The sequence below is a fragment of the Prionailurus bengalensis genome, chromosome D2 (assembly GCF_016509475.1).
Source record: "Prionailurus bengalensis isolate Pbe53 chromosome D2, Fcat_Pben_1.1_paternal_pri, whole genome shotgun sequence".
Classification (NCBI taxonomy): Eukaryota; Metazoa; Chordata; class Mammalia; order Carnivora; family Felidae; genus Prionailurus; species Prionailurus bengalensis.
In genome coordinates, this window is record NC_057351.1 from 55,054,760 (window position 1) to 55,177,848 (window position 123,089).

Consider the following 123,089-nt stretch of genomic DNA (forward strand, 5'->3'; position numbering starts at 1 on the left):
ACGGATCCAGTGGTGATGGGGGTAAATCTTCCTAATTCAGGGGGCTTAAGCATAACCTCATTAATTAGTGGCTGGTTATAAAATGATGCTGACTCAGAAGCAACCCGTAGGAAGTCAGGCTTAAAGATAAAAATGAGGGAGAAACAAGTTGGGCAGTAACATCAGAGGCTGCACACTGTGAAAGGATGAATTAGTCCAGCCAAGTAACTAAACAAAACTAAGCCAGGAGTGGGGAGGAGAACTACTATGCAGAGAACCTACAATATGTTACCTAAAATGTCCTATTTTCAACACAACATTATGAGACATTCAAAGAAGCAGGAAAGTGTGACACGGGCAAAAGCAGTCAATAGAAACTTCTTTGAGGGATACCAGATGTAGTGTAAGTGTTAAGCAGCAATTATAAATATGTTCAAAGACCTAAAGGAAACCAAGTTTAAAGAACTAAAAGAAATGCTGACAGTGACTCATCAAATAGAAAATGGAAATAAAAAGATAGGAAATAAAAACTCAAAGAAAATTCTGGAGTTGAAAATTCAATAGCCAAAGTGAGACTTTTCCTAGCAGGGCTCAACAGTAGATTTGAGCTGTCAGAAGAATGCACAAATCTGAAGATACATGGGGAGAGATTATGAAATCTGAAGCACAGATGGAAAAAAGAACGAAGAAAAACAGTCCTCCTCATACTACATACACAGAAGTTAACTCAAAATAGATCATAAACCAAAATGAAAGCAAAAACTAGAAAACTCATGGAAGTAAATACCGTGACCTTTGTTTAGGCAGTCTTCTTAAATATTCTTAAACGAACAAACAAAAAAGAAATCAGGAACTTTAAAATGTATAGAATTTTTATTAGAAGAGGTTATGAGCTGATCTATTTCATCTAGTTTGGCTGGTATCAATTTCAGTAATAAAAACTGTTATACATCATTCCTCCCCTCATGCTATTATTGTCACAAATTATATCTTTATAAGTTGGGTGCCCATCAATTATTGCTGTATGCATTTTACTTCTAAATTGAGAGGAAAAAAGTTAAAAAATGCATTTGCTGTCTTTTATAATTACCATGATCAGTTCTGCATGTCTTTGTATGGATTTGAATTACTATCTGGTGTCCTTTCAGCCTGAAGGACTCCCTTTGGTATTTTTGTGTAGGACACGTCTGCTAGCAATGTTTATTTGGGAATGTCTTAATTTTTTGCTTCCCTTTTGAAGGACAGTTTTGCTGACCATGGAACTGGTTTGCAGTCTTTTTCCATTCAGCACCTTGACTATGTCATTTTACTGCTTCTGGCCTCCATGGTTTCTTTAGAGAAGTCAGCTGTTAATCTTATTGAGGACCCTATATGTGATGAGTCACTTCTCTCTTGCTGCTTTCAAGATTCTCCCTTGTTTTTTTAAAGTAGTTTGATTATAATATGTCTGGGTATACATATCTTTGAGAACTTGGAGTCCCTGGAGCTTCATGGATTTGTAGATCAATATTTTTCAACAGACTTGGGGAGTTTTCTTCAAATATTCTTTTCAATGCTTTCTTTTTCTTCTCTCCTCCTGAGACTCACATTATGTATATGCATTATGCTTGTTGACTCCGTTTCTTAGGCTTTCATTTTTCTTCTTCTTTTTTTTTTTTTCTGTTCCTCAAACTGGACAGTATCAACTGATTTATCTTTAAGTTTATAGATTCTGTCTTCTGCCTGCCTAAATTTGTTGCTGAGCCCCTCAAGTGACATTTTCATTTCAGTTATTATACTTTTCAACTCTACAATGGAAAAGTTCTAGAATTAAAAGTTCGTTTCACAACTTCTGTCTATTCATATTCTCTATTTGGTTGAGACATATTTACTTTCCTTTTGTTCTTTAAACATGGTTTCATTAAAGTCTTTGCTTAGAAAATCCAATGCCTGGGCTTTCCCAGGATTTCTGTTGATTGCTTTTTCCCCTGTGTATGGGCCATATTTTTTTCTTTGCATAACCTTGTACTTTTTTTTTGAAAACAGAACACTTAAAATATTATAATGTGGCAACTCTGAAAATCAGATTGTCCATCCCCTCCTCTGTCCCAGGGTTTGTTTTTATTGCTGCTTGTTGTAGTTGTTGTTTATCTAGTAACTTTTCTGAACTAATTTTGTAAAGTCTGTATTCTTTGTCATGTGTGGCCACTGAAGTATCTGTTATGTTAGCTTAATGGTCAGCTAACCATTGGACAGAGATTTCCTTAAACACACAGAATGGAAAAGCACCCAGAGTGTTTGCCAGGGACTGTGTTTTTGTGGTGCATCTCCAACACTCAGCCAGACAGTTTTCAACTCTGCCTTAGCCTCCACTACTTTGATAGAGCCTCCAGGTTAGTCAGAGATGACAGTTTTGGGGCTTCTCAGGGCTTTGGTTAGCACACACACAGCCCTGACCATGCATGTTTGTCTTCAAGATTCCTAGGAATATGTGGTAACTTTACGGAGCCCTTAAGGACATCTCATTTCCCAGCTGTCCTCCCTAGCTTTTTTGATCAGTCTGTTGATTGCCTCAAATGTTGTCTATCACCTCAGGCAGCAGTAACCAAAACATTGGCCTGTTAATGTTTCAACTTTGCCCCTAGGTAGCGGCTTTAGCTCCAGGCAAGCTTCAAGTCAGACGGAACCAGTCTTCCAGGAAGCCACCAGACTAGCCGAAACAAATGATTACGATTCTTTGTGACTGACATCTGTTCTGTTCTGTCTATTGCCAGGAATGGGACTTGTATCTTCAAGGCCACTGCTAACGTCACATTTAAAGGTGAAAGACTGAAAACTTTCCCCTTAAGATCAGGAAGAAGAAAAGATGTGCACTCTCGCAGTTTCTATTACACATAATACTGGTTGTTCTAGTCAGGGCAATTAGGCAAATGAAAGAAAAAACATCCAGATAGGAGAGGAAGATATTAAAAATATCTGTAATTTTAAATGACACGATCTTGTATGTGAGAAATCCTAAGGAATCCACTAAAATTTTTGTAATCAATTCATGAGCTAAGCAAGGGTGCAGAATACAAGATCTATAGAAAAATCAATTCTACTTCCATATGTTAGCAATGAACAATCCTAAGGGAAATTGAGGAAAAAAGATCCCATTTATAGTGTCATCTAAAGGAATAAAAATAGATTTGGCAAAAGAAATGCAAGACTTTTACCCTGAAACTATAAGTCATTGTTGAAAGAAATTAAAGAAGACCTAAATAAATGTAGAGACATTCTATGTTCATGAGTTGGAAGATTTAATATTGTTAAGATGGGAAGATTCCCCAAATTGATCCACAGATTCAATGCAATCCCTGTCAGAATTCCAGCTGCCATTCTTTACAGAAATTGACAAACTCATTCTAAAATTCATGTGAAAATGCAGGGCATTCAGAATAACCAATAGCTAAAACAATTGTGACAAGAAGAATAAAGTTGGAAAACTTATTTTCCCATTTCAAAACTTCTACAAAACTACTGTAATCAAGACCGTTTAGTACTGACATAATAACCATACAGGTCAATGAAATAGAATTGAGAGTCCAGAAATAAACCCATATATTTATGGTCAATTGATTTTTGACAAGAAAGCCAAGGCATTTCAGTGTGGGAAGAATAGTCTTTTAACAAATGTTCCTGGGACAACTGGATATCCATGTGCAAAAGAATGCATTTGTAAACCTACCTTGTATCATACATAAACTCAAAATGGATCACTACATGTTAGAGATAAAACTATAAAAATAATTAGAAATGTAGCTGTAAATCTCTGTGACCTTAGGTTATAGTTTCTTAAATAAGACACCAGGAACACAGCAATCAAAGTAGATAAATTGGAATTCATTAAAATGAAAAAATTGGGTTTCAAAGAACTCAAGAAAGTAAAAAGAAAACTCACAGAATGGAAGAAAATATTTTCAAATCACATATCTATTATGGGAAATGTACCCAAAATATATTAAAATGGTCAAAGGATTTGAATAGATATTTCTTCAAAGAAGATACACAAATAACTAATAACCACATGAATATATGCTTAACCTTTTTAGTCATTAGGGAAATGTAAATCAACACCACAGTGAGATAGAACTTCACACTCTTTAACATGGGAATAATCAAAAAGACAACAACAAGTACTGGTGAGAATGTGGTAAAACTGAAACTCTCATACATTGTTGGTCAGAATTTAAAATGGTGCTTTGGAAAATAGTTGGGCGTTCCTGAAACTGTTAAATATCATTACCACATGACATAGCAATTCCATTTCTAGATATAAACCCAAAAGAAATGAAAACATTCACTCAAAAACTTGTACATAAGTGTTTAGAGTGGTATAATCCATAACAGCCAAAAAGTGGAAAACAGCTCAAATGTACTCAACTGATGAATGAAAAACAAAATATGGTATATCTGTATTATATATTATTTAGAGATAAAAAGAAATGGAGTACTGGTACCTACTATAGCATGGATGAACCTTGAAAACATGCTACATGAAAGAAGTCAGTCACAAAGGACACGCATATGGTATGATTCCATTCCTATGAAATGTTAAGAGTATGTAAGTTTATAGAGACAGAATAGCTTAGAAGTGAATTATGATGGGGATGGATGGAGAATGGAGAGTGTCTGCTTATGGGTATAGAGGTTTGGTTTTCTGTTTGGTTTTGTTTTGTTTTTAGAGACAGCAAGTGTGAGAGGGGCAGGGAGGGAGAGAGAGAATCCCAAGCAAGCTCTACCCTCAGCACAGAGCCTGACATGGGGTTTGATCCCAGGACCCTGTGATCATTAGCTGAGCTGAAATCCAGAGTTGGACGCCAAACCAACTGTGCCACCCAGGTGCCCCTGGAATTTCTTTTTGATGTGACAATGTTCTAAACAGATTGTGGTAATGGTTGCACAGGTCTGAATGTATAAAACCCACTGAATCATATAATTTTAAGTGGGTAAATTTTATAGTATGTGAATTATATCTCAATAATGCCATTAAAATTATCAACTAGTAAAAGTTGGTTAACCATTAGAAAGGGAAAATTGGATGCTAAGGAATATAGAAATGGCAAATGTAGAAATTACTATTATTTTTAAGAGTGAGAAAGAATAAACAAGAAAGAAACTAAGCACTTAGAATAGGACGACCCAACCCTTATTCTGAAATTCAGACCTTTTTGAAGAGGTTGTAGCTACCACCGGTACATTCAGCTGGCCAATAATAAAGATGGTGCTGGTCTTAGCTGGTCTGTAGGCAGTAGCTGTGAAACTCATTGGAGGGTGCTGGTCAGCTAGAGATCCTCTGTTGTAAACAATCTGCTGAGCATTATAGAAACTCACTGGCAGATGCTGCCAGCCTTTTACTGGTCCACAGGAAGCTGCCTCACTGAGTGGCAGAGAAACTCACTAGAGGGTGTGGTCAAGGTGGATCCTACTAGGTGGCTAAGAGAAATTTGCTAGTGAGCACTGGTGGGCTAGAGCGAGTTAGCAGAAACTGGCCTGTGGGGCAGCAGAAAAACTCAGTGGATGATATCACAAGCCAGAACTGGAACTGCTATGTGGTTGAGAAACTCACCAAACAGTGAGTGAGGCATCCCTAATCCACTGATGGGAAAAATCACAATGGAACTAGGAAGGAACCACCAGTGAACTTCTTAGGGATACTTGTTACCCTCTTACCAGTGCATTTTTCTTTCTTTCTTTCTTTCTTTCTTTCTTTCTTTCTTTCTTTCTTTCTTTCTTTCTTTCTTTCTTTCTTTTATTTATTTTTGAAGGAGAGAGAGACAGAGGGTGAGTGGAGGAGGGGCAGAGAACAAGGGAGACACAGAATCCAAAACGGGCTCCAGACTCTGAGCTGTCAGCACAGAGTCCAACTCGGGGCTCAAATTCATGAACTACAGGATCATGACCTGAGCCAGTCAGACACTTAATCAACTGAGCCACCCAGGTGCCCCTTACCAGTGCATTTCTGATGGCCTTGGTGAACACACTTGTTTCCTGGAACATAACTTTCTGGTGGGTCTTCTGCCCTTCATACATCTACTCTGGCATGCTTACTTCCCTGAGTCTTAATTTCTGTCTCCACTATCTTTCATAGCAATTCAGACATTTTAGCCTCAATCAGTAAAGGCAATCACTTTCTCTAGTCTCGCAGGAGCCACCCAGTGAATTTGCACCACCTCCTATGGGTCTTGCCAGGGTGTTAAATTCTGTATCCTAAGAAGTGCCCTTAAGTTAATAAATTATTTCTTATCTAGTCTTATATTCTGGCTCGTTTGCTCAGGAATTCTCAAAATCTAGTCCTATGGTACTCCCTCAGCTCCTGCCAGTACATGGTGCCTAATTCTTTAATCCCCTTCAGGGTTTATTCTTTTCTTCCCTCAGCAGGCCTAGCACATCCATAGCTGGTTCAGGCTGCAATATGACTTTAGTTATTGGTCTAGCAGCCAGGACAGGAGATGGAGCATATCCTAAAGGAAATTTCTGTTGTCGTACAGGGAAGAGTCCTCTGCAGTGCCTTCCTACACAGGCAGAGTCATAGTTCTTAATGAGAGGGGTACCTCTGCAAACTCTGAAGGTTTAGAGGATTCTGGAAAACCAAATAATTGTTGGCGTTCACAACCAACAACGAATTTACTACCATTCATCACCAGATATACTCACCCCATCTATCAGGGTCCCGGGTTTTTGAACTAGGACTCTGAAACTGGCATAACAGATCTGTCTTGGTTTAGAATTAAATTATCTTTGCCGCTCAGGAACTTTATTAAATCCTGAGTTTAGTCTTCAGCTTTTTGTTCTCTCTCACTGCAGGAGATTAGCAATTGGGTTGCTACTTTGTATCAGGCATAGTCCGTGCCTCAAATACCCCCCCAAAATGGGGTCCTCACTGCCAGCTGGGTGGTGAGTAATCTAGTGGTGAGTAATCTTACTGCCTACTTTCTTGGATTACTAATACTAATTCTGTCAGTTTGGTTTTCTAGGGAGAAGATGCTGAGTTTGGAGTGCAAGAGGTTTCTGAGCAGTAATGCCTGGGAAAAATTAAAGGGGAGAGAACAAGACTGAGTAAAAAAAGCCTTGAAACCATAGTACAGACACTGGTGAAAGAAAAGGGTTTGTGAGTGGAAGTAGAATTGGGTATAGAAAGCCTCAGACTGCCATGCATTGCTGATAAAGTCAGCCAACTCAATGAATGTATTAGGTCAAAGACTTTCTATTAGAGGAGTTCCATGTTGAGCAGAAATGGCAAGACTGAAGACTGTCTAGGGAGAGCATCTACTTGACTCAAAACCCAAGGCAGATTTTATTTTATTTTTTTTAATTAAATTTATTTAATTTACATCCAAGTTAGTTAACTTGTAGTGTGACAATGATTTCAGGGGTAGGTTCCTTAATGCCCCTTACCATTTAGCCCATTCCCTCTCCCACAACCCCTCCAGTAACCCTCTGTTTGTTCTCCATATTTAAGAGTCTCTTATGTTTTGTCTCCCTCCCTGGTTTTGTATTATTTTTGCTTCCTTTTCCTTATGTTCATCTGTTTTGTGTCTTAAAGTCCTCATATGAGTGAAGTAATATGATATTTGTCTTTCTCTGACTAATTTTGCTTAGCATAATACCCTCTAGTTCCATCCATCTTACAAATGGCAAGATTTCATTCCTTTTGATTGCAGTGTAATACTCCATTGTATATATATACCACTTCTTCTTTATCCATTCATCCGTCGATGGTCATTTGGGCTCTTTCCATACGTTGGCTATTGTCAGTAGTGCTGCTATAAACATTGGGGTGCATGTGTCCCTTCGAAACAGCATACCTGTATCCTTTGGATAAATACCTAGTAGTGCAGTTGCTGGGTCGTAGAGCAGTTCTATTTTTAGTTATTTGAGGAACCTCCATACTGTTTTCCAGAGTGGCTGCACCAGTTTTCATTCCCACCAGCAGTGCAAAAGAGATCCTCTTTCTCCGTACGCTCGCCATCATCTGTTGTTGACTGAGTTGTTAATGTTAGCCATTCTGACTGGTATGAGGTGGTATCTCATTGTGGTTTTGCTTTGTATTTCCCTGATGATGAGTGATGTTGAGCATTTTTTCATGTGTCGGTTGGCCATCTGGATGTCTTCTTTGGAGAAGTGTCTATTCATGTCTTTTGCCTATTTCTTCACTGGATTATTTGTTTTTTGGGTGTTGAGTTTGATAAGTTCTGTATAGATTTTGGATACTAACCCTTTATCTGATATGTCGTTTGCAAATATCTTCTCCCATTCTGTCATTGCCTTTTAGTTTTGCTGATTGTTTCCTTCGCTGTGCAGAGGCTTTTTATTTTGATGAGGTCCCAATAGTTCATTTTTGGCTTTTGTTTCCCTGACCTCCAGAGACATGTTGAGTAAGAAGTTGCTGCGGCCAAGATCAAAGAGGTTGTTGCCTGCTTTCTCCTGGAGGATTTTGATGGCTTCCTGTCTTACATTGAGGTCTTTCATCCATTTTGAGTTTATTTTTGTGTATGGTGTAAGAAAGCGGTCCAGGTTCATTTTTCTCCATGTCACTGTCCAGTTAGTTGTTCCAGCACCACTTGTTGAAGAGACTGTCTTTATTCCATTGGGTTTTCTTTCCTGCTTTGTCAAAGGTTAGTTAGCCATACGTTTGTGGGTCCATTTCTGGGTTCTCTATTCTGTTCCATTGATCTGAGTGTCTGTTTTTGTGCCAGTACCATACTGTCTTAATGATTACAGCTTTGTAACACAGCTTGAAGTCCAGGATTGTGATGCCTCCTGCTTTGGTTTTCTTTTTCAAGATTGCTTTGGCTATTCGGGGTCTTTTCTTGGTTCCATACAAATTTTAGGATTGTTTGTTCTAGCTCTGTGAAGAATGCTGGTGTTATTTTGATAGGGATTGCATTGAGGATGTAGATTGCTTTCGGTAGTATTGACATTTTAACAATATTTGTTCTTCCTATCCAGGAGCATGGAATATTTTTTTCATTTTTTTGTGTCTTCTTCTATTTCTTTCATAAGCTTTGTATAGTTTTTGGTATATAGATTTTTCACCTCTTTGGTTAGATTTATTCCTAGGTATTTTATGGTTTTGGTGCAGTTGTAAATGGGATCGATTCCTTGATTTCTCTTTCTGTTGCTTCATTGTTGGTGTATAGGAATGCAACAGATTTCTGTGCAGTGATTTTATATCCTGCAACATTGCTGAATTCATGGATCAGTTCTAGCAGTTTTTTGGTGGAATCTTTTGGGTTTTCCATATAGAGTATCATGTCACCTGCGAAGAGTGAAAGTTTGACCTCCTCCTGGATGATTTGGATGCCTTTTATTTCTTTGTGTTGTCTGATTGCAGAGGTTAAGACTTCCAATACTCTGTTGAATAACAGTGGCAAGAGTGGACATCCCCGTCTTGTTCCTGACCTGAGGGGAAAAGCTCTCAATTTTTCCCCATTGAGGATGATATTAGGGTTGGGTCTTTTATATATGCCTTTTATGATCTTGAGGTGTCATCCTTCTATCCCTACTTTCTTGAGGGTTTTTATCAAGAAAGGATGCTGTATTTTGTCAAATACTTTCTCTGCATCTATTGAGAAGATCATGTGGTTCTGTCCTTTCTTTTATTGATGTGATGAATCACATTGATTGTTTTGCAGATATTGAACCAGCCCTGCATCCCAGGTATAAATCCCACTTGGTCGTTGTGAATAATTTTTTAAGGTATTATTGGATCCGGTTGGCTAATATCTTGTTGAGGATTTTTGCAACCATGTTCATCAGGGAATTTGGTCTATAGTTCTCCTTTTTAGTGGGGTCTTTGTCTGGTTTTGGAATCAAGGTAATGCTGGCTTCATAGAAAGAGTTTGGATGTTTTTCTTCCATTTCTATGTTTTGGTACAGTTTCAAGAGAATAGGTGTTAACTCTTCTTTAAATGTTTGGTAGAATTCTCCTGGAAAGCCATCTGGCCCTGGACTCTTGTTTTTTGGGAGATTTTTGATTACTAATTTGATTTCTTTACTGGTTATGGGTCTGTTCAAATTTTCTATTTCTTCCTGTTTCAGTTTTGGTAGTTTGTATGTTTCTAGGAATTTGTCCATTTCTTCCAGATTGCACATTTTATTGGCATATAATTGCTCATAATATTATCTTATTATTGTTTTTATTTCTGCTGTGTTGGTTGTGATCTCTCCTCTTTCATTCTTGATTTTATTTATTTGGGTCCTTTCCTTTTCTTTTTGACCAGACTGGCTAGTGGTTTATCAATTTTGTTAATTCTTTCGAAGAACCAGCTTCTGGTTTCATTGATCTGTTCTACTGGTTTTGTTTTGTTTTGTTTTGTTTTTTGGTTTTGGTTTTGATGGCATTGATTTTTGCTCTAATCTTTATTATTTCCTGTCTTCTGCTGGTTTTGCGTTTTATTTGCTGTTCTTTTTCCAGCTCTTTAAGGTGTAAGGTTAGGTTGTGTATCTGAGATTTTTCTTCCTTCTTTAGGAAGGCCTGAATTGCTATATACTTCCCTCTTATGACTGCTTTTGCTATGTCCCAGAGATTTTAGGCTGTGGTGTTATCATTTTCATCGGCTTCCATGTACTTTTAAATTTCCTCTTTAACTTCTTGGTTCACCCATTCATTCTTTAGCAGGATGTTCTTTAGTCTCCAAGTATTTGTTACCTTTCCAAATTTTTTCTTGTGGCTGATTTTGAGTTTCATAGCGTTGTGGTCTGACAATATGCATGGTATGATCTCAATCTTTTTGTACTTGTTGAGGGCTGATTTGTATCCCAGTATGTGATATATTCCGGAGAACATTCCATGTACACTGGAGAAGAATGTATATTCTGCTGCTTTAGCATGAAATGTTCTGAATAGATCTTTTAAGTCCATCTGGTCCAGTGTGTCATTCAAAGCCATCGTTTCTTTGTTGATTTTGTGTTTAGGTGATTTGTCCATTGTTGTAAGTGGGGTGTTGAAGTCCCCTACTATTATGGTATTATCAATGAGTTTCTTTATGTTTGTGATGAATTGATTTATATATTTGGGTTCCTCCACATTTGGAGCATAAATGTTTACAATTTTTAGGTCTTCTTGGTGGATAGACACCTTAATTATGATATAATGCATTCTTCATCTCTTATTACAGTCTTTATTTTAAAGTCTAGATTGTCTGATATAAGTACGGCTACTCTGGCTTTCTTTTGTTGACCATTAGCATGATAGATGGTTCTCCATCCCCTTACTTCAATCTGAAGTGTCTTTAGGTCTAAAGTGGGTCCCTTGTAAATAGCATATAGATGGATCTTGTTTTCTTATCCATTCTGTTACCCTATGTCTTTTAATTGGTGCATTTAGTCCATTGACGTTTAGAGTGAGTACTGAAAGATGTGAATTTATTACCATTATGTTTCTTGTAGATTTGAAGTTTCTGGTGGTATTCTCTGGTCCTTTCTAGTCTTTGTTGCTTCTTTCTTTCTTTCTTTCTTTCTTTCTTTCTTTCTTTCTTGTCTTTTCTACCCTCAGAGAGTCCCCCTTAAAATTTATTGCAGGGCTGGTTTAGTGGTCACGAACTCCTTTAATTTTGTTTGGGAAACTTTTAATCTCTCCTTCTGTTTTGAATGACAGCCTTGCTGGATAAAGAATTCTTGGCTACATATTTTTCCAATTCAGCACATTGAATATATCCTGTCACTCCTTTCTGGCCTGCCAAGTTTCTGTGGATAGGTCTGCTGCAAACCTGATCTGTCTTCCCTTGTAGGCTAAGGACTTTTTTTCCCTTGCTGCTTTCATGATTCTTTCCTTGCCTGAGTATTTTGTGAAGTTGACGATGATATGCCTTGTTGATGGTCGGTTTTTGTTGAATCTAATGGGAGTCCTCTGTGCTTCCTGGATTTCGATGTCTGTGTCTTTCCCCAGGTTAGGAAAGTTTTCCCCTATGATTTGCTCACATAACCCTTCTACCCCTTTTCCTCTCTCTTCATCTTCTGGGACCCCTATGCTTCTGATGTTGTTCCTTTTTAATGAGTCACTGATTTCTCGAATTCTTAAATCATGCTCTTTTGCCTTAGTCTCCCTCTTATTTTCTGCTTCATTGTTCTCCAGAAGTTTGTCCTCTATATTGCTGATTCACTGCTTTGCCAAGGTAGATTTTAAAGGAACTAACAGTTGAAGGTTGTCAGCAAATTGCATTCTTCACAGCTGAAAGCCAAGTTTTTTCTTAATGGGAGAGCCAAGGAGTACACCTCCACACTGCCACCCTGGGGTAATGTCAAGTAGTGTGACATTCATGTCTCTGGAGTCCCAGAGGGGAGGAGAAGAAGAACAGGCAAAATATTTGAAGGAGTAATGATTGAATTTTTTCCTAAATTTTATGAAAACTATAAATCCCAACATCCAAGAAGCAACATGAAGCTCAAGCAGAAAAAGAACAACAACAACAACAAAAAACCATACCAAAGCACATCATCATCACATCCTCATAATCACAAGTGATAAAAAGAAAATGTGAAGAGTGGCTTGAGAAGAAAGAACATACTTTACATATTAGGAATCAAAGATAGAATTACTGCAGACTTATCATCAGAAGCTACATAAGCCAGAAGACAGTGGAATGATATATACAAGGTACTGAAAGGAAAAAGAAGTCATCCTTGAATTCTTTAGCAAAGTTATTCTTCAAAAAGATAAAACAAAGACTTCACATGAGAGAAATCTAAAATAAGTCATCACCAGAAAAATTGCACTATCTTAAATGTTACGAAAAACTCTTCAGGTGAAAAGAAAATGATGCCAGATGGATATTTATCTACACAAAGGAATTAAGAGCACTGGAAATGGTGAGTATATGAATAAATATAAAAGACTCTCCCTTCTTTGTTTAGGTTCTTTTAAGGAGAATTAAACATTTAAGGCAAAAAATAACATTGTGTTTATAGTATGTAGAACTAAAATGTGTAACAGTAGCACAAAGTCAGGGAAAGGGAAGTGGAGCTACACTATTGTACTTGAAGATAGATTGTGACAAGTAAATGATGTATATTGTAAACACTAGAACAGCGATTAAAAAGAACAAAGAAATATAGCTAATAAATCAATAGTGAAGCTAGAATAGATTTAAAAAGAAGTTCAACCCACTAGAAGGCAAGGAAAATGGGAGAGGAAAAATATGCAGGATAATTTAGAAAACAAATAGAGGTAGTAGATTTAAGCCCAATCATAATTATAATTACATTACATACAAATGATATAAACATTCCCATTAAAAGTTAGAAATTGTTAGGATAAAAATATGTAGACTTGAGAGAAAAAAATAAAACTAGGGATAAAAATATCTGTTCATTAAGAAGATGCAACAATTCTAAAATTCTATGCACATAATACAAAAGCTTCAAAATATATGGACCAAAACTGACAGAATTACAAAGAGAAATTCACAAATCCACAATTATAGTTAGATATTTCAACTCTCTCTCTCAGTAGTTGATAGAACAACTAGGCAAAAAAAAAAAAAAAATAGATTAGTAAGGACATAAAAGACTTGAGCAACAATACCAAACAACTTGAGCTAAATGACATTTATAGAACACTCCATCCTGTACCTTCTTTACAAGTATATATGGGACATCCACTAGATCATTCCAATTTTCAATAAATTTAAAAGAATTGAACTCATGCAGACTGTATTTTCTGTCTACAACAGAATTCAATTGGAAATAAATCTCAGAAAAAGATTTGGAAAGTCACCAGATATTCAGAAATTAAATAGCACTTTCCTGATCAACCAATAGTTTAAAGAAAAAAAAAATCACAATGGAAATTTCAAAATGTTTTGAAGTTAATGAAACTGAGAAAACTGTATTAAAATTTGTGGGATGTTTTAAAGCTGTGCTTGGATGGAACATTTCAGCTTTAAACAGTTATATTAGAAAATAATAAAGGTTTAAACTCAATTATGTAAGCTTCCATCCTAGAAAGCATATAAAGAAGAGCAAATTAAACCCAAAATAAGTAGAAGGAAGGAAATAATAAAGGAATCTGTGGAAGTCAATGAATAGAAAACAGACAAACAATAGAGAAAATTAATGAAAACAAAACTTGGTTCTTTGGAAAGAATATAAAAATGATAAACCTTTAGCTGGACTGAAAAAAATAAGAAGATATATATTACCAACATCAGGACTGAAAGAAGGGACATTATTACAGACCTTAGAAGGATTACATGAGAATATTAGTATCAAGTTTATGTAGATTTGGCATTCTATTTGAATTAGATAAATTCTTTTGAAGACATGAATTAACAAAATACATAGAATAAATAGAAAATCTCAATAGCCTATATCTATTCAAGAAATTGCTTTCATAATTAAAAACCTTCACACAAAGAGAACACCAGCCCAGATGCCTTCCTGGTGAATTCTATCAAACATATTAGGAAGCAATCGTATCGGTAATATACAAATTCTTTCAGAAAGTAGAAAAGAGAACATTTTTACATCATTTATGAGGTGATCATTCCCCTAATACTAAAACCTGACAAAGACATTATAAGAAAACGTCCTTTATGAATGTATATGCAAAAATACTTAACACTGTATTAGCAAATCAAATCCAGCAATATATAAAATGGACAATATATCATGATTAAGTAGGGCTTACTCCAGGGAAGCAAAATAATGTATTCACAATACATGTATTTGTCAAGGGAGTTATATCCAGAATATATAATATATTCATATAACTTAATAAAAAGAAGACAAACAACCTTTTATTTATTTATTTATTTATTTATTTATTTAACAGAGAGTGTGTGTGTGAGTAGGGGAAGGGCAGAGAAAGAGGGAGAAAGAATCTTAAGCAGGGTCTATGCTGAGCCTGATGCAGGGCTTGATCCCATGATCCTAGGAACATGACCTGAGCCGAAATCAAGGGTCAGGTGCTTAACTAACTGAGCCACCAGGCGCCCCTTTTGTTTCTTTGTTTATTTTTTTGACAACCCAATTTTTCAAAGGGGCAAAAGATTTGAACAGACCTTTAAAAAAAGGAAAATATATACACATGAAAAGATGTTCAATATCACTAGTCATCAAGAAAATTCAAATTAAAGCCATAGTGAAATACTATTATATACCTGCTAGAATGATTAAAATGAAAATACCTATAATGTTAAGTGCTGTGTAGAGTGTGGAGAAGCATAACTCTTATATATTGTTGATGTCACTGTAAAATGGTGCATCCACTTTGGAAAACACTTTGGCGGTTTCTTACAAAGTTAAACACGCACTTTCTGTGTGACTCAGGATTACTACTCTTAGGCATTTATTTACTTAAGAGGAACTAAAACATATGTTCACATAAAGTCTTCCACACAAATGTTCATAGCAACTTCAATCATTTCAAAACCAGAAACAATCAAATTCCATCAATGAATGAATAGAAAAACAAATTGATGTATATCCACATATTGGCAAACTACTTAGCCGTAGAAAGAAACAACTAGTGATACACATAATGATATGGATGAATCTCAAAAACATTGTGCCGACTTCCAAGTCCTGGAGTATCTTTTTCTGGTGTTTCCTTCCTTTCCCTTCTTGGTCCATTCATGCTAGGCTGGAACCTCAGCACTTCAAGGCCTAGGTTAGCCCAATGGCCACTCTGTCTGCCTCCAGCCTTTCAATTTTCAACTGTACCTTGTCAGAACAATCTTCATAAAACACCACTTCCTTATGTCATCATAAAAACCAAACAAAAATGTAAAACAACTAGGGTTGTGTTAACATTTAACACAGTTCTTCTAATACCCTAGCCTCCAGAATATTTTCTAAGATTTTTTACCAGACAAATAAAATAAATTTTCCTAAATTTGAGCCCATATGTGAATGTAAGTCTTCTGGTTTGTTCTGATACTCTATTCAATGAATTGCCCTTGAGACTCTTAGAACTATGTGGTCAAGAATTAACACAGGTCAGCTCTCCCTACAGACTTTTGTCTTTTGGTCAGAGGCAGTGCCAGTCTTCCAGGTATCCAGGCTTGAAACAGTAGAGTCAGTGGGGACTCATATTTCACCCTATTCCTCTATGCAGTCAGTTTACTTTCCTGTGTTAATCCTTAGACGTTTCCTTTACATCTGTTTCTTTATAGGAGTCTGGTCACTGCCAGAGTTTAGGCCTATGTTTTCTCACAATGGCTTTACTGCAATAATCTTCAAATTGTGTCTTTTGCCTTTAGACTTACAGTGGGGTATTTGAGGCTTCAGCTATGTCAATAGCATTTGTTGAGACCTAGTATGTCCTAGGTATTTGTATATATTATTCTCATAAAAAACCCTGCAAGGGAAGTAAGAAAAACAAGTTCATTGAGTACTTTGTTCAAGATTACACGGCTAGTGAAGGACAGACCAGCAAGATTAAGACATAGGCCTAAGTGGCCCATGTATAGGTAAGAAAAAGATAACAGGTAAAGTTTCATTTTTTTTTAACATTTATTCATTTTTGAGAGACAGAGCATGAGTTGGGGAGGGGCAGAGAGAGAGGGAGACACAGAATCTGAAGCAGGCTCCAGGCTCCGAGATGTCCGCCCAGAGCCCAGTGCAGGGCTCAAACTCACGGACTGTGAGATCATAACCTGAGCTGAAGTCCGCCGCTTAACCGACTGAGCAACCCAGGTGCCCCATAACAGATAAAGTTTTAAAGTTCTGCGTTTGTCTAGGGGGGAAAAGGGGGAGACAATACATTGGAGGTAACAGGCAAGTGCTTTTAAGTAGGGACTTTTATTTTACTTACATGATTTTCTCTCCAGGGTTATTCTAATTGTCTGCCATTATTTTGTAAAAGGTGAAAGATTTATTCGATCTGAAGAGAAACCAGAGTATTGTCTGCCATTATTTTAAGTGCATTTATCATCCTGGATAAAAGTTCTATTTGATATTTTTATAAAACGATGACTCCGTTTTATAACGGAGTGGCTTACTTGAGTGGCTATTTGGTTGCCTTCAAGGTCTTGAGATTATTTGTGCATTTCATATGTCTGACATGCATACTGACAGACATACAGCAGACTCAGTGAATGTTGGCTGGTTGAGTGAAAGAATAATAATGAACACTTTCAACTTTTACAACATTTAGTTCACTCATTTAACCAACTCATAAGGTAGGTTGCATTATCATCTCCATTTTACAAATGAGGACACCAAGACACGGAACTTGCCCAAGTTCACACACTCTATTATTGGTGGAGCATGGATTACAAGCAGAGATTGAGGCAACTCACTCTCAAGCCCCTGCATTAAGCCATAGTAGTATCCTGCTTCTTGGCTCATGGGAGAGTTACATCGCTCAGGTTGTTAGTAGAATAGTATATCCATCTTAATGCTTCACATTTTAAGATGTAGGGCAAGGTCCTTAGCCTTGGATCTTTGTACCCATGGTCCATTGACAGGCCCTAGGGGCCCATGGATCTCATGAAATTTGATTAAAGTTTGTGTGTCCCTGTAAATGCATATTTCCCTGGGGGCAAAGACCCATACCTCTCATCAAATTCTCGAAGAATTTTGTAATAACTACAAGATTAATCACCATGGACATAAAGAAATATTTGGGAATTTCTTGAGACAAAATTAAAATTATTAAATGCCCAAAGATACTTAATAGGTCAGTTTATTTGAAGGATTGTCTACATTTTATTTCTGCAAAGGAGACTTTGGTTAGGGGACTAGAAATTAATATTTATTAGGCACAACTAAATGCCAGGTATTAAACATATATTAGCTTATCTTAGTTCTTGTACCATTACCAAAAAGATGCTGTTTTACAATGTAGAAACTGAGGCTTAGAATGGTAAGACACATACCTGATAACATACTGGTAAGTGGTAAGACTGGGGCACCCAGAGCTAACTCTGAAGCCAATATCACCCCACTTCATGGTTAGACACAGCTGCTAAGTGCCAAGGGCATTTGGTACAACTAACCTTGCTGGGAGACAGGTTTTTAGTGATTTCCTTGCAACCCTGCCTAGAAATAGTCTATCATATGGCATCTTAAGTCCATTTTGAAGGACAGAAGTTCAGTCTGGCTTTAAGATCATGTCTCATGGGGCCTCATGTCTCATTTACATCTCTACATTCTGTTCTCTGGGATTCATTCCCGTGTAGGCAAGTTTGTCACAGCTGCAGTGGGAGCGGTTTAGCTCCCGGAGTGTGAGGTGTCTGAACCACTGACCTGGATGACTGGTTAGAGCATACTTCAGGCTCCTCATGGCCACAGGCCTATGCTTCCCATCTCTGTTGTCCATTTGAATATACAAACAGTCCTCCTCCTACTTCAGCTGCAGTGGACTTTGCAACATCCTTGAAACACAAAACAGGAACTCTAGTGGTTTGTTTCCTTGAGCTGCTATACAATGTTCTTCTCCTTGACTGGTGGCTTTTATTCCACCGCCTGGTTTGCCTGAAAATCTCCCTATGCAAAACCACTTGTTTGTCGAGCACTGCAAATCACAGATACGGCCTTTGAGATCTCTTGAAACTTTTCTAGTCTCATACAGTAGCCTATACCACCGGTGCAGGAGGGTTCTAGAGAAGTAGGTACGGCCGTCCTGCAGTGTGCTCTTGTAACAGGTGGAAGGGGGAAAGATTGCTGTCTTGGATTGAATGTTTCTCTGGCTTTGGAGAGAAGTGGATCCTCAGCAGAGACTGGCTTAGCTCCCAGAAATTCTCCCAGTCTCTGCTCCAAGAAACCTACCCTAGCAGTGCTGAGTATCAGTCGACTGGATTAGGATGATCTCATGGCTATGCTCCTTCACCTGGCTGGAATAGGCTACCTGGGGGAACAGAGTGGGGGCGGATCAGAAGAGGATGTTGTGGAGCCAGGATCATCGTGGTAGCAGAAGGAATTAGTGAACATTTACTCAAGTAGAAAAGCATTCCATATAACACTGAGGAAAACTAAAACAGAAACCTCATACTTCACACTACAAATGGATGATTTGTTTTACAAAAGATAAATCCAGTTTTCTTTAAATTGTGAATTATCTCTGCTAACATTCTAAATGATTCTATTGTTTTCCTAAAAGGAGAAAAAAAACCTTTCCAAGTAAAATTTCCAAACCCTATTTATATTTGATTTTATTGTCAAAAATGTGTATAGATTGTTTCCTAGGACTACCATAAGAAAGTACTACAAAGTGGGTGACTTAAAAGAAATAAAACAGATATTCATTGTCTCCCAGTTCTGGAGGGCTAGAAATCTGAAATCAAGGTGTCAGCTTGGCCACGTTCCGTCTGCAACCCTTGGGGGAATCTTTCCTTGCCTCTTCATATCTCCTGGGGGCTTACTGGCAATCTTCAGCACTCCTAGGCTTGTAGATGTATCACTCCAGTCCTCTGTCTTCACATGGCATTCTCCCTGGGCATCTCTTCATATAGTCTTCTCTCTGTGCATGTCTGGGTCTGTGAATTCCACCTTTGTATAAGGACAGGTGGATTGGGACCCACCCTAATAGCCTCATCTTATTTTGACTACATCTGTAAATACCTCTTTAGGTCATATTTTGAGGTACATTTAGGGATAGGATTTCAACATATTTTTGGGGGGGGCAATTCAACCCATTATGATAGCTAAAAATGCTATTATATGAAAGCATATGACGTTTAAAAAATACAGTTATCTTTACAAGTGAGTCTGTGTGTTACTCTGAAATATTGCCTTCTAACCTTTCAAAATCTTTTCAGAGGTTGCTGTCTTATTCAGTGATCAAGTGTATTCTTCACTTAATTTATTAGATTTATCTTAATTAGCTGCCTTATCATTTAAGTGCTGCCTAAAAAGTATGTAGTAGAATAAAAAGCTTTGATATGACAAAATATATTACATTTCTGGGATGATCTAAGGCCTTGGATGTGACTGTTCATAATGGTATCTATTTTATTCCTTAGTGTTCATCAATGTCTGCTTTTCTGCCCTTGTTCTGTGTGATGTTTCCCTAGGCTTTTAGTCTAGTTTTGCTCTCACCCCCCTTGGAATCTCAAATCAAGCTTAGGGGTCCATTTAATAGACATGCAGATCAAAGAGGGTATAATCAAAGAGGGTAGACCAAAGCTAACAACCTAATCAGGGACAAGAACTTCTAGAAAGTTCATATCTGTATACATCTCCCATGGTTGGGAGCACTCACAAAAAGGAATATTACATCCCCCTTAATTTGCACTTATAAATTTGTACGTTATCTATATCGTATTTTCTACACATTAAAAGTTCAACCAAGACATAATTGTCAAACATTGGCAGTAGGCATTACAGTAGTGTACCACTGACCATTGTGGTGGCCCAAATTTCCAGCAGCCCTGTTTTAATCCAAGACTATTATTTTCTTATTTTGAAAATAGAGTGTTATTTTCTTACATGACTAAAAAGACTTTACACCTGTTTCTTTTAAATAAAGACATTTATTTAGAGAATTTTAGTAGCATGATAACGCAACCTCACCAAATATTCACAGTTCATCAGGTCAGACAGTAGAACAAGTCCGCGTGAGCTTCTTAGAAAGATATGGGTGACCACCTCAATAGCTGCCTCCATCTTCTATCTTATTAGTGGATGGTTCATAATCCAAAATATGAAGTTTTGGGGCTTTTTCTCAAAAGTAGAAATAAGGAAAATGTCTGAAGCAATGATGTTGACCTTTTTCAAGAAATCTATGAAACTTTAACTGCATATTTCAATCTTGTCCAATCTTTTGTATTATTCTGATTGTCGATAAGAACCAGAGGCCTATGTTGATGATTCTTGATAATTTCAGCAACACTTCCAAAGTACTAGAGCAAGAAAACATAAATGAATTAAACATTGGAATTCACATTAACTTAGAGCTCTGCTCCTCCCATCTTCTCCCACTTTCTCAAGTTAGTCAAAGTTACTAGGTCTCAGCAGACATTCTACCCAAAAAAGTCTAATTTAACAAAGGGTGGAACACTTGAGGTGGCAGACTCTGGCCTTTCTTATATTCGGTAACACTAAAAACACTGGCAGCCTAAATTAGTGGAACCCCTTAGAGAAATTACTTCATTGAGTTATGATGCAATATTTTAATAGTTTTTTATTTGGTAACAAGTGTAAAACTGTCATACACTGAGTTTCTCTACATTTTTACAAAACATAGACTATCTGTTATGTTGCATAAATCTTAGATATAAGGACTGATGTAATAAATTAACCCTAGAATTTGGTGTCAGAAGAACTATTTTCCAGATTAATCCATGCTTGTTTTATTTTGTTTTCCTTTTTGAATAAAGAAGCTTTACAAATTCTCATATTTCCATTTCTGCTCTAGCTCCCAGAGCTAATTAATAATTAATTTAGAGGTAATTAATAATGTAATCCATGCCAAGTTCTTGCCATACATATTTATTTTCCCAAATGTTAATTCCTATTGTCTATGGATTTTAAAATATTCTTCTGGAAAATTATCAATAGTTGAAAGGAACACAAAATAAATATAACACAGAACAGGAAATGAAATGCATTGATTATAAAAAAGTGCTATGAGCTCACAATCATAAATAAATGCATTTAGAGTCGTTTTCAAAAAAGTAGTTATTGTTTTGTCACACTGCCATAAATTTAGCAATTATTACCAATTGATTTTATTGTATTTTAATTTTTCATATAAAGACAAACATCCAGAATTAAAAGTTTTTAGTTATTTGAATACCTTCTAAATATCTATATATTGAATAAAGTATTCAGAATACTGGTCAACTTTTTCAAATGAAATACCAGTTGTCTTTTAGATAATTGGCTATCTGAATTATTAGGTCAGGGAGGAGAGGTAAGAGACAGGGACCTTCAAGTATCTTCAGTTTTTGTTTCTTAGCTTTCTCTTCAATCACTCAGCTCTTTGTCAATCGCCAATGAAATCAATGATATTCATTCTGTTTGCTTGGCATAGCATGTTGTTAAATTGAATGCAGTTGGAAGTTAAATTGATGGATGAAAGAACCAGGAAATGGAATAGCACAATCTCTTTTAAGTGGATTCCAAGCAAAAGTGTTCTGAACCCAGTAAACACAGGAGAGAGTTGCTATAACTATGCAAACATCTCAGTCTGTCATTCTAGTCCCTGAATAGTTTTGAGTATTTCTTTGTTGGAGTGTTTGGGCATTTGAAATGTTTGAAATATGGAGTTGAGGTGAGTTGAAATGTGTGAAGTAGGAAGCAGAGTTGAGAGTTGAAACATATTGGATGTAGAATTGAGCATAACTTAGTTGCAATTTCCCTTCAGTGCTCTTTTTTTTTTTTCTTTTTTTTTGTCTATAGTAATTCATTGTTTTTGAGATATTCATACATGGACAGAAAAACAAACTGTTTGATAACTCAAAATCCCATGGTCCATAAAATAAAGCAAATAGATATCAAAGCTATAAAAGTACTCAATACTGTATCTATATAATGCCAAAACAACTGCATTAAGTAGTTGAACAGTTAATCAATTGGTTTCTTTTTCTACGCAAATATAGGCAAACAGACTTTTCACAATACCCACATGGTTGACATCATGTAACCAAAGTTTTAATTTTCCATTAAGATGTTCAGTATATGGGAGAAATAACCTTTTTATTGTAGATAACTTAAGAGTTTTAATGGACTCTGTCAGCACTTCCAGATACCATTATAATAATATGCTTTTTCTCCCTTTTTTTTCTTTTTTCTTTTCTTTTTTTTCTTTTTTTTTTTCTTTTTTTGGTATCTATAGGGTGGATATGTAGGGAGTGATAGTGATAAAGACTCTTTAAGCCAAAAGGAATCACTATTTACCAGAGTTTCCTTAGCAGGACAAGAGAGTCCAGAGTCCCTCTGAGAGTTCCAAATATATGAGAGAGTTTCAGGAGTTCTAAACAGGACAGCTCCCTCACCTACCCTTAACCCTCTTAAAGAAGTATTGGACCATGGCCTGGGGAGGCTTTAGAATGAAACCATCCATCCAAAGTCACTCTGCCCTACTAGGATCACCATCATCTGCTACCAATGATTACTACTGAAGAGCATCTATTTTGAAAGATTTGTCAGATAAAGGTTTCAGTGAGAATGACGTTTTTTTCTGAGTAGGAAAAAGCAGATAGTTCTGTTAAAATTTAACTGGTTTTATTAAAAAAAAAATTTTTTTTAACATTTATTTATTTTGAGACAGAGAGAGAGCATGAACAGGGGAGGGTCAAAGAAAGAAGGAGACACAGAATCTGAAACAGGCTCCAGGCTCTGAGCTGTCAGCACAGAGCCCGACGCGGGGCTTGAACCCACAGACCGTGAGATCATGACCTGAGCCGAAGTCGGACGCTTAACCGACTGAGCCACCCAGGCACCCCCCCCCTTTCTTAAAAAAAAATTTTTTTTTTAACATTTATTTATTTTTGAGACAGAGAGAGAGCATGAACAGGGGAGGATCAGAGAAAGAGGGAGAAAGATTTAACTGGTTTTAAATGATAATGCAATCTATATTTTAAAACCCAAGTTTGGTCTTGATCTATGTTTTGTGTCTTCAGTTTCAGGACTTTTTGCATTTTCTGATTATCTGAGACCTTACTAAAGGCAAAATAAAACCCCAAACTATAAAACTCCTAGAAGAAAACAGGGGAAAATTTTCATGAGATTGTATTTGGCAATGATTTCTTGAATATGGCACCAAAAAACGCAGGCAACAAAACCAAAAATAGACAAATATGACTACATTAAGTTTAAAAACTTCTGTTCATCAATGGTCACAATCAAAAGAGTGAAACGGCAGTCCATAGAATGGGGGAAAATATTTGCAAATCACCTATCTGACAATGGTTTAAAACTTAGAATATATAAAGAACTCCCACAACACAAAACCAAAAGATCAAATAACCCAATTTAAAAATGGGCAAAGGACTTGAATAGACATTTCTTTAGAGATGATATACAAATGAAAAGATGCTCAAAATCACTAATCACCAGAGAAATTCAAATCAAAACCCCAGTAAGATATCACCTCTCATCCATTAAGATAACTACTATTTAAAAATCCCAGAAAATTTCACGTGTTTGGGAGGCATGTGGAAAAGTTGGAGCCCTTGAGCACTGTTGGTAGGATTGTAAAATGAGGTAATCACTACAGAAAACAATATGGAGGCTCCTCAACAATTTTAAAATAGAACTACCATATGATCCAGCAATCCCACTTCTGGATATATACTTAGAAGAACTGAAAGCAGGGTCTCAAAGACCTTTTCATGCCCATGTTCATAGAAGGACTATTTATGAGAGCCATCAACAATAGCCAAAGGTCCATCAACAGATGAATGGATAAACACAATGTGGTATACAATATAATGGAATACTATGCAGCCTCAAAATGGAAAGAAATCTTGTCACGTACTGCACAGCATGGATAAACCTTGAGGATATAATGCTACATGGAATAAGCCAGTCACAAAAGGACAAATATTGTATGATCCTGCTTATATTAGGTATCTAAAGCAGTCAAATTCATAGAAATAGAAAGTAGAATGATAATTGCCAAGGACTGGGGGAAAGTGGAAAAGGGGAGTTGTTTTCAATGAACATAGAATTTCGAATATGCAAGATTAAAAGCTCTGGAGATCTGTTTTACAACATTGCAAATATATTTAACATTACTAAACTACACACTTAAAAATGATTGGGGCGCCTGGGTGGCTCAGTCGGTTGAGCGTCTGACTTCAGCTCAGGTCATGATCTCACGGTTGTGATTTCGAGCCCCGCGTCGGGCTCTGTGCTGACAGCTCAGAGCCTGGAGCCTGTTTCGGATTCTATGCCTCCCTCTCTCTCTCTCTCTGACCCTCCCCCGTTCATGCTCTGTCTCTCTCTGTCTCAAAAATAAATAAACGTTAAAAAAAATTAAAAAAAAATGACTAATATGGTAAATTTTAAGATATGAATTTTTTTATAATTAAAAAAAAAGCAAAATAAAGAATATATTTATTGACAGAAGACCTTATCGGTTTGTTTTACAAATGCTACTCTCCTGCCTGTAATCAATCAACAAATAAATTCATCATTTAATAAGTATATATCAAATATCCACTAAAGTCAGCTATTCTTCTGTGATTCTGGAAATACAGAGGTGAGCAAAACCTAGTTTAGTCCGTGGCCTCATCTAGTGGAGAAGATGACAATTATGACAATTTCTAACAATTCAGATGCTTTCTAACAAGTGCTGGGTTCGGAATGGGTATAGTTCTTTCTGAAGGAGTATTGAAAATAAATATTTCTTAACTTGAATTTTTAAATGCTATTTCCTCTGCTTAGATTGTTCTTTCCACTTTTCTCCTTCTCATCTTTAACTTTCATTTTAGCTACTCAAATTCAACCCATTACTCCAGGCCAGTACAAGTTTCACTTCCTTTCTGACCATTTTATGGATTATTCCAGCCCATATTTCAGGTCTCACTTATAAAAACAAACTGGCTAAGCAGAGGTATGGTAAACATTGAGTTTAGTCCAGATTAAAGAGGGGTTGGACTTTAAATCTGGTTAGTACTCAAGACCTACTGTAATGCCTTTCTCTTGCTGCAGGCCCAAAAGCTCATTCAGGTCCATGGGAATCTAATGTATCAACACAAGTTTCTGCATCTCTTCTGATCCTTCCTTGGTCATCTACTTTTAAATTTTTCTTAATGTTTATTTATTTTTGAGAGAGAGACAGAGCATGAGTGGAGGAGGGGCAGAGAGAGAGGGAGACACAGAATCCGCAGCAAGCTCCAGGCTCCAAGCGGTCAGTACAGAGCCCGACATGGGGCTCGAACTCACGAACCGTGAGATCATGACCTGAGTCAAAGTCGGATGCTCAAGCGACTGAGCCACCCAGGTGCCCCCTTGGTCATCTGCTTTGGTATTTGAATTGAGATCCTAGTTCTTGACTTAGGAGCTCTGGACACTGACCTTCATTCTTACAACATTAATTCTACTTGACATTTCAACTTTGATTTCTATATTCCTCTGAACCAAAATACTGAATCAGACTGAGTCCACTAAGTAACAGGATAAAGGGACTAAGTGCAGCCTTTACATCATGCAAGTCTATCCTCCTGTCTTCTGTAGATTATGCTGCCTGAACACAGTATTTTATCTTGTACTCTTTTTATGACATGTATGCAAGCCTCACACCGAGTGCCCTTGCATCCTTTCTCTTCATTTCTAGCACCTAACACACTATGACATCATTGTGCTCAATACATAGTTATAGAGTTGGATTAAAAGAGATGTTACTGACCTCTTCACCATTTTTCTTCCTGCCCAAAGCATACTGCTTTGTTGCTTCGATAAATCTCACAGGGATATTATATACTCGCTTATTAAAGAATACAACTAGTGTATATGGCTGTTTGGAATCATGGCCAGAGCTTTTCCGAATAAGAAATGATCCATCCTGTTTATTAAAAGAAAAACATGCTTACGGTGAGTATACTTATGTTTTCACAGGTTATTAATCAGTTCATACCTCCATTATATTCAAAATGTAATTATTGAGCTATGTGATTTTCATCATTGATTATAGTTTATTATTTTCCAAGAAAATACTTCAGTAAAATATATACTTACAGAAAATCCGGAGTGAGGTCAATGCCAGCTTTTTGATGCATGAAATAAGATGTTATATTTATAGATTTAGAAATGTTTAATCTTTAGATTAAGATTAAATAAAAAGGGCACTCTTGAACTAGGAACCATGTCTACAAGTTACCTATGACTAAAAGAAATATGAAACAAATTCCATTTAAAAGTACTATGAGAAGAAAGCAGAAATTGGGAATCAAAACATTTGATGTGATGAGAATTCTCTTCCCCAAAACTTATACTGAAGCAGAAAAAACTGTAACACAACATACCAAATTAATTAAATATTTTATAAAATATTCTAGGGGTGTCTGTCTGGCAGTAGAGCATGAAACTCTTAATCTTGGGGTCGTGAGTTTGAGCCACATGTTGGGTGTAGAGATTACTTAAAATGAATACATAATTTAAAAACTTAAAAAATAAATATTCTATATCAGAAATTCAAAAATTTTGAACAAAAAATGGACAAAAAGCAGAAGGAAGAAATGCAACAAGAGTTCATCAAACTCAGGAAGGAAACTGAAGAGAAAGGCAAATCTGGGTCAGAAATGAAGAAATTACAAGACGCCCAAGGGACAATACCTTTAAATGAAGATACGATAAATGAGTAAAGGAAGGCATGGAAGCAACCAAGACAGAAAACAACAACAAAAAAAGGAGATTTAAAAGAAGAAGAAGAAGAAGAAATACAGTAGGGTCAGAGTGGTTAAAATGGAAGAAAGACAAAAAAGGCCCCAAATGCATGTAATTTGAGTCCTTGAAGAGAAAAACAAAACAATAGAAGAGAACTACTGTTTAAGACTGGAATTTTATTGGAAAAATAAATTTATTGGAAATAAATTTATTGGAAATAAGAGAAAACTTAAATCTATATATAGAAAGGGGTTCCATCTATCTGAAAAAATTGACCTGAAAATCAACTCAGAGACACATTCTAGAAAACTATTCGATTTTAAAAACAAAAGGTCTGCAGAGTCTTCAGACTAAAATATGAAATTACACATAAGGGTAAGAAAATAACATTAGCATCGGACTTCTCAAAAACATCCTATAAAACAAGGTGGGGCGTCAGGGTGGCTCGGTTGGTTAAGCGTCTGACTCTTGGTCTCAGCTCAGTTCATGATCTCACAGATCACAAGTTCGAGCCCCACATTGGGCTCTGTGCTGATGCATGGAGCCTACTTAGGATTCTGTCTCTCCTTTCTGCTCCTCCCCTCTGTGTGTGTATGTGTGTGCTCTCTCTCTCTCTGTCTCAAAAAAGAAAATAAATAAACTTAAAAAAAAAAAAACAAGACAATACAATGGAGCAACACTTTCAAAACTCAAGACAAGGGTTTTTATAAGCTGTCAAGGTATCCTCCAGGTTATCAGGTTATAAAAAAACAGCTTTGAATGTGCAAGAACTCAGGGAATAATGTAAACATAGTCCTTCCTGAGAATCTATTACAAGGTGAGATTTGTCAAACAAAAAGAGATAACTGGAAAGCCAGCCAGCAAAGGGATGAATGGAAAGCATTTAATATATTTAATTGTAGAGGTAGGACTAGAGCAAAGGTAGCAAAAACCAGTATGTAAATGTCATATATTCTGACAAAGTAGGTGCAAGTGAAAAAAAAAAAAAAAAAAAAAAGAAATGGAAGAAGGAAAGAGCAAGAAAGGGAAAGGTGGCACTTTAATTTTGGATTTTCTAAACTAACTGCTCCTAGTGTTTCCTACATGATTTGCCTTGGACTCTCTAAAAATTTACTTCCAGGTACTTTCTGCCACCTTGACCTTGATCTTTTAACCCATGCATTGATCCAAAATAGACTGTTACTTCTCACTCCTGAATGGATCTCATGTAGGAGCAAGCCTTACAGAGATCTGCCCCTGCAGCCTTCTCTCCCACTGTTTGGAGAGCAGTGGGGCCTATGGATCCTTGCAAAGGAAGGACAAATAGAAATAAGATGTAGGAACAAAGAGGGAGATGCTTGAAAGACAGGAGGGGATGGCAATAGCTCTTGAATAAGTAAATAAAAAAGATCCCTGCATCTATAATCGCTGCAATTATTTGGTCAGCGAATTATTGGGATGACAGCTCTGCCTATAGTAGACTGGGAACAGAATATGGGATTTAAAAATGGTCACACCTGGGGCACCTGGGTGGCTCAGTGGGTTAAGCATCTGACTTCGGCTCAGGTCATGATCTCATGGTTTGTGAGTTCGAGCCCCACGTCCAGCTCTGTGCTGACAGCTTGGAGCCTGGAACCTGCTTCGGATTCTATGTCTCCCTCTCTCTCTGCCCCTCCCCTGCTCGGGCTCTGTTTCCCTCTCCTCTCTCTCTCTCTCTCTCTCTCTCTCTCAAAAGTGAATAAACATTAAAAAAGTCTTTTAAATGGTCAAACCTTGTTTGATCTGTATAAAGCCTCTTCAGCAGACTTTCGATCACAGGCACCGGCATACCACGGCTTGCAGTGGATGTCAGCTTCCTGTGAAATTGAAAAGAATGTCAGTAGCACAGTACCTTCTGGCACTGAAAACAAAGTCCCACTTTGCATTACCAAGACAAATCTGTGTTTGGACCAGTAATTTGAAAATGAGTTTTCTGCTTCTTTTGATCAATCACAGGATTACATAATTGACTTTTTTCTCATTTGGCCTTAGTGCTTGAGCATTCTTACCAATCAATCAATCAATCAATCCTGCCTGATTCCTGAGCCATTTATTCCTTCCTCCTAAACAAGTTGTAATCTCCCTTTCTATTGTGATCTTATTGTTGTTGCTTTGTGGAGTGCTTCTTAATTTCCAAAATGTTCTTACCAAATATTAGCTTATTTGATTCTTTTAACTGTTTTGAAGGCAAGAAGGACACATGATATCATTCCTATTTTACATCTGAGAAAGTTTAGGGAGACTTGCCCAAGGGCATACAGAGTTCTTTCTCTGTCTTTTTAAAAACTGTGCTGCGTTGTGTGTTTTAATATCATATGCCTCCACAGATCTATTCTGAGAAAATTACACAGTTTAAATAGAATCTATGTGAGAGGAAGAACAATAAAAACAACATACTGCTTTGCTAGTTTTGAAGAAACACAATTGTTATTTAGGGCATCTAGAATACAAAGTGGAATACATGGAGCAGGGACTTAATCCCTGAAAAAGAAAAGTGTAGTCTGTATCCATCAGCAAGTGATAACTCACAAGCTGACTTTTAAAATACAGTCTGTCCTCAAGCTTTACCCCAAACCCCTTACAAGAAAACACGCTCTTTCCTGCATTTTAATGGTAGCAATAAGAGTTCATTCATACCTGTTCTGACAAATGAGGGTTAGATGAAAATTGGCCATCCACAGCTGGGCTTCCCCCTTCTGGAAATCCTGGAAGGGATTTGAAAAATCAATGGGGTCTTCATCTTATCTTGAGAAGTTATTATGTCCATACTCTCAACACTGTGCTGGGCGCTGCAGGGGGCACACACACTGACAAATCATTCACACGCCAAAAAAAATCCTTAATTGCAGTGGTTCTCAAAGCATGGTCTGAGGACCTCAGGAATCCCCAGGATTCTTTCAGAGAGGTTGTGAGGTCTTTTCCAAATCCGTATCTTTGTGAAGCCCAAAGTTCTTCATATACTTCAGCCGGAAAAACATCGCAACGGATTGAATGCAGAGGCAGATATGAGAATCCAGCTGTCCCTGTTAGTCTAGGCATTAAAGAGACTTCAAAAATGCAAAACAATGCCACTCTTTCCACTGAATTGTTTTTGTTTGGAAAATATAGTGGTTTTTCATGAAAATATTTTATGTTAACATGTAATGGGTTTAACATTTTTAAAGGAAAAAATAAAAGTTTTAATTAAAAATGGATTAATAAATATGTTTTAAATGTCTGTTTTAATTAATACATTAAGTATCAATAGAAAGAAACATGTGAACCAAAGGTCTTTGGGTCTGCAATGATTTTAAGAGTGTTTAAATGGTCCTGAGACCAAGACATGTGAAAATTGCTGCCTTAAGGCATAAACTTCCTCAAGGAGTTTATAATCTAAATGTGGAGACACATGAAATACAGAAAATACTGCATTCATTCATTCATTCATTCATCATCGTGTGCCTGCCATGGATCAAGGCATTGGGGATAGATATATAGTGGTCAAACACACAGCAAAATGCCCTTCCCTCATGGAGCTTAAGTTTTAATGGAGTGATTGAGACAGGCAATAAAGACATAAGAAATATATATGCAATATTACAGAGTTGTAAGTGCAAGGAGAAAAATAAGCAGGGAAGGGGTTTGGGGTTAGCCTTGGAAAAGCAATATGTTGAAATAGGCTAGTCGGGAAGGCCTCACTGAGGTGACATTTAGGTAAGATCTGCAGTGAGAGAGGGAGGAGGCATGCAGATATCTCAGGAAAGAGGGTTCCAGGTAAGGGGAATAGGGCAAGGGGCCTAGCATGTTTGAGGGATGGAGAGGGGGTCATTGTGCCCGGAGTGTGGAGGGAAAAGGAGAGAAAAATAAGGGATGAAGTCAGACACCAGGTAATGAAGGCACCAGCGGTATAGCACTTGGTGGACCCCTTAGCATGACTTGAGCCTTAACAGACACGGTATGGGAAGCTTTTGGGGGGGTTTTGAACAGAGTAGTAATGTAATCTGCCTGTCTTTCAAAAAGGTCACTCTGGCTGCAGGGCTGGAAATAGATCCAAGAAAGCAAGGGCAGAGAGAAGAGGCCAGTTTGGTGTTCTTGCAAGCCCAGGCAGGAGATGATGATGGCCTAGAACAGATGGTGGCAGTGGATGGTTGGATATCAATTATATTTTGAAAGAATAGCTGGAAGGTGTGTGAAGAAAGCAAGCGAGGGACGCTCAGGTGGCTCAGTGGGCTGAGCATCTGATTTTGGCTCAGGTCATGATCTCACAGTTCGTGGGTTCGAGCCCCTCATCAGGCTCTGTGCTGACAGCTCAGAGCCTGGAGCCTGCTTCGGATTCTGTGTCTCTCTTTCTCTGCTCCCCCTGCCACTCACACTGTCTGTCTCTGTCTCTCTTAAAAATAAACATTTAAAAATTTTTTTAAAAAAAGCAAGCAAGCAAGCAAGCCAGCAGTCCTGGGGAGCTCTAAGTTTTTGACCAGAGCAACCAGAATTGTCCTTTATTAGGAAGGGAAGCATGCAGGAGAAACAGGCTTAGATGTTTTCTCCTGGATGTTCAAAAGCGACAGCCACCCGTTGTAACAGGATGGGGCAGTGATGGCTTGGCGGGCCCAGCAAGGCTGGGCGTGAAGGAAGGGTGCGTTCTCATGGGTCGGGACAGTACTCCTGGGTGGGCGCAGCCACAGAGGGTGGGAGGTCAGGTTCTCCCAGGCCACACTGTATAAGGTGGTTGGTGGTTATTGCAGCTTGGGCAGTTAGGGGAGTTCAAGCCTGATATTTTCTGACCCTTGAATAAGTGCCAGTCCTGTTCTACCTTCCACATCTTAGTTCATTTTGTCCTCACACGGGCCCATTGTGGGAGGAGCTATTAGACCCCATTTTCCAGCTGAGGCCCTGACCGCCCCATCCAAAACAGCAGACTCCACTGCCTCCGTTACTCTGTGACCCTACCCCTGCCAACTTGCTTTCTTTTTCTTTATAGCACTTTAACGTTTACCCGATAGCATATGATTTATCCAGTTGTTTCTGGTTTTTGTCTATCTCCCCTGGTAGAATAGAAGCTCCATAGGGGCAGGGATTCATTTGTTTTGTTCGGTGCTGTCTACCCTGTGTCTAGAACAGTGTCTGGCATGTGACAGATGGTTTGTAAGGATTTGTCAGTTGAAAGAATGACTTAGGTTGAAAAACAATAAAAAGTATAATAAAGCTTTACACAGTGAAAAAAAACATTTCTATAGCCAAACCATTTGTACTTTGTGTTCAGAATTTAAGAATACATATGTCTTTTATATATATGTTTGAATTTCATTCATTGAGATAAATGAAAAATCTAATTGAAACCTGAAAACTGATTAACATAAATGCACATAATTTTTTTGTTTATAACAATTATTTTATTTATGTTTACCAAATCTTGCTTATTTTGGAATATCTTCCAAATTACCCATGCACACTGGGGTTTTGTTTTGTTTTTCATTTTTTCCTACATTTGAGTAGAAGGGAAATCAAAGTTTGGGCAGTTCTGTTCTACAAGTCCGACTTCATAAGTTTTTAGGGTGATGTTCTATTTGCCTTGGGAAAATTATCCAGCTATTTGCCAAATATTTTTAGGGTAGCTTTTATGGATATATTTTATGAGCATCAAAGTGTCTTTTAGATTTAATTTCAATAACAATCATTTATTGAAGACCTTGTATATACAAAGCACTATATCTGGTACTTAATCTTATTTTGAAAACAGTTGTACTATTTTTATTAAAAAATTAAATATAAAAGATGCCCAGTATGACTGGTAAAATATTGAATCAATACTAAAAAAAGAAAAATGATCTCAGATTTATTTACTTTTGAAAATTACTCCATGAAACAAATATTCTTTTTTAAAATCTTCGTTTGTTTGTTTGTTTTGAGAGAGAGAGAGTGCACATGCAAGTGTGAGCAGGGGCGAGGCAGAGAGAGAGAGGGAGAGACAGAGAATCTCAAGCCGGCTCCACACCGTCAGCACAGAGCCTGATGAGGGGCTTGATCACAAACTAAGAGACCACGACCTGAGCCGAAATCAGTAGTTGGACGCTTAACCAGCCAAGCCACTCAGGTGTCCTGAAATAAATACTGTGGCTCCATCTAACAGAAAAGGAAACAAGTCAGAGAGGGCACTAAGATCCTCCAGCTGGAAGTGTTGCTCAGACATGAAGATCCCGCCTTACCTACAACGTGATATTGTTTTTCATGTTTCACCGTACTTACTTGGCAGAGGTACAGGTTTGTGATGGATTTGTCTGCAAGGAAGAATTTCAGATTAATTAAAGGGCAAAGCACAAGACGAACAAGTCTGACATTTTGCTTGCACTGAAGATGCTCTGAGCAGGGGCATCACAAAGGAGTCAACCCACATGGCCAATAAAACATATTGAAGGACAGATAAGGCACCAAAACCTTCAAGGTAAGTAAAACTATCCCCTTTAGTTTTTGAAAAGGAAGGGCCTTGACTAAAGTGTTAGATTTTAGTGAAGACCAATAAACCCAAATATTAGATCTTTGTGAGTCTAAGAAGTTCTTTTAAAGTTCTTTCCTACTTAACACCTTTAAAAATTTTAATTGCAAAACAATGAATGTCAGATCTTTACCAAGCACTAAGCCCGTGTCACTATGCAATGTAACGATACAGGTGTTAGGGAAACTTATTTTTAAAGGAAGGGATTCTTACTTCTGGGCAGGAGGAAACACTGATGACTGCATATTTTCTTGTCTGTGACTAGATGCTCGGTGGCGTTCAGCAGGTATGGGTTTTTCTGCATTGAGAAAGTTTTCATATCAGACTAGAGTGAAATGTCTGTTCCCAACCCAGCAACATCAACCGAGAAGAAACGGATTTGGTCCGATGTTTTCCTATGAACCCATCTTTCACCAGGATGCCATCTGTTTGTGCACCTGTCAGTCTGGTGATGTGTTTGCACTATTAGGACGGGGCATCCTACCCAGCAGTGTTGCAGGCACACCTCACAGCTCTGTGGCAATATACATGGGGACTGAGCCACGGGGGCTGGACCTTTAAATGTGTGAGTACAGGTGGGAGCCAGAGACGAACAAGTTTGACCCACACCTGTATCCCTCACACAGGTGTTGCAACACACTTAGTTTATCTTCATTAGTCATAAGAGGTGTTATAAGTAATTTCTAACTGATAAGAGGTAAAATATGAGAGTTTGCAAATAATCTACTCTTTTTGCAAAATTAACTGAGCAAATTCAAGGTCATCCCGATAATAATGTTAATCACATTTGCATTTCATTGTGTTTTCCTGAGTGGGAGAAGAAAGGGTGGGGTTATAACTGGTACACAGGGAAATGGGTAAACCTGAAATGTAAGAAATTTATGCTGAATTTATGTTGAACTTTACTGCTGGACCATGGATAAATGTGATGATACATTATTTTAATGCTTTGCTCTCCTTCAAATTTGGTCTAGGGCGTGTTAGAATCTCGGTATGTCTATGGGTGTGTGTTCCACATGGAAGAAAGGTGAACTATGGGTCTTCTGTTACAGGACCCCAAAAGAGTAAAAGCAGTATGAACTCAAAGATTCAAATAAATGATAAAATAGACTTGAGAGGTTCATGTAATGCAGCAAAATTCAGAAGCCTTGAGGCCCTGAAGAATGTTTTAAGTCGATGGCACCCTACTTTGAGCTGCCATGTGAGATGTTTTGTTCATGACTTTACAACTTGATAATTTCGGAAGGAGAAACAATGAACACACTTGGTTCCCACAGCCTGATGACCACCCTGCTTTGTCTCTGCAGTCCTGGAGGTTTCCTTTCTAGGTGAGAAGAGGCTGTTCACCTGCACTGGGCTTGGAAGATTATTGCCTCTGTCCCTGAGACAAGTCACAAAAGAGACAGCATGCCAAGCTCTTGTACTAGGAGCCCTTTGGGAATGAGGACACCGGAGCTGCGTGGCACATGCCAAGAGCTCCTTCTGGGCTGGTTTTCAAAGGCTCCTGAAGTCAATGGAATTTGCACAGGGTTGAGCTTACTTCCTGCAGAGGCTCACCCTAGGGCTCCACTATAATTTGAGCTCCCTGCTCAACAGGCACAGAAAACTGTAAGGTATGGAAGGACAGTGAGGCAAAAGCATCAAAGGAAAGGGAGATGAAAGCCAGATAGCAGAAAGGGAGTGATAGCTCAAAAATAGCCTGGAGGAAGAAAGATGTGGGAAACAGATGTAAAAAAAAACAAACAAACAATGGAGCAGTTGAAGCAGACAGGCGAGGTGTAGGACACATTCAGAAAATGTCCAACATCCATCGTCAAAGAAACCAGAGCATTTTATGTGGATGTGCCCATGTTAACTCAGGAAATGGTGAGAATACTCAGCTTTAACGCTGGGTAGCTTCAGTTGTAGAATTAGATGGTTTAGGGCTTTAACTCTATATAGTGTTCTAAGTGTTGAGATCATGGATAGTTCTTACTTCTTTCTTTTTTTTTTTTTATTTCCCCCAATATTTTTCAAATACAGATAGTTTTTTAAATGGAAAATTCCGATTAAAAGTATTTGTGAGGTTTTAAGGATACGATAAAGCGAAGAAAAACATTTGAAAATGTGAGGTACTAAAATAGACATTTGAATTCAGAAAACATTACTTTCAACACTTAGCAAAAGAACTTGCTCAGATAAACAGATTTTTATAAGTTTCATTACTGCAACTAAGCTATTGTTTCTAAAATACATGAATGCCTCTAAATAAGTCTTCATATCTATGTAAAGCCATAGATCCGTGTCTGGCAAGTCATATGTCTCCAAACAGGCAGGTTTGGGGCGTGTAGACTACAGCCTTGCCCCAAAGACACTGGCTCAAAATCTCAGGTCCTTCCTGCTCGTTGCAAAGCCAAGGCCACTTTATTTAGAAACCCGAGTTTCAGGGGCGCCTGGGTGGCGCAGTCGGTTAAGCGTCCGACTTCAGCCAGGTCACGATCTCGCGGTCCGTGAGTTCGAGCCCCGCGTCAGGTTCTGGGCTGATGGCTCAGAGCCTGGAGCCTGTTTCCGATTCTGTGTCTCCCTCTCTCTCTGCCCCTCTCCCGTTCATGCTCTGTCTCTCTCTGTCCCAAAAATAAAATAAACGTTGAAAAAAAAAATTAAAAAAAAAAAAAAAAAAAAAAAAAAGAAACCCGAGTTTCATATTCACAATTGCTTTATAAGTAGTCAAAGCAAATTAGAAATACGCTTATGTACAAATCCTTAATTAAAATAGCTTTGAGAGGACATACTCATCCTTCAGAATAATACAGGTTTACCTTCACAAACAGCTGAAGCGTTCTGTTGAGGCGTAAGTGGAGTCTATTAAAAAAAAAATAGCCAAGGATATTCACTACGGTGGGATGTGGAAATAAATGTCAAAGCAACATTATTAAAATGAGTACTTGGGGAGGGCATTTCTTTGATGCATAGCTGTTGTTTCAATCACAAGAACAACAATAAAAAGCACCCAGTTCCCAGCCCAACATCTGCAATAAGCAGCAATGGACTAGAAGTGTATCACGGAAGGGGCAGTGTCGCCCTGGTGTAGGGACTTGCGTGCCCTGTCAGCAAGGCTCACGGATGCCGTGACCCCCAGTAGCTGCTGGCCAGTAGCTCTTGCACAGAGGGAATGTGGCCTCTGGCTCTGGTCTTAGGGCCCCACCTCAGTGTTTGCTAAGTGACTGCAGATGTCAGGTTACAGAGTAGGCACTAGGTCAAGGGCGGCTTCCTCAGACAGTGGGCTGGCCCAGGTTCCCCACATTCTGGCCAGAATCCAAGTGTAGTCGGGCCTGTGTGTGCCTGATACACCATTAGCCCCCAGGCCGGCAGATGGAAAGCAGACACAGGCGCTCCCCATGGGGAAGGCAGATGTCAGGGGAGGAAGGGAGCCCGGCTGCCACCTTGGATCTGCTGCTCACACTCGGTGAAGCCCCCCCCTCCCCGCCCCTCCCGCCCCCGGGGGCTAAGTGAGGATGAGCTCCTCCCATGCAGCCTCTTCCCTGGCTAACTGAGGAAGCTAAATTTCTCTTGGAGCATCTGGGCGGCAACTTCAGTTGCTAAAATTGCTGTGTTCACCTTAGCTGGAAGCACTGTCAACTTTAAATAAGGGAATAAGAATAAGCATGGCAGGAAATATGAAACACATTTAAATGCAAAATTAACTTACTGTCTTCAGTGGGGTAGCTGGTTTTTTCCTGGAGGATAAAAAGAGATTGGGCTTTGTTAAAACATAACAAAGATAGAGTGGAGCTGACTGCTTATCATTTCACTCTCCAATTTAAACTAGAATAATAAACATGATATGCGTGTGTTGGGAGACTATCCTTCAAGGGCAGAGGGGGATGGAATGGGGATTTAGTCCTGATCCTCCCAGCTTCAGATAGAGTCCACTGACAGATGGCTAAGAGTTAACTGGGGATAAACGGGAGCGCCAGTTGCCAGGGCGTCAGGATCGCTGAGTTCTTGTTCCAGTTCCGCTGCTGATTGCTCTGTGACCTCAGGCCTCTTTCCCTCGCCTGTGAGGCTGGTTGCAGCTTTAGTTTCCTTGTCCGTAAAATGAGGACTAGACTCGGTATTTTCAAAGTATGGACACAGAGACCTCCCATCCTCCGGCGTATGGACAGCGTATGGAGTGGAGATAGGAGGATGGCCCAGCAGGTGGAACCGCAGCCAGCACCCTCCTTGCCCACTGCTGTCCTGCCTCAGGTGACTATTCTCTACTAGACACTTACCTAGGATTCCATCCCGAGCAGAGAAATCGAAGACCAACACAAGTGTGAAAACCACTGTGATCTGTGGTCCTGTAGGGGCTTGTCTCAGCTTGGTTCCGGTAGAGATTATAATCGAATATTGTAAGAGTGTATACTTCTTTTCTGTGTTTAAAGACTGTCACCTCCTCTCTCTCTCTCTCTCTCTCTCTCTTTCTCTGTCTCATTTTGTTTTGGGCTCAGAGCTGGAAGATGGGGGGGAAGAACACTAACAATTCCCAAGTGCCTGTCTCTGGGTTAGGCTTTTCATGTTCCTTAAACCTCACGGTGACCTTTTAAAATGGATATTATTGTTGCATTTTGGAGATTAGGAAGCTGAGGCTCAGAGAGATTAAGTAATTTGCCCAAAGTGATAAAACTCAGGCAAGGGAGAAATTTTGGTCAATAAACCTTTGAACCTAAGAATTTCTTTGCTTTCCACAGAGGCGGAATCAAGATTATAATCATGCAGGCCAGCTTTGTACATATTTAAGCGGGCTTTTAAAATAACCTATTGAATCAATATAAAATTATGGGGGTCACTGTTTGTGATATTAATACATTACAGCACCTAACAGTTTACAAAGCTCTTTTACATTCAATAAGAAAGTATTACTCTCTTATCTCACCTTTGAAAGGAACCTCGGGCAGTATGGCCTTTGATGGAACAATCCAGTGTGTGCTGTTGGGTGTACACGTGTTTGTTTACATATCGTTAACTACTCGAAAGAGAAGTGGAGGAGTAGAAAGCAAAGATGAAACCTGCTCATGGGTCTCAAAATTATTCAGGCGCTGGAGCTTCTGTCTTTCGGAACACAGGTCAATGAACTCAAGACTTAACTAAGAATTTAGGGGAGGAAAGACTGCTGGTTCTTTATTTCAGCAGGAGACCCGCAGGAGACCCGTAGTCTGAGTTGCACGCCAGGGGAGCGGAGGAGAACAGGGCAGTGGGGCTTGTTTTCCACACCCTTTAGGAACACACCTACTGTAACGTGAGGTGCACCTGTATCTGAGCCTGGGCCGCTGTGCTCCTCTGGAGGGAAATAGCAGAAAAAGCCCCCGCGTCCCCCCCGGGTTCTCAGGCAGGACCGCTCTGTGGATTCCAGGAGGCCCTGCCCACAGCAGTGGTGGAGAGCGTCCACTCACATCTCACAGGGCTGATTCTCCACAGCAGGTACTCACCCGGCCCGGGGCATTGGGGACGGCGCAGCAGGAGAAGGTGACTTGGCGTCCCAGGCCCCGCTGTTACGACCTGCACAAACATACACACAGGTTAGTCTCCGAGTCCTGAACCTGGGGCTGACGGTCACAGTGAGGCTGGCCTTTCCAGCAGGCTCAGAGATGTAGGCACATTTTTGGTTTTTTTCAGTCAAGCATGTATAGGGGGTTACACAGAAGCTATTGGGGAAAGCCTATAGGCAAAGGTGATGAAATATCTAAATGATGGCAATTTATAAGCTCAGAACCAGAATGAGAAGTAGGGACTCCATCTTAATATTTCTAAATGGCCTTCTCTTCCATGGCACAAGCACAGAACCCCTGATTCTGTGGGCTCAGTGAAAGCCCCCCAGTGTTCCTATAGGAAGGAGCCAAGAGCTCATACCTGCATCTATATACACACACACTGCACAGATGTGCACACCAGCAGTGCCTAGGGACAACGTGACAGACCCACCACTCCCACTACGAGCCCATATGCACTGTTCATTTGCAATCACACCGACATACACCATACACACCTCACATTCACAGGCTGTTCATTCATCTCTGAATTCTCAGGCCTTTTTGCCCGTTGCACAGACAGATCGAGTCAAGTAACAAGCTACTGCCTAATCGCAACTTCCAGAGTCACAGAAGGGACCCAGCGGGCCTCGTCTGCTGCACCGCACTGCCCTCCCGCTACCTAAGGCAGGGGGCAGACGGTCATGAGGGAGGAACGGAGACAGGCAGAGCTTCACCACAAGGACAGAGCAGGCCAGGAGGGAGAGAGCCAGACACCAAGCCAGCTCCCCTCCGCGTCTCCCGGCTGCCTTCTCTCAGGCTGATGCTCACCTGCCTGGGCGTCACGGCCCAGTGAGACAAAAGCGCTTTATTGACTTAAAGTGAACCGAATACGCATTTTGTTAAGAAACGACTACATTTCTAAGCCCACAGTTCCTACTGGACCTACAGGGGATGCTCTGGAAATACAGGTTGGACCTGCCCTCAGTATGTATTATTTTAGTTTGCGAGATAAAGCACGTATCGGTGAGTGCTGAGGCAGTAATCGCCTACTGAGAATTACTGAGAACCCGGTACGTGAAGAGCACTGTGTCAGGGGTTGTGGAAGAGGTGAAGACGCAGAGATAGGCCTCTGCCCCCTCGGAATTTGCAGCATGAGGACATACGCCCGCCATGCCGCTTCCCCTCACAGGACCACCTACGCCAAACACAAAAAAGAAAAAGGCCTCCACAGGCATGACAAATAGAGATCATAAAGCTCATTCTCATGTACTTTAGAGAGAGAGAAAGAGAGAGAGAGAGAGGCCTTCAGGCTTTCGTTTAGAGCCCATCCACTCCTTTTCTACACACAGTCCTTACACAGAACTAGTTTCCGCGAATGCCCGGAACGGCCCTCCACAGGACTCTCACTTACATGTTAACCCAATCTTGATGTGACTTTTAAGAACTTTTGCAAAAGAGACTATGTTCAGAATTTTTACCATTTCATATGACCATAAACTGAGATGCCATCTGAATATGAAGTGTGAGTCCAAGTGTGTTTCACTGGTTGGTGAACCAACCAAATGGATGTTGTCCTTCAAATTCTTAATACCTGACTGATGCTATTAAAATACCCTTGGCTACTCATAGATCTTGATGGAGGGTTTCAGGGATGGAGGGGGAAAAACGCTCGTCTGAAAAGTAAGGAAATAGAAAGAAGGTCTGAGTCAGAATTTCCTCCCTGGGGTTTTCCCTCTCTTTTGATGCCAAAGCTCATCTGGCCTGGGGTACATTGTTGTCATATTTTTACTGCCTGGCTTCTCTACGGAGCTTCCCTTCCCTTCACATCTTCAAACAGTCTGCCAACATGTTCCTTCCCCCGCCCTTGCTCATAAATAACTTCTGCTATCAGAGAGGGAGGAGCATGCCGCCTTCCCCTGTGGTGGTACCATAAGTGTCGGTGGGAAACCGATAGTCTCACACCAGGACAGGGTTCTAGTTATTTCTTTGCCACCAGATGGGCTGGGTGACCTCTTACAAGTCATTGCGTTTCAGTCTCCCCCACTGTGAAATGGGGACACAACCACGACCGTACCTACTTCACAGTTACTTGTGGTAAGATGAGAGGGGAACCTGGAAAATGTAAAGAATTAGCCAAGTATAAACTAATATTTCTGGAAAGGGACTGAAAGTACTTGAGGTAAAAACGTTACGCTAAGTGAAAAGAGCCAGAGGGAGAAGGCTTCCTACTATATGACTCCAGCTATATGAGATGTTCAGAAAAGGCCAATCTACATCAACAGGAAGCAGATCAGTGGTTGCCTGGGGCTGGGGGTGGGAAGAACATTCACCAAAAATGGGCATAAAGGATCTTTTAGAGTTGGTGTGGGCAAGGAGATTTTCTACAACTGGATTGTAGTGATGGTTAAAAAACTCTGTAAATGTAATGATTTATAAAAAATACTGCAGTACACTGTTGGTGGGAACGCAGACTGGTGTGGCCACTCTGGAAAACAATGTGGAGATTCCTCATAAAATTAAAAATACATCTACCTTATGACCCAGAAATAGCACTGTTAGGAATTCATCCAAGGGATACGTGAGTGCTGATCATAGGGGAACATGCACCCCAATGTTTATAGCAGTGCTATCAATAATAGCTAAATTATGGAAAGAGCCCAAATGTCCATCGACTAATGAGTGGATAAAGAAGATGTGGTTTATATATACAATGGAATACTACTTGGCAATGGGAAAGAATGAAATCCTGCCATTTGCAACAACACGGATGAAACCGGAAGGTATTATGCTAAGTGAAATAAGTCAGTCAGAGAAAAACAGATATCATATGTTTACACTCATATGTGGAACTTGAGAAACTTAACAGAAGTTAAGAGGAAGGGAAGGGGAAAAAATAGTTTCAAACAGAGAGGGATTAAGAGATTCTTAAAATTTTTTTTTTCAACGTTTATTTATTTTTGGGACAGAGAGAGACAGAGCATGAACGGGGGAGGGGCAGAGAGAGAGGGAGACACAGAATCAGAAACAGGCTCCAGGCTCCGAGCCATCAGCCCAGAGCCCGATGCGGGGCTCGAACTCACGGACCGCGAGATCATGACCTGGCTGAAGCCGGACACTTAACCGACTGTGCCACCCAGGCGCCCCAAGAGATTCTTAAATATAGAGAACAAACTGACGCTTGATGAAGGGGCAGGGGAGAGGGGAAAATGGGAGATGGGCATTGAGGAGGGCACTTGTTGGGAAGAGCACTGGGTGTTGTATGTATGCGATGAATCATGGGAATCTCCCCCCGAAACCAAGAGCACAGTGTATACATTGTATGTTAGCTACCTTGACAACAAATTATATTTAAAAAATAATAATAAATAAATAAAGTGACTGAAAATAGAAAAAAAATCCTGCAGTATACACGTAAAACAAGTGAGTTTTACAATATGTAAATTATAACTCACAAAGGTCAGTAAATATGATTACTGCTATTTTTGTTTTAGCATCTTGCTACCAACCACCACAGTGTCTCCAGGTGCTGGGCACTGCTGGGCACTGCGGGTACTTTCAATGTGCCATCTCGAAACGTCACATAACATCACATGGAGCAAACGGAGGCCCAGAGAGGTTAAGTGGCAGGGCTGGGCTTGAAAAGCAAGGCTACCTGAGTTTCAAGCCAGGTGGGTACCTTTCCTCTCTGGCCAATGCCTCCTAGTGTTACTGTGGGCTCTGATCTGGCAGGTCAGATTCACCTGCTGTTTCTCCCTTACTTCAGGAAAGATTGGTGAAACTGAGTGGTGCTTTTGTGGATGCCGGTGGGAAGATGCAGAATGGCTGTCCTATTTCCGGCTCTCTGCTGCTCTGGGCCTGAGGTCAGACCTAAGGGCATGCTGGGGGGGACAACCTGGTCCCCTCTTTGTGACCAGGATCCTTGCTTTCTGGTGAAGCCAAATTCTTGGCTGGAATACTCCAGAGGAGAAATTGGAAATGCGACAGAGGGAGATGTGTCCAAAAGCATAATGATAAGAAAAAAAAATCAGCTTTGTTTTCATTGTATTGAGCAAAAAATGATGCTAATGTGTGCATGGCTGGTGCTTACCAAAGTTCTCGACTAGGAAAATGACTTACTCTCTGTTTTTCCTTCTACCACATGTATTTTATGTATCATCCTCTCTTCGGTTCTACATACAACGTTGGCAAGTTTTCTTTTCTTTTCTTTAAGTGTTTATTTATTTTTGAGAGAGACAGAGGCAGAATGCGAGTGGGTTGGGGCAGAGAGAGAGGGAGACACAGAATCTGAAGCAGGCTCCAGGCTCTGAGCTGTCAGCACAGAGCCTGAGGCGAGGCTCGAACCCACGAGCTGCGAAATCATGACCTGAACTGAAGCCAGATGCTCAACCGACTGAGCCACCCAGGCGCCCCAATGTTGGCAAGTTTTCTTATCCTTAACAATCCCAATGTTGGCACTGTAAGCCCTCGGGATTTCCGACTCTTTCCTAGCTGTTCTAGAAATCCTGGTATTATTAGTGGGGCTTGCACACCAGCTGGAGCATCGCTTACTCTCAGGCCCTGTATGAGCTCTTACCAAATAAAGAGATTTAATTTAACAATTTCAGAACAGTTTGGCTTACAGGTAACATGCAACTTGCATATTAACAGGGGATCGTAAATTCCCCAAACTCCTTCCCTATCTTAGGAAATTAGCAGATAGATCCCTTTTTATTTTTATTTTTTTTAATTTTTTTTTCAACGTTTATTTATTTTTGGGACAGAGAGAGACAGAGCATGAACGGGGGAGGGGCAGAGAGAGAGGGAGACACAGAATCGGAAACAGGCTCCAGGCTCTGAGCCATCAGCCCAGAGCCTGATGCGGGGCTCGAACTCACGGACCGCGAGATCGTGACCTGGCTGAAGTCGGACGCTTAACCGACTGCGCCACCCAGGCGCCCCGATAGATCCCTTTTTAAATGCGACTTACTTAGAGGAAGTTCAGAAGTGCATCCCCTGTCTACCCTCTTCTGACAAAAGCTGCAAATCAGCCAGGGGGTGCACAGCTGTCCTCTAAATCACGGTTAGAAATAAATCACTAAAAAAATGTCAGTCTTTCAGTTTGTTTAGATCAGTGGTTCTTAACTAGGGATACTTTGTCCCTCCTGCCCCTGGGACATTTGGCCATGTCTGGAGACACCTTAGCTTATCACTACTGGGGAGATGATGTTATTGGCACCTATTTGGGGCAGAGGCAGCCAAGGATGCTGCTAAACATCTCACGTGCACAGGGCAGCTAGGATAACAAAGAATGATCTAGCCCTAAATACCAACTGTGTGGAGGCTGAGACACTCTGATGCAGGGTAAAACTTTATGCAGAAAGAAAGAAACAACTGTTCCCTGGGAGGTGTACAGGGCACTCTGCCAGACTGGTCACGAATTAAGACATGCTAAACAAAGGATTCCAAAGAACGGTAATAATAATAACAAAGAGCTCTCACTTTATGAGTGGGATTCATATACGTTTACTCAACTTAATTTTCAGGCTCCCTTAGGCATAGGTGCCATTTTCTCCTCCCATGTTTTCAGAGGAGAAAACTAAGAAACGTACAGATTGCTTAGCTTGTTTGAAGTCTGGCCCCTAGCGCAAGTCGGAATCCAGATCTGAGCCCTCTGGCTTTGGAGTCTGTGCTGTCCTGAAACTGTGCTTCTCTGTATGGAGCATCGAGTAGAGGGAGACATGGCCCCTGCACCTAATTCACGGTGTGATCCTCGCCAAGTACCTTCTTAGCCATCAAAGAGCCAAAAGCAGCATCCATTAGCAGAGGCAACTATCATGGTGCAGACAGAAATACCAATCGAAGCCTTAGCATTTTCATGATGCCTATCTGGGCATTATCTGTAGTCTTCAAAGGCTAGTGGACAGTTATACAGAGACACAGGCAAGTAGTCTGAACATTCCTTTTATAAAAATCATCTCTGAAAACTGCTGTTTGCAAACTCAGAAACTCATTCTAACTGTTCAGGTTTCGTCCCTCCCAAATTATCTCACTTCCTTCCTCTTCCTGTACTTCCTCCCATCCGTGTCCACCAGTCACATAACCAGGAAATTATTTTCTTGTTCAGGTTTGGTTTCTTCTGGTGCCTCTAGTATTAAAATACAGCTATACTAGATTAATGGAAAACAAATGAATAAAACTGGCAGCATTTGGAGGCATTCAGAAACTCATCTCAGTGACTGAGGAGAGAGCCAAAAGGCAAGGGTATGGCTAAGTGGACTCTCGAACACAGGAGACAGAAGGTATGAAGTGACAAAGTAAAGGAAGCCTAGACTAAGGTAGTGGCAACAAAAACGGGAGAGCAAATTCAAGAAAAAGAAATGGCAGACTTTGGAAAGAACACAGGCCCTCAGGCATGTGACCTGGAGGCCGACATGCACAGAGGAACAGGGCCATCCTAAGGGCAGAGAGCTGATGAAGGCATTGAGCTTGAGGCCCTGGGTATGTCAAGTTGTTCAGAAGAGAAATTAGGTCAAAGTTGCACACCACGGGGCGCCTGCGTGGCTCAGTCAGTTACGCATCTGGCTTCGGCTCAGGTCGTGATCTCACAGTACGTGGGTTTGAGCCCCGCATCAGGCTCTCTGCTGTCAGCGCAGAGCCTACTTTGATCCTCTGTCTCCCTCTTTCCGCCCCTCCACCCCTCTCTCTCTCTCTCTCTTTCTCTCTCTCTTTCCCCTCTCTCAAAAATAAACATTTTTAAAAAGCTTGTTTATAGTTAAAAAGTTGCACACCAGAGAATTATTGGCTTGGACAAGAGAACTGAGGCCAGAAGAATGGATGGACCCCAAAGAAGTGAAAGAGAATATTCTTTCCCAAGCATGTGCCGTGTGCCAGGCACCGCATTAAAGATTTCCTGGGCACAATTCCAGAATTCTCCTGTCACAGGGCAGGGGCTATTATCTCCATTTACGGAGGAGAAAATCTGAAGATTGGAGAGGCAAAGGCCCAAAGTGGTACAGCTGGTAACTGGGAGCACCAGGATTCCAACCCACGTCTGTCTGGTCCCAAACCCAAGCTTTTAACCACCACAATATTCTGAAAGAAGAGTGGAGGGCTGAGGGCTGAACAGTGCAGATAGCCTCAGTCAGGGGAGGGGGAAAGAAGGAGCCAGAAAAGTACCCAAAGAAGTAGGAGAAAAGCCAGAACTGTCTGACAGAGGCCTTGGGATATGGGGGAGAGGGCCCCTCAACATAGGTGCTACGAGACAGTGGATGAGGATGAGCACAAGGCCTTCTGTCACAATTTATGAAGAAATTTGGAAACACAAGCGATTATTTCTTAATACTTGATCTGAGTTGTTTATGTTGTTTGGAATAGATTTAAAAACCAACCCCCCAGATGCAATCGTTTCACACACACACACACACACACACACACAGCATCGAATCACGCCTATACTTTACCTGACGCTGTCCCAGGAGGAGAGGCTGGCTTCGATGCGTTATTTGGTTTCGTAGATCTATTCACCGTGGGAGCTTAAACACACAAATACATGCATATATATATATAACAACGATAAATACAGTTTGTTGAGGGAGATTCACACTTATGGAAAAATGCATCGTGGGAACGATGGGTCAGACCAGGAAATTTGTAAAGAACGGGAAACACAACTGTTAAACACACAAGCCATGAAAAGAAGCCTTCTCCGAAGAAGCATCTTTAGAGTAAATGCATTAATGATTAAGGGAATAATCAATCTCTTGGATTCTGTGGGGTTTGGGGGCGCAATTTAATATCTATTTGCGGTTTCATGGTGATGGGTAGCTCAGGAGGGCCTTCAAGTTGCTGGCAATATTTGGGGAGTGCAGGAGGGGGGTGCTACAGAATGGCAGAGTAAAAACAGAGAATGACCACTTTGGACTCATTTATCAGGGGAGTAATGTTACTTGAAGAGCATCATGTTCTCCACAGTGACTCGCTCCAGAGTCAACACACCCCGCCCTGCTCCCGGTCCAAGGGTATGTGGCACCGGCTTCTAAAGATCACTTGTAATTGCACCTGTTACACCACGGAAGGCTTACAAACAAAACGTTTCTCATCGCTTGGGATAGCACTACATGTAAAGAGTCGGGCATATTTCGCTCCTTCTTCAGTCCTCTGCAGAAACTGTTCCGGTGCCATATTCGTGAGGCCAACACGGTGGCCTGCGGCTTTGTGAGGATTCAGTTTTATGAGAAATCCATTCTACGTGAGGACAGTTAAATAAGAACCTAGCTGCCTTCATAACTGGAGATGGGAGTACGGCAGGGTGGAAGGGCATGGGGGACCAAGGGCGGGACAGAGGTGGGTCTCTCCCTGATGCCTCTGCTCGGCCCCCACGGAAGGCAGATGTCGTGACCACAGAGGAGAGAGGCCCGGGCCCGGACTTTCTGTCCCCCCTGTTGGTGCTTGTCACCAGACAGCCTTGCGTGCCCCCATCCACCGCAAAAAGCGTTCGGGCGCTTAAAACTGCAAACGCTTGCCTTTTTCAGCTGGGAGTGAACTGCTTTCTGTGGGATGAATGTAGTTTTCGTCTTCATCCTCCAGAGGAACCACATAATCAGCCTGGAAGAAGTACGGAAACGAGTGAGAAGGAGGCCGTACATGCCACGTTCATCGTCTGGGGAGGAAGGATTTTGAAAATACCTTTGTTGGGACAGAATTCACACACCATTAAGTTCCCCTTTGTAAAGTGTATAGTTGGGTGGCTTTTAGTATATTCGCAGAGTGTGCGAGCATCACCCTAATCTAATTTGAGAACATTTTCATCCCCCCCCCAAACAGGAGCCCTGTGCTCATTAGTCACTTCTCCTCGATCCCTTCCCGGACCCAGTCAACCACTGATCTACCTTCCGTCTCTAAGAGCTGCCCATTCTGGGCACTGCCTAGAAATGGAGTCACACGACAGATACGTCTTTTGTGACTTCTTTCATACAGCATAGTAATTTCCGGTTTCAACCACGTATCATGTATCAGTCTTTCACTCACTTGTATGGCCAAATGATAGTCCGTTCTATGAATATAACACATTTTGATTATTCGGGTGGACCTTTGGGTGGTTTTCACTTTCCGGCTTTTATGAATAATGGTGCCGTGGACATTGGTGCGCGTCTTTGTGTTGATGTACGTTTCTCTCGGGAATATACCCAGTGGTGGAATTGCTGGGTCGTACAGTGGCTCTGTGTTTAAGTCTGGGGAACTGCCAGACTGTTTGCCAAAGTGCCTGTACCCTCTTCATTCCCACCAGCAGTGTGCGAGCGCTCCGATTTCTCCGCGTCCTCACCGACCCTTGTGACTGTCTGCCTTTTGGAATAGAACCATCCTGAGATGTAAAGTGGTATCTAATTATGGCTTTGACTTGCATTTCCCTGATGGTTCATGAGGTCGAGCCTCTTTTTGAATGCTTACTGCCCCTTTTTATAGCTGCTTTAGGCAAAAGTCTAATCGACTCCTTTGCCTATTTGTAATTGGGTTGTCTGTCTTTTTTATTATTGGGTTTATTATTGGGTTGGGTTCTTTAAATGCTCTAGACAGAAACCTCTTATCAAATATATAATTTGCAAAACTGTTCTCCCATTTTGTAGGTTGTTATTTCTTGGTGGTGTCACTTGTAGCACAAAAGCTTTACATTTTGAAGCCCATTTTAACTAAGTTTTCTGTTGTTGCTTCTGCTTTTGGTGATGTATCTAAGATACTACTGCCTAATGCAAGGTTGTAGGGATTTATACCTTTGTTCTCTTCTAAGAATGTTATAGTTTTAGCCCTTACCTTTAGGCCTATGATCTATTTTTCGTTACTTTTTGTCTATCATATGACGGGGGCCACTCTTATGTTTTCGTATGCGGATATACGGGTCTCCTAGCACATTTTTAAAAAAAACAATTCTTTCCCCACCGAATGGTCATGGCAACCTTGTCAATGATCAATTGACCAGAAATGAGGGGAGGAAGTGATTTAATGCTGACATGAAGCAAATGAGATGATCAGATCCCAAATGTGGTTTTTACCACCCATCTTGGGGGTAGCCAAGGAGGATACCAGGAGAAACAAAAACCAAACATTTACTGAGCACTTACTGCCGGGAACTCATCTGAGTACTCTACATGTGTTATTTCACTCAATCCTTAGAACCACCCGATAATATAGGTACTACTATCGGCTGCATTTCAAGAGGAAGAAACTTGAAGAAACTGAGGCCCAGAGAAGTGAAGTAGCTGGCTCACGTCCTCATAGGTAAAAAGTAGAAGAGCTGGGATTCAAGTATCGGTTCAAGGATCGAGCGCCCATACTCTTATCCACTACATTCTAGGACCTGCCTGCCTTCCCCTTCTCTTTCTGTCTTATTTCTACCCTCTCTTCCTAATTGCTGTTTCTCATCTCTTTCTTCACCTCCACACCTGGCTTCTGTGACCTCGGACAAGTTCTTCAACCCCTTTGCGCCTCATCTGTACCACTTCCTTATCTGTAAAATGGGGGTGATAATAGTACAGATTTCGTAGCGTTCTTGGGAGAGTTTAATGGGATAAATACAAAGTGCTCCGAACACCAGTGGACACCTAGCACTCAAGTGACAGCCACTCGTGTCATTAGGGCACAGGTGCTTCTTCCTCCCATGTTTTGCTCCCTCCCCAGCTCTCTGGTTAGCCTGTACCCCATACTTTTCCTGTAACCTGTACAGCAGGGCTAAGTATTTTTGGTTATTTATGCTTGTGCTTGACTTCTTCTTTTCCTATCTAATGGTTCAGCCAGATCTTAATGTTGGCCTATTTTTTTCGTTTTTAACCTCTTTCTTATCTTGACTGTCCATCTGCCCATTCCAGAATGCAGCCGCCTCCATACTTCTCCTTTTCCCACTGGTTCAAACTTGCCTGAGCCACCTCCACAAGGCTACTATTAGCAAAACTCTGCCTCTCCCCACGGGGGTCCGCTCTCAGCTATTCACAGAAATGGAGAGCCTTATATAACACACACAGTATTCATTTGTATGCTGTGTCTGAATTTATATCTTCATATAGATTTGCCAAGCGCTGAAAGAATTCACAGTGAGCCCCTAACAGCTGGTCTCTGCATCCTGTCCCCTGCTTGGCTTCCCTCTTCTCACCCCAAAAGGTCAGCATCACCTCTCAGACAGACAGACAGAGGACTGGCAAACCTCCTTTCTCTCTCTGTCAGCTGACTTTCTGACTTAAGCTTAAACTGTCCCTAGAGTAAAGTCATAAAGTAAAACGCTTCCAGAGGCAGGCAGGGAGACATGGGGACGTGTGCAGAGGAAGCGCATGTTCATGCCTTGTACGAGTGGTGGGGACTATGACCAATGGAAACAAGGTCAGGGATTCACAGCTGAGCCGGAGGACTGCCATGAGGCTCAGCGGCTTTGAGGCCATGACTGGCTCAGTGTTGCCCAGGCTTTCAGTTTTCAGGAGAAACTAGAAAATTGGATTTTGTAAAGAATCTAGAATATGCTAGAAAGGAACATACGACACAGGGAATCCTTCTATGGGTGAGGCACTGTAGTTAGTGCTGTTCTAATGCTAAATCCTTAAAATAATCTGAAGAGATTAAAAACTGAGGCTCAGAGAGGTTATCTGGCTCGCCCAAAGTCACACAGCTAATACGGGTCAAAGCAGGAATTTGGGCCTAAATGCTGCCACTATTTTATTTAAAAGTTTCCCTTGGGGCGCCTGGGTGGCTCAGTCAGTTGAGTGTCCGACTTTGGCTCAGGTCATGATCTTGGCTGTTCGTGGGTTCGAGCCCCTCATCAGGCCCTGTGCTGACAGCTCAGAGCCTGGAGCCTGCTTCGGATTCTGTGTCTCCCTCTCTCTATGCTCCTCCCCTGCTTACACCCTGTCTCTCTCTCAAGAAAAATAAAGATAAAAAAAAAAAAAAGTAAAGTTTCTCTTTTCCCTCCCCTGCTGGGCTACAAATTATATCAAGGTGGAAATGAAGGTATGTTTACAACATATTTATACAGTATAGGTTTTATCACCTCTAGGCATTTAGAAACAAGTCATTTCTTCAAAAGCTGCAGTAAGATTATGGTTAGAAGTTGCCTTTATTGTGATCTTGTTTCTGGGTTCTGGTATAGGGTTGTTCTTTTTTTTCAACATTTTTTATTTATTTTTGAGAGAGAGACAGAGCATGAACGGGGGAGGGGCAGAGAGAGAGGGAGACACAGAATTGGAAACAGGCTCCAGGCTCTGAGCCATCAGCCCAGAGCCCGACGTGGGGCTCGAACTCACGGACCGCGAGATCGTGACCTGGCTGAAGTCGGACGCTTAACCGACTGCGCCACCCAGGTGCCCCTAGGGTTGTTCTGATGGCTAAGTTCGAGGGCTTCACTTTGCCCTTATTTACAATGCGCGGACCTCTGGGAGCCACAACATATTAGGCCTTATCAGTCATTCCTACAACAGTCTGAATGAGTTTACCGGTTAGTTTTCAAATAGGAGCAATTCCATAGGGAATAAGACGTATAAAAAGCTGGGTGCTGCCAGAGGGGAGATTGATGAGTGAAACCCAGAGTCGAGTCCTGGACAATCTGCAAAGGTGGGTCCCTGGGTAGCGGCAGCTGAGGGAAAAGGGGGTGAGAGGCAAGGGCTGCCAGCGGGAAGTGAGGTGCGGGCTCCTGTGCACGTTGTGTGGGGTCCCTGACGACTAGGGTCTCTGTTATTTGTCCTCCCGCGCTCCTGTGCACCTTGCAAGAGAAACGTGGAGAAGTGGAGAGGAGGCAGGGCAGAGAAGCAAAGGAGAGTAAAGAGAGAGAAATTTATGGAGGAAGGAGAAGATTCACAGGAAACCCCCGAAGAGGCTAATCGGAGGGGCACAGATCCAGTGCTGGTATCACCCGTACTCTCTGGGAATGAACGTGCTTAAACTAAGGCCATACATGCCTTTTTTAGAGAAGAAAACCTTTGGGATTAACGGTGGGGAGTTAGAGGGGTGGACGAGGAGGAGGAAGGCAAGTCAGGCGCCAGACGGTCCTGGCCGGTCCCCCTCCCCCCTGCATCCTGCCTTCCACTCGGACTGGGAAGCCTTCAGAACAGATTTCGGTTACCTCATCCTCAAGGTCTTTGGGTTTGGGTGGGACTTGAGGTTTCTGAAGAGAAGTCAGGGCCGGCAGAGTGGAGGTCAGCCTTGTCTTTGCCGAAGGCCAGTTGGGCTTACTTGGAAGTGTCTTGCTGAAGGGCGGAGACTGCCTCTGGCTTGATCGATTGTCTTGAAAGGAACAATGACAAAACAGAAAATGAGAGGGGGGCTCGGGACCATTCCCTGCAGCCAAGTATAAAACCACCCACATCTATGTAGTCGCAAACAATTATTCCAGGCAGTCCTTAAAAGCGTAAAATGACATGTTAGGCAAAAATTTTCAATTGCCTGTTCCTTACATTACACTCTCCCACGAGAATGACGGCTACAGGACTCAGAAGAGCCTACGGCCCCGCACTTTGCCAGACAGAGTGGATGGCTGACCTTGGCAGCAGGGAGGCCCGAGAGGGGTGTGCTCCTCGAAGGTTCACTTTGCTCTATGAACCCTTAAGGGCAGTGACTCTCAATCCTCCTTACATAGAAGAACCACCTGGGGAACTTTAAGAAAATGGTAAGGCCCAGGCCCCACCCCAGACATACTGGGAAGAACTTGTGAGGAAGGTCTTGGCGTTAATAGTTTCAAGTCTCCCAGGTTATTTTTTTATTATTATTATTGTTTAACAATTTTTTTTAATGTTTATTTTTGAGAGACAGAGAGAGAGTGAACGGAGGAGAGGCACAGAGACGGGGGGGGGGGGGGGGACACAGAATCCGAAGCAGGCTCCAGCCTCTGAGCTGTCAGCATAGAGCCCATTGTGGGGCTCCAAATCACAAAGTGGGAGATCGTGACCTGAGTCGAAGTCGGACGCTTAACTGACTGAACCACCCAGGCGCCCCTCTCTCAGGTTATTCTGAGGTGGATTCAGGGTTGCAGCTACTCATCTGAGTGAACGCACACATTCTTCCTCTCAATGATTTCTCTTCAATCATGGAGGGCCCCTGAGTTACCCCTTGTCGGGAACTGTCCTCGGCATGTGTCAGGGAAGGAACACAAGCCCCAAAGCCAAATGGCCCTGAGTTGGGTCCTCTGCTCTGCCCCTCACTGGCTGAGCTCTGTTTGGGCTAGTTATTCATTATCCAGCCTCTCTGGGACTCACATTCCTCATTTGTTTTGTTTTGTTTTAAACATTTTATTTATTTATTTTGAGAATGGGGGCAGAGAAAGAGAGGGAGAGAATCCCAAGCAGGTTCCATGCCATCAGTGCAGAGTCTGATGTGGGACTCGATCTCACAAACCTTGAGATCATGAGCTGAGCCCAGATCAAGAGTCAGAGGCTTAGAAGACTGAGCCACCCAGGCGCCCCCACATTCCTCATTTGGAAAGTGAGGATCATAACATCCACCTGAGAGGGCCACTGTAGGGACTGGGAAGAAAGCAGTGCAAGCTGTGGGAGCAGTGCCTGGCAGAGTGGATGCCTAATCCATAGGACCAATATGGCGACGTGACATGGCCGAGGTGTGAGGCAACAGGGAGTCTGCTCAGTGGAATCTGAGCACGTTGCAGACTGATACGCTGTGGGGAAAGCTTAGCACAGGAGGAACCTGGCATGTCCCCATCCTGGGAGCAGCCCAGGCACTCACACTGGCTTCTGTCCGACCCTTAACTTCATGAGGCTGCCCCCCGCCCCCACCACCCGGCCGCCAGGCCCACCCCCTGCTCTCCCCCCGGTGCCAGCTCCTGCCCTGTCCAAGGTGTGCCGTTCGCTTCACATTGGATGTCTCCTTGGAAGGCTCCCTCTGGGTGTTGTGGTCGGGCTGGGGCTCCGGGTCAGCCACTTTGCTGTGCCCATAACTCTGTCAGGTTTTCTAGTTTTATTTGCAGCTCTTAGAGTTTACTGGGATTTCTTAATGTAAGATCTAAGCCCATCAAAAGTAGCAAAATACACAAGACAGGCTTTGAAGAGCGTGGCCGCGAATAAGCCACTGCGCCCCTTCCCCTTAATTGCAGTTTGCTGGCCTATAAAATCGCCTAATGCAGCCCCTTCCTTCCCAGGGTTCTGTTGCTTGAACAAGGTCACAAATCTGGTGAGCCAGGGCTTTGGGGGCTGAGAAGCCCAGCGTGCGTCCCAGCTCTGCCACTCCCCAAAGCGGTTCATTCCTCCGAACATCACTTTCCTCCTTCGTAAAGTGAGGACGGATGCCTCTTCCGTAAGCTTCTCGAGAGGGTGAAGTAGGCCACGACTGTGAAGCACGACGCTGTGAGCTACAAACACTCTGGGAGTGTGTCTGTCTTGCTTGCTGTTGAAAGCTCCAGGCTCAGCGTAGCTGTGGCACACAGTAGGTGCTCAACAGGTGAGTTGTGGCATGAAGCAAGGGTCCATGCTCAGTGCCCCGTGAGGAGGCAGTTAACGGCAGTGATAATGGACAGAGTCCTCTACACGTAAGGGCTCTCTGTACAAATGCTGGCATCACCGTGATCATCACAGACACACTCCCCTCCACGCCTCTGCTGAACTTAGACGCCTGCAACCCAGGCTTCTTCCTGGGGGACATTAAGAGTCACACTCAGGTCTGGAGGCGACACCTGAGCTGTGCCCATTTAACCTACAGCTGATTCCACACTTAGAGCTCCTCACCCACCTCCACTCCCTGCTGAAAACCCACAGTCTAGACTCAGAGTGTGGGCTGCCTGCGTAGGGGTGGGCATGAAGGAACGGGGCCATTGGCAGATACTGGGATCCCTGAAGATCATCCTCGTTCTGCACAGATGTCTCAAAAGAAATTCCAGAACCTTGTGTGCAGGAAACCCCAAAAGAAGCAGGTACTAACCTCAGGGCTGATTTCTCATGGGATTATCTGGAGTTGGGCTGGGATGGGGCGGGGGCAACCGTCAGGGCATGCGCCTTTTGTCTTTTACCCGTTTTTACCCTTGGAGACTTGGGAAGGGATAGCGTTCCCCCTCCCCCAGGCAAGCGTTCCATCTGGGGCTCCCTGGCTTTGAGTGAGCAGATGACCCACGTGGGGGTGGTCAGGGTGGGAGGCACTCAGCGTCCTGCCAGCCCGGCTCGACCCCCCTCCCCCATGCCTGGCAGGCTGGGCACCCAGGGTCGGGGGTGGGGGGGCTGCCTCACCTATGTAGTCGCCCCTGGTGAAGGGCAGGGCTGGGTGAATGGTTCTCGTCTCCTGCTCGGCGGGCGGCGGCTCGTAACTGTCGTCCCCAGTCTCTTCCGCGGGGAGCACGTACATCTCCGAGTCCGAGTGCTCGTCCGGGTGTTCATAGTCGCTGTCCTGCAAATGCACACCGAATGCTTAGTGCCCTGTCTGTGCTCAGCCATCGCGACAGCTCTGGCGTTAGGAGGCGGGAGCTGCTCCCCCAGCGTAGGGACCAGAGAGCGAGGCTTGGAAGGGTTGGCTAAGCAAGGTTGGGCAGCCATCAGAGGCAAAGCTGGGGTTGAGGCCGGGTCTTTCTGCCTCCAGAATTTATCACCTGAACCACTATCCTGGGGGAGCATGTGGACCATTTAACAGGAAGGGTGGCTGAAACTCTGTGTGTCTGCAAAGAAGAACAGTCGGAGATAAAATACATTTTTAGAAGACAGAAAAAGGACGCAATAAAATAGAATAACCAATAGGTTTTGTTTACCATGAATGCTGACGGTTGAGGAAAAAGATTAATATGAAAGGGTAAAGGTTTGCATAGAATATACAGATACCTTCGAGGAGATGAGGTGTGTGTGTGTGTGTGTGTGTGTGTGTGTGTGTTTTACTAGAGCTGATAAGCTGCAGGGGCTAGGTTTCGACCTGACCCGGAGTCCATTCTCTTTCTTTTTGTTTTTCTTGTTTTAAAGATAAATTTTAGTTAAGTCTTCACTGAAATGATCGAATATTGAATATTCAATATGTATGGGAAATACATTCACACAGCAATAGTTCAAAAGGATGTCAAGTCTCCTTCCCAGGCTCTCAGTTCTTCTCCCCAGAGGTGCAGTTCCTAGTTTCTTGGGCATTTTGTTCAGAGATCGCTTAGGCATACTACACCCATATGCATATTCCCGTGCAGGAAATATTTGATCCAAGACTTAAGAGATCTTCTGTCCACACCGCCTGACACACTGCGTGATTCGTACATGAGCTTCCAATGAATGCATGATGCACCTGCCTTTCGGCCTGTCTCCTTCCACCTGCAATCGCACAACAGCGACGCAGGTACAGTGTGACACAAACACAGTGGTTCCTTCATTGCTGTCTCCTCGGGGCCTGTGGCAGGGACCGGCACAGGACAGGAGCGCAGTATGTTTGCAGCGAATGGATGAGCGAGTGAGTGAGGACCGCTTTCCTCCTGAGTCTGTAGGGACATGGAGGAGAGGACAGGAGAGGGAGAGGGTGAATAGCAGGAGAGGGAGAGAGAGAGGCGGCTGAAAAGGGAACTTTTCCCAAGGTGGTGGAGGAGAATTGGGAGAGAATAGAAGGAAGGAGGGGCTCAAGGAGGGTCCTTGTCCTTGTCCTAAAGCAGAAGAGTCAGGAAGGGACAGGGAGCGGGGAGGTAAGAGAAGTCTTGTAGGGGGATTTTCCCAAACCCCTGTTTCAGTAACAGCAGACAGTGAGGCTCAATAATCCTTCCTGACCGTGAATATGAAATTAAGGTGAATAGAATAATGGGAATGATAACGATTATTTTAACATTTCCATGTACTGCATACCTCAGTTACCCTTTACCAGTATCATATGAGAGAAACTGAGGCATGAGGAGTTGAATAATTTGGGGCTGTTCTGTGTTCTGAAGAAGCAGTGACTGTTCTCAAACAGGCCGCCTGGAAGGTGGAGTGAGAGCAGAAAAGCAGCCCGAGGCAAGAACCCGGCTCTGAAAGTCTCATCTAGCCAGCCTGAAGTGGTCGGGGCCCCTCCTCATCCTGGGCAACCAAAAGGCCTGTCCCTGTGGCTGCAGCATCCCAGGGAGACAGCAGTGAACGCGCTGAGAAACGGGTGCTTCATAACCATCTGGAAAGTGAAGGAATCAGTAGGCGCCCAGACGCCTGTGCCTGGGAGGGGGAGGCAGTTCAGGCGGCCCACTTTGTCTCAGTTTTCATCGGAGCAGGCACCGGGCTTCCCTAGACTTGATCACTTGGAGGCTGGGGAGCAGTGTGCCTCCTGGGAAGGACACAGGGGTCTTCACAGCCCCTTGGGCAGAGCAGCCTGACTGAGAGGACCAGGCTGGCCGAAGAGGCAGAGGAGGTTGAGGAGGGGCGCCTCTGCGTCAGCTGCTCTTGGCAGGCCCACGCTGACACGGGGCTGCCCATCAGACTGTAACGCCCATGAGGACTGGGCTGCGACCTCAAGAGCAATGGGAGGAGGGGTTCTACCTCGGCTGCGGGAAAGGCCTTCCTGAGAAGGAGACGTTTAAGCCAAGCCTGAAGGACAAGAAGGAGCAGAGCAAATGAGGGAGAATGGGGACGCCCTTTGGTTTCTCCTCTCCTCCCTCTTCCTTCCGCTGCCCAAGGTCCGTGAGTCAAATTGCCAAGCAGGCATGACCTTGACCTGCTGTGAGACTAAGGGCAGATCTGTGCATCTGGGCCGTAATGGACAAGGCCCTGCTGGGGGTGGTGGTGCAAGGAAGGCCGGACGGGTCCGCGGGGGCTGGATTTCATCTGGCCTGGAGGCTACAAGCCTGGATTTCATTCTGTGTACAATAGGAATCCAATAAGGTCAAAATAATTGTGAGTGAATGTTTACTCAATCTTTATTACAGCAGGTATCTTAAGTTTTTGGTTGTTTGGCTTTGGGACACAAGTCACGCTCTCCTCTCCAGGCTGACTCTATTTGTATTTTCTAAGTCCCTACCATGTGCTCTTTTTCTCCAGCCTGCGAGCTCCATTTTCTTGATTTCCCTGTGGTTGTGGACCAGCTCTCAACTTTGTTTCAGACGTGGCTGGGCGCGTGCGGCCAGCAGGGGGCGCAGCTGCAGCGCTTCGGAAGGACCAGCGGCTGCGGGGCCCCGGGGAGGAACTGCACGCCCCGCTGACCTGCAGAGAACCCCTGTCATCCCCTCTTTTTTACAAATCTTCGCTCTGCAGTTGAGAAGGGAGATACTCCTGTCTCATAATACGTTGAATATACTCCAGGTGGTGTACACAGTGTGGATGGAGCTGGGCTCAGACTCAGTTCTGGGCACTGGATTGAAGTCCTGGGCTCTCATTACACTGGCCACTGAGTAACTGAATTTCCGTGTGCAAGTCCTTTTCATTCTCTTAGCCTTGGTTTCCTTATCTGTAAAAGGGGGTGTGTGGTTGTGTGGAGGCCCTCTTGGATCCTGTCCAGATAAAACACACGCAGAGTGGAGCAGGCTAACATTCTGGATGAATTCGATACAAATGAGGAATAATTGTTACAAAAAAGTTTGTAGGCTGTCTTGTCCCTACAAGACTTCACCCAAGAGAGCAGTGAGCACTGGGGCCCTGTGGGCTACAGAGCCACCTTGGAGAGGTTGACAGTTAATTCTGACACATCACCTTCCGTATCATCACGGCCAGGTCCCTTGCTCAGTCTGTGGCCCCCAGCATCTGCTACTGTCCTCTTGGTCACTGCAAGCACCTTAGAGTTTAAAAGCCAAGTTTTGAGACCTGAGGGCTTGGGTTGGAATTTTGGAACTGCAAGTTACTTAAACTCTCCATGCCTTGGTTTCTTTACCTGTAGAATGAGCAGGACTGATATTCACAATGTTTGACAACTAGCATGGCTCAGGTCCCGACTTGGCCCTAAAGAGTGTCCCAGAGGCCCCCTGATGCGCCAGGCATTCACTCTTTGATGTTGGTTTTTGATGTTTGGCTCCTGCATAAGGCCCAGGCAGCGATGGGACACTGAGGAATTCAGGGCAGAGGCATTTGTCAACTGATATGGAAATATTTAAAAAACATTCTAACATGTGTTTTGGCTGTGCTGGTTAGTACTCTGAATACCAGCACTGAAGACAGGGATAAGAATGCCTGCACACAGGGCTGTGGGGAAGCTCACATGAGGTAATGCCGATGAAGCACTTAGCCTGGCACATGGGGGTGCTAGGTCAAGTCAGCCATCATGAGGTTCTTGCTGCCTTGTCTGTAGGTGGCCTTTCCAGCCCAGCCATCTCCCTGCTGGGATGTGCAGCTGACTATGAGCATGTAATTCAGAAACAAGCCCTTCGAAAGGCCTCCCACGGACCCTGGCGGAAAGGATGATCTTCTGATCCCAGGAGCAAATACTTACAAAGTCATCTGACCACTGCTCCTCTTCGTCAGCAAGGTCCTCTGCAGTGGCATGTGGGAAGCAGAAAGCACAAGCGTCAACCTCAGCTCCACCCTGTCCCCAAGCTCCCTGCGCCCACCTTCCTTGCCCCTGGGCTTCCTGGTCCTGTTTCCTTGGCCTTGAACGGTTATTACACATACCTCGTGTTCATCCACTTTCGACTCCTCTTTTTTGAAAAAATCAGTTCTCAAAGCCTAAAGGGACGTTCCACTGAGCAGAGAAACAGTACATCTGAACCATGTCCGTTTTTGTTAAGGAACACTTTTGGGACTTTAGAACGATCCGGGAGGCACCTGCAATCCGTACCATGCTGCTTCTAAGGATTCCTTTGAATCAATACATGGATGGTATAGTAGGAAGAGCACCGGACAGGGAGTCAGATAGACCAAAACTCTCATGCAGGCTCTGTTCTTAACTAGTTGGAGGGTAGGCAAGACAATTAACATCTCTGGGCCTCAGTTTTAAGATCTATGGGGTCACTTCTGTGATTCTCTGTAGCTCTAACTTTGACTTTCTTATTGAAAAGCAATTTACCCGGTGCTTTACTACACGCTGGGCAATATCATCAGAGTTTTGCACTCAATTAGCTCCCTCAAAACCTTACGAGGAAACTGAGGCCTAGAGAAAATAAGCCATTTGCCCAAGGTCAGATAGTAAATAATAGAGCCAGGAGTTGAACCCTGTAGGTAGACTTCCAAGTGCATGCTCTGAACTCCAATGTCACACTGCCTCACTGTCTTTGAGCTCCAGGGTTCAAGTCCTGTCCTCGGCTCTGCAGGCAGTGTAAAAATGGATATAACAGGTCTCAAGTAGCTGAGGATCTTCAAGAATAAAATTGATCTGAATTATGACAGCCAAGGAGAATATTTGACCCCCTTTACTCCAAAACACATTTAGAGAATGAGAAGCTTAGCATCCATCCCATCACATACGCTGACATTAGAGGTTAAATACAATTTACTCAGCTATGTACAGATCAACCAGGCACAGGTCCAGAGGGCAGTGTGGCTCCAGCGACTATCCCATAGAGGCATCCCATTGAGCAGCCATGGCTAGAGGGCCCAGTGAATGGTCCCTGAATCCCCAGAGCCTCTCTAGAATCTTTTCTTGCCATTTCTAGCCCCTGCTATGGCAGGCTACTGACTCCAGATCTGGGTAGAGTCCAAAGAGGCACAAGGAAAAGAATTGCACATTAAAAATGGGGGCCTGCGCTCTGGAAAGCAATGTGGAGGTTCCTCAGAAAATTAAAAATAGACCTACCCTATGACCCAGCAATAGCACTGCTAGGAATTTACCCAAGGGAAACAGGAGTACTGATGCATAGGGGCACTTGTACCCCAATGTTTATAGCAGCACTCTCAACAATAGCCAAATTATGGAAAGAGCCTAAGTGTCCATCAACTGATGAATGGATAAAGAAATTGTGGTTTATATACACAATGGAATACTACATGGCAATGAGAAAGAATGAAATCTGGCCTTTTGTAGCAACGTGGATGGAACTGGAGAGTGTGATGCTAAGTGAAATAAGCCATACAGAGAAAGACAGATACCATATGGTTTCACTCTTATGTGGATCTTGAGAAACGTAACAGAAACCCATGGGGGAGGGGAAGGAAAAAAAAAAAAGAGGTTAGAGTGGGAGAGAGCCAAAGCATAAGAGACTGTTAAAAACTGAGAACAAACTGAGGGTTGATGGGGGGTGGGAGGGAGGGGAGGGTGGGTGATGGGTATTGAGGAGGGCACCTTTTGGGATGAGCACTGGTGTTGTATGGAAACCAATTTGACAATAAATTTCATATATTGAAAAAAAAAATGGGGGCCTGAAGGAGGTGTTTAGATCAGAGTGGCCGGATTTTAAACTGTGGCAGTAACAACGCCCTCTCATGGGAAAAACGTGATAGGCGCTAAGACAGAGCTTTCTTCTAGGAGCCAAATAATGGGTCAAACTTTGACATTATCAGAAAAAAAAATTTATTAAATTATGATTTGGCCTCATGTATACCAAATTAGAGTATACTGCAACCACTGGGGCTTTCCAAGAAACTCCAGAAGAATAGATGACTAAGTCCTCTTCCCAATACCTGGCACTGAGCGGGAATAGGTTTCTAATACCTTAAGTTTGGGGATAATTGAAGATCAGCACTTAAGGGGCCACAATGTTTTTGTTTCGACCTTTAAAATAGAAACATTTATAAATTGATGTTATAAATCACACTTCCCTGCCTTGATCAGCCGTGCCTGCCGAACCTTTTCTCAGGGACCCAGGGTCCACTTTGTGGTCAGACACTGCTCAAAGTACTCACAGGAGCTGTCTAACTCCTTCTCCTGTCCCCATTATCTTTCCTCTCCCACACATACTTCATACTGTTTCTAGTCATTTTCTTAAAATACAGTTTGAATTATCCTGCTCCTTTCCTCAAGAATCATCAGTAGCTCCCTATGGAGTGAAGTCAAGGCTCTGTGTCAACACATCAAATGCCTTCATCTCCTGTCCCTCTCTGGACTTCTCTCGCACAGCCTTCCACGTTCACTGATACTGGAAGCATGTTCCTCCCAGCCTGCACTTTTGGTGGTTCTCCGCTCCGTTCACGCTGTTCCCCCAGACCCTGTTCCTGGGAAAGCCCTGTCATACCTCTGCCATACAATCTTCCCCAGTCCCTCAGGTTATAACCCACTACTCCTCCCTCTGGGAGGGACTCCTTCCTCCTCCCTCTTAGATGCTGCTGGCACCCTGACGACATAGGCACTGCATTCTGCCCTATGCTGTGATTCATTTGCTTGTGTCTCTCTATACTGAAAAGCAAGGCCTATTTAGTTTGCCTTTGTATCTGGATGACCCTTGACATTTGTAATCCTGCGCAGCAATAAAAGTATGAACCAATGAATGAGTTGAATGAATGAAAATTAGGATAATAATAATAGAGTGCATTTATTGAACACTTCCTGTGTGCTCAGTGCTAGGATAAGTGTACTTTCTCAATTATCCTCAAAATAGCGCTTTGTGGGAGGTGCCTTTATGATCTCACTTTTGCAGTCGAGGAAACTGGGGCTAAGAGAGTCTGCAAAACCTGTCTGAGGCCACGTGGCTGGTGAATGTGGGGGGTAGACTGGGGGCCGGGGTACCTGTGTTGGCTCCTGCAGCTAAAATCTCATGTAAACTGCCTGGCCCTCTACTGTGGCTTCAGATAAAGCCTAGGAGAAACAGGATGGCCCGGTGCAGGTATCATGGGGCACTGAGGCAGAAAAGAGAGAAAAGCATCATCATGTGGGGAGAGGTTACCTGATGGTGCCCCGCCCACTACACCCATCCTACAGGCAGCTTGCAATCTCTTACTCATAAAATCACAGCCCTCATGCCATTTCCCAGACTGAAAAGCATGAGAGTCCAAAGAGCTAGGTCCAAAGTAGGGGATGTCCAGAACCTCAGTGAGTCTCCTAATATGGTTGGTTGTGGTTTTAGAACCAGGCTCTCTGGGTTCAAATCCTGGCTCTGCTCTTTACTACCTGCTTGGCAGTGGACCGGTACTTTGTTTAAAGCTCAATTTGTCGCCAGGGCAACAAGGGTAGGAATAGTGCCTGCCTCATGTTTTTATGAGAACCAAGTAATACAATACATGTGAAGTGCTTCACAAAGCCTGGCATACAGTAAATGATGTATTAATGTTACTTATTGTTTTCTCGGGTATTGATAATGTCTTAGTAAACCCTCAAAACAATACCAATTCTATTTCACTCTAATGGCAACCGCACAGTATGGTTACCATTTAGAAATGGACCCCAGAGAGCCTCAGGTATAGAGGGTGATGTTTTCAGGAGGGTAAGTACAAGCGTAATACGGGCCGGGTGGTTTAACTTGAGATGTAAGGTTGCACGCAAGAACCTGGCAGGTTTCTTCCTGGCAGGAAGCTGAGATGCTGGCTCAGCCTCCTTATTAGGGAAAGCCTTTTCTATTGTGTCGTGTTTCTGGCTTGTGCTCCATTTACGGTGTCACAATCCCACGCCACACAATGGAGGGACTCCTCCCCTTGCCTGGCCCAGGCTTTGTGATTCACATGCCCCACCCCACAAGCCTGTGGGCACAGCACTACGTGACATGTGAGAACGCCACGATGACCCCACCTCAGTGTGCACACTGGGGTTTTGAGCTTTGGGCTCTCAGGTCAGGCTGCCGTGATCAAAATCCCGATTCTGCCATTTGCTAGCAGTGTGACAGGCAGCTTGCTTAACCTCTGGATATCTGTTTTCTCGTCACTGAAACGGACATGACTAATAGTGCCTATATTATGGGGCTTTGAAAGAATGAAATAGCCCAGGGAAAGTGCACAGAAGGGTGCCTGATAGGAGTAAGGGCTCAACGGGAGCCGTGTGTGACTATCAATCTACTTTAATGATCATAATAACCTGAAGGAAAGGTCGGCATTCTCATCTCCGAGCAGGAAGCTGAGGCTCAGGGAAGTTTTAAACTGTTCTAGGTTCACAGTGTTTAGGGGCCACAGTCAGGATTCTAACCCAGGGCTAAAGGACCCCAAAGTCCAAGATCTTCTCACTGAGCCATGGAGGGAATAGACCTAGAGTCTAGGAGGGCAACCATGTATCACACTGATGACAACCCAGGGCAGTGTAAACTTTCCTGACAAATGTCCCTACACCTGGGATCATGGTCAGATGCTGGGAAAGCTCCAGGAAGGGTGCTGCATGAGCTCGCACGAGGCTGTGTGGTGGCAGTGGGACTGAACTGGGCCTTGAAGGACGAGCAGGACTTGAGGGACAGAATGAAGATGAAAGAGGGCATCCTCCTTCCATCTCTTAAGGCTGGGGCCTGTGTGTCAGCCCCAGAAGCAGGGCTTGGCTGATGGCTAGAAGGGGCATCCATAAGGCACAGAGGTGCCTGGAGTGAACGAGCTGCCCTGGAGAGTCAGGGAAGAAAACAAAACCAGATTCGTTGCCAGCCAAGGGGGCGCTCCAACCACAGAAGCCACTGTAGGTCCCAGTGACAAGCTGGAGGTAGGGAGGCTGATGACGATGGTGTTTGAGTAGCTCAGGCATAAAGAGACGAAGGTTGAACCAGACTAGGGGTCTTGGGAATGGGAAGGGAAGGACGGTGAAGGACTCTGTGGCAAGAGCTTGAGGGAAGGGGTGAAGGCAAGGGTGTGAATTGGGCCTTTCCGTTCCAGATCAGCAGCAGCACCAGAGACCAGCATTGAGAGACACGCTCTCCAAACTGTGGGTCTGACACATGCTCAGTTGTAGCCCTGATTCAGCACTGGAGGCCACGCGCTGGGCCACTGGGCCTGCCAGCTTCTCCTCATGCAGAGCCGGTGGTGAGATGCAGGGAACCAGTGGGAAGACCGCAGTGGCACGCAGGAAAGAAAGAGGGAAGGAGGCTGGACTAGATGTGGTGGTGGGGACAGACGCAGGGAAGGAACAGAAAGCAGAACTACAGAAGCTGTGGGGGAGGCAGCCGGTGGACAGTCCAGGACCACTGGGTGTACCCCAAGAGAAGAAAGGGATGTGACCATGTGGGGAGCAGATTTGGGCTGGCTAGGAGAGGTGATTTGCAACTAAATACCTAACATCTCAGAAAGTCCCTTTGTCTGAATATCCCTTCAGCCCTTCCCAGAGCCCTGTTAACGGGGTGGGTATGCAGACATGGAGGGCTTAGCCCCAGCTTAGCCATCGCCTGGCTGTAAGGGCCTTGGGCAGCCAGTTGGCCTGTCTGGGCTCCAGTTATCCCTAAGTGAGAAGCTAAGGTTGGGTGGTCTTTCAGGGCTTTCCAGCCTTAAAGGACTTTCAAGTCCAAGTTTTATTCCTCTATTCTTAGTTGCACGAGGCAGGACTGATGGTGCAAGCCGCTCTCCCCCTGTCAGCCTTGCGGGGTCCACCGGTCAGAGTGTAGCCAGGGAGACGAAAAATCGAGTGAATGCTGGCTTCGGTAAGGACAGCAGGGCAAGGGCAGAGCAGTGTTATATTTCCCGTCTTTGGTGGCCAGAGGGTTGGGAGGCCCTGTGCTTCTGTGGTGGGCATTTGCCCAAGAATCTCTGTCTGACTACCTTCCTTTGTCCCGAGGTCTGTCCTCTTTGCAGTTGCTCAGATCTCCTCCCTGCATGACATCAGTGGTGGGAGGAGAATGATTACAACAGCCCCTGGGAATTAGGGCCCAAGGGCACCGGGAGGGGAGCCTGGTTCAGTTCTGACCGCTCAGGGGTTTGTGGAATGGCCAGGGAGCTTCAATCCACTAGCAGTGTGACCTTAGGCCAGTATCTGCCTATTGCCTTTCTTATCTATTATCTGCTCCCCACTAGTCATTAAGCACCTTAAGGTCAGGGGCTATAGTTTGTTCCCTACTCCATGTCTAGTAGCGTGAGCACCACGCGGGGCACACTTGTGTAATATTTGTTGAACGAGTCAAAGAATGTGTGCAACAGCGGAAGCACCTGGAGTTACCGAGTCCAGAGAAGAAACCCTTCAAGTGACCTAATTTCCTAATTGTATCCTTGACGTTGCACAGACCCACTCGATTTCTCTTTTATTTGGTGTTTACAGACTTGTGCTGTGTGGCCATTAGGACACACTTAAGGAGCCACTAGGAAATGGATTGCATCTGTGTCCTGACGGAGCTGTCCGCCCTTGACAGGCCCAGGTAGGTGTGGGAGGTCACCACCGGAAACGTCCAAACAGAAAGTGGACCTCACTTGTGGCGCATGGTGGGGGGAGCAGGTGTAAGCACCGGATTGGATACAGGCTGTAGGACCCCTGGGGCTCCTTTTAAACCTGACACTCCATGATTCCATGACTTACCTACCAAAACTTGGGTTACTTAGCAGGTGTAGTCTGTTTTCTTTTCTTGTTTAGAACTTGGGAGAGAAGAATGAATTTGTTCTCATTTGTTCACTAAGCAGCTCCCTTGACTTTTGATCGGGTAGATTTCAAAGGTCAGGACGGGGCATGTATGTATATATGTTTGTATCACTCTGTGACCCAGTGAGTTCTGGAAAGTGGTCCAACAGGTCAGTCACCAGACTTGGGTAGCTTGGGTCCTACACAACCTCCACCTCAGATTAGATTAGACATTGCTGTAAGGACTTTCATAAAACTTTGTGCTTCCCCATCACCCTGAACCCTAATTGCTTTTAGATCATGAATGGATACTCTTCTTTGCTATAAATTCTATGAGTGTGGAGACTATATTTTTCTTGGTTAGCACTGTATCTCCACCTAAAACCTTGTATGTACCTGGCACATGGACAATACTTAATAAATGTCTGATAAGTAGATGAGTGGATGGATGGATGGATGAATGGATTACTACATCTCCACTATAGTCAAATGCTTAATAGATTTGGGCATTAGGATAGGCACCTTTTATTTTCAAATGAGTAGAACCTAGTTCCCTTTTCCAGAATTAAATATGAACATGAAATTAGTCAAGAGTCCAAGTATTTTAGAAATACTCTTACCTGAGGCATAGTCCCTTTGAGGAACACTTGGAGGTGCTTTGACTTTCAGCCTATAGATAACAACCATTAGACAAACGGTCAGTGGGTAGGACAACTGTTGTCAAGGCCCATAATATAAGCAAATATAGAGATAACAGACAGATAACTAATAGAATAATGGCTTCTTTTGGACCCATCACATTGAAAGACCAAATGTATTATAAATGTAGTGAAGCCATTGATCAGAGGTCTCCTAGCTCCCTCATCTCCCCAGTGTACAACGGGGCTGTGACTTGGCAAAGGTGAAGTCAGGTGGTGGAATATTCACCTGAGTTCAGAGCTTCAGGGAAGAAAATTGTTAATTGGTTGATAAGATGGTAATAGAAGATGAACTCTGTTTTAATAAATAACTCAATGCAGGACGCCTGGGTGGCTCAGTCAGTCAAGCGTCTGACTCTTGGTTTCTACTGTGGTCACGACCTCACGGTTTTCTGAGTTCGAGCCCCGCATGGGGCTCTGTGCTGGCGACGCGGAGCCTTGCTTGGGATTCTCTCTCTCTCTCTTTCTCTCTCTCTCTGCCCCTCCCCGACTCATGCTGTCTCTGTCTCTCTCAAAACATAAACTTAAAAGAAATAAATACCTCAATGCTTTAAACAACAAGAAAAATATTAGTTATAATGAGCACTTTGGTTGTAGGTTGGACTGACACTGTTTTTGCACTATTTAAAAAAAAAAAAAAGCCAAATAAGAGAGCAGTGAGTGTTCCCGGGTGGGGACTGTGATATTTAGCTTACTTAGAAGTTGAACTGTTTCAAGCACTCTCAAAACTACTTTAGTATCTTTAGGCATATATAGAATGTTTGAATATTCACAATCCTTCCCTACTCATTACAAGAAGAAACTTAAAATTACATTTTAAAAATATACCCCAATTTTTAGGCTTTTTGTAAGTTTTGACACCACCTCCCATTCTATTTCTAGTAAATTATTATTCTTACTAATAGTTGCCCATTTTATTTAAGAATGATTTGCTTAAAGAAGTTTAAAAATATATAAATAGAACCTATATCCAGTAGCTTTTATTTACTAAAACATCACATCCTTTTACAGAGGCAGGATATAAGGTAACCATTACATGCAAAACATATTTCATTCCTTGGGGGGAAAAAAGCAGCACAGAAATTCATGTTTGATTACAAAAAATAAGCCTGATAAACCAGAATTGTAATGTTTCAAAAATAACAATTTTTATGTTTGCATAGAAATTCTGCTTTTTGTTTGCCCCAAGGTTCTCAGATCAATTATTTCATTCAATTCTCATGGCAAGACAGGGTGTGCTGGGAAGATATTATCATTAGATGTATGATGAGGTCCAGAGACAGAGATGATCCACGGTGTTATAGGGGAAAAGAACCCTCAAAAACAAACAAGGAATGGTACCAGGTCTATTCCTGAAAGAGAAAAATTTTGAAAACCAACCATTCCCCATTATTGCCATCATTTCATTAAAGAAAAGAAAGGGCATTTTAATATCCCCAAATGTATGAAGGTTATCATCTCCGAATAAAGGACAGACTCAGGAAAGGGCTGTTGGTCACTGAACACAGACCAAGAAGAAAAGCTGTGGTTTGGGCCTCACTCAGCAGCTGGCAGCTGCATGCCAACCCCCAACGCTTCAAGGTCCGTATTTTCTCATTTGGCCATGAACCAGTGACAACTCTGTCATGGTCTTGTGTTAGGAAACCAGCGTGTTCAACCGTGCTTCCTCCTTTCAAGGTAGCACCTGTTGCCTGGCAACGAGTAAGAGCTTAACTGCAGGTCCCTTAGAACCAAAGGGCCACTGACTTCACCCAGGGTAATGACTATGGCAGCCAGATTTCCCAAGCTGAGAAGAAACATTTGTCAAGTACAAGTGCATTTTGGGAACAATGGGCATAAAAAAAATAGAAACTGTCTGAAAATATGTGAGCTCCGTGGCTACTGTGTAAGTATGACCGACCATGGAAAAGAGAGACATTTTATACAGAGGCTCCATATTATTAAGAAAAGTCGTGTGTTATAAAACTAGCAACTGTGGGATAATTAATCTAGAATTGCTAGTGATTAAAACAATGACTCGCAGGCTTCTCTCATTTCAGTGAGATTCTGTATGTGTCAGAAGTATTAAATGAAAATAATCACATGCCTCTCCCTGCCACAGGACAGAACATGGAGACAAAGTCTCCTCCTCTAGGAGATGACCAGTTCCCCACAAGCAGACCGTTTTAACGATTTTATGATAATCACTTATACATATTGAGACTCATTTACATTTTATAGTCTAAAAACACCATAAAACATGATTTCTTTCGAGTTTAGCAAAGACCAAAGAATGAAGATATTCTGTTCTTTATATATATATAATATATATCATATATTTATATTATATATAATCTATACATATATATTTAATGTTTATTTATTTATTTTGAGAGAGAGAGTGCAAACAGGGGAGGGGCAGGGAGAGAGGGAGGCAGAGAATCCCAAGCAGGCTCCGCACCGTCAGCACAGAGCCCAGTGTGGGGCTGGGACACAGGAACCACAAGATCATGACCTGTGAAGCTGAAATCAAGAGTTGGTCATTTAACCAACTGAGCCATCCAGATGCCCCTGAACATACTCTGTTCCGAAGGTATAGGTCAATGAACTTTTATACACTATTAGTGGTACAAAATTTTTGGAAAACAATTTGGTAATATCAACAAAAATGTCAAGGGCGTAACTTCTTTGATCTAGAAATTTCATTTCAGGAATTTAGCTTTCTGCTATACTCAAAGTCTACAAAAACTATTTATTGAAATGTTATTTATGGCAGTTAAACTGAAAGCAATGGCCACAAAATTTTGATTGATCTTATCAAATTGCCCTCCAAGAATATGCCTGTTTAAACTGCCACATCTCCCTCTCTTTAAAAAGTGTCCACCAGGGACGCCTGGGTGGCTCAGTCAGTTAAGCCTTTGACTCTTGATCTTGGCTCAGGTCATGATCTCAGTTTGTGAGATTGAGCCCCGTGGGATTCTCTCTGTCCCTCTCTCTCCCCTCCCCTGCTCACATGTGTGCACACACTCTCTTTCACAAAATAAATAAATAAAACTTAAAAAAATAAAAAATAAAAAGTGTCCACCAATACATAGCTGGTTAAATGAATGATAATGGATTTATAGCAGACTATTAATCAGCTATTCAAAAAGGAATATGGTTTATTTTTACATTCTAACAAACAAAGATATCCATGATATAACATTAAGTAAAACCACTAAGCAAAGTCAGGTTGGTAGAATGCTTTATGGAGAATAGCACCATTCATGATGAAAACGTATGTATGTATAGGTAAGTGCTACATCTATGTCAATATATGTATGTGCGTGTGAAAATACATACATGTAGATATTTATACCAGACTCACTCATGACAATGTCCATTGCCCTGGAGTGGGTTGATGTGGGGCATGGGGAAGGAGGAGATTTTGACTTTATGCAATTCTGAATTCTTTGATTTTTTTTCTTTTCTGGTGAATGACTACTACTTTCATTTTCTGAAAAAAAGAACTTAAACAAAAACTTAGTGGAATACCATCTCCCCTTTCCTCTTAACTTAGATTTTGAGTGACAAATATAGATATGTACAATTTTTATTTTCTTTTTTTAAAAAAACTTAAGAGTTTCTGATGTGCAGGAAGATTTGGAATTCTAGTTTCCTTCTCCAAATGCCAACTGAAAACACTATTTTGGGGTGCCTGGGTGGCTCAGTCAGCTGAGCATCTGACTTTGGTCAGGTCATGATCTCACAGTTCGTGGGTTCAAGGCCCACATCGGGCTTTGCACTGACAGTACGGAGTCTGCTTGGGATTCTCTGTCTCCTTCTCTCTCTACCCCTCCCCTGCTCATGTTCTCTCTCTTTCTCAAAAATAAATAAACGTTAAAAAAATTTGTTTTAAAAGGGTGCCTGAGTGGCTCAGTCATTTGAGCCTCCAACTTTGGCTCAGGTAATGATCTCACAGTTGACAAGTTCGAGCCCCACGACGGGCTCAGTGCTGACAGCTCAGAGCCTGGAGCCTGCTTCCGATTCTGTGTCTCCCTCTCTCTCTGCCCCTCCCCTGCTCATGCTCTGTCTCTCTCTGTCTCAAAAATAAAGATTAAAAAAAAATTTTTTAACTCCATTTTAAGGCTATAACTGAAAAAACAAAAATTGAAATATGGAAAACAGGTATGGCATCCTAAAGATGCTAGGGCTGTGTTCTTGTAACTTCTCTTTCGGATTTCTCCAACCATGTCCTAGTGGCCCTTAACTACATAGTTACAGAAGCTGATTTTCCTGTTTCTATAAAGGTCTTTGTTGACATTTGCCATCTTAAGTGGCATAGCTCACTTTTACTGCAATGAGAGAGGAAAGCAAAGGGCCCTGAGCATCACCCTGTTCATTTGCCATGTTTCCTGAACATAGATCTGACCACCATGGACTCTGGCCACGAGTTAGAAAGGGTTACATGCTAAAAAGGTTGCAACTCCTCACTCAGGTAACGGAGAACTTTGTCTTCTTCCACTTAGCACAGGCTGGGATGATGTGTTAATTATGTAAATGAGTGCTTATACAGTGCTATGGAGTTTAACTTACTTTTTGATCTTGTTCATTATTCCACCTTCATTGTTCTTGATGTCATGGACCATCTTTTGAAGTTGCCTGCAAGAAATAAAATCAAACATAAAATATTAATAATAGGTTGATTTTTTTTTAAAGTCAAAAGGGAATACAAAAAGGAGAAAAAACCCTACAATAAGCCCCCAGTGAGAATCGTATCATATTTAATCGACCATCTGCTACTTGAGTAAAGCAAAGCGTGACTGATAATGTAAGGAACGTGGTCATTGGGCCGTGTCCCTGTCCCCTGAATGTCTGGGCTCTGAAGAGAAATTCTGGTTTCCAGATCTATTCATTTTTAGGAGACACGGGAGGCAAAAGCCCTCTGAAAAACCTCACTGTTCATCACTTATTGTCCTTAGAGCATTTGCACTGCCAGGATGGGGCTACCTTGAAGGACAGGTGGGCTGAAATCAGGCCCAAGAGTTCTTGGTTAACTTTACTAGGTTGAATCTGGAAAAACTGTCACTAGAAAGTTGTACCTACACAGAAGCCATAAGGAAAATGATTAATGAATCTGACTGCCTACACATTTGGAAATTCTGTAGAACAAAAGGAATATGCACAAGATCAGGAGATGAATGACGTGCTGGAAGAAATATTTGCAACACAAGAACAATAAGGACTACGTGTTTTGATTTCCAAAGAAATCTTATGACTCAGTAAAAAAAGATGAATAATTCAATAGGAAATGGGGAAAACGTGAACATACAGCTAACAGAAAAGGACAAGTGGCTAACAGATAACATGACTTATTTTTTAAGGAATTTGCATCTAAACAACAATGAGATATGTTCTGCTTATCAAATTGGCAAAACTTAATGTGATAATACCCTGGGGCGGGGTGGCAGGCGCACCAAAATATGGATATTCTTGGGAATGCAATTTGTGATGATTAATATCTGTTAAATTTTATCTTTTTTATTTTTTAAAATTTTTTTAATGTTTATTTATTTTTGAGACAGAGAGAGACAGAGCATGAATGGGGCAGGGGCAGAGAGAGGGAGACACAGAATCGGAAGCAGGCTCCAGGCTCTGAGCCATCAGCCCAGAGCCCGACGCGGGGCTCGAACTCACAGACTGTGAGATCGTGACCTGAGCTGAAGTCGGACGCTTAACCGATTGAGCCACCCAGGCGCCCCAATATCTGTTAAATTTTAAAAACTCCATGCCTTTTGACCCAGAAATTCTACTGTTAGGGATTTGCCATCCTGAACATGGTCATAAAACTATACCACTATGTACTATGTTATTTGTGTAATAACCCTAATCCTTCCTGCCTCCCCACTAAATAAAACCTGGAAACAACCTAAATGCCCATCAATCATTAAAAGGGAACTAGTTAAATAAACTTTGATAAAGCCATACAATGGAATACCACAGACCCTTAAAAAAAAAGAAAAAAAAAAAAAAGAAGCACACATCAGTATTGCTGATACATGAAAATCCCCAATACCTATTAAGTTACACAAATACGGTGAAGGAGAAAAAGAACAAAGGAAGAAAGGAAGGGAAGTTCAGAATAATGTGTATTGTGTTTTTTTGTGGGATTGCAAAGGACACATACATTCATATGTGCTGGTAGGTGCATAATTTTTTAGAAAGATATGCAGGAATTATTCAAAGAATGTTTTCAAAGTCAATACAGCGTCCTCATACAAATTAGGAAAAGGTACCCTTTTTTCTGAATGGACATTGCTCAGTGGCCAGGCACACAACTTGGCAAATAGCGAAAGACAGATTTCAGTCTCTACTTGTCCTCATAGCTGGGTGCCCTTGTACCAATGGCAGACCAAGGGCTGGAGGCTTGAGTGGGGATGAGGGCTTCTGCTTTATAAAAAGGAGACTTTCACTTTACAATGAAGATTTTTCAGGGGCGCCTGGGTGGCACAGTCGGTTAAGCGTCCAACTTCAGCCAGGTCACGATCTCGCGGTCCGGGAGTTCGAGCCCCGCGTCAGGCTCTGGGCTGATGGCTCAGAGCCTGGAGCCTGTTTCCGATTCTGTGTCTCCCTCTCTCTCTGCCCCTCCCCCGTTCATGCTCTGTCTCTCTCTGTCCCAAAAATAAATAAAACATTGAAAAAAAAAAACAATGAAGATTTTTCTATATTAGTTGAATGTTCATAGCTTGTGCATCTATCATTTTATTATCTGTTTTTATATACATAAATAGAGGAAAATGTTAAAAGTTGGAATCTTGGGCCATGGTTTTTTCCTTCATAATAACTCTCTGACTTAAAAAAATATATATGTAAATATGTTACTTATATATATTTATATTTACATGTAAATATATCTAATAAATATGTTCACATATTATGTATAATACACATTTACATATTATAGTGTATATGTAAATAATGGTGTGTATAAATATATAAAATATATTATTTCTATTTATATGTAAATGTAAATTATGTATGTATAATTTCACACGGTTCTGCCCTGAAAGAGTAGGATAGCCGAATTTACCCTTCAGGCAAGCCTTTCCTTTGTTCTGAGGAAACCATCTGATTGGGCCCTATAGTTATCAAAACGTAAATCTTGTCCACAGCCGTCGCTCTTGGAGAAACCTATTTCCCGCAAACCTGCATGCACACTTCTCTTGCTCTCGGAGCTAGGCCTTGCGTTAGGTAATATGAACAGTGGTGCACAATTCAGCTTGGCAGAGGCCTCCAAAACCCTGTTGACTGGGGGGAGGGGGGGAATACGGGGAAATAATCTCTGGCTCAGCACGGATTTAGGACGCACATGTTGCAAAACTCTTCAGTGTGGGTGGAGGAGTTTAGAGCAGGGAGGAGGCTTGGGGTGGGGGGTGGGGGGGGCCTCTGCCTGGCCAGCCGGTTGGCGTCTGCAACTAAGTGTTAATTTAAGGCTAACTAACCCATCTAGGTTGCTGTTCTGCTGTAGTTGTTTACTGAGGGGCCCTCGGGCACTAAGGAGTGGGGTGAGATTTACCGGGTAGGGATGGACCCTCTTACCCTCAACTATTTTGGGAAAAGGAAAGTTCTCAAACAAGGAATGGGAACTCGTCCTGGGGATCTTAAGGAGTTCTCTCCCCTTCTCCATCTAATGATTGTTAGGAACTAATACTGAAGAACAACCACTGAAGTGGTGGAGAGGAGGGGAGGGATGGATACAAGGGTGGAGTGTTGGCTGGAACCTGAGGCTGGGTCTGGGCTCCAGCTCTGAGAAGAGCCATGCCGGGCACCATCACTAGGCATTTGCACCAAGACAATTCCTCTCCATTGCCCCTGAATGTTCAGCGGTATCCTGTTTATCCTGTTGCAGCCTCTGGGCTGTGGGCAAGGCTGTGTTCCATGGCGTGAAGAGCTGAGTGCACAGGGAACATGGCTGGAAGGTGGAGTAGCAGAAGAGAAACTTCTTCTAGGACATCCTTTAGGCTACTTCTTGGGGAACTGTCTTCAGAACTGAGGGACCCATGTTGGGATGTGGGGAGGGGTGGGAGCCAAGCAGTAATCTGGGTAACAAAGGAAATGAGATCGCGTTTTCTATCCCCAGTTAGGGAGGCTGTGCTCACGGATTCTACTCATATGAGAACTCAGCAGAGCACCAGGCTCAGCAGCAGGGAGACGAGAATGGATGAGGGTGAAGGAGGACCACCTGCCCAACCGATATACACAGAGGGTCCCTAAAGCTCGACCTTTGAGCTGCTTCGGAACTCCTCGGGATTCTAGAGTTTGTTCACATATAACCTGTGCCTACCACTCCCCCCGCCCCATCTCCTTTTCCTGCAGAACTATAGGGAATCTCTGAGACAGAGGAATGAGGGAAAATGGGAGATAAGATGTCCAGGCACAAGAGAAAGAGACACAGAGAGCGAAGCTGGAATGGTTTGATTGGGAAGCAATGTAATCATTTCCAGTGCAGAGCAGAGGGCATCTCCCGCTGTAAGCTGATGTAACTGAACGGAATGCCTTTAGACTAAATTAAACCTTAACCAGGTTTAAGGACAAGATGAGCCAGAGTGAAGGATGCTGTCTGAAATTTGTCAGCAGGAGACACAGACAGAGTAAGAGGGAGCCAGGGGCTGATTTGTATAAGCAACTTTGCTGCAGGTGTATACAAACAGGTGTAAATTGTTGCAAAAGAGTTTCATGTAATTCTGTCATTTGCTCAAGTTGGTATTTGATACTTCTTGGCCTTTCTTAAGTTATTTTCATTATAGATCTTTTTTTAACATTTATTTATTTATTTATTTTTTGAGACAGAGAGAGACAGAGCATGAACGGGGGAGGAGCAGAGAGAGAGGGAGACACAGAATCCGAAACAGTCTCCAGGCTCTGAGCTGTCAGCACAGAGCCCGACACGGGGCTCGAACTCACAGACCTTCGAGATCATGACCTGAGCCGAAGTCGGCCGCTTAACCGACTAAGCCACCCAGGCGCCCCTCATTATAGATTATTAAAATAATCAGTTGCTTCATAAATTATGCTTCTTGTGTTCAAAACTTTTCCCCTCCCTCTCCTCTCGTTCACACAACACTTGAGGCTCACAGACTGCTGTTTCAGCAGCCAAGTGTCTGTTACCTGGAAAAACAGTGTCCGCCAAACCAAGAAGACCTGGGGATGCTCTCAGCTCCTTTTATCAACTATTCACACGCTGCCTGATGCACAGCTTTCCTGCTCTCTGGTAACGTCTTTGGAGCCCTTTTTTTCTCCCCTCTACTACAACATAAAGCACATGCAAAGGCATGTGCAGCTGGACTGTTCCCAGATTTAAATACCAGCGGTCTCACTGTGAGAAGTCACGTGTAGGTGAAAATAGGCAAAAAAAAAAAAAAAAAAAGCTTCTCTTTGATTAGCCCTTTCAGAGATATCTTTCCATGGATGGCGGAAGGATAATAGGAGCACAATGTTCTACTCTTTAAATTATGAAGAGACAGCCACGTACAGGTAACAAAATAAAATGAACGAAGAACAAAGGTCATCTAATATATTTTTTAAAAGATGTCAATAGTATATTTTTTAAATGTACTTATTTTGAGAGAGACAGAGGGAGCAGGGGAGGGGCAGAGAGAGGGGGACAGAGGATCTGAAGGGGGCCCCAATGCAGGGCTTGAATTCACCAACGCAGAGCTCGTGACCTGAGTTGAAGTTGGATGTTCAACTGACTGAGCCACTCAGGCACCCAATAACGTATTTTTTAAGTAGCATGCTATTTCAACATTTTACAGTGGTGAATACATTATATAAATAATTACAATTTTATTTCGCTATAAACCAAATCAAATTATACATTCTCTCCTTTGTCATTGATTTAAAAAATTTTCTTCAAGCTTTTGAATTAATGTCAACAACCTTAGTTATTTAACAATACTCTGAAGTAGTGTGACCCGGGCTGAACCTGGACCTCAGAGGATTTAGATCCCACAATGTACTGAGTTGGAAAAAAATCACTGTTTGAAAGTAAGCAGCAGGTTTTTTTTTTGCCTTCAAGGAAGTGGTTTACTTTAGAATCTGATAGACCAGTGGTTCCCACTGTAAACTGCACCTGAATCACCTGACGGGCTCTGAAAATGGTGAACCCACCCCCAGAGCTTCTGATTGGGTAGGTCTGTAGTGGGTCGGCTAATTTGCATTGCTAACAATTTCCTTGGTGCTGACTTTACTGGCCAGGAGACCACCCTCTGAACATATGCCGCCCCCCCCCCCCCAGCCCCTTGCTGTGAGCCTTTTAGTTGTGCCTAAGTTAAGCAAATAGATGCTTGGGAAAAGTTCTCAAGCATTCAAGGGTGAAGTTTCAGACAAATAAATTGAGTGGTCACTTCAATAACTTAATTTGGGTGTGGGTTTTACTAGACTGTCCCTCCTCTGTGAGACTCTGGACTTTTCTCTGTGTGGATTTAGACTACCCCATGCCTGTGTATTTTTATTTATTTTATAGTCACGTGCTTTCTTCCTGAGCCATAGTTTGCTAAAGCAGAGTATCAGTGAAGGGGGTGCAGGACAGACACGCCCCTCACATTTGCAGCAACGTAAAAAGGGACTGCATCTGCTTGGCACAGAGCCACTTGGCCAGGACCATTTGGTGACGTTGGGACAGGACTATATCCCTGTCCCTGGCTGTCCTTGCTGCTACTCAGCCTGCAAAGACTCTATTCCAGGAAGTGAGGAAAATGAGGATATGGTATATAGGCCTTGGGCTTTGCTACTGGATGTTTCCTGTCTTCTGGGGCCTCCTGGTTGTTGGTCCCTCTACAGGTTGACCTCTCCAGGGATTTTTATAGTGCAGAGGTGAGCTGGCCCTTGAAATAGTCTATGGCTGGGAGCAAAGCACGGAAGACCTGAAGAAGGATCCAGGAGGCTGAACGAAACCTTGTCTAGGAGCAAATATAAATCGCTCTGTGTTGTGCTTCCTTCCATTCCCCAAATTTCAGCAAAGTCTTAAGTATGTATGACTAAGTCTGTTAGGATTGTGGGGGAATGAGGAAAGGGTCTGCGGCCAAAGGTGCAAGAGCCTGAGAAATTCACATGGTGCCTGGAGGATGCTGTCTGCTCCACAGTGGGGGGAAAAATGACTCTAAGAAGAGGGACTCATGGATCTGGAGACAAGCAAGAGCCAGTATGGAGCAGTGTGGGATGTGTATGCAGCCCTGGGAGTCCCAGAATGCCAGGGGCGGGAATAGGGGTACTGTAATTTGAACGGCAAAGAATGATGTGACTTTTTTTTCTTTGGAGTCACAGGTAAATAGTGACTGGTCACATAGGTTGTACAGTTTTTAATTTTATAACTTTATTTCTGATAAAAAATGTAATCTATGCTAAGTGAAACAATCCTGAAAGCCTGATTCCAACTAGACTCTGGGAAAAGCAAAACTATGAAAACAGTGAAATGATCAGTGGTTGTGATTTCAGGAGGAGGAAGGGAAGGATGAATAGATGGAATGGGATTTTTTGGGCAGTGAAACTATTTTTGTATGTCACTATAAGGGTGGCCACATGTAACATGTTCATTGTATCAAAATTTGCAAATAAAACTTAAAACGTCACTCTTACTTCCAACCCCCACTATTAACATTTAATTAAATAGCCTTCTAGGGGCGCCCGGGTGGCTCAATAGGTTAAGCGTCCAACTTTGTCCAACTTCGGCTCGGGTCATGATCTCATGGTTTGTGGGTTCGAGCCCCCCCCCATCGGGCTCTGTGCTGACAGCTCAGAGGCTGGAGACTGTTTCGGATTCTGTGTCTCCCTCTCTCTTTGCCCCTCCCCTACTTGAGCTCTGTCTCTCTCTCCTGTCTCTCTCTCTCCCAAAGATAAACATTAAAAAATCAAAAGCCTTCTAATGTTTTACTACACGTGTATAGTATGTATAGATTTTACATAATTAAGATGATACTTGGGGCGCCTGGGTGGCTCAGTCGGTTAAGCGGCCGACTTCGGCTCAAGTCATGATCTCGCGGTCTGTGAGTTTGAGCCCCGCGTCCGGCTCTGTGCTGACAGCTCAGAGCCTGGAGCCTGTTTCAGATTCTGTGTCTCCCTCTCTCTCTGACCCTCCCCCATTCATGCTCTGTCTCTCTCTGTCTCAAAAATAAATAAACGTTAAAAAAAATTTTTTTTAAAAACATTAAAAAAATAAAATAAATAAGATGATACTTGACATTTTGTAATCTGCATTTTTCACTTATATCTCGAACATTTTCACAAGTGAGTAGGATCCTTAGACTTTGTTTGCTTAGCTAGCCAGTCTTTATCTGCACCTTTTCTCCTCCTGCAAACTGAAAGGGCTTTTAATTAGCTGAAACTCTGATCTGGGTGGGTGTGACAGGGAGCAATGAAATGTCAGGACCCCCCCCCCCCCCCCCCCCCCCCCCCCCCCCCCCCGCCGTGTGCTTGAAGGAGTGGAGAGAGAAGACCAGACCAGACCAGACCTGAGCTCAGCACCAGCAAGAGCTTTGACAATCCTGGATGTCTGGGGGCGGAGGGGCAGGAAAGAGTCCATCTCAGGTTCAAACCCAGATCACTCTAAAACAATGTTTCTAAACGCTAGCATCTGTTAAATGAAGATATCTACCTTGCAGGGTTGCTGTGAAGATAACAGACAATGGATGTAAGGTGCCTGCCCACACAGGAAGTTTTGGTCCATTGTAATGGCTCTTCTTGCAGAAGACCCTGGGGACTGGTTTGGACCAGGAACAAAACTCAAAATCAGTGCCCTCTGCTAGAGGGAAGTGGGGGTGGGAGGGCGTTACCACCTGGGTTGATTTCCTCCAGGCCAGAAGGTGCTCAGAAATGGGTTTGGTTGTGGGGTGTTTTCGTTATTGTTCTTGTTTTGTTAGTGTTTTTTTCTGGGGGGGGGGAGGTGATGGGTGGTTGCAGGGAGAACGCTCCCAACCTGGCGTGGCTGATTGGTACCAACAAGTGGGAATCATCTACTAACCACAGTTCTGCATAAAACCAGGCATTACGTGCCCTGACCGGAGTGGCATTTTGATCTCTAACCTGCAGGAATACCTTTGCAAAAAGATGAATTATTTTGGGTTCTTAGGGTGCCTTTAGTCCCAACAAATGCTTCTGTAGAGCCAGCTGTATCCAAGTGTAAGAAGAGAGCATTTTAATCACCACTAAGTTTAGTACAAGGCAAAATAATGCACCTGCTTAAAAAAAAAAAATTGAGGGGTGCCTGGGTGGCTCAGTTGGTTAAGCATCCGACTTCGGCTCAGGTCATGATCTCGTGGTCCGTGAGTTCGAGCCCCGCATCGGGCTCTGTGCTGACCTCTCAGAGCCTGGAGCCTGTTTCAGATTCTGTGTCTCCCTCTCTCTCTGACCCTCCCCCGTTCATGCTCTGTCTCTCTCTGTCTCAAAAATAAATAAACGTTAAAAAAAATAAAAAAAAATTGAATTAAAAACAAAAATTCAGATTGCTGGGCCTGCAACCATCTCAAGGTAATAAAAATCTCAGGTGGGGCCCAGGAATCTGCATTTTAACAGACTTCTTGGACTGGTGATTCTTATGCACACAGAAAGCTGAGAAGCTTTATTAAAAGAAGCAAGGCAGATTTTATCTGCTTCTAGTCTAGGCTTAATTGCACAGAGCACAAGAGAAGGCCCCCAACTTCCATAGTATTTTTGCACCTGCCTGCATTGCCCGAAATTTCTTTAACAGAAGAGCTTTACTCCATATTGGGATGCTGAAGGCTTACCCGGACACTCTCTCTTCCCGCGAAAGGAACATAGGAGTTTTAGTCAATAGTGTGATGTCTGCTTGCAATAGGGGAAAAGAGCAGAAAGAATCAGATGTGGGTGTGGAGGACCAGGCTCTTACCTTCACCTATGCTCAGATCAATACAAATTTGACACAGAGCTACTTTTCGTCTGCCTGCTCTCTGTTCCCTGGCAACCGGCACCAGAGCAGGGACTCCCAACTCCAGGAGCTGAATACAAACAGCCCAGCCTTTTACAAGGGGTATTTTTTAAATTTGGAGTTAAGAGCTTACATCAACGGGCAGTCTCTATACATCTTCTTCTTAGAGGAGGTAGTCTTGATTTGGGCTACACGTTAGAGTCACTTAGGGTGCTTTTAATAATCCTCATACCCAAGGCTCCCCACCAGACCATTGGCTCCCAGGTGATTCTAATGTGTGGCCAAGGTTGAGAACCACTGGCCAAATTATCACTGTAGGAAAGACCCACGGCCTAAGAGAGCACGGGAGAAGAATCCATAGATGCTGGCTGCCTTTCAGAAAAGTGTCTACAGGCTGAGAGCAGCCCTGGGATGTAGAGGGACAGAACAAATCCAGAAGGGTGGACTGGTGGACACAGAGCTCCACCAGGGCCAAGGGAGCACGGAGAAGGCACTGCACATGCGTAGTTTGGTCCCATCGTCAAAAGTAGTCCAAGATAATTTTGTATCTTTTACAAAATATCTTTCCAATAATTTTGCCAAATACAGGAGATGATTTCAAAGATGGTATTATCTGGTGTTATTTTTAGTAGAAAAAACAAAAGGATCAGAAAACATCTTGCTTTCCTTTCAGCTCCTTAATGCACTCACAGAGGACCATGAAAGGCAGGTTTTAGCAGGCTTTTGCACTTCGGTCTTTTCCAGGAAAGGTGGAATGCAGAGCAAGTTAATCAGAGAAAATCCATGTTTGCTTTGGGTTTAGGAATGGAGTGAAGAGGGTCTCGGATGAAAGAGACTCTTTGCAAACAAAAAGAGCAGATAAATCCTTCCTCCTTCTTCACCCCCCACATCTTAACCACGGTCCGATCCGGGTCTAGAATTTTATTTTGTCAGTATCTGTGGAGCTGGTCCTCTGTGTATGAGGGATTTTGTCAGGGCCCTCATCAGCTACTGTTCCTAAACCCCAGCTTTCACCAGGCCACGTCCTCCTTAAGAGTCTGCAGCAACTCCTTGGGTCTCCTGAATAATCCTGACTTTTCCTCTTGGCTGAGAGTTATTCACTGTTGCCCTGAGCTCCTGGAACCCCCGCTGACAGTGGGCTTGGATCTGTGAATTATCTGCATCTACTTGGCTGGGTACCTTAGAACATCTGCACTCTCCTCATATCCGGCTGTTTCCTCCAACATATATGTTCCTAAGATCATCTGGAATAACAATCTCTCTAACATCTTCTTTGGTATATATAAAGAAGAAGACATTCGTTCTCTTAATTCCTTTCCACCATGAATGGAGTTTTAAAAATGTAACAATCATCACTGGGTCTGCCGATCCTTCATCTGACTTCCTCCTTTCTGAGGTATTTAAATGATCTTCGATCATTGAGTCTGGGTTTCTTTTTAAGATGCTACTCATCATTTTTATAGTATGTTTTATTTTTGTTGTTAAATTTCAATACAAGCATTGTGTGATAGAAAGTTGAAAGCTTCTGATACGAAAGAGAATAAGAAAACAATGGAATTTATAATCGGGTACCCTTGGATGCTCAGGCTTGAACCTTCTGGGCTTTTTTTGACCCTCTTTCTCTTTGACTCTTCATCTGCGGTCACCAGTTCAGTCAGTTCACCTCCAGATGATCTTTCCTGTCTCTGTTTCCTCATGCCCACTCCTTCAGCCACAGCCACTATGATCTCATGGACAACGGACAACGCCAAAAGCTTCCCATCTGGGTCTCCCTACTTCAGTCCCTCCCCTCCCCCAAATTCGTTTTCTTAAATTACCCCTTTGCATCATGTCACCTCGCACACGAATGTCCTCAATGTCTCCCTGCTTCGTGCATGATAAAGGACAAACTCATTTGCTTGGCGTTCAAAGGCCTTCACAATTTGGACCCAACCAAACATTTTAGACATAATTATGATGCCCACTGTTATGAACCCACACTTGTTCCCCTGAGCCCAAGGCCCAGCTTAAGTGGCTCCTTTCCCCTTCCAGATTATTTCTTGGGCGCAGGAAGGAGGTCGCTTAGGGAAAGAGCACTGGAGCCCAGAGAGGTGGATTCTGCTCTTGTCTCTGCTGCTTTCTGGCTTCGCCAATCTGAGTAATCCCCTTCATCACTCAGTGCCTCGTTTTCTCTTGTAAAACGAGAAGATTGGATTACAGGGGCGCTGAGGTCTTTTGGAGCTCTACAGTTTATTTCCGTATATCCTGGATTTATAGCACTTCAGGCAGGACTACTGATGGGCCATTTAATCTCCAGTGTTGATAGCAGTTTGTGAACTGTTATTTGGTTCACGTGACATCTTTTGTATGCTGTATCTTAAACTTCGTTTCCTAAACTCAAAGTAGTTTTGTTTCTTCATTTTATGAAAGTGATACATGCTAATCCCTAAACATCCATATGATACAGACACGTAAAAGGGAAAACTCCTCCTTTGGCCATGGGGAGGATCAGAGGGCTGTGAGGGCCCCTGAGAAGGGAGTGGCTGACCCGAAGTTTTGAGATGAAGTGTCCTGGGAACTGGATCCTGATGGGAAAATGGAAATTCAGCAGGCAAAAGAGTGAGGAACAGGAGCCAGGTGGCAGAAACAGCAGGTGCCAAGGCCCAGAGGTGAAACTGGCTGGGATGTTTGGGGTCTGCTGAGAAGCTGAGAGCAGCAGGATGTGGGGTGTTGGGGGAAGGGTGGAGTCATAGATGAGGCTGGAGGGTGGGGTCAGGCAGCAAGCGCCTTGTTAGTCAGGCCAAGGAGATGGGTTATAGGCAGCAGGAAGCCCCTGAAAACCTTTCCTCAGAGGTGTGCCCAGGTTAGGGCAGAAAAAGGGAGGAGGGGACACTGGTGGCTGGGAGACCGGTATGAAAGCAGCCCTCCTGGGCCCCAGCCAAGTCCACGGTAGGGAGATGCTAGAAGGATAACATCAAGATGCCCTTTAGTGCCCCAGCTGGGCAGGGGGAAGAACTGATGGCTGCACGGTGGCCCATACCGGGGTCTGAGGCAGAACAGACCCGCAATACTGGTCCTGTCTTCATTTAAAATGTCAATATTGTGGGGCATTTGGGTGGGTCATTCGGTGAAGCATCTGACTTGTGCTCAGGTCATAATCTCACAGGTCATGAGTTCCAGACCTGCATCAGCGTGGAGCCTGCTTAGGATTCTCTCCTCTCTCTCTCTCTCTCTCTCTCTCTCTCTCTCCCTCCCTCCCCCACTCTCTCTCTCAAAATAAATTAAATGAAAAACAAAATAAAGAAGTAAATAAATAAATAAACAATAACATTTCAATTTTTTGTTCATCGTGAACTTTTTTTTTTTTTGCCGTACTTTTGATTTTTAAAGTATTATCTTGAAATACTATTTAACTTGGGGCGCCTGGGTGGCGCAGTCGGTTAAGCGTCCGACTTCAGCCAGGTCACGATCTCGCAGTCCGTGAGTTCGAGCCCCGCGTCAGGCTCTGGGCTGATGGCTCAGAGCCTGGAGCCTGTTTCTGATTCTGTGTCTCCCTCTCTCTCTGCCCCTCCCCCGTTCATGCTCTGTCTCTCTCTGTCCCAAAAATAAATAAACGTTGAAAAAAAAAAATTTTAAAAAAAATAAATAAAAAAAAAAAAAGAAATACTATTTAACTTACTGATGGGTGGAGGATTTCTTCTTAAAGTTTAATGTTATCTTTTTTTTTTTTTTTTTTTACATGAAACATGTATTTGTCTTCTTTAGTCTATAAACCCTGGATGAGTGCCCACGCTGGGAAAGTCAGGTGCCGGACACAGAGCTAACTAGCTTGAGCACAAATCCTTCCCCCTGGGAATGCAGGAAAAAGGTCCTGCCACCCCTAATCTCATGACAAAAACCTTCTGGTTTATGTGAAACCAGAGGACAAACACAGACAGAGACTGGGGTATTCTCTGATTTGCACAAAATATCTTCCTTTTGGATAATTTCTGTCTCAAAGCTGAAGTCTCTGGTTGTGAACCATCATCTTGAAGCAGAATGCCACTTTTTAGTGACTAGTCTGCTATCTGCATGCGGCAGAGACTGTCCCGTCCCGTTGGCTGGCAGGCTTCCCTCCTCTGCCTCTCCAACCCTCTTCTAGTCCTGGCCCAGCTTCCTCATGTCCCTCCTTCCTGTGGCATCATTGGTGCTATATTTAGATTTGCAAATTCAGCAGCAGAGGGGGCTTCTTCCTTCTAGAAAGTGAGTCCACACTGGAGATGGCACAAAAGTTTTGACAGCCCCTTCTGTGGTGAGGAAACCCCCCAAGGATGAGTTAGCACCACCGTCCCATTTCACAGATGCAGATACCAAGGCCCAGAGAGATCATGACGCTTGTCTTGTCTCAGACCACACAGCTTGGAAACCCTGACTCTTAGGTTTGCCTGTCATTAAGGTAGTCACAGTGAGAGAGACTTTAGTAATATCGTGGATCAATCCCCTCTTGTTGTAAGGGAGGAAACTAAGTTCTAGAGAAATGTTGCCACTGTCCCAAGATTGATTAGCAAAAGGGGCTCTTGGGTGGCTTGGTCGTTGAGCATCTGACTTCGGCTCAGGTCATAATCCCAGGGTTCGTGAGTTTGGGCCCCACATCGAGCTCTGCACTGATGGTGCAGAGCCTGCTTGGGACTCTCTCTCTCCCCTTCTCTCTCCCCCTCTCTCTCCTCCTCCCTGCTCGTGCATGCTCTCTCTCCCAAAATAAATTTCAAAAACTTAAAAAAAAAAAAAAGATTGATTAGCTAAAGATTCCCCCAGCTCTTTCCATCACACCTTGTTCTTTCCCTTTCCACACATGGGTTGGGTCTCCTGCCAGAGGCTCAGCTTTTCCGTTGCAGGGACTGCGTCTTCCACTTTCTTGTGCCACAGCCCAGAGCCACCATGAACAGTCCGTGCCCAGGAAGCCATGCCGGTGGTCAGACTCAGATAATCGGTAGTTCAATAGTAAAAGCTGGCGCTTAGTGAGCCTGTGTTATGCGCCAGGTGCTTTGCATCTATTACTTCACTTAACCCTCGCGACCCTCTGGGTAGGTCCTATTATTATCTGCATTTTTTACTGTGATTAAAAATAACTACACACCAGATTTATCATCTTAACTACCTCTAAGTGTCTAGATCAGTAGTGTTTTTGCCTATACATTGCATATTCACATTGTTGTGATTATCCCAGTTTTAATACATGAGAAAACATTCACTCAGAGAAGTTGGGTAATTTGTCCCATGTCCTACACCCAGTTGAGGACAGCTAGGATTCAAAGTGAGGCCTTTTGACTCCAGAGCCCATGCTCCCAACCACCCGTGGATAACCTATGCTGGCTTGTTTCAGCCTGATCCTTACCCGGGCAGGAGGGGCCATCACCACAGGCCTCTTTGGTCACCTCCATCTCTGTCCCTGGAGAAGGCATCCGATCCTTCCACCAAGCAAGCAGTCTTTACTGGGGACACATGTGCCCCCACCACCACCCTGCTGCTGGTCCCCAAGAGCTGACTTGTTGCTAGAGGGAAGCATGGGCTCTTAGGGGCCTGTCTCTATCTTTAAGGAGGGGCAGAAAACAAAGAGGAAAGATGGCAGGAGGAGAGGCAGAGGGTAGTGCAGGCAGGTGGGGAGTGGGTAGGAACGCGGTCCAGGCCCTCTGGGGTCTGGGACCTCCTGAGAAGCAGGATGGCTGGACTCACGGAGGGAGACCAGGGCACCACGTGCCCGTGTCCTTTCACGGCATCCTAGTGACAAAGACTGCCCAGGAGTCCTGGCGTGGAGGGGTGCATGCGGCTTAACTGTTAGCAACTTGTTTCTGCGGTTCTTAACCACCGTTAACCAGAGAAATTAACTTGCAAGTTTCTCCGACACTCTACCAATTTTCTTTCTTTTCTTTCTACCGCGATCTGCAAATACTTTGTGGTTGTCTTTGGCATGTCCGAAGTGCTGATCTGGGTTATAAGTCCAACTGGGCTGACCTGCACAGGCAGGAGTAGGGATGATCCTATGAAGGCCCTGAATCCTTTTTACAAATCCTGGCACGCTTTACCCTGCCAGAGGCAGTTAGGCACGGGGCACAGCACCCTGAGACTGATGAGGTGACAAAGGAAATAGGCTAAACTAGACTCAAGAAGTTCTTAGATGATCTGCCACTTGCTGTGATAGTTTCTACTGACTTGCGGGGACTGCAGGGACACACTTTCCTTCCTCCCAGCACTGAGGAGGCCTTGCTGGTGCCCTCGCTCAGCCACTCACGCAGCAGGGAGGGACTGGGGGGAAGGGAAATCTCTTCCAAAAAACCATACATACATAGGCAGGTTGCAAAATGCAAAAAAGTTACAGGAGGCTCCTGTGTCCACAGATGGCACAGACTGTTGGTTTGGAACAGTCCCCAGAGGTCATGTTATTTAATCCCGTCACTGTGCTTGGCTTTGACATGCTCTTTGTTCTAACAAGGTGCAGACAGCTGACATTTTGCTATGTTCACGGCCTCTCCTCAACCGGCATGAAAATTGCCCTGGGGAACTGATGATTCCCAAACAACAAATTTGTAAGACGATGATGTGATGTATAATTCTAATCACATTTCAGAACCTTCCGAAAATGTAATCTGTGTAATTCTAGAAAAGGAATGTGTTTTTAAGAATTTAAGCATGTTCTTTTATTTATTTATTTATTTATTTATTTATTTATTTATTTTCAGTGAGAGAAAGAGAGAGAGAGAGAGAGAGAGAGGTGGGGGGGAGGGAGAGACAGTGCGTGTGAGTTGGGGAAGGGCAAAGAGAATGAGAATCCTAAACAGGCTCTGTGCTCAGCAGGGGAGGGGGACTGGGGCAGGGGGAGGGGCTGACAGGAGGATTGATCTTACTACCACGAGATCATGACCTGAACTGAAATCAAGAGTTGGATGCCTAACCAACTGACTGAGCCACCCAAGTAACCGAGCATGCTCATTTAAATTAAAAAAAAATTTTTTTTTAATTTATATATTTATTTTGAAGGAGACAGTGAGCAGGGGAGGGGGGGCGGGGAGAAAGAAAGAATCCCAAGCAGGCTCCATGCTGTCAGCCTAGAGCCCAATGCAGGGCTCGAACCCATGAGTTGTGAGATCATGACTTGATCAGAAACCAAGAGTCAGATGCCCAACCAACTGAGCCACCCAGGCACCCCAAGCATGTCCTTTTAAAGATTAACCTTGATGGGAAAAAAGGACTCTTGCCTATGTCTACCTTGGCACAATATAATATTGTCACCCACTTATCTGGGCATCCCAGTTTGATAGTTAAAAGCAAAGATATTTTCAGAGAGTGAAGAGTGATTTTGAGGAATGATATTTCTAGTACGTTGAAAAATTCGGCTCAGTTAAGCTCATTTCACTGGGATCTGAGTAAAAAACCCTATTGGGGAATATCACATGTGGGGATTGAAGTGGAAAGAAGCCTTGTAATTCTTAAAAACCATCCAAAAATGCTTATTAATAATACGTGAAAACACACTTTGAAACAACATCTAATTGGTGAAAAAAAATATAGCACGGATCCCCAAGTATAATATTTTATGGTAAGTACAGAAAATAATTTCATTGTCACTTTTTTCTATGGAGGCGAAATACACTGTGTAAAATTGACCATTTCTACCGTTTCGAAGTGTGCAATTGAGCAACTTCCTGACGGGGTGCAGCCACCACCGCTATCTAGTTGCAGAGGTTTTACATCACCCCAAAAGGAAACCTCATTCCCACAAAGAGGTCATTAGCAATTTTAAAGCAGATTTCCCCCCATTTTATTTGGAGGTATTTACACAAATACCTTTTGTTTTAATCGTTTTAAGAGGTTGTGTTCGGCATGCATCAAGTATATTAGGCCCAATCATCTGTGACTGGTTTGCAAATGTGATCATTTTTGAATGTGGAGAATGATATGAAACGAAATGAAAAGACTTTCTATTGTAAAAAAAAAAAAGAAAAAGAAAAAGACTTTGACCCTAAACAGGCTGTAAAGACTGCTTAAAAGGCACAATAGTCACAGATAACGACGAGGATCTGGTTTTCCAAGGATTTGGTATTTCATTTGCCATTTCCCTTTCGAAAGTGTATTTCCCAAGTTTGTATTTTATCCCACCCATAGTTATTCGCACTAAAATAAGATGACTTTCCTTCCGGCCAGGTACTGAGTGTGGACACTGATACGCTTCCTGTGCCTAAGAGATTATTCTTCATCCCATAGCGGTGAAGTTGTAAACTAAACAACGACAACAAATTGAATGGGGGGGGGGGTCTCTCACCCTGTAGGGAGCATCCTTAACCACAGCCCCCCACCGCCAACTCCCTTGGCTTAGGCGTGATCTCCCTCCTCCAAACTTTCCCTCCTTATCACCTGTTCTTTCCTGAACAAAGTCCCATTCTTCCAGCTAACAGCTGCGGACTGAGCCACCTCTGTGCGGAAGAGAAAAGCCCAGCTATCTGCCCTCCAGCCGCAGGAATGTTGGTGACAGATAGTGCCTTAATGCCTTAACCTATTACCCTCGGTGAGCTTTCATTTTGAACCAGGACTCTAAGACACTGCCTTATCCCGCATGGATGCCTCTTTAATGACACAATTTGGGAAAGCCCCGGCCAGGAGGGATTTGGGGGAAGGAAGCATCCACGGATCTCTTCCTCTCTGTTTAACATATTCACTGCTACAACCCCCCTGTTCTGTTATACGTTATTATAATAATGTATGATATTACTTTCCAGATGAAAAGGTTGAGGCGAAAAGGGATTACATGACCCGTTCAAAGACCATGAGCTGGTAAGTACAGAGAAGTACTCAAATCCAGGCCTGCCTGATTTCAAAGATCCTATTCTTTCCAGTATGGCAAAAACACCTTTCTGAGCACTTCTTAAATTATACCACGTCGGTCCTGTATGCTCGGTCTATGCGTGAGACCGACTCTTCTCTTTATAATTACAGCTCACTCTCAGACTACACAAACGACTGTGGGAACGTTCTTGGAAAAACATGTATCCGTAGATATCAAATGTGCTGGGTCAGCCCAGAATTCAAGTGCAGACCAGGAAACCTGTAAGAGCCTGAAATACTGACGGGCATGGTTCTGTAGGGGTTTCTGGGGTTTCTCACTAGTAAATTAGTTCTTTTAGTTAAAAAAAAATGTCTAGGGGCGCCTGGGTGGCTCAGTCGGTTAAGCGCCCAACTTCGCTCAGGTCATGATCTCACGGTTCATCAGTTCCAGCCACACATTGGGCTCTGTGCTGACTGCCTGGAGCCTGCTTTGGATTCTGTGTCTCCCTCTCTCTCTGCCCCTCCCTCACTCACACACTCTGTCTCTCTCAAGAAATAAATAAACATTAAAAAAATTTTTTTAATATCTAGGGCAAATACAGAATATAGACTAAGCTGGACCAACCTCTATTGGTCAACACCTGACACAGGGTAAAAAAAAAAAAAAAAAAAAAGAGGGGAGTGGCCTATGTACTCCCTTCTCCCAGCAGGCAAACAGGGAGCTACGGTTCTGGAGCAGGATCGGCTATGTGAGCTCCGACAGTGACTTCACCTCTCTGGGCCTTAGGTTTCTTGCCTCAGAAATAAAGTTGCTAAAGAGACGGCCTCCCAAGTCCTCGCCAGGAGACCTGTGTGATCTGGATGGGGGCTTTTCCGCTGCTGTCCGTGTCCTTCCACAGAGCAGGGGGAGCAGGCTCAGCTGGTGTGGCTCAGGGAACCTGTGACCAGAACTGACTACATCATTTCTAGGGGCCCAGGAAGTCCAGCAAGCGTGTGCAGTGAGAACACTGAAGCTGTCCTTGAGGCTTAGACATCAACGGCCCTGAACAAACAGAGAGACACAGGGCCACCTTAAAGAAGCAGAAAGGCTGACACAGAAGAGGGGCTGACAGAGGGGAATCACGAAGCAAGAGACACACGTGTCTGATGGGGAGAGAGTGGCAGCCCCTCTGACCATTATCCAACAGAGACAGAGTCTGGTTAAGCAGACTCAGATGGTTTCCCCGGCAAGGTCATAGCCATAGTGGGCAAGGGCACTGCAGCCCTTTAGCTTGGAAGCAGGATCTGGGGTCACCCATGAGCCTGAGCGTCTGACACTACAACACGCAGCAGCCCCCCACACCAGCCTGGACCCCTTGCACACATATCCTCTCATCATTCCCAATAGTGTAAGAGGATCACACCAACTGCTCACCTCTGGATAAGATCAACACCAACTTAAAGAGTCATGGGAGGGGGCGCCTGGGTGGCGCAGTCGGTTAAGCGTCCGACTTCAGCCAGGTCACGATCTCGCGGTCCGTGAGTTCGAGCCCCGCGTCAGGCTCTGGGCTGATGGCTCGGAGCCTGGAGCCTGTTTCCGATTCTGTGTCTCCCTCTCTCTCTGCCCCTCCCCCGTTCATGCTCTGTCTCTCTCTGTCCCCCCAAAAATAAATAAAACGTTGAAAAAAAAATTAAAAAAAAAAAGAGTCATGGGAGGCTGGATAGAGGACTCCTTTCTACTAAAGCTGGAATAAACTCTTTTTTTAAAAAGTTGCACCCTCAAAACCCAGCCATCAGTTTCACAAAATATACACCAGTGGCCATGGGGAGATCAGGCAAGAAAGGGTGAATTGTGCTGCAGAAACTATCCAAGGTGATGGCAGAGTTATTTGGATCCGTGCCTCACAGTGCTGCAGCATCTTCACATGGGACTGAGAAGACATTAAAAGGTGGACCGATACATAGTGTCTCATCCCCCACACCTCAACCTGTCTTTTATCCCAAAACATTCTACCCATGGACCTCAGGGCAACACATTCTGCTCTAGGACAGACACAGTGTATCCACCTCTGTCCAGAGTTTGGCCATAGGATCAGATCTATAAGCCCTTGGACTTCCTAATAGCTATGTTACCACTTAATTGGCTTTTTATCCCAACTCTAAGGATTTGCACTCATGGTTTACCTGGTCTGCTTACAGAGGTAGAAACAGAGACTATTCCAAGATGACCTTATGCCTGGAGATCTTTCCTGCTCTCGTTTCTCTGGAGAGAACAACATATACCCCATTGGTGCATATCGTTTGTGGAATCTAGTTTTATTTGACCCTAAAATTTTTTTAAAATAGTAACTCATTGAAATATAGGCCCCAGCACCTCTAGCCCTTCTCCTTGGCAACCCCTCACCCAAACCGTCCCAGATAGAGGAATATCAGAAGGCTTATCAATTGCAAAGATATATATTCTAAACTTTAAACACATACCATCTCTGTAAGAATATACAAATGAAGAGGGGCCTCCTGTTCGAGACAGAATTCATTTACTTGGCCTAAATCAGTTTCTCAACAGCAGCTCTATTGCAATTTTTGGCGATTCTTTGCTGTGAGTACTGCTCTGTAAGTGTAGGATGCTTACCAGCACCTCTGGCGTCTACCTGTTGGTGCCAGCAGCACCCCCTCCACATTTGTGATGATCAAGTGTCCCCTGGGGGACGAAAGTGCCCCTGGTGGAGAAGCACCGATCTAAATGATGCAGCCAGGCCTTCGTGGAGGGCAGCAGAGGGAGGCTTCCGTGGAGTCTCTAAAAAGCCAGAGAGACCTTTCCGTTTCCCTGCTACAAGCTATCATTCAAATTTTTTTTCTTATTCATATTCTTTGTTTTAAAGTTTACTTATTTATTTCGAGAGAGAAGTGAGCAAGCATGAGTGGGGGAGGGACAGAGAGAGAGGGAGAGAGAACCCCTAGCGGACTCTGTGCTGTCAGCGCAGAGCCCGACACGGGACTCCATCTCACAAACCACGAGACCATGACCCGAGCCAAAATCAAGACTTGATGCTCAACTGACTGAGCCCCCCAGGCGCCCCTCCTATTCGTATTCTTTAACCAGCCTAGATGCCGTGATGCTGATGCATGTGGGCAAGAGTAAGATCCTCTTTGAAAATGAACCAAACAGTAAATTCTCCACTGAACAGATGAGGTTCGTCATCTGTGGGGGAAAATCAAGATACTATCTGCAAATGTGTGCCTGAAGTTCTCTGGAGAGAACTACTCTCTGGAGTAGTACCAGCCCAGTCTCCTCCAATTCCGTGATGTAGGAGTCTTGGCTGGAATGTAATTGTGGTTCCATCCTTGCGAACCTAATAAAGTGTATCACAGACCACTTCGAGACCAGTTGCGTGAAAAGAAGGGAGTTGTTCGGCTATGGTACCCTGGCGATCACTGGATCCAGGACAGAGGGTGCTTTGGACACGTGGACTCTGGTTTAGGGTTTTCCTGGCACAACCATGCCCAGAGTGGGTGAGAAAGAGTGCCCCAAGTTTCCCTAGCCAATGACCCTGAAAGCTACAAATACTAAGCAAATTCTAGTAACGTGGCTCCAGGGTAGCTTGCCCACAAGGAGAAAGAAGCCTTGCCTGAGGATTCCATCCATTGGTGTGACACAAGAAGTCCCAGTTGAGGGGCGCCTGGGTGGCGCAGTCGGTTAAGCGTCCGACTTCAGCCAGGTCACGATCTTGCACTCCGTGAGTTCGAGCCCCGCGTCAGGCTCTGGGCTGATGGCTCGGAGCCTGGAGCCTGTTTCCGATTCTGTGTCTCCCTCTCTCTCTGCCCCTCCCCCGTTCATGCTCTGTCTCTCTCTGTCCCAAAAATAAATAAACGTTGAAAAAAAAATTTTTTTTAAAAAGAAGTCCCAGTTGAGCAGTTTCTTGGCTGACATAATGCAGATGGGCAGTGTGAAGAGAAATACTTCCTGGGAAGTGTAACTTGTCTCTACCATTAGATGCTGTGCCTTCTTTTTCCTTCCCTCACGAGCACAGGCCTCTGCCCTAAGCTTATAAAGAATGAGAAGAGAGATGCTCCCAGACACATGTATGTTCAAGAGTTGCTCTATCCATCATGAGGCCCTGGGCAGCTTCCTGCTCTGCTTGCCATTCTAATTAAAGGGGGTTGGGTCCATTACCATGAGGAGAAAGAGAGACTGCAAATGGTCACTCATGATATGTGGGTTGAAGTACTGGCTATTGTGTTTACTTTTTATTTACTTGTTATACTGACCATGAAGCCAATGCCATTCTTGGCACGTCAGCCCATGTTGTCTTACTTCGTCTTCACAAAAAGGCTGTGAGGAAGGCATCTCTAGTTTTGACACCTGAGGAAACTGAAGCTTACGGAAGTTGAGTGACTTCCTCAGGACCCATATGCTAGCAATGGGCCGTTGAAATTCAGCCCTTTTGGGCTCCAATTGCATTGTCCTTCTAAATACGTCACAGCAACCTTCTAGGTGACCTTGTTGGATGCTGTGTAGTTGTGTTTTCTGACCTCACTGTTTAGGGATGGACAGCTTTCAAAGATGGATGATTCAGTCAGGAAACATCTCCTGAAGGCCTTGGGATAAAATCATTGAAAGCTGTCTATCTTTAAACAGTAGGGTCAGAGAATAGTCTCCATGCCTAAATGATCACATGGCATTAGAGCCGAGAGGGGCTTCGGGAATTGGCTCGTCCAAACTCGGCATTTGCAGATGGGGGACACAGGAGAGGGGAGGACTTATCCAGGGTGGCGTGGTAGAAAAGCCATACATGGAATATATGGAAGCTTCATTAAAGAAAGACTACAGGGTGCGGTAGGTGAATGGGGGTGCAGAGAGGGATGAATTAGAGTTAGGGTTGATGACGATGCAATTGACAGAAATAGGGAGGCTCAGAGATGGAGCTAGCGGCAGAAAGGTGAAAATAAGGTGAATTTCTTTCCTTTTTTAAAAAAGTAATTTGTACACCTAATTGTGGGACTTGAACTCACGGCCCCAAGATGATGAGTCACATGTTCTACCTACTGAGCCAACCAGATGCCCTGGTGAATTTGTTTCTGAAGAATTGAACTTGAAAAGCCAAGTAACTGGAAATTCCAATTGAAGATTCCAAGACCTGAGGAGAGAAGTCATGTCCCCGAAGCTGTGAAATTACATCTCCAAGTGAGAGTCCTGGCAGTGAGATCCCGACACCCAAGACAGGGCTCTGCCGTGCTCGACAGATTTTTCGCCGCTTAGGTTAAGGCAGAGGAAGGATGTTTGTCACATCTACAGCCCTTGCAAAGCTAAATGCCACACGTGTCACACAATCAATAGGTAAAATAACCAAAATGGCCAAAAAGAAGAACTGAAATGAACATAAACTTTACCAAGGATCAATGCAAAGTTCTACGTTTATGTTCAGGAAATCAGTTGCACAACTACGGAATTAAGAAGAAAGAATAGCAGGGGGCGCCTGGGTGGCTCAGTCGGTTAAGCGTCCGACTTCAGGTCACGATCTCGCAGTCCGTGAGTTTGAGCCCTGCATCGGGCTCTGGGCTGATGGGCTGGAGCCTGCTTCCGATTCTGTGTCTCCCTCTCTCTCTGACCCTCCCCCGTTCATGCTCTGTCTCTCTCTGTCTCAAAAATAAATAAAACGTTAAAAGAAAAATTAAAAAAAAAAAAAAAAGAAGAAAGAATAGCAGTGATATTCATGACTGCCAGTTTTAATCTAACAGTTATTATGTTCCAGGATCACTATGTGCCCTTGATGGACACTCACTATCTCTCTATTTTTGTGGCTAAGAGTTTAGGCAAAGTCTCACATAAATTTTGATAAACCTAAGGATATAAACACAGCTCTTCACTTCTGTCACCTGGTACCAAATAATTGCAGTTACGCAACCTTCCGAATTGGTGTCAGTCAGGACAGAGGGCACAAATCACAGGGACCAAGTATTTCATTTCCCTATTCTTTGACATCCCACCTAATTACAGAAAAGATTTAAGGTGGTGCTTCAAGTCCATCATGTTTACAATTTCCTGTCTTTGAAAAGCTCCGCGTCGGCAGTGCACATTTTACCAAAACAGGCCAATTCTGTAAAGACAACTGAGTAACCAAGTGGAAAAAAACTTACTTCTGCTTCAGCGGATGAGTGTAGTGTATGATTATCCACAATATAATTTTGGTTTCCCGCCCTATAATCTATGGTTGTATACTGCCTATTGACCACTCACTCTGTGATTAAGCTGGACTTTGTCCCAGGCGCGTAGAGGGTGGAGCTCATATGATGATTCAGGTTCTATTCCCTTTCCTTATTTAAATTCCCATCTGGATTTCCTAAAAGAGGTTCTAAGGCTTAGCGTAGCTCCAGGTTATGGAATGTCTGGAAAGGACTATATAAAACCCTCTTGCTCATTTGAGAGAAGCCCTAATATCCATGCCTTGTTGGTTTCTTTGGCATGTCTTCCCTACACTCTTTTCCTTTCACTCCTTACTGCTGTGCCTCAAGTCCAGGCCTATGGCACTAGATGCTTAGGCTGCTTAACTGGCCCCATTACAGAGTATCCCTGCCCCCTATTACATGCTTGCTGGCATGACATTTCTATTCCTGTAAACCATTCTCTAACCCCCTGTGGTTAGAGCCCTCACTGTCCTTTGTGAGCTGACTCCACCCTACACATCCCAATTTACCAGGACCTTCTGGTTCCATACACCCTACTCCATAGTCTCTGTTGGTCAGAACACTCTCATCATCCCACCAGTGGACTGTGTTCAAGTCCAGTTCCAAGTTGCGTTTCTCTATTTCCTCCCTCCCGGCTCATTGTTTTTCCTCCAATTCTCACCCTACTTTTGTCTTACTTGCCTCTCAAACCTAGCTCTTGAAGCATTTTCTCCATGAGATCTTTCTCAGCTACAGCAATTCCCTTCTTATATTCATTTAGTCTCTTACTACTTTCATTGATTCATCTGCCCCCCCTCCCATGAGAGTGTAGTGACTCAAGACCAAGGGAAAGACTGAGGTACCTTCTTGGCCCCTGTCAGTGCAGGTCAAACCACAGTACCCAACAACACACCCTTGAAATGGCTGGCCGTGCTGATGGAGCCTACCGGTCCCAGATCAGCAGTTCATTTCAAAACACCATTTACCAAACACCTAACCAGTATAAGATCCAAATTCTCACTGTGAAGGGCGGTCACTCTGCAAATTCCAGACTCATTTCTCTTAAATTTTGTCTCAAAACCTCTAATTGTCTAGCTCTTTATTATTTGTGATAGTTTACTTGTTGCACGTGTCACATCACCCATGACAAACTGAAGGTCACAGTGGTAGTTGGAATATAAAACACTCACTGAACATTTAAAATTTCCGATCTCCAACAACCATGATGCTGTTACCATGAAATAAAAAGATCTTCAAAATAAAAAGTTGGGATACTGTCTTTTCCACAGCTCAGAGGAGTTGTTTGATTCTTGCCCCTTGGGCCACTTCTGGTTTTTAATTTCTAAGTGGCTTTTTATTAGATAATTGCTATAGTGACAAAATAACACTGGAAAAACAGAGCTCATGTCCCCACACAATTGTGATATCCACCCACAAAATAAATAAGAGACAACTGCAATGAATACAAATGATTACAACCATCTTTAACATTAAACATTAAATAGTAATCCACAATGAAATGGTTGAGATTCAGATTAGACAAACGCATCCTTCGAATAATTTGTTGTATTCAGGCTCTGAAAGCTGAACTTCAGTAGAATCTAAGTCCTTGGGTTTTCTTTTTTACCGTCTCCCCAGGGCTTCCTACATGCATCTTTCAATGACAAAAGCCAGCTAGAATAAGCCCACTTGTTCCTACATATTTCTTTAAAAACTCAGGGTACTTCTCTATAGCAATTGCCACCCACTGCCTTACAACGAGCAAAGTATTCCAGGATTTCAGTTTTTCTCAGAATCAGTAGATCATTAAAAAAAAAAAAAAAAGGAAGGAGAAGTATTGGATGGGGAAAATCTTACCTCAACTTCTGACTGGCAGGGACAGTTATTTTGTTAAGCTTGTCCATTCTTTTTGTTAATTATAAGAGCCACGAATAACCGTCAGTGGTAAGGTCAGCAGTCACTGGCCCTCCTAGGGAGTAGCATGGTAAGCCTTTGATCTCAAGGGTCCCAGTCACTTGAGTCTGATTTCCGAGAGAGTGCCGGCTGCTGGCAGACACCCTACACTAGGGAGAAGTAAAACTTGCTCGAGCACATAGTCAAGTTTCATGTTTCTACACAATCATGTGATCTGGGTAGCCAGCCAGCTTGGCTGATTACTCCACGTTGTGTAAACTTTAATAGTGAAACCTATTGGACATGCAAATTTCTTTCCAGCTGCTTTCTTTTATAACCAGATTTGTAATCAGGTCAGGACGGGCTTCTGGCTGGTCACTACTTCCTGTTGTCCCAAACACATATAGTCCTTGTTTTCAGCAGGTGTCATTCTGTCCCCAGTAGCTTCCTGGGCTCAAGAAAAAGCAGAATAATCAATTCTCAGGTCTCTTTGGGACTTTCTGCTCATTTGCATAAATTCATGGATAAACTTTTCCACTTAAAGAACCATGATATGAAAATAGCATTTCTGTACTGTCATTTAGTGAGCAGAAGGCAGTTTAAGATCAGGGAGGAAGAAAATGAGAGAAACGGTTCCTTTTATGCCTGGCACACTTCCCTGAAGCCAGCAAGCACACCCTGCTCACCTTGGTGAGGAAGGTGCACATTTACCACATTTGCCCAGGTGACCAGTCCTCTTCTGGGTCTGAAGAATACAGAGAAAGGACAGAGTAGAGGTTCCAAGTTGCCTCTTCTGGTACAGACCCCAGGTCTGGCTGAAGATAGAGGGGGAAGGAGAGGAAGAGAAGAACTGAAGGAGATGGGGTGGGGGAGTGAAGAAGAGAAGGGAAAAGAGGAGGAGGAAGAGGGGAAGAGGAGGAAGGAAGGGGAAGAAGGTGGGAGGAGGAGGGGAGGGAAGAGGAAGAGGAGGAGGGGAAGGAGGTGGAGGAAGAGGGGAGAGAAGTGGAGGAGGAGGGGAGGCAGGTGGAGGAGGAGGAGGGGAGGAGGAGGAGGGGAGGAGGAGGAGGGGAGGGAGATGGAGGGGAGGGAGGGGAGGAGGAGGAGGGGAGGCAGGAGGAGGAGGAGGGGAGGGAGGAGGGAGGAAGAGGAGGGGAGGGAGATGGAGGAGGAGGAAGGGAGGGAGGAGGAGGAGGGGAGGGAGGAGGAGGAGAAGGAGCAGTGGTACTGGCAGAGGTGGAAGTCGTAGGTGGATTTCTTCCCTTCTCTACTTCTTCTTTGTACAAACAGAAGTTCTGTATTTCTCTAGGTAAAGCTTGATTATTCATGTACTACCTCTGAATTTCTAGTTCGACCAGATGATCAGGAGCAGAATCCTCAGAGCTATTAAAGGGTGGGGCCCTTCTGCTTGGCCAAGCCACTGAATTGGCCAGGCTAGCAAGGGAGCAGACTATCTTTCACAAGAAAAATGCAAGCACTTGCGTCTTCCAGTTGTTTATTTTCCCCAAACAAGCAGCTCAATTTGCTTGCAGTGTATCCCGAAAGAGCTCTAGACCCCCGCCATCCTCTCTCCATAGTTCTTAACTGAAAGAAACTAGTAGACCAGGATGGTGAAGGCTATTGCAACATCATCAAGGATTAAGAAAATCAAGCTTCACTGAATGGGATGATGATAGCCTGTGTCTTCTAAATTACTGTAAAGTGCACCCCATCAGCCACTTGACTTTTCTGTCAACCAACAACTCTGTTTAGCACCTGGACTGGCAACTTCTTATTTCCCCAGAGAAAAAAAAGCAGGGGCAAGAGTCACACTTCTGCTTTTTCTTTTTACAGCCACTTGTCTTTCTTCTTTTTTTACTGTATTTGGTCTGACATAATAAAAATGAGAGTCTGCTTTTCCAGACTGGACATTTTGCCCCATGTGGTGTGTAGTGTGACGGCCATATTGTTCCAGGCTGCCATGACTGGTCTGTAGCTGCAACCAGCTTACCCAGAAGATCAGTGAAAACATGGAAATTGAGGATACCAAGTCTTAGCTGATTACTTGTGAAAAGAATGAGGCCACACATGGTTTCCACAGCACACGGAGAACAACATAGCATAATAAACAGTCGTGATTTGCACAGCACAGTGGATATGAGTTTTAATCACTAGATGAACAGATGAAAAATGGATAGTCCCAACCAACCTTAAAGAAAATTTGGAACTCTAACACACTGTTGATAAAAATACAAGTGGGTGCAATCTCTCTGGAAACACTTTGGTATCACCAAAGCAATTTAGATCATAGACATGATGAAATAGTACGAATATACCATGTACACCAAGGCCACATGCAAGAATTGTCACAGAAGCACCATTTTTAATAGAAAATTCAAAAACACTGGAAATAACACAATTGCGGATCAACGGGAAAATGAATAAATTAATGGTGGCCTATGGATGCAATGGAGTACTATTCAACAGTGAAAATGAGTGAAGTACAATTGCGTAAGTATGGATAAATAACAAAATAATTTGGGCAAGAAAGGCAAGTTAAAGAAGATCACACATCATGATTTCTGTTATATTAATGTTAAAGACATGTAAAACTAATATATTATTTAAGACGCATACCTATAGGTCAAACAGAGAGAGGGAATGATAAATGTAAAATTCAGGTGAATGGTTACCAGGAAGTGGGATCACAGTGAAGGGGCATACAGGGCTTCAAAAGCAATGGTGGTGTCCTACTTCTGAAGTCAAGTGGCAGGTATATAAGTACCTACTGTATGTATTAAATATTTAAGAAAAATAAATAAAAGAAGATATGGTCTAGGGGCGCCTGGGTGGCTCAGTCGGTTAAGCGTCTGACTTCAGCTCAGGTCATGATCTCACAGTTCGTGAGGTCGAGCCCCGCATCAGGCTCTGTGCTGACAGCTCAGAGCCTAGAGTGTGCTTTGGATTTTGTGTCTCCCTCTCTCTTTCCCTCCCCTTCTCATGCTGTCTCTCTCTCTCTCTCTCAAAAAATAAATAATCTTAAAAAAATTTTTTTAAATAAAAAGAAGATATGGTCTAGATTATGGGGCAAAGCCAGGATAGACTGTCTAAGTTTCAGTTAGCTGTGTGAGATGTCGGAGCTTGAGAACAAAAAGACAGATTATATTGGAGCTTGGGGATGAGACCCAACCAACCCTGGTTTCTCTTGGGTCTTTTCTTGCATCCACTAATGACAAAAAACAACTACATGCTATTGAAAGCTTTCCATATTTCCATATTATGACATTCATTTCATATGTGAAGAAACTGATTTGTAGAGAGGTTAAGTAAGTGGCTCAAAGTTCTACCACTCACTTGTGGAAGAGCTGGGCCTCAAACCCAAGCCTGTTTCCATACTCTAAGCTGAGAATCACAGGCCTTTGCCATCACAAGAGAGATCTGTGATTCAGCAGAGGGCCTGCTCTGACATAAGGTCAGACCTTGACCTTGGGTGAATCACTTATCCTTGACCTTGGGTGAATCACTTAGTCTCCCTGACCTCAGCTCATCTTCCGAGGACAGAAAGCGGATTCAAGGAGAGCTCAGGCTCCTTCTGACTTGGTATCTGAACACTGGCCCATGTGCACAGAAGTTAGATTACACCAGACGCAACACCCTCATGGTGTCCAGAAGAGAAGCTTCTGATGGTCTTTGCCAGATTGCTTCCCAATGACGCACTGGGTGGTTGTGGCAGTTTACAGAGCCTTGGAAGTAGTCCAAGTCTTCACTGGAACTGAAAGTTCAGCTACTCTGCTCTGCCACCCACCTGCTGATGGCTTTTCCCCTGCCAGCGCTGGTTTAGACACACCGCCAGAGTAGGCAAGGTGTGATGTTGGCACTACGGTTCTGCGGTTCTAGCCGTAACCTACTCCCATGAGGGTCAGCCTCACAGCAGCTAGGAGGGGGCTACTGTTTATCATTCCCATTTATGATGTGAAGTCTGAGCCTCAGAAAGGTGACATTACTTACCTAGGGCCATCTAGTCTTCCTGCCCCCTAAGCCAGGCCCCAAACACCCAAACCATTCTGTCTTTTTTCCTCTCTTGTGCTGGCCCTCTTTGTTGGGCTGGAGTGGGGTGGGTGTCTTGTAGGCACAGTGGCCCTGGTAGCTTTCTGACACTGCAGGCCAAAGTAGCTGTTGGTCAGACCTATGCCTAGTTAACTTGCGAATGTTAGTTAAGGGCCCAGATGGAAGAAGGTTTGGGGGGAAGCTAAGGGAGGAAGCCTGGCACGCAGAAAGCAAGTGGAAGAAAACAGCAAAAGAGGCCAGAAAAGGCAGAGAGAGAAAAGGAAGTGTGGCAGATGCTGACAGTCTGTTCCCCTCCTTTGCGGGGAGCAGGGTCAGAAAGGAAGAAGAGAACACATCTGTGACTTGAGCAAATGGGCAAAGGCTCTTTTCAGCCCAAGGCTCGCTTTCGGTGAGACCAGTCTGCTCCCTATTTTATCTATTTGGTAAACTCAAAATTCTGTATGTCAAATTGGCCAGGAATGCAACATCTGTATTACTAGGAGAATAGCTTGGATGATAATAGAGTTCACTCTTGTATCAGTCCAAGTCCCCAGTTGGAAGGAACATTAGAGTAGCCTATTGTCAGGATGGACAACTCTTGGTCAATGTGCCATCACCTCTTCCCTTGCCTTCAGCCCTCAGAGCCAATCTGATGACAAGATTCTTTGTAGCATGTGTACTGTCACCCTGCTCTCATGCCAGCCTGGGCCCTGGCTGGATAACCACTCATCCTCCTGCTGCTTCTTCGTAGCCAGATCCACCCTCATTCTCATTCCCAGCCCACGTTCCCAGCTGATGACTCTTCTTAAGGACTACAGAGGCTTTCCCCTTCTTCTAGAACCAAGTACGAATGTCATTCATGCCCCTCTGCAACTGAGTCTCCGCCTAGGAACCATCTTATTCCTCACAACTTCTGGGCAGGTGAGCATCCCTTTGGGGGTTTTCAAACTCTTTTCTCCACATCAGTCACACAGCCCAACCACGAGCCAGGAGCAGGGTGGGAGGCAGATATGTGGAGTCGGAGGCCACTAGGAGGCCAGATTGTTCCCATCAGTCAGGGCCATGATGAAGCCAGAGAATAGGCAAGGGTAGAGGGTGTGGAGTGCTCTCTCCAAGGAATGGGAGTGTCAGAGATGCCGAGAGCCAAGGTAAGGCTCACCGCCTCTAGGGGTCGAGGTCCTGGAGGCCAGAAGTCCTTGGTAGCAGATGCTCTGATTGATTACAATTTTCTGTTATCTTCTGTTGAGTGAAGCTTTACTAGTTCGTAGTCTTCCTACCCAGGCAGTCCACCTGGATTTAAAGGGCTGCAAAACAAAAGCAGACTTGAGCAAATGGGGAGACATTCCATGTTTGTGGGTATGACTCAATATCATGCAGGTTTCCATTATCTCCAATTTAATATATAAATTCAATATGATGCCAAAAGATAAAACTAGATTCAAACCTCAAACCATTTACCGAAAACAACTCCAAATGGATCAGAGAGCTAAGTGTAAGAAGGAGGAAAATATAGTTGAATTTGGCAACCTTCTCTATGACTTAAAATCCAGAGGTAATAAAAGAAAAAGTTGATAAATTTGACCTGAGAAACATAAAGAAACTTTTTCACAGCATAAAAACCCTCATAAGCAGCATCAAAAGACAAAGGACAAATTGGGAGTAAAGTGTTGGATAATGTATCATAGATAACAAATACAGAGATGTCTAAAGATAATATTAGTACTACGTACAGAGCAAATAGAGATATGTATCTCTAATAGGTAAAAAGCTCCTAAAATTGAGATGAAAAAAATAAAATCCAACACAAAAAGTGGCCAAAACCCATGACCATGAAAGTAAGAGGTCTTTGAATGGATGAAAAGATGCTCAACCACACTCCTATTAAAAGGAAGACTATCACCACGATAGTAAGTATCTCACATATCAGATTGGCCAAAACCCAAAAGTCGGATGCTAGGGAGCTCTGAGAACACAGACACCCTTTGCTTACAACACAGTACAGTCCTCATGGAGCGCCACTGGCCGTCCCTAACAAAATTGCATGAATTTACCTTCTGGCTCAGCCACCTCACTTTTAGGACCTTACCCTGCAGATACACATACATGCACACACATGCACATGCAACGTCTCCACACAGTTATTTATTATAAGTTTTTGCTTGTTTGTTTTTTGTTTTTTTGCAGCAGAAGATTGGGAAACCTAAATGGCTATCAATGGGGTCTGTCTGGTTAGAGAAATTTTGGCCCATCTTTATAGAGGAGTTCAGTGTAGCCATACAAAAAGGTGTGGATTCCAGGATTTGGTAATAGAGTAGACAGCTATTTTTTTTTTTAAACAAGAAGGTAGAGGAAGTTTATATACACACACTTACTGAAAAAATAAACATAAACATGGGAAGGATAAAACCAGAAGCTAATGAAAATAGTTACCAACAGGAGGCAAAAGGGAGATGAAAACAGAGCAGAAGTGATAAGGTTGGATATAGATTCTCTGGATCTTTTTATGGAGTTTTGACCTTTTTTTTTTTTTAATGTTATTTATTTTTGAGAGACAGAGAGAGACAGAGTGTGAGCAGGGGAGGGGCAGAGGGAGAGGGAGACACAGAATCCAAAGCAGGCTCCAGGCTCTGAGCTGTCAGCTCAGAGCCCAAAGTGGGGCTCAAACTCATGAACCGTGAGATCATGACCTGAGCTGAAGTTGGATGTTAACCGACTGAACCATCCAGGCGCCCCTGGAGTTTTGACGTTTAAATTAGGCTTGACATATCTTAAAAACAAAATTAAGGCAAAAATTAAAAAAAAAGGCAAACTTTACATATGGAAATAAACAGAAACAAATGAATGAAAGGTAACATCACAGAGAAGAGGATTATCTTGACTTCTGAACGCAGTCCTCTGTACACGCTCAATAAAATATATTCTAAGAATGGAAATAACTGCAAAGAAATCTCAAGTTCCACTTACTACTTTTAGTAATAAAACATGCATTATTAATTTTTAAATACTATCAAGCTCTGAAAAGGCATGGAGGGACCTTAGATTACTAAGGGAACGAAACCAATCTGAAAAGGCTGCACACTGTATGATTGCAACTATATAACATTCTGGAAAAGGCAAATTGGTGGAGACAGTAAAAAGATCAGTGGTTACCACTTCTATAGTCGCTTCCATATTGTTTCTCCGATCCCAGTTTCAAGTCTTATCTATCTCCAAATAGATCCCTGGCCTCCCCATGGCTCACCAGCACTTCCTTTACTGCTATCCCTGGAACAGTTCCTCTGGATGACGGTATCCCACTGCAGGGTAGGGCCCAGATTACCCAGACTGCAAGGTGCCTTGAAATTGGATTACATTTCAACCATAATTTGTCCGGTCTGGAATAGGCCTTACACAGCGAGTTACCAGATTTAGCGAGTAAAAATATAGAATGTCCAGATAAATTTTAGATAACCAACAGAAACTTTCTTGGTAAAAGCATGTCCCAAATATTGCATCATGTCCTATATTTTACCTAGCAACGCTAAGATGTGGAAATCAAGGACCAGAGGGTGAAATGACTTGCAAAAGTCCATTTTAGAGAAAGACCCCAAACGAGAAAAAAAGCAATAGCAGAAAGAACTAAGATCTCCTTACTCCCAACCAATGAACGGCGCGTTCTGTTTTGCAAAGTCAACAATGTCTGTGGTCAAGACATGTTGAATCAGAGCAAGGAATCAGATTGCTTATGAAAAAATGTATAGTGCTTTTCTATTTATTTATTCTATTTATTTAACCTAAAAATTTTGTCCCCAGAGCAAAATGGCTTAAAACTCCAACTGCATGTTACCTGAATGGAAGAATTCCAATTCCCTTTTTAGAAACTGGAAACATCCAAGCATGTGTGTGCCAGCCTGAAGTCATAATGAAAAAGTGCAGTTAGATCACTATCATCCTCCCAGAGAGTGACTTCTTGTCTCATGTGATTTCAACATTTTGCTCTTTTGTAAGTCAGAGGACCCTCGTGTAAAATGTAACAAATCTTTATAGAAAGCGACGTTCTATAAAGAAATCTTCATAAATGTTCTATAAGAGCACTAAAGAGATCTTTCAAATCAATAAGTAAATGGCTGATCCCCCAATAGAAAAGTGAGCAGAGAGCACAAAAAGTTGACTCACAAAAGGAAGGGTGCAAGTGGCTGATGAGGAAGCTGGCGATCTCACTAAAGCAAAGAAACAAATTAAAGCAAGTATAAGTACCATTTTCTTTTAACCTATCAGATTGGTTCAGCTTTTAAAAAGTGATTGGCTTCAAGTTTGTCAAAGGCATTGTTAAATGGGTTCTCTTGTGGCTGACAGGGCTCCAAATTGAAAGAAACCTCCCAGAAGACAACTTGGTCGTGTGCACCAGGATCTTAAAATGTTGACATGCTCAAAAGAATAAAATAAAATTTTAGAAAATTTTCCCAAGTGGAGAGTTATTTATAATAGTGCAGGATTAGGAATTGTATACTCATCTAACAATAATGTAGTAACATTATAAATTATGATATGTCCATAAAATAGGATGTTCTGTAGCCACTAAAAGCACTATTTTCAAGTAAGTTACAATGATACAAGAAAATCTTCATAATGCATTGGCAAAAAAATAAATGAATAAATAAAAGTGTGACCTGAAACTGTCCATACAGCATGATTCAGGTTTTATAATTACACGCATACAAACAGAACAGACTGGCATATGATTATCTCTGGCGATCATTGCATCCACTTCAAAAATGTCCCTAAATTCTACAATGGATCTTTGTTCCACTTAGAACTAGGATAAAGAAGGAAAAGATGTTTGTTAAGCAGGTAAAATATTGCTACCTTGTATTAGTTTCCTAGAGTTTCTGTAACAAATTATCACCCATTTGGTGGCTTAAAACAACAGAAATTTATTCTCTCGCGTTCTGGAGCCCACAGTTCAAAATCAAGGTGTGAGCAGGGCTGTGCTTCCTCCGAAGTCTCTAGGGGTGTATCCTTCTTTGCTTCTTCCAGCTCTTCGTGGCTCCACGAGGTTCTTTGGAACCTTGGCTTGTGGCTGCGTAACTCAAATCTCTGCCTCTCTCTTCATGTGGCCTTCTTACTTCTCGCCAGGTCTCTCCTCTGGGTGTCCCTGATAAGAACACTTGTCATTGGGTTGGGGGCCCATCCAGTTAACCCAAGATGATCTCATGTCAAGATCTTAAATTTAATTTCAACTGCAAAGACCTTTTTGGGAAAAGGTTCACAGGTTCCAAGGGGTAGGGCATAGACATACATATCTTTTGGAGGGCTACCATTCAACCCACTATATACTGTAAGTCAGTTTTACTTGAATTATAAACGTGAAGTATGCAAATACGAAAAAAAATTTGTGTCGCATGTAGGACTATTTCAATTACAAGTAACAGAAAACCCAACTCAGGCTGGATTAAGTAAGAAAGGAAATTGTTGATTTACCCAACTGTCTTGGGCTAAGCAAGCTACAGATTTCAAGGCCCAAACACTATGGTTAGGACTGATTGTCACACTCTCTGACCCTCTTGCCTAATTCTTTCTTCCAAGGTGACCAGGTAGCTCTGGCTCAGTGGGTTGCTGGATCTAGCTCATACCAGCTCTTGGAAGACAACTAAGCTTTCAGAAATGTTGTGAACCTATTGTTAATATAGCCATTATTTGAAAAACAAATATATAAGCCTATAATTAAATAAGTTATATATAAAACCAACGTAATAGGTATTCAAAACTCATCTCATCTCTTCCTGGTTATGTTACTACATTTTGCTAATATCTGCACTCTTGAGTTTACTCACATCTATGGTATTTATCTTTTATTTTATTTTATTTTATTTTATTTTATTTTATTTTTTGCCACTATATATCCATTCCCAGCTCCATCTTCAGCCACACTGTGTTGGAGCTTGAAATCAGTCATGGTGGAAGTATTTACACCACAGGAATTGGCAAACACTATACATCAGGACTGGTTGAGCTTTTGTTTGGAAGGTAATTATTAAACATTCACCAACACACCATCACTCTAGCTGCCCCAACCTCAGGTTCAAGAACAACAGGGTGCTGACAGCATCCTCAGAAGTGTGAGATCCATCCTGATTGTATATTTTGGTCACATCCTTGAAGCCAACACCAAAGGCCAAGGGGAAAGTGATACCCTGTCCTCCATCTTGGAGTTAGTTCAAAGACCGACCCCTGATCCCCACGTGAAAGTCAGGGGCTGTCATTGCAAGAAGGGAGAATGGCTACCAGAGAAACCTCACAATATAGCCACCATAGCTTGTAAAGCAGCAGCTTACTCTTAGTATCTAGGTTCCCTAACCTTCCTCAAGGTCTCCTTCTTCCATTCATCTTGGACAAGAGGACAAGAGGTTCTGGACTAGTGAAACTCCTGGTAAGTGGGGAGAGATGGGTAGGTTCTGACCTGAGACCTCTTCCCCACAGTCTTCAATCTTCCCCTTTGGTGACACGATGTCCCCATTATCTTTCCCTAGTCCGATTTTTTACAGTTCACAGCTTGCTCCAACATATACAAATGAACCACATTCTTGTGTAGGTTCCTGAGATTTTCTTAAATGAACTCAAATTATTTTTTCTTTGAAGTGTTCCTAATCAAGTGGGGGAAACATACAAACAATTACAAACAAGGTGAAGTGTGCTTTCAGAGAGAGAGAGAGAGAGACAGAGAGAGACAGAGAGAAGCTGTACTAGTGGAGAGTTAGGAAGCCAGGGGCAGCTCCCTAGAGAAGAGGACCTGTGAGCTGGAGCTTTCCCTACAAACAAGAAGCTTGTGTGGTGAAGGACTTTCTCTCCCAAGGGAACAGCATGAGCTATGGCACCGCAAGGTCACCCAGTTTCATTTGCCCTCCTTTTCCAAAATTCCAGATACCTGAAGAAAATTTCCCCTCCTCTCTTGCTTTCCTTTCCATTCTGAGCCCAAAATAAAACTCAAACATGTGAGTCACACGAAATCACTCTGTGGTACACCTTTGCATGGAGGATGAAGAGCACCCAGGCTTTAAAGTGAGTATACAAAGAGTCTGGGCCATCAGAATGCCCCACAGCCACCTCGGAAACCTCCAGCTGCCCCTGCCACCTCCTTAGAGGAAATCCATTCCTCTTCAAGTGTAAGCACTCAAAGGAAACAAGTTTCTTTAGCTTTTCTCTCAGGCTCAATTTTTGCATTGCCACAAAATCGTTTTCTGTTTTCATCGCCACGGTAGACATTTCTGCAACAGTCTTTTGAGCCTGGGGACCAAAGCCCCATTTATAGCTTTGCCTCTATGGGAAAAGTTCCAAAGCTTTCAAGTTCCAAACAACCAACTTACAAATAAATGATTGAACTCAATGAGCTTCCTGTGATGTTTTGCACACTTCAGTGCTAAAGGCTGGTGTGTGTGTGTGTGTCTCAACATTTCTAAATATGGGTGCCAGGTGTTACATTTTCAGACCAACCAAGTGTGACATTTTTTTCTCTCTTAAAGCAACAGAATCATTTCATGGGTGACCCGTTTAAGAGAAAACTTGGCAGAAGAAACGGCTAGAGCCAAATAATAATAATAATAATATAGCAATGCTGAGAATCGAGGGAGAAATGTATGTATTTGCAGAGTATAAGAAAAGAAGCTAACTTATTTTTTAACTTTATTATCACAGGTTCAGGCAAAACGGTAGGGCCCCTCCAAGCACATAGATAAGTGTCAAAGCCACTGAACAGCTGTTTTTCTTTGGGTTCAGAGATCACCAAGATGAGGTTGCTCATCGGCTGCAAAGCAAATACAGACACGCCAAAATTTCTAAACCACACAGTGAAGAGAGTGCACAAGTCTGTGTCCCTGAGAAGCCAATATCATCAGATAATGCACACATCACAAGGGGTGACCATGCAAATTGCTTTTTTTGCATCGAAAGAAGACTCTTGGGCTCAATACTTGATTCACTTCATTCTCCCACCCTTGCTTCCGCTCTCTTTGCTACACCTTTGACCTTCTCTGTTCAGTCTCTTTATTTCTCTCTCACTTCCTCTAAATAGAGGGGATGACGCAGTGAGAATTAATGCTCCTGAACCAAAGAAATTAATTCAACTATAGCTCTTTTTCCCTTTCATAACTATTTACTGCTGTTTATTTGAGATTCATACCTTTGTCTATACATTGGCATAAGGAAGTATTTTTCCCTACAAACATCGACATGTAATCTTCTACATACCTGAGTGGCAGGCATTAAAAAATAAAAAACAATAAAATACTGATAACTACCAAACTAAACATTAAAAAAAAAACCCAAAACTTCCTTGCCCTTTTGAACAAGGTCCAATATCTCATAATGAGCAGAACTGGCTATACATTTTGTGGGATACAGTGCAAACTGAAAACATGAGGCTCCTTGTTAAAAAATTATTAAGAATTTCAAGACACTGGGGGATGCCTGGGTGGCTCAGTCGGTTAAGCATCCAACTTTGGCTCAAGTCATGATCTCATAGTTCCTGAGTTCGAGTCCCACATTGGGCTCTGTGGTGACAGCTCAGAGCCTGGAGCCTGCTTTGGATTCTGTGTCTCCTTCTCTCTGCCTCTCCCCTGTTCTCTCTCTCTCAAAAATAAATAAACATTAAAAAAGAAAAAAGAAAAAAAAAAAGAATGTCAAGACACTGGTGGGGGAACATTGAACCAAAGACAGGACTCCTCTGAGGGTGGGGCCCTTGGTGACTGCACCAGCCATGTGTGTGCCCACAGAGCCTGCCCTGCTGGAGGGTTTTTTATTAACGAGAGCACACACACACATAGACACATTCTATAGGCTGGTATAGAATTAACCAGAAATTCAAGGTGAAAATTTAATAATGTGACCTCACAAGAAACTGCAAACCTCCTGTGGTGGTTTCCAATACACTTCCTGAGAATTTACTCATTTACAACGACTGACACAGAGAAAATATTGTAATTCCTTACGGCACCTGGGCCAACTGATGAAGGAAGTATGTTGGGGGACTGTTTTCAAAGGTTTAGAACTTAACAAAATACACTTAAAATGTGCTAAACATGGAAGGAATTTTGAAGTTGCCTTTCCCCTGGGGCCGAAAGCGTCTGTAACAGGTATGTGGAAGAGGTGGGGATTGTGATCGCCTTAGCCACCAGGAACTGATCATCAGAGCGGGTCAAGCCAGGTTTACGGCTGAGAGAACTCTGTAGAACAGGTTTCTTGCGTTCGAACAAATCAAATCACAGTCACGTTGCTCTTCACAAAGTGCCCCGCACCTGCAGCCCAAATGGTAGTTTCATTCTCTCCTGGTCCTTCTGCCGCTGGTCTCACGGACAATCCCCCCGAAACCCCCGCCAAGTCCCCACCAGTGTCCCCACCCCTTGTCCTCCTGGGCAATCTCTCTTCCCCTTGTGACAATGAAGTCATTGTCCCATGTCCTTTCTCGCAAACTTGGCACGAGAGCAGTGGCATCTTCCTCTGCCCAGACTTCTGCTGGCTTCAAAGTGGGGACAGGGAACAGGGAAGGTTGGTTGCTGGGCCTCCAGGTGCACCTGTCTCCAGCAGGATTGCGTGCAGAGGAAGCAGATTGCATTCCGTGGGGGCACTCAAGTCACCGTCATGAGATTTACGCTTTTTCCTCAGTTGCCTATTCCAGCCCCCAATCTGGTCTCATGTGAGCATAGGGGCTGCATTTTTATGAGTGTCGCTGCTTCAGAGATGAGGAAGCTGGAGACGTTAAGAAGACAAGGGACTCTGACCCAGCATTCCACTGCCTAACATTCAGCCTTCATTCTGTACCACCCACAAAACTTTGCTGCAAATTAAAAAAACAGCAAATTTTAACATTTCCTAGGAAATAATTATATTTACAAGATTAGCTCGTAAATTAGCTTGTTCCCTCTCCCTCTGGTTTTCCCTCCTTCCACCAAATCCGTCCCCTCCCCCCACTTGCTGATTCACCTCCTCCCTCAAAACCCAATGGGTGATCTCACTTCCCAGTCTTCTCTTCCTTCCTCCACTCCGATGCTGTCAGAAAACAGACAAATAAGCAAAAATCAGCAAACCCAGAACACTCATCAGCAAGGAGAAAGAAGCTAACCATCTCCAAAGAAGTTGGAAGGATTTCCAGAAAGTTAATAAATTTAAAAATCTGGAATTGTATTGCCTAAGTTAACCGGCAATGCTGTACCAACTTGTAAAACTTCAAAAATGTGCCCAGAGACCTTTGTAGTTTATAAAGCTCTTTCACATATATTAATGCACTTGAACTTCACAATACGGTATGACATAGATGCTATTATTAGGTCCATTTTACAGAGGACAAAACTAAGGCACAGAGCAGTTAAGTGACTGGCCCACAATTACTCACCAGAAGAAGTAAAGTCAAGTTTTCTGACCTGGGAGCCCATGTTTTTTCCACTCTCCCACACAGTTGGTTGTTGAACTACATTTTCAGAACAATGCACCTGCATTTCTTTTTTCCAAATGACGAGAGGCACAACTCAGAAAGAGCTACAAACCTAGTCCAAAGTTTTGCAGCTTGGACATCCTCCTGCTGCCAAATTTAGAAGTCTCTGACCTTCTTTCAAAACTTAAGTAGGTTTGAAATCAGTGGAGAAAATATGGATTATTTAATAAAAGAATCTAGGACAACTAGGAAGTTACTTGTGTGGGGAAAGAAACTTGGATCCAGTACCTCACTTGGTACACAAAAATAAATTCCAAGCAGATTAAAGATGTAACCATGAAAATAAAATCATTAAAGAAAACTAAAGGAGGACACAGATTTTGTTTTCATCTCAGAGTCTCAGAATGGGAAGGTGCTTTCCAAGTCTGGCACAAAGCATGGAAGTCATGAAAGAGACAATCAATCTATTGGCTACATTAAAAAAAAAAAAATCGTTATGTTTAAAAAACACCACCATCACCACCATTCACCAAATCAAAGGTCAGAGGACAAATTGGGGCAAGAACTTGGAACCTATATGCAGAAAAAGGGCTAATTTTGTAATAGGGAACCAAATCCCAGAAACCACTAAGAAAAACACAACACGCCCAGTGGGAAAATAGGCAAAAGATATAAATGGATGGTTTGCAGAAATAGAGCCCTTCAGGAGATGGAAAGATGCACAAACTCACTCATATTAAGGGAAATGCAAATGAAAACCACTGAGATACCTTTGCCACATGTCAGATTGGCAAAGATCCCAAAGTCTGATAACGTACTGGGTGTTAAGAGGGTGAGGACACGGTTCGTTCCCACCTTTCTGTTGTATAATCCAAGTGTGAATTAGCATATCCTCAAAGGGGAGCAATTTGCTGTTGGGCAATGTTTATACAAATTTAAATGCACATATGGAGGATTTCAGCCAATTACTTGTCACCAGGGGTGGATAGTGAACCTAGACTCGGCTCCAAGCCCTATGCTGTTGCGCGACCCAAGGGCTAAGCAGCCCTTAGCCCACACTAAGTAGACATTCAGTTAGTACCCGTGAGTGCAAGTAACACCTAACTTTCATGGTAAACTTGAAGAAATTTTATAACATGCCTGTTTTATGTATGAGGAGACTGTGGCTCCGAGAAGTTAAGTTTCTTGCCCAAGGCCACACAGCTGCTAAGTGACAAAGCCAGGCTCAAAGCCAGAACCTGCCTCTTTCCCTACAGAACTTCAGCCTCCGGCAGCCTCCTCTACCCCATTTGTGCTGCCATCTAGAATCTCTAAGCTCTGGAAAAGGAGGGACCCGTGTTACACAATGCTGATCCTTAAAAATCTATTGATCCAATGAATGAATGGTGTAATCCTATGCTGGCCTTTGCAGGTAAAGAAGATGCTGCCCTTTCTGAGCACAGAGGAAAAAAATTACCAAGCAGGAAATGAAGGGGTGAATTGCAGGAAAATACAAATATTCAGCCCATACCAATGGGCAAAAAAGCAAAGCAAAGCCAAAAACACTGTTTGCTTGGTACATGCAAACATTTCTACATAAATATTTGTTCTTGGGGTGCCTGGATGGCTCAGTAGGCTAGCATCTGACTTCGGCTCAGGTCATGGTCTCACAGCTCATGAGTTCGAGCCCTGTGTGGGTTTCTGTGCTAACAACTCAGAGCCTGGAGCCTGCTTGGGATTTTGTGTCTCCTTCTCTCTCTGCCCCTCACCTGCTCATGTTCTGTCTGTCTCTCTCTCTCTCAAAATAAATAAACATTAAAAAAAAATAGATACATAAGAATTTGTTCTCCACTGAGAACTCTGGTTCACATTCCTAGCTACACAGTACAACTACCTGAGTTTTTAAAATATCAGGGACCAGTCTCCATCCCAAATGGAGGCTGCATCTCAGAGGGCGGTGGTGGGGATGAGCATTCAAGTTCCCACTCCCCCCTCCCCTGCACCACCATTGCCCTCCTGTGCTGGCAAGGTTGAATACCCACAGGAGGAATATTAAACATTTTTTCCATAAAGTAATTTATTCACAACCAAATGCTCCAGACTTTCTTCAACAGGAACTTTAATTTTTACCAAGATTAAAAAAATTTTTTTTATGTTTTTATTTCATTTTTGAGGGAGAGAGGCAGAGTGCAAGTAGGGGAGAGGTAGAGAGAGAGGGAGACACAGAATCTGAAACAGGCTCCAGGCTCCGAGCTGTCGGCACAGAACCTGATGCAGGGCTTGAACTCACCGACTGTAAGATCATGACCTGAGCCGTCAGGATAAGTCAGACACCCGCCTGAGCCACCCAGGTGCCCCCAAGATTTTTTTTAAGATAGAAAATACTGACACCAAATGGTGACAACTAGAACTCCCAAGTATGGGGCATCCATCATTGGAAATGAAGCTCCCCCGTCTGGCCAGCTCATGGAACTACAGTGGTTCCCAGGCAAATTGGCTTGTTAACCGCACCACTGAGGGGTTTTATTTTGCAGCATTTCACATACGTGTGTGTCAGGATTCGCCCCCAAGAAGCTGGTATTCCTTTTCCGAAGCCAGAATCCCACACCGCGCTAGGGGCTGCCCACAGCTGGCCTGTACTTCCTAGTTTCTTGTGTACACGGCCTTGCCTTACCTTGCCCTGCAGTGTGGACGTGTACACACACACAGGCATAAGTTCATGTATCAGGATGCAACATCACTTACCTCATGTGTACAGAGAAAATGTGAGCTTTGTTATCTTGTCTGTAGAAGAGCTGATTTTCTTTCTTCTTGTTGGAAGGTGGGAAAAGAACTAAAGTTTAGTCCCGGGTAGCCATTTCAGCCCGATCGAAATCGTCCCATTACATAACCCACTTTTGGCTCACGTAACTCCAGGAAATGTACTACTTCCAAGGTGGCTCCTGGGTACATGAGAGAAGCATGTGGTCCCATGCCCTTGCGGCATTGGGGAGCACTGTCTCACATGGTGGTGACAAAGCGGAGCTATGACTCAAAAGGTGACGACAGTGCCTTCTCCCGAAGCCCTGAGTGATGCCACCTGCTAAGCGCTGAGTGGAACGCGTCTGAGTTGTCCAGAATGTTGAGAAAAACATTAAACAAATTAAAAGTAGTGATTTCATTTAACAAATGCAAATATCAAAAGGAGTAAGAAAGGAATCTACGTCTCTGTATCTTTTGAGCTTTATCTGAAGGAAGACAAACGAGAGTTAGCGATGGCAGCTATCCACAATGACCGCCCACAGTGAAATCCCAAGCCAGGAGTTGCATCAGCCTCTGTTTGCCTGGGATGGAGACTGGTCTCTGACATTTCAAAAACTCGGGTAGTTGTACTAGTGTAGCCAGGGATGCGACCCGACGTTCTCAGTAGAGAACAAATATTCACATAGCAGTGTCTGCAGGTAACAAGTCAACAAACAGTGTTTTTTGGTTTTGCTTTTGCTTTTTACCCATCGTTGTGACCCCCCAAAATTCACACGCTGAAGTCCTAACCCCCAGTGCGGTGGTATTTGGAGGTGACGCATTTGGGAGGCCATTAGGACAGGAAGATGGAACCCTCACGAACGGGATCAGTGCCCCTCTGAGAAGAGACGTTAGAGACACCACCTCTCTGCCACATGAAGACACGGTGACAAGGCAGCCGTCTCTGCAAACCAAGAAGCGGGTTTTCACCAGGAACCATATTGGCCAGCACCTTGATCTTGGACTCTCTAGTCTCCGAACTGTGAGAAATTAATTTCTGTTTTTTGAGCTGCCCCGTCTGTGGTATTTTTATTATAAGCAGCCCAAACTGACTAAAACACCCACTGTGCCCCTGGAGACTCTAACATCGAAAATTTAGGGAATTTTCCTCTCAGAGCTGTTGGGCTCTTCTTGGATTTTTCTGGAATTCTCCCTCTTCTCTCCCCGTGTTTTCCTCCTAAGCTGTCTGAAGCAGACTCCAGCTGTAATTCTTTATGCTGGATCCTCCTCTGCCTTTTCTTTTTTTTTTTTTTTTTCTTTTTAATTTATTTTTGGGACAGAGAGAGACAGAGCATGAACGGGGGAGGGGCAGAGAGAGAGGGAGACACAGAATCGGAAACAGGCTCCAGGCTCTGAGCCATCAGCCCAGAGCCTGACGCGGGGCTCGAACTCGCGGACCGCGAGATCGTGACCTGGCTGAAGTCGGACGCTTAACCGACTGCGCCACCCAGGCGCCCCACCTCTGCCTTTTCTAATAGAGCTCAGACAGGTTTAGTTCCTTTGAGGCTAAGTAATCCACTACCTTAGAAAACTTTGAGAGGAACCACCACAATAGCATAAGGTTTGTACAAGTTAAAACATCTTGGTGAAATATAATCACATCATGTGGCACACGAGGAGAAACTAAACTATTGTGTCTCTAATTTTAAACATTGAATATGAAATTTGTCTTATTTTTAGAAAGTAAACAATTGCTCCCAAACCCTTATGAAAAAAGATTACGATGTCTTTTAAGTGAGTGCCTGCTCCCCTCCCCTCCCCTTAAATTATTCTCTTTGAGAAACACACATTCGACAGAAATTTCTCACTGTTGCATCCAACTCAGAGCTGGGTTTCATACCATATTCACCGATGTAGGGTTGTTTCTACTGAGCCTGAGCGGTTGAACCCCTTTTTCCTCCCAGGTGCTGATAAAAGACTTTCACTTCCTGGCAGGGAATAAAAGGGTTTGGGCTGCATCCCCAGCAAAACCAGCTTTAGAGAAATGGTTTGGCCCAAACACTTGTGGGCCTGAGCTGTTCTCTTCTGTGTCATCCTCAGGATTCTCACTGGCCTCTCTGGATGGAAGCAGAAAGCTTCTTAAGCCTGTAATTGAGGACAGTCGCCTGTGTGCAAGGATGAGTTCTACACCCCCGAGAGTATGCAGAGGGGTCGAGGATGGTCTCCTTTATCATCAAGAAGGTTATGACCTAGGTAGGTAGGTAGGCAGTTAGAAGACAATCAGAATCCTTAAGTGTCCAAGGTGTGTTCTTAGGACGAGTTCCCGGGAAGCTGATCCTGCAATGTGTGCAGGAAGCCGATCCGGGATGCCCGTGGGATCCGCATCTGTTGGAGGGGAAGGAAAGGCACACCTCGAGAGGATAGTTGTTCCCCAGTGCAGACACGACACAGGCCTCAGCCGACCCCACAGGATGCTCTGGAGCTGGGACGGGGGGCTTCAGAGTTGTCACCCCTTGAGGCAAGATGGTCTGGCCTTCGTAACCCCCCTCCCATGTGGCTGTCTCCAGGGAGGGTCCTGCCCGCAGGCCAGGTGGCTCCCTTTGGCAGCGAGCCATCAGCTCACAGCGCTCCCTGCAGCAGAGGAAATGCGTGCCTCTGAAATAAGGGGGGGCTGTAGGCAGCACAGTCTGCAGCCACGACAGGGGACATCTGCGACTGTGGTAACGTTGGTAGCAGGAGGGGGCAACAGTTCATTCCTAAGGGACAAGGAGCATCAGGGAATATGAAGCATATTGCTGTCCTCAGCCTCCGCTGTTCCTTTCCCTCTAACATCAGACCATCTCAAACCCCTAGAGTTACCAATACTATGATAGCGTAGAATTGCCCCCATAAAGTCTGGTAAAGGCACCTGGGTGGCTCCGTTGGTTGAATATCTGACTACAGCTCAGGCCATGATCTCATGGCTTGTGAGGTCGTGCCCACATTGGGCTCTGCTATCAGCACAGAGCCCGCCTTGGATCCTCTGCCTCCCTCTCTCTGCCCCTCCCACACTAGCTCATTCTCTCTCTCCCTAAAAAAATAAGTAAAATAAACATAAAAAGAAGAATAACTGAACAATTCAACTGACTCTCTTCAAACCATAAAGGACAAACGCACTTCAAATTTGGTTTAATTCTATATTTTTACAGTTTTGGTTGTGATCCTATTCTCCAATTCAATGTCTAAATAATTGCGAGATTCTTTCTTTTCAATGCTGTTTCTTCATGATTTACCTCCTTGCTTTGTCCCATTTATCCCCAGTCTCTATCCCCATGGCCAGTAGCTTCTCTCAGGCCTTTGCCCAAATGTCACCTCCTCGGTGAGGACTTCTGATCATCTCTGTTAAAATGGCCACCCCCACCCCACCCCATCCGTCCATAGCGCTTACCATCACCTGGCCTACTCTAGTTCATTATTAATTATATGTATTGTCTGTTTCCCTTTAACAGAGTATATATTTCATGAGAGCAGGGATAGTGTGTTTTATTCCCTCTGTTTTCTTAAACGTTTATTTGTTTTTGAGAGAGAGCGTGGAAGCGGGCAAGGGGCAGAGAGAGAGGAGGACAAAGGATTGGAAACAGGTTCTGCGCTGACAGCAGCGAGCCCGAGCCCGACGACGTGGGGCTCGAAATCACCAGCCACGAGATCATGACCCTAGTCAAAGTCAGACACTCAACCGACTGAGCCACCCAGGCGCCCCACACTCTGTTTTCTTATTGAGTACAAGAGTGCCTGGAACATCCTAGCCACATGATAAATATTGGCGAATGAATGAATGGCTCCAGTTTAAACTTTTGTCAGCTTTTCCCCCGACCGATCACAATGGTCTCCCAGCTGGAGTCATGGCTTTGGATCTGCACATGTGCGAGGCGCCCCCTCCCTGACCGCTCTACGCCTCCCACCAGGCTGACTTGACCCTGCCGCTGTCCCTCTCAGAAGCTCTCCAGTGCCAACCCAGTGCCAGCTCAGGTGCTCGGCACTCTCAGAGACCCGGCCCCTCCCTCCCTCCCTCCTGGCCCTGGAGCAGCGGGCTCCCTCCTCTGTGAGCATCATTCCTGCCTCTCCCCTCCCCTCTCTCCTTGGAATTCTGCCAGCAGGAGATCCAGAGAGGTGTTGAGGACTTCATAAAGCCTGACACCCTTACAGATGACCGTGACTGCTATTCCATTGTCGTACTGTGATCATATCATAAACTTCTCAATTTTAAATTCTAGGTGTCCTGAAAGTAGGAGCTAAAGAATCAAGCTAAATTTTCCCCTTTACTAGAAATGAAGCTCATCTAGTGACTCAGATCACACGGCATGGTGGAGCCGGCTAGTGCCAGCTGACAAAAACCAAAGGCTAAACGTTCTGGAACTTTGCCAGCCAGTGTCTAACATTCACATGCTCCCCGCCGCCTGTCTGACCCATGGGCTTCTTTGTGGTGTATCATCTAGAGGGGACGGAGAGGTTACTAGTTATCTCAGAAACCCCATCAAGTGACAAGGAGAGAACTAAAGGGGTCTGGGGAGAGAAATGAAGGAGTGGTTTGGGGAGTGTGGGCGAGTAGTTTCTGTTTTAGGCATTTTGATTAAGACCCGTAAGAGGAACCTGAATGGGCCTGGCACCCCAGAGAGAGGAATGGGCTGGAGAGAAAGATCTGGAAATCATCCGGGCACTGGCAGTACTGGAGGACTTCCCCACCAGGTGTCCAGAGGCCATAAATGACCCCAGGGGCCCCACCCAGCGGCCACCAGCACAGTCATTAGCTCCTGTCATTCTCATTTCACTCAGGCTTCCTTTGGCTACCCCAGTTCAGTCTTCGATCACCTCACTTCTAGATTATCACCATTTTCTCCTGATTTCTTCCCTTCCGCTCATCCCATTTGCGACTGCCTGATTAATTTTCCTAAGGCCCCAATTCTTTGCAGATAAAATCCCAGCTCTCTTTTCAAACTCTCCATTGAGACAAGTACCTGTGCTTTGTCCCCTCCATGCTATGCATGCTTTCAGCCACCATTTTGTGCACAGCTGGAGTTTAATAAACAGTTTTGAATAAAGACTAGTCACAGAGTCACAAATAAGCTGCGGTTTCCATCCATTTCCTTGTTCTTGCCATCCTTTCTCACCTTGTGGGGAAAGGTGAAACCCCAAGTCATAACTAAAATGTAGAGTTTCCTTGTGTTTATTAGCATGAAGGATCCATAGCTACAGATTGCTTCTCAGTGGTAAGAAGCAACGTTTCCAAGATTTCTGTCATGCAAGAAACTCTATAGGTTTTCCCAAGGAGGCACTTCTAAGCTCCAGAAAACATTTGCTGCCCCCAAACCAAACACAGCTGTTCAGGCAGCAGAGGAAGCCGGTGCTCGGTAAAAAACCAAACCAAAACAAAACCCTGCCCGCACGTTTGGGGATGGCAGGTTTCCCAGATCTACAGCTTGAAATGAGTACATGATACAAGATATTTGGTATATAAAAGAAAATAAAACTACCGGAAGCAGAAGTGTTCTCTCTCAAACTGAATTCTTCTAAAGCACGAAAACAGAGCAACGGGGCTCCTAGGGACAAAAATAATGTTGTTGATGGGAAGAGACTCACTTCTCCACCAAAGCAGGGAACATATGCAACCCTCCATCTCTCCCTCCACTCACAAAGGTGTCTAAGAATGACCAGAAGGATACCAAGCACTACCCAAAATGGAAGAACAAATCAACATTAAACTAGAAGGGCAGCCATTGCATAAAAGTGTGACAGTGGCAGTCAATGACAAGAGGTGCTCCTTTAGGTAGGCTGGCACTACCTACCCAAGCCCGGAGCCCAGGGCGTATCCGCCAGCACCTGGGAGTGGCAAGGTGAAGGTGAGCGTAGAACAGGGCCAAGTACGCCCGTGGGCCAGGTGGGTGTGTTTATGTTCTCTTGTTCCTCACTTACAATGTGATGAAGTTGGCACCATAATTGCCATTTCACAATTAATCGCATGGGTTAAGTGACTTGTCCAAGGTCACATACCTGGTGAGTGGCAGGTGGTTACTAGGCCTAACTCCAGGCCCCAAGGCTTAGTACATATGGAGCCGTCAACACTTGCTGTGTTTGACAAGATTCCACAGGTGTTCTGGAGAACGAACGAACAAAAATACAGGCAACCTGGGAATACATCGGGCTAAACACAATTCAAGAGGTTTCTTTACTGCAAGTCTTCTTGAAAACGTGAATGTTCTAACACAAATTATATAGTTCGTCTGGCTTTCCTAAACTTAATTCACTACAGAACTTTTTCTTACCATGTATTTATTTTGGGGACAGCACAAACGGGAGAGGGACAGTGAGAGGGGAACAGAGGATCCAAAGAGGGCTCTGTGCTGACAGTCTGACAGCAGTGAGCTGGATGTGGGGCTCGAACTCACCAACTGCGAGATCGTGACCCGAGCCGAAGTTGGACGCTCAACTGACTGAGCTACCCAGGTGCCCCTAATTCACTACAGAATTTTTCATTTTGCCCAGAACACTTCATGAGACTTGTGTTCCTTGGAACCCATGTTGGGAATCATAGCAGGGCACCCCTTTGGTCTCTGAGATCCTGAGTCTGTTCTTGAGTGGGCCTGACACCACTATTGAAAGAGTCTAAGGAAACCAAAGGCCAGAGGGAAGTACTCTGAGAAGATACCTCTCAAGTGTATGGGGACGCAGAGACAGGACAGGGAGGGACAGAGGAGGGAAGCGGAACAAGAGGGCTGAGCTGTTCTACTCACAGTGGACACTTCTGAGGACTTGTTGCATGCCAGCACTCTTTGAAGTGCTTATTCAGTCCTCATAACCACCGCTAAGATAGAAATCATTATAATCCTCATTGCACAGATGAGGGAATTGAGGCACAGAGAGGTCTGGTAACTTGCCCGAAGTCACACAGCTCATAAATGTCTGGGTGTTGAACTCAGGCAGTCTGGCTCCCTAACAACTATATTATACTTGCTCATTTTGGAGAGACATTTAGTTGGGAACTTCTAGGGTGGAGAAGGGCGGTCATGGCAGAAGATTCATATCATAGTTACCCAAAGAGCATAGAAGCTTAATAATAATAATAACATCAACTTACATTTGGTTTCTGGCTTATTCTACACTAACTGGTGCCTACTGAACAAGGTGTTGTGTTAGATGCTGGGGACTCAGACGTGAATACAACCTATATGACTCCTGCCCCACTGGACTATAATAAGTCCAGGTACACACAGGGGATTAGAGCGTTGCAATACAGAGTGACACATGCTCTTATGGGCAAAGTGGCCCAGAAGACTGGGCAGGCAGAGAGGCACCTGATCCAAATTTAGGATAGCTTTGACACTTTATAAAGGACGTCCCTCCCTATATGCCACTTGAAAGGAGGAACAGTTGGTATGGAGGTGTTTTAGAGAGATCAGATCTTCCTGTCCCCAGGACCACACCAACAGCTTGGAATTCAAGGAAGGCCCTAGAATGGCCTGACCACTGTACAGTGTGGTCCTTCTCTTGAGCTTCTCCTCTAGCAAGTGCAGGGCTATCGTCCTCCATAAACTCTGCTGTGGCTTTAGTGCAGATGCAGTAACATCTCCTTGATGGGGAGTCTCCAAAACTAATCAATACCTTGAGCCTGGGCGTAGCAGGAACAGGAAAGCTGCCCCCAATTCTCCTGTGCTCCCCTGCATTTCCAAGCCCTGATGCATTTAGGTGGGACCATGTGACTAGTTCTGACCAAGGCTATAAACAGCAGTCATGTATATCATTTTTGAGACAAAGCATTTAATTGCTAATGCAAGACCCCCAGTGCCCTCTTCTCTGCCACGGTGACCAAGACAACCTCATAGTCCAAGTAGTCCAGGTACAAAAATGTGAAGCTTCCATCAGTCTGAGTCTTGAGTGAAGGAGAAACCTCTACCCAAAAAATGTCGTTAGAGAAAATAAACTTGTGTCGTGTTAAGCCACTGAGATTTGGAGCTGACTGACCCCATACACTGGACCAAGGGCGTGCTCAACACCTGGTGCAAATAGCTCCAGAAGATGATGGCTCAGTAAGAAGAAATTAATCAATTCCTGCCGTTAGCAGCAATGCCAGTGAGAATAACAATAGCAATTGACCTTTGTACAGTGGTTCGTGATTTCCCAGGCACTTTCGTGAGCATGATTTAATTTAATTCCTGAAATG

At 43.4% G+C, this 123,089-nt stretch overlaps 1 protein-coding gene across 2 annotated transcripts; it reads right to left on the minus strand.

The window, feature by feature from the left end:
* Positions 1-20,397: 20,397 nt before the first annotated feature.
* BLNK (B cell linker) lies at positions 20,398-98,641 on the minus strand. Of its 2 annotated transcripts, XM_043597111.1 has the most exons (18): positions 97,735-98,641; positions 71,613-71,678; positions 66,981-67,030; positions 59,482-59,522; positions 55,730-55,795; positions 55,374-55,530; positions 52,271-52,431; positions 47,700-47,781; positions 46,638-46,709; positions 39,157-39,226; positions 37,395-37,422; positions 36,505-36,547; positions 33,920-34,004; positions 33,460-33,491; positions 29,875-29,942; positions 28,971-29,054; positions 26,243-26,398; positions 20,398-20,786 (listed from the first exon to the last, which is right to left on the minus strand). In XM_043597111.1, exons 1-18 carry the CDS (start codon positions 97,779-97,781, stop codon positions 20,667-20,669), a joined length of 1,428 nt encoding a protein of 475 aa, XP_043453046.1. In that variant the 5' UTR covers positions 97,782-98,641; the 3' UTR covers positions 20,398-20,666. The 2 variants fall into 2 exon arrangements, with proteins under 2 accessions (XP_043453046.1, XP_043453047.1); XM_043597112.1 differs by lacking the exon at positions 55,730-55,795 and having other exon boundaries at positions 97,735-98,639.
* Between the last annotated feature and the right edge of the window lie 24,448 nt (positions 98,642-123,089).

Coding starts and splice junctions, on each gene's coding strand:
- BLNK (XM_043597111.1), bottom strand. CDS start 97,781: ATGGACAAGCTTAACAAAATAACTGTCCCTGCCAGTCAGAAGTTGAG. Junction 71,679..97,734: donor CCTGCCAGTCAGAAGTTGAG/GTAAGATTTTCC, acceptor TATTTCTTGCAG/GCAACTTCAAAAGATGGTCC. Junction 34,005..36,504: donor CGCTTCAGCTGTTTGTGAAG/GTAAACCTGTAT, acceptor TTCTCAATGCAG/AAAAACCCATACCTGCTGAA.